At 43.8% G+C, this 113,767-nt stretch overlaps 2 protein-coding genes and 2 long non-coding RNA genes across 20 annotated transcripts; 3 read left to right on the top strand and 1 right to left on the bottom strand.

Annotated features, from left to right (window-relative positions):
* The first annotated feature begins 9,456 nt into the window (after positions 1-9,456).
* plekha6 (pleckstrin homology domain containing, family A member 6) lies at positions 9,457-75,603 on the top strand. 17 transcript variants are annotated; one of them, XM_071473123.1, is made up of 27 exons: positions 9,457-9,592; positions 21,482-21,615; positions 35,645-35,728; positions 37,050-37,152; positions 37,391-37,495; positions 38,626-38,698; positions 46,940-47,040; positions 57,365-57,555; positions 58,363-58,908; positions 59,460-59,946; positions 60,480-60,566; positions 61,852-61,905; positions 63,327-63,398; positions 63,814-63,894; positions 63,980-64,129; positions 64,286-64,381; positions 64,569-64,680; positions 64,762-64,901; positions 66,387-66,554; positions 67,633-67,714; positions 67,939-68,039; positions 69,135-69,293; positions 69,494-69,646; positions 69,814-69,947; positions 70,088-70,236; positions 71,774-71,881; positions 72,789-75,603. In XM_071473123.1, the coding sequence occupies exons 4-26, from the start codon at positions 37,066-37,068 to the stop codon at positions 71,869-71,871; spliced, it is 3,426 nt and encodes a 1,141-aa protein (XP_071329224.1). In that variant the 5' UTR covers positions 9,457-9,592; positions 21,482-21,615; positions 35,645-35,728; positions 37,050-37,065; the 3' UTR covers positions 71,872-71,881; positions 72,789-75,603. The 17 variants fall into 17 exon arrangements, with proteins under 17 accessions (XP_071329224.1, XP_071329222.1, XP_071329227.1 ...); XM_071473121.1 differs by having other exon boundaries at positions 9,458-9,592; positions 72,784-75,603; XM_071473125.1 differs by having other exon boundaries at positions 9,459-9,592; positions 57,434-57,555; positions 72,784-75,603.
* LOC139615300 (uncharacterized) lies at positions 31,861-34,153 on the top strand. Its single transcript, XR_011687333.1, has 3 exons — positions 31,861-32,351; positions 32,717-32,759; positions 33,487-34,153. It is a non-coding gene; the product is annotated as an uncharacterized lncRNA (long non-coding RNA).
* LOC139615303 (uncharacterized) lies at positions 42,617-45,978 on the bottom strand. Its single transcript, XR_011687334.1, has 3 exons — positions 44,699-45,978; positions 44,577-44,624; positions 42,617-43,746 (listed from the first exon to the last, which is right to left on the bottom strand). It is a non-coding gene; the product is annotated as an uncharacterized lncRNA (long non-coding RNA).
* A 520-nt stretch (positions 75,604-76,123) lies between the features above and the next one.
* On the top strand, positions 76,124-80,518 carry golt1a (golgi transport 1A). The gene is made up of 5 exons (XM_071473116.1): positions 76,124-76,736; positions 77,263-77,354; positions 79,765-79,943; positions 80,131-80,194; positions 80,284-80,518. Exons 1-5 carry the CDS (start codon positions 76,712-76,714, stop codon positions 80,311-80,313), a joined length of 390 nt encoding a protein of 129 aa, XP_071329217.1. The 5' UTR covers positions 76,124-76,711; the 3' UTR covers positions 80,314-80,518.
* The last annotated feature ends 33,249 nt before the right edge of the window (positions 80,519-113,767 follow it).

Here is a 113,767-nt window from a genome sequence, read left to right as displayed (position 1 = left end):
CCTCAGTTTGGAAAAATAACTTAAGGTATATTTCTTTTCTGTATATTTCTTATTCCGTAGTTTTCACTCCATGTCAGTGTGAAGGAGTCACCAGTAAATGTTTCTTCAATTACCACAACTCTTTTCTTCATTCACCATCCACTCTGTCACCTACATCATAATTGCGCTCCGCTGGGGCAAGACGTGGGAAAAAGAAAGCACAGGGATAAAGCTTTTTAACTGGACCAAAACACTGAGACAACACTGTCTCCAACCCTGTGTCAGATGCATCTATCTCTACAATGAATTGGATGGATTGGGAAGATGGATTAGGCTGGAGCAGGACTGGGGCGGAGTTGACAGATTCAGCTTAAGGGAACTGTGAGAAAAAAGAGCAGAGAAAGAGGGGTGCTGTGGTTCCTCTTAGGTCAGGGGTCGGCAACCCACGGCTCTGGAGCCACATGAGGCTCTTTCATCCCTCTGGTGCAGCTCCCTGTGGCTTTGGAAAATAAATAATGAGTATTTAATTTAAATTTATCTTATTTTAGTTAGTTAGTTTTTTAAATGTATTTCTAAATTTGAGGATTATGGTGATCTTGTAACATTAAATTAAAATGAGTTAAATTTTTTGTCGCTCAAAATATGCGTCACAACTGCAGATTTGTGACACCCTCCAGCACGCAATTTATTGAGCTTTTCAACCCCCATGGTAGGCCAACCATGGATAAATCCAAGAAAAGACAAGTTTTTGAAGAAAACAACGTGGGCAGATTAATTTACTTTCACTGCTGACAAGACTGGTTTACCAGTATGCTTAATATGTGGTGAGAAATTGGCAAACAACAAAAAGTCAAATGTTGACTGTGGAAGGCTGATCTGAGCAAAAATCATTTCAAGACGTGGATGAAATCTGCAAATTCAACTATATGCTAGTTTTGTGGCCACTCCGGAAATAGTCAGGCACGGGAAGCTGTTCACAGATGGAGAATATATAAAATAATCATTCATTAAGATTTCAGAACATCTATTCTTGGACTTCAAAAACAAGAGTGAAATTGTGCAGAAAATCAGAGATATGCCTCTTTCTGCAAAGACTGTCAAAGACAGAACCATAAAAATGGCAGAAAACATCACCAGACAGCAAATTAAAAACATCAATTCAGCTGTGGCGTACTCAATCGCCTGTGATGAGTCCAAAGACAAAGATGATATTGAACAAATAGCGCTGTTCTGCCGATATGTGAACACTGCTGGGCCACAGGAAGAACTGATTGAGTTGATACCACTAAAAGGCCAAACACGGGGGGAGGGCATCTGTGAGGCTGTCTTGGATTGTTTAAGAGCCAAAGAAATAAATACCACCCACCCTACTGATGGGGCACCGAGTATGACAGGAGCGCAGAAGGGCTTCGTGGCTTTACTGCAGAAGTCGCTGGGTAGAACGCTGCTGTCATTTCACTGCATCCTGCACCAAGAGGCATTGTGCGCTCAAACATTTCCTCCGGAATGCACAGAAGCAATGAATGCTGTCATTCAGATTGTCAATAAATGTATTCTGATCTCCTGCTGCACAACAAAGTCCGGTGGCTGTCCAGATGGGAGGTGCTGAAACGCTTTGCCACGTGTCTGGAAGAGGTGAAAAGTTTCCTGGGCAGTAAAGGGCTCACCTGAGCTGGAACAGCCAGAGTGGCTGGAAAAGCTACACTTCATGGTAGATATGACACGCTGAACACAACTCTTCAGAGGAAAGGAGGCACAGCCCTGCACATACTGGAGGAGGTTTTGGCATTCGAGCACAAGTTGACAGTGTTTGCCAGAGATGTACAGAGAGGTACACTGTCTCATTTCCCCTCTTTGAGAGAGTTCAAACAAGCTCACAATATGATAAATTCGGAGTATTTGCAGTCTGCAATTACCGCAATGCAAACATTGTTTGGGAAACGATTCTGTGAGTTCAGAGAGAAAAAAAACACATTATCCTTTCCTGTCACTCCCCTGACCATCGATCCATCCCTATTGAATATGACTGCATTTGCAGGTGTAAGTCAACCCAATCTTGAGATGGAACTGGCCGACATAGGCGACAAAGATACACACGTGGACAAAATTGTTGGTACCCTTCCGTTAAAGTATAGGAAAACCCACAATGGTCACTGAAATAACTTGAAACTGACAAAAAGAATAATACATTAAAATTTACTGAAAATTAACTAATGAAAATCAGACATTGCTTTTGAATTGTGGTTCAAGAGAATCATTTAAAAAACAAACTAATGAAACTGGCCTGGACAAAAATGATAGTACCCCTTGGAAAGATTGAAAATAATTTGACCATAGGGACAAACTAAGGTGTGTCCTGTAATTAGCATCACAGGTGTCTTCAACCTTGTAATCAAAAAAGTCAGTCTGCCTATTTAAAGGGTGAAAAGTAGTCATTGTGCTGTTTGGTATCATGGTGTGTACCACACTGAATATGGACCACAGAAAGCCAAGGAGAGAGTTGTCTCGGGCGATTAGAAAGAAAATTATAGACAAGCATGTTAAAGGTAAAGGCTATAAGACCATCTCCAAGCAGCTTGATGTCCCTGTGACTACAGTTGCACATATTATTCAGAAGTTTAACGTCCACGAGACTGTAGCCAACCTTCCTGGATGTGGCCGCAAGAGGAAAATTGATGACAAATTGAAGAGACGGATAATGCGAATGGTAACCAAAGAGCCCAGTAGAACTTCCAAAGAGATTAGAGGTGAACTCCAAGGTCAAGGTACATCAGTGTCAGATCGCACCATCCATCACTGTTTGAGCCAAAGTGGACTTCACGGAAGACGACCGAGGACACCACTGTTGAAAGCAAATCATAAAAAAGCGAGACTGGAATTTGCCAAAATGCATATTGACAAGCCACAAAGCTTCTGGGAGAATGTCCTTTGGACAGATGAGCTTTTTGGCAAGTCACATCAGCTCTATGTTCACAGACGCAAAAATGAAGCATACAAAGAAAAGAACACTGTACCTACTGTAAAAAAATGGAGGAGGCTCGGTTATGCTCTGGGGCTGCTTTGCTGCTTCTGGCACAGGGTGTCTTGAATCTGTGCAGGGTACAATGAAATCTCAAGACTATCAAGGTATTCTGGAGCAAAATGTGCTGCCCAGTGTCAGAAAGCTTGGTCTCAGCCGCAGGTCATGGGTCCTCCAGCAGGATAATGACCCAAAACACACAGCTAAAAACACCCAAGAATGGCTAAGAACAAAACATTGGACTATTCTGAAGTGGCCTTCTATGAGCCCTGATCTAAATCCTATTGAACATCTGTGGAAGGAGCTGAAACATGCAGTCTGGAGAAGGCACCCTTCAAACCTGAGACAGCTGGAGCAGTTTGCAGTGGGCCAAAATACCTGTCGACAGGTGCAGAAGTCTCATTGAGAGTTACAGGAAACGCTTGATTACAGTGATTGCCTCAAAAGGTTGTGCAATAAAATATTAAGTTAAGGGTACCATCATTTTTGTCCAGGCCAGTTTCATTTGTTTGTTTTTTTAAATGATTCTGTTGAACCACAATTCAAAAGCAATGTCTGATTTTCATTAGTTAATTTTCAGTACATTTTTATGTATTATTCCTTTTGTCAATTTCAAGTTATTTCAGTGACCATTGTGGGTTTTCCTTTCTTTAACGGAAGGGTACCAACAATTTTGTCCACGTGTGTATATGGGTGTCCAAGTTCAAATGCTTGACAGCTGATCTTGAAGATGTTGCTCAGAATCACAAATGGAGTGATACTGAAAACCTTCCCAAACCGGACAAAGTTGTGTTCGAAACATGGAATGCCATCCCTGGCACTTATATGAACATGCAAAAGTATGCATTTGGAGTCTTGTCGATCTTCGGCTCCACATACATATGTGAGCAGGTGTTCTCCAACATGAACTATATTAAAAACAAACATCGCTCGCACCTCACAGACGACAGCTTACAATCCTGTGTGAAGATGAAGGTGACGTCTTACAGCCCTGATGTGCACACGCTGTGCGCTGAGGTTCAGGAGCAGAAATCACATTAACCAGGTAAAATAAATATTTTAATTGGCTTTTATTTTGCAAATATATATTTTACATTGTTCAGTGAAATAGCCCTTTTTTTATTCAGGTTGACAGCTGACTGCACGCTCCAGTACACACGATAAGAGGATGACAGCACACAGAGGCGGACAGCATTAATGGTTTGCATTTTTGGTTTGCTGCAGGTGGATAATTTAAGTTAGGCTTTTTATTTCATAAATATGAGGAGGACTCAAATAGACATTGAGTATTTTATTTGAAAGTAACCTTCAACCCAGCGTCTTTTTTTTCGGAGTTCAAAATGTTTTGTTGCATGCAGAAATAAAATTTCATTTTCTCTGTAGCAGTTCATTGATTTCATAAATGCAACACACTATATTTTTTTTATACATAGCATAAAGGTAAAAACTGATATATGCAGTGTTATCTTCATTTTAGATGTCAAAAGAGTTTTGTGGCTCCCGGTGTTTTCTTTTCTGTGGGAAACGGGTCCAAATGGCTCTTTGAGTGTTTAAGGTTGCCGACCCCGTCTTAGGTCCTTGATGAAACGTTGATAAAAGTTGGTGAAGCTGGGGCCACTTTCCAACTGTCTTGATTTTCTCCCATCCATCTTCACCTGCCCACTCCCACTGATGTATCCCAGGAAGCTCAGTGTGGTGGAGTGAAATTCACACTTTTCAGCCTTAACATACAGCTTGTTCTCAAGGAGCCTCTGGAGAACCTGGTGAACATCAGAAACATGTTTCTTCGTGTCTTTTGAGAAGATGAGAATATCATCAAGGTAAGCAACCACAAAACGGCTCAGGCAATCTTGCAGCACAAAGTTAACAAGAGCTTGGAAAACTGTGGTGGCAATGGTCAACCAAACGGCATCATCAGGTACTCAAAGTGGCCAGTGGGGTGTTAAACAGCGATCAATGGAAATGGATATTTGCTTTTTACAGTTATGTTGTTTAACCCACGGAGGTCAATGCAGAGTTGAAGCAAATTATTTCTCTTTGCCACAGAGAAGAGCCCTGCACACAAAGAAGAGGAAGTTGGGCAGATAATACCTGCAGCTTAAGGGGCTTTGGTGTATTTTTATGTGGCCTCTTTTTTAGGGCATGAAAGTTTGTTGAGCCGACTGCTAGGCAGAGGGTTTCCTGGGAGGAGATCAATTGTGCAATCATACAGATGATGAGGAGGCAGTGAGAGGGCAGGCTCCTTGCCGAATACTTCCTCCAAGTCATGGTATTCAGAGGGAATGGTTGACTCCATCCAGTGGTTCTGCACAATTTCCAACCAATTCGAGGGTCATGTAGTTTTAACTAGGGATGGCCAAATACCATGTGTGTCTTGGAAACTGAGAGGATATTGAATTGAATTATCAGACAGGACCAGTGGTGAGTAACTTGTCTAAAGAATGTACCATCCAAGGCATTGGCTGTGGGAGGTGTTTGCAAGCCATCAGAGGAATTGTAGTGTGGCTGGCATTTAGAGTTTGGCTCACCAGGATCTCCATCTCTACTGATCAGTCCTGCCTTTTGGTTGCACATGGCAAGCGGCAAAAAGATGTCCAGACTGGCCACAATAAAGACACACCTACCCTATCATCCTACACGGTTTCACAGACGGGCTTGAGAAAGCTGCATGGGCTCCTCTTCTGAACCTCCAGGCAGTGGAAGAAATTAAATCCTGTCCATTAAAATCACAAAGAGGACTGGGGAGAAACCTGTTGGAGGCCAATCCAGCCCACCAAAATTGTGTTTTGACTTTGTGCCAAGAGTATGGACACAGCTCTCACTTTTGCTTCTTGACTACTTCAGTGACCTCTGCCAAGAGTGAGCTGAAGCTTCCCCTGAGTCTTGAGACTCTGCCTCCTCAGAAGACATGTTGGTGGGGTTGAGGAGTTCCTCCACCTTCCACTGGCCAACTATATCTCCAGTCGGAATTGGTTCTACTCCTCTGCTGGAAACAGCCTGGGCTAAGCCCTGTGTCCCATTCCAGATGGCTTGCCAAAACTTCCTTGAGGTTCTCAAGGAGTTCCTTCTCCAAGCCTTCCCTGAACTCCTCCCACACTCTTATTATAGTGTCGATAACGACTGCAGCCATAGCAGCATTTATACAGCGTTTTTATTATTATCATTGACATGTGTGATTGAATCAGAATCAGAATCAGTTTTATTGCCAAGTATGTTTTCACATACAAGGAATTTTTTCTGGTGATTGGTGCAATTGATTAGCAACAGTGGGGCTCTCTAGCCTTGTTGATAAGGCTAATAGCAGATGGGAAGAAGCTATTTTTGTGGCGAGAGGTTTTGGTCCTGAAGGACCGCAGCTTCCTGCCAGAGGGGAGTGTCACAAAGAGTTTGTGTCCAGGGTGGGAGGAGTCAGCTACAATCTTCCCCGCACGCCTCAGAGTCCTTGAGGCGTACAGGTCCTGGAGGGACGGAAGATTGCAGCCAATCACCTTCTCAGCAGAGTGGATGATACGCTGCAGTCTGTTATTGTCCCTCTCCGTGGCAGCAGCGTACCAGATGGTGATGGAGGAGGTGAGGATGGACTCAATGATGGAGGTGTAGAAGTTCACCATCATAGTCCTTGGCAGGTTGAACTTCTTCAATTGCCTCAGGAAATACATCCTCTGCTGAGCTTTTTTGATGAGGGAGCTGATGTTTAGCTTCCATTTGAGATCCTGTGTGATGGTGGTTCCCAAGAAGCGAAAATGCTCCACGGTAGCCACGGGGGAGTCGCACAGGGAGATGGGGGTGGGTGGGGCTGGGCTCTTCCTGAAGTCCACTATCATTTCCACTGTCTTTAGAGCGAACCTGTCTTTAGAACCACCGGGATCGAACCACCAGCCTTCTATTTAGTGGATGACCCGCTCTGCCTCCTCAGCCACAACCACAGCAGATCTTGGCATTGCATTTGACACCATTGATGATCTCATCCTATTACAGTGACTGGAACATTTAATTGGCTTTAAAGGAACTGCACTAAGCTGGTTTAATTATCAGATCAATTTCAGTTTGTACATGTTAACAATAAATCATGGGCGCGGCTGTGGTTCAGGAGGTAGAGCAGGTCATCCACTTTGATCTCACGGCTCCTCTATGCCAAGTGTCGAAATGTCCTTGGACAAGATATTGAACCCCACCTTGCCCCTGGTGGCTGACCCATCCATGTGTGAGTGTGAGTATGGGTGTGATATAGGAATGTGTGAGTGAATGGGTGAATGTATTGTAAAGTGCTTTGAGTGGTCAATAAAACTAGAAAAGCTCTATATAAGTGCAAGTCCATTTACCATTTACCATCCTCCATGTACGCAAAAGTTAAACATGGAGTTCTACAGCATATTTTGCTAGGACCAGTTCACCTTTTCTGCTTCCTTTAGGCAATGTTATCAGGAAACACTCCATAAACTTCCATTGTCATGCATATGATATCCAATTGTACCGCTCAATGACGGTTGATGAAACCGATCAGGTGGCTAAACCTCAAGGTTACGTTAAAGACATAAAGACCTGGATGACCTGCAATTTGCTGCTATTCAACTTAGACATGAGATCACATTGCCCTGGCCTATGTTCAATCAGGATATTAATTCTTAGCCAGAGTTTTGAGGTTGGAAAACATTTCTCGCAGGGAAGTGATCAGAAGTCAGCAATACTCTCTGAACATGGGATTTCCTCATCCTGCAAGCACTCGCTTCACATGAAGGAAATCCTGCACCTTGCACTCCTTCTGATTGGGGAATGGCTTCGCTCCTCTGGGGCCAACAGTGGTCACAGACACTCAAAGGCCTCTAGTCCATAGTTCCTCAACGTGGTGTCAGCACCTCAGTGGACCTCATTAGAAATGGTCTCTGCCTCAGCCAGTGTGACCATGATGAACCTGATGCCTGCTCTAAAAGTGATGGACAGCCTCAGATTTTTCCACTATTGTTAAAAAAATTCAGTCAGTGACTGAAATTATTTGGTAAACATGACCCCTGGTTTCTGCTTCTGGAGCTGTGAAGTCTGGATCTGTGATCGCAAGTCACATACTGCTCCTATGATCCTGCTCAATACCCACTGCTACAGTTATTATTATTATTATTGGTATTATCATTACAATTATTATAATACATCTCTATGTGGAACTTTCTCCTGCTCTCTCTCCCACCATTATCCTGGTTCTGGTCGAGGTTCCTACCTGTTAAAGGAAGTTTTTCCTCTTAACTCTCACCAGGTGCTGTTCATGGGTGAGTGTTGTGTGTGATCAATGTTGTGTCTCTGTAAATAATATTATAGAGTACGGTCTAGACCTACTCTACACGCTCTGAGATAACTTGTGTTATGATTTGCTGCTAAATAAATAAAAATCAACTTGACTTGTTCTTGTTTCACGGAGACAACAGAACTCCACAGCAGCTGTCTCACTGAAGAAAGTACCAGTGTCAATAATAGAGATTCATTTGTCCTTCCATCAGCTACTCTCTACAAACCACCACCCACCTCTGTAGGTTAAAATGTAGTCAGATATCAGCAGCTTTGGTGTTGAAGGACACAGCGTAATAATCCATTAGTTATTCTGATGTGTTATTATGGGATAAACATTAACAGAATTCCAGATTATAAAATTATTTGGCAACAACATTCATAAATAGTGGCATCAAAGAAATAACGTGCACTTATGAAAATCAATATAAATGTAATGACATTAGAAACACCAGGCTGATTTTAAAGTTCCTAAAATGACGTGACAGAAGAAAAACGTTTCCATCCTCCTTGGTTTTCAAATGGCCAATGTAACAAAACACAACACAACACTGATGTGCGTGTTTGCTCCACCTTCTCCTGAAATCAATGTCATCCTACATTTTTCCCGTATTTGGAATTAGCTTTTTCATGTGGTAAATAGATCAACTGTCACCTTCACTGAACACGACAAGTGTTAGTCTCAGTGAAGCGTCATAAAAGATGACAAATATAAATGTCAGCTGGTAGCTCTCTGAGGTCTTCAGTGTGTTTGTAAAGCAGAGCAGGTTAGATGTCTTTTGTCCTCTCCTCTCTCTCTTCTTTTGTCTCTCCCTCTCCATGTTTGTTTCTGCTGCTGTTCTCAGCCCAGGGAGGGGTTCAGACCAGCACACAGTCCTCACATCTTATTGGCTCACGCCTCCTCTCCGTCTATCCGTCACTGATGAAAAGGGGGAATTGAGCAGCACTGTGATGTCGCCCCCCTCTACCCATTCACTCGTGTCCTCTCCCTGCCTCCCTCTCTCCTTGCTTTCATCTCCTCTGCTCGCTCTGTGACTGACGGTGGATGGCTGGTCATGTGATCTTGTAATACCCAGGGATTTTCTTCCAGGCATGCTCTGTAGCCTCCTCTCCTCCCTCTGTCCATCCCAGAGATTGCCTATTATTGTGCTGCATCCAGCCGCTCACTGGGCTCCTTTCTGAGGATCTATTGTTAGCTGGTGGTGACGTTCACCATGGTTCTTACTGAGGGCTGAGTGCTGTCATCACACACACACACACTGGAGTACATGGTAACACACTGCAGCAGGGACGTGGCAGGATTTCTACATGTGACTGGTAGGTGACAGGCGTCTGTGTGTGTGTGTGTGTTTGTGTGTGTGTATGTGTGTGTGTGTGTGTGTGTGTGTGTGTGTGTTTTGCTGTCGAGCTTATTTAACCACACCTCCTATCTGTCATTATTTTTTAGCACTAAAGGGATCCACACTACACTGCGTATTCTAGCATAAATACAGAATGGTTGCTTGTGTGTGTGTGTGTGTGTGTGTGTGTGTGGGGGGTGTCAGGAGTAAATGAATCACGGCTCCCCCCTGTGCAGCTCTGCTGTGACGGTGATCATTCTATCAATCAGTGATTAAATGGTTATTGATGTGTTGGTTGTGTATTTGTGTGTCGTCCACCTGTGTGTATTTACTCTGCACTCACTGTTCATTCAGTTGTTTCTGCACAGTGAGCGACATAGATCAGACTCACACCATCAGTGTTAAACAGCACCTCACTGTTTACATCATAACATAGAGGGATTTGGGGATGGACAGCAGCCAACACACCATCAATGGCTGCCACCTTAGCTGATGGTCATTGGCAGCTCGTCTCTCAGTGTCAACATGGCAACTACAGTGCAGGCAAACTTGAAACTTGTGATGTTGCTATCCACACACATCTGACCCTAGTTCAGCAAAAACACAGATATGGACTGTATAGTCTAGACCACTACACAGGACGGAGGTCCAGGTCTTCCTGCCTCCAGGTGCCAACGACAGGGAAGGATGCTGCTCTTACCTGAGACCCAGGGAGCTTGACCAGCAGGTGTGGATTAGCTGGGCTGCAGGTATGGACTGGGTGCTTGGCTACAGGTGTGGCCTGGCTGGGCTGCATATGTGGACTGGCTGGGCTGCAGATGTGGACTGGGTACTGGGCTGCAGGTGTGGACTGGGTGCTGGGCTGCAGATGTGGACTGGGTGCTGGGCTGCAGGTGTGGACTGGGTGCTGGGCTACAGATGTGGACTGGGTGCAGGGCTGCAGGTGTGGACTGGGTACTGGGCTACAGATGTGGACTGGTGTCCTCTCTGCAGACGGAAGCTGAACCACAACAGTTCAGGGATGAAGGTTAAAGTTCACAGTCCATCACAGCCTCAGCAGAATAGCAGCAAACTCCTCTCCTCTTCCTCTAATACAACTGCTCTCATCAATAACTGTCTATTGATCTTATTGATCTAGTACTTTATTGATTTATTGGTTCTTTTTTACTGTGCAAAAATAAATAAATACATCAAACCTGCAGGAGAACCAGTTGAAAACATCACCTGTCTGCAGATGTGGACTTGTTGAACAGCTGCTTTGATAAATGACCTTTTCACTCTCCGGGGTATATTGCACTGACAGTGATGAGTACAGTTGTTGTCAGCATTAGAGTAATGAGCAGGTGCACCACCTATCCTCTCTCTCCTGGCCTGCCCTGTGTGTGGAGCAGGAGCTTAGCCATAGCTGCTAGCGCTGCTGTAAATTACACTGAGCCACATTTCTGTTGCTCTAATCTCACTCTGGATTCAAGTCAAGAAAAGTGACTCTTGATTATAATGTTGTTTGAAACAGAACAGGCTGTAAAATCCTCTGCACTGATTCATATTTTGCTGAACATGTTTTCATAAAAACTGGTCTGAAGCTCATCTACTCTGACTTCCTGATGGAGAAACCTGGATCAGGCCTTGGCCCCGCCCACCACCTGCCTGCTCCAGGTGTCCAGGTGAAAGAGCAGAGAGTATGAAGATGGTTAGAGGAGGAAACATCAGAGAGACTCAGCCTCATGTTGGAGCCTCAGTCAGACCCAGACTCAGATGAGGAGTCTGTTGAGACCAGAATCAGAGACTAGCAGACGTAACAGAATGGTTAGCATAGTTAGCATCTTTTATATGTTTGATATTGTTTTTTAGTTTGTAACTGGCAGTGGCTGACACAGTGTTGGTTGTTGTGCTAATGCAAACTCTGGCTCTCTGTATTGACAAGATGTCAGGTGTATTTAGCCCCACCTCCTGTCCCCACAAGTTGACAGGATTGGTTCTTTAGGTTCTATGACGTATGAATCCCTGGCTGGCTGAATCTGTTTTTATGAGACTGTCATTGGTTCACTGCAGTCCAAGGTGGAAACACTCAGTCATGGTGTCGACTGATAATTTCACTCATCATATGTCTTTGTTATATGAAAACATCATGTGGACATTAATGAGGTGAAACACCTGATATTCGTCTGAGGGTCATAAAGCTTTTAGTAATGTGTGCCAGTTTAAATTTACTTACAATCAGTTGAACCAGCAGCATCAGCCTGAGCCAGGAAGCAGCACTAAGGTTGGTCTGTGACTCTTCACAGGAGGAATAAACTTACATATTGAATGAATGAGGACCTGCTGTGTGTTTCTGTGACAACAATTCTTTATTTACAGTGCAGACAAGTAGTAGTAGTAGTAGTGGTAGTAGAAATAGTAGTGGACATAAAATTAAGGTTTTCCTAATTAGAGTTCAGATATCAACATGAAGTGTATTTACAACTTTCCAAAATCACTTGATGATTGCATCACTGTCCACAGATTATACAGGTGATACTGTGTCCAGTCAGAACACAGGTAAATAAATGCAGATGTGCCATGTCTGAATTTATTGGTTGTATTAACTCTGTCATGTCAATGTATTAACTGAAGGTGTGATCAAAAGAAACGTACAATAGATCTGACTGAACACAGACACAGCTTTGACCAAAGAGGTGAGCAGACAGAGAGTCCTGCACCTTTAAACAGCCTCCACCTCTTAAACCCTCAGTGGATCAGCAGCCAGGGCTGCTCCTCTCCTGATGAGACTGGTGCTGAAACACTTTTTATTTTGCAGCCACAGTGGAATGATAAGTCAGAGTGCAGGTACATAAACATGCAGACAGACAGGTCCTCCTGTAGGTGTGTCTGCAGGTCATGTGATGAGCTGCTGTGCTGGAAGCCACATGGCAGCATTAAGATAATCCAGGCCAATTCCCTCCAATCCTCCAGCAGAGCTGTTTAGAGCCAAAGCAGGATGAGGAGGCTTTGATTCAGGTTTCAGCTGCACAGTGTGTGTGTGTGTGTGTGTGTGTGTGTGTGTGTGTGTGTGTTAATAAGAGGAGGACAGAAAGGATGAAGATGCAGCCTCAGAGAGAGACTGTGTTGTGGTTTTCTATATAAAGCTCATTTGTGTTTCAGTGGTGACAACATGTATCCTAATGCACGCACACACACACACACACACACACACACACACACACACACACACACACACACACACACACACACACACAAACATGCCATTCTCCTTCTGACCACCAGATGTCCCCGGAATTCCTGCCTCTATCCACCTGCTCTTCCTCACCCACACACCTGATCCCAGTTCTCTCATGATCATCATCATCATCATCATCAGTGTTTCCTCCAGCTCTGTCTCCGTCACTGTCAGCTCCACCTCTGTTCATCTCCACCTGTCGGCCATCTTGTCCTCTCGTCTGACTGAAAGCCTGTTTTCACCTATTCACAGCTCCTCCATGTCTGTGTGTGCGTGTGTGTGTGTGTGTGTGTCTGACAGAGTGAGGGCTCTAACACTCTCCTTACTGTGTCTGGGGATAGCGTGTGCCACAGATTAAGTACACACTTAATCCATATGTTGAATGAGTGTGTGTGTGTGTGTGTGTCAAGTCACAGAATGAAACAGTTAAAACTCAGAGGTGAAGAGACACTGAGGTGTGTTCTGTTTTAATTTGCTAATGGCTGCTTACACGCGCGCGCGCACAAACACACACACACACACACACACACACACACACACATCCTTCGCAGCCATGGCAACAGCCATAATAATGGGGCAGCCCCTTGGCAGAGAAAGAAAAGGAGGGACAAAGGATGTGTGGAGGAGGGTGGAGGCAGAGATGGGAGGAGCTGTGCAGGAGGGAGGGAGTGATGTCAGGAAAAGATCACGCACCACAGACCTGGTTCAGCCTCAGGCTTCAGGTGGGCTTGTTTCTGTGGGTCCCAGCTCCATGTGGTTCGTCTGGTGACGGAAGTTAATAACACAGCAGTGATGACAACACCACCCTAACAATACCTGGATGTGTCAGTCTTGTTATTATTATATTTCCTACAGTTCATCAGTTCTTTATTGTTATTGTGATCTAGAGCAACGAGGAATGTTCTCACTGCCTCAGTGATAAGAGGGAAGAAAATTAATTAAAAACACATTGTACTAATAGGCAGGAGACCATGATGATGTGGATCCTGTAACAGTGAAGAACACAGAGTTCACTGAAGGAGAGCATCACTGCTGGTCTACAGTGTCACCACATCTACCCCAGGGGGTTACTGTCCACGATAACTGAGATTAGACTGTGGTTTAATCCCTAAAGTTGGTCTCTCTAATGAGAACTGGCCTCTCTAATCAGAACTGGTCTCTGTTCCTGAGAGCTGGTCTCTGATAATGAGAACTGTTCTCTGTAAAGATAACTGGTTTCTATAATGAGAAATGGTCTGAGCTCAGTTCCACAGCTTGGTTACAACAGCATCTGTACTTCAACCTTCCCAGTAGGCACAGTGGTGTCGGTGGTGACCTCTCAGACTTCAGAGATGAGAGGATGACATAAGAAGACCCCGAGGGCGCCTGATCACGGCCTCATTCAGCATCTTACATTGGGCAGAGGAGGGCCTTCCTCAGGATGAGGACTGTTTATTTGGCTCCATAGTGGGATAGCCAGCTGGCCGAACCGGGCCTGACTTTGGAGAGGGGTCCAGATCAGGATTCAGTTGACTGGTGGTTCAGTGTGGAGCTGGAAGAGATAGAGGACAAGTGGAGGGGTCCCTCAGAACTGTCTTCTGTAAAGCAGCACTGGGCTCGGTAAATCCGTTTGTAACTAATCAGAAGTGAGTCCTTCCTCCTCTTTATCCTCTTTAAGGTCATTGATCTTCTTGTTTGCTCTCTTGAATCCTCACAGTCCTCACCGTCCCCACAGTCCCCACAGTCCAGAGTTGGCATCATTGTAAAATACCAGAATATGATATTGTGAAAACTTTACTAAGAGGACCCAGCAGATCCAGCTACCAGGCTAAAACAAAATTGTCTTCCAGTTGCTCAATTCACTCCAGAGCCAGCGGCGAATATCTGAAATGTTTTGCCTTAGTTAAAAACACATAAATTAAAAAGACAAATATCTAAAAAGCACATCTAAGATTATTTTTTAAAAACTGGATAAAATGTCAGGTATGATGGAGCCTGTGGCTCAGAGAAGACAGAACACTCAGTGTCTACAAAGAAATCAATTTTAGGTTGGATTCAGACAACAGCAGCTCTGTTGTTCAGGTTAGTGACAGACTATGGTTTAGATTAAATGTAAATGAACAGGTTGTGAAGTGTTTCTGTGTTAAACCATACCAGGATCTTAAACCTGGACAAGGAACCATGAGGGGTTTAAACTGCAGCAGCTGCAACAAACTGATGTTTCACTGAGAGCTGGGACACTGAGGGAAAACAAATAAAATATGTTCTCAGAGACTTTTACCACTGACCAGACACTTTAATGAACAACATGTCCTCATTATAGTGATGAAAGAAAACCACAAGAGAAAAACTGTGACACAGCAGAGCATCAGACACAAACATCTGCTGTTTCCTCCTCCTCATCCTCCTCTTCATCATCATCATTGTCATCATCACAGTCTTCTTCGTCTGTGAAGACACGTTCAGAGTCTCACTGAACTCACGACAACAACGCTGCAGGAAACAACCAGAGATGCTGCAAATGGGAGAGATGGGTTTAAGCTAGGCTACGTGTGTGTGTGTGTGTGTGTGTGTGTGTGTCAGCAGCAGCACAGTGAAGACAGTGTCAGAGCAGATAAACAGTCAACAGTCAGACTTATGTTCCTGTTTGCAGCTGCTCAACAAATCTGCAGTGTCATTAGGTCTACGTAGCCCTGCCTCCTTGCCTCACCCCTCCACCAGCCTGGTTATATAACCACTGTCCCTGTGACATCCTGCCTGCATTCTTTGTAGTATTTCCTGTATTATTTTGAAATCACTTACATTATGAGTTTAGTTTTCCCACTCAGGTTTCCACCCGTCCTGTACAGGATTGTCCTGTATTTGAAGACAATTAATTTGTCCTGTATCCTGTGAGAAATGTGATGTCAAATAAAACTTAACCAGCTAAACTGGAGGAGTTAATCAGTAAGCACTGATGGTTCACCCGGTCTTAAACTCTTAGCATGGTCATGCTAACAGCCATGTTAACAGCCATGGTCCGGGTTCAAGTCCAACCTCCGCTTGTTATAACTAGGAATTATTTTTGTGATGATTGAGGTACCAGATCAGCCTCTGGTCCAGGTCCCAGCAGCATTCCACACCATGTACAACCACTGCCCACAACCTCAGACTGTAAATAAAAATGGATGAAGCCTCTGTGACATCACCCTCAGGTTTCTGAAGCTCAGAGTTACAGCTGCTCCACTGTCGCCATCTTAGCAGTGCCTGACTCTGCCCCTACCTCCCAGCTAATCCAAATATGGGCAAGGAGGTGGAGACTTTGATGCTCACCCACCTGTCACTAAAAGTGAAAGTAAAACCCTGATAACACCAGGTTACATCACTGATCTCTGCGTCATCTGTCATTTTAATTACCACATGAGTCAATGTCAGTGTAAATTCTACTTTCTTGTTTTTTGTTCACTGTCATTAAAACAGTAACTTCACTGTTGAGTTTCAGTGACAGCCGTTCTCACTGAAACAGACACACATAAACAAAGTATTTATAAAAAATATAATAAGAACAAAAAGGCAAAGTAGAATAAACTGGAATATGTGAATGAATAAAAACAGTATTTGTGTTCAAAGCAGAGTGATGAGCGTGACATGACTCTGTTGCACTGATGTTGTGGAAATGTAAAAAGACCTGACCATGTGAGCAAATGAACACAAAATTCAGAGTGATTTTATTTCTGTTGTAGCAACACCGACTGACTTTAAATCTATCTATTTCCTGTATAACAACACAAACAGAAACAGGAAACAAACACTATTCATTATCTGTTCCTCAGTCAGCACAGCAGAGGGGAGCTGCAGACTCAGTGCTTTGACTGACTCGTTCTGTCTATCAATCCTCTGTTCCACTCAGACAAGGTCAAAGGTCAGCTAATTTTAAATACTTGTCCTCTGCAGCCAAGCCACGGGATTTATTTTGCTGGTTTAATGATCCAGCTGGTGCTGAGCTTAATTTTCATGTCTTTACTCAACCAGTTACTCAACTGATCTGGTTCTAGTTCTGATGAAGACTGCCAGAACCAGGTTATTGATGTTTTAAGGATGTTAGTTCAGGACACATTTTCAAACCATGTAAAGTACGAACACATTCACACACAGTAATTTTCTGAAAGAATAAATTTGAAGAAATCTGCAGTTTTTGTGCCTCATAATTGAAAATATATGACTGTTTACAATAAATAACAATTATGTTTACGTTGGTGGTGGTGTGGTTGGTGGTTATCTAACAGGACAGTATTGTTAAACCAAGCAAACACATGTTGAATTAGTTTAGTGATTTGTGTGTCAACAGTACTAAGAAGAGTCATAAGCTTTTAAACTCTGTGCTGATGTGAGGAAGTTGTATTGTGTTTAAGAATGAAACAGAGTCAGATCAGAGTGTTTCACTGATCACCACCATCTCAGTCAAAGTATTAACAGGATTGAATTATCAGGTGTTTGTTAACCTGGAACACCAAAAACCAGAATTATATTGGAAAGATTGTCACATGTCCTGAGTAGACTCTTTATATTTCCAGGAGGTTGGGAGTACACTCCCTGACCTGTGCAGCAGGTGTTTCAGCAGGTGTTTCATCAGATGTTTCATCAGGTGTTTCAGCAGATGTTTCATCAGGTGTTTCAGCAGGTGTTTCAGCAGGTGTTTCAGCAGGTGTTTCAGCAGATGTTTCAGCAGGTGTTTCATCAGGTGTTTCAGCAGGTGTTTCAGCAGATGTTTCAGCAGATGTTTCAGCAGGTGTTTCAGCAGGTGTTTCAGCAGGTGTTTCAGCAGATGTTTCAGCAGATGTTTCAGCAGGTGTTTCAGCAGATGTTTCAACAGGTGTTTCATCAGGTGTTTCATCAGGTGTTTCATCAGGTGTTTCAGCAGGTGTTTCAGCAGATGTTTCAGCAGATGTTTCAGCAGGTGTTTCAGCAGGTGTTTCAGCAGATGTTTCAACAGGTGTTTCAACAGGTGTTTCATCAGGTGTTTCATCAGATGTTTCAGCAGGTGTTTCAGCAGGTGAACCCTAACCTCTATTTAAGATCCATAGTCTTTTGTGAACAGGCTACCATTCAGCTTCTTAGCTGTCGTGACTCAGTTTATCTCAGAACACGATACTATGACCTGTCAAGTTTACCCAGGGGTCCCTGCTTCACCATAACATATATAAATTTCACAAACCGCAGTGACCTTTAATGGCTAACAAATAGAACTCCATCTAAATCACATCTCATCACATTTGTTGATGTATTTGCTCGAATTTAGGTTTTTCGTTCTAGCTTTTAGGCCCATTAAGGTCTTTCAGTGGCTAGAACATTTTGCTAGTTTTAAGAATTCTAGTCAAGCAAAATTGACTCACCCCATTGGCAGATTTTTTTCTGCTCAATACAAGACAATTTAATAAGATTTAAGAATATTTGGCTTCTTTTTAATAGGGCTGTTTTTGCAGTGTAACTAAGTACTTATTTTAACCAAACCAGTACAAAGTTATTTTTAAACTTGAACATTAACCAGAGCGTTGAATTGTGAAGTTGTAGAGGACAGTGATGTCATCCTGCTTACACGCTCAACACATCAGAAAACCTTAAAAGTAATTTATTGCATCACATAACAGTCTTTGTGGTTTGTGGTTGGTCCTGCAGTCTTGTACCATGTGTGGACCTCTGAATGTACCGAGTGTTTCAGGTTTTGCAGTATTGATTGTTACATACCTTTCAGACCACAAGAGTCCAGGACTCAGGTTTTTTAAGGCCAGTGCTGATTTGAATATTCTTAACACACAACAGTACAGCTGACTGCACAATGAAAATACAAGGTCACTGTAGTTCTAGATGTTGTGGGGAGGGAGGAGTTGTTGACCTTGTCAGATGCCTGAGGAAAGGAAATCCCCATGGAAGGAATACATTTTTTTAGGAATATTCATATGAAATTGAATTTGTCCACTAGTTATGTTGACACAAAAAACAAGTAGAGACATAAGCAAAAAGCAAGTAAATATCCGTACATCCTGTGTGTAAGGCCTGTTCCCACTCTGTGCGAGACGTTTTTGGTAAGGCTGCTGCCACAGATTGAGTTCAGGGAGCAGCTGCTCTCACTGCAAAATTATGATGGAACACATTGATTATAGAGTGGAGGAACATGCAGGAGCTATTCTGGGACTGCAAACACACACACACACACACACACACACACACACACACAGATGATTACTATCATTATTTTGGGTTGGTAATAGAATCTCCAGCAAAATAAACTCATAAACTCGTTTATGACACAATCAGTGCTTACCATGATCTTTCTATGATAGGGGTGTGTGTGTGTGTGTGTGTGTGTGTGTGTGAGCTTGTGTGAGTGTTTTTACATGAGGTGTACAAATCAATACAAATCAATATTTTTGGTATTGGATGATGAACCAACACCACTGTCCCCTCAGCTCTCAGTGTCTCAGTGTTTTACAGCTCGTCATTTTGGCTTCATGATCCACAGAGTTACTGCTTAGTTACTGGTTAGTTAATGGTGAGTTCAGCCTTACCTCTCTAACCAACCTCAGTCCAACAGCTCTTTCCAATGCTGTACTCTACATGCTTAACTGACAGGTACGTCAGACTTAACTTCATCATGTGGACACATGCACCCCTGGGTTTGCGTGACATGTCAGTGATGTTTGTCACACTCTGATACATTTTTAGTTCTTTAAGCAACACATGAAGGTTTATCTGCTTTTAAAGGGCGGACTCACTGCTCTGACTGCTCTCTGACTGCTCTGACTGCTCTGACTGCTGTCTGACTGCTGTCTGACTGCTCTCTGACTGCTCTCTGACTGCTGTCTGACTGCTGTCTGACTGCTCTCTGACTGCTCTCTGACTGCTGTCTGACTGCTGTCTGACTGCTCTCTGGCTGCTCTGACTGCTCTCTGACTGCTCTGACTGCTCTCTGACTGCTCTCTGCTCTGACTGCTCTGACTGCTCTGACTGCTCTATGGTTGTGTCAGTGAGAGAGTCAGACGTGTTCTGACACGATTTTGTCTCCTCAGAGCAGAAGTGGGTGTTTGTACAAGTATGTGTCTGCAGCCTGGATGAAGTGATTAGATAGTAATGGTATGTGTGTGTGTGTGTGTGTATGTGTGTGCGTGTGTGTGGGACAGAGGTGTGTTCGGACTTGTGGAGGAGCGTGGGTAGGATTGAGGTGGAGAATGAATTGCAGCCCTCTAGTCATGTTATTCACCCAGTCCTTTAAACCTCCTTCACCTCTGTCTCCAGTTTCTCTTCATCCAGGGGCCCCTCCTTAAACACCTGTGTTTTACTAAGAGGCCCCTGTGACTAATGCTGAGTATCGTATCAATAACAGCCATAATTACAGTTGTGAACACTCACTCAGACACAGAGGAGACTGTGAATGGGTCTCAGATAAACTCTGTCTGAGTTTCTCTTTTACTTTGAGTTAAATATTTCATTGTCATTACGTATCAGTAAAAACAAGGTGTTTGTCGTGACTCCACATTATTAGACCGTTTTATGGTTCTGTTTAGACAGGTTCAGGTTCGGGAAAGATACTGGTCTGTCACTAACCTTAACCAGCAAGCTGTTGTCTAAACCACAGATGGGACTGTGGATGTGAACCTGGTCTCTGGGTGCGATGCTGGTCTCTGAGGTCACAGTCCTCCATCCACCCTCCAGAAGACTCACAGCCGTTGATAAATGCAGCCTCTGATCCTGATCAGACATAGATGAGGTCTTTACAGAACATATCTGAAACATCATCTCTACGAGTCAGAGTTTCATCAACACACACTGTAGTTCACTTTGACTCAGACGTAAAGACTCACCACAGCACCAATAACTGCACTGTTTGAAAAGAACTACAACCTCCAGCTGTTTCAGAGCCATTTTAAAAATGAACCATTAACTCATGAACATCTGTGGTAATGTGAGCAGCATAGCTCTGGTGATGGTGGTGGCTAGTTGGTCCAGACTGACATATATTGACCGCTGTTGATGGGTTTCCATGACACTCTGTAGACAGTCACACATAATGAGACCTTTCCTCAGCAGGTAACAATAAGCTCAAAGCTCTGCTGTGTCTGACAAAGAGCCTTTAGGTTTACATCTCTTGTGTTGTGTTGTGAGGACATGTTGAAAGACTAGCACATTGTTGGTTTAGGCCTTTTGTTGGCAATAATAAAAATGTAACCTCTTCCTTTAAACCTGGTTCAGTTTGTGTGGGTCACATCAGCCCAGTTTTCTGTTCAGAGGGAGAACTGCACGGCAGCTGTAATAATGTAGAGGACATGGACACATTCAGCTCTGAGCTGCTGGTTATTCTGTTCCCTCTGGGTGTCTCAAACTCTTTTCCCTCCTTCTGTGGTCTGAGGAAGAAGTAACAGAGGTGAGGGAAGAGAGGGACTCAAGGAGTGGGAGGAAGAGGATTGAAAATGGACAGGATAAAGGGCTAAGTGTTTTGACTTGCATGCTAAATGAATGAGTGGGAGATGAGGCAGAGGAGAGGAAAGCGAGGGAAGCAGAGAGGGAGATGGAGGGAGGGAGGGGTGATTGTTTCTGGAGCTCTGGAGGTTTCAGATTTCTCTTTTCTTTCAATTCTCTGCTCACATGCAGATTGAAACTCTTCCTGTCTTTTCCTCCCTCTCTTATTTTCCTCAGACCACTTGGGACTTTCTGCAGACTGGCCCATTCCACCCAAGCCCCAGCATGTTGTAGGCGGCCGCCGCCAACAGGAAGACCGGAGCAAGAGAGCAACAAAGAGGAGAGAGTGAAGCAGGGGATGGTGAAGGAAGGTAAGAGCTGCTGCACATGTTCTTTATTTCAGACGATGAAGGGGGGGGGGGGGGGGGGGGAGTTTCTGCTCTTTGTGCTCAGTTTCTGTCGCTGAGACGTATCTGAGTATGTGTATGTTGATGTGTGTGTGAATTTGTGTGTGTGTGAAACCTGCAGCCGGGGTGTGACCACAGGATAGAGAACTGTGTGTGTGTGTACAACTCAGAAAGCTCTCCAAACTTTTTCATGTAAACAAACACACATTTGTTTGCATTCACAAAGTTATGCAGAGAGGAAATATTTTGTGTGTGCGTGTATGTGTGTGTGTGCGCGCATGTGTGAGTGTGTGAGTGTGTGTGTGTGTGTGAGCTCAGTGCAGCATAGATAAAGCGGTGACCTCAGTCAAACTTCTTCTGTAGTCTGTAGTCTGTAGCCTCTAATCTGTAATCTGTAGTCTGTAGTCTGTAGCCTCTAATCTGTAATCTGTAGTCTGTAGTCTGTAAAATATATTCTGTAGTCTGTAGTCTGTAATCTTTAATCTGTAGTGTGTAGTGTGTACTCTGTTGTCCATAGCCTGTCATCTTTAATCTGTAGTTTGTAATCTGTAAAATGTAGTCTGTAGTTTGTAGTTTGTAGTGTGTAATCTGTAGTGTGTAATCTGTAGTATGTAGTGTATAGTCTTTAATCTGTAGTCTGTAATCTGTAATCTGTAGTCTGTAGTCTGTAGTCTGTAATCTGTAAATATAGTCTGTAGTCTGTAGTCTGTAATCTGTAGTCTGTAGTCTGTAATCTGTAGTAGGATCCTTTAAACTCTTGTTGCTCTGGTGTGTGAGTGAAATCTACCATATCTAATAGCAAATGTTCCCTCTCCTCTGTGAGGACTGGTCCTGATTAAATTACAGATGTCTGTCTGAGGATACCTGCTCCACTCAGCTCAGATCCTGGTCTCAGACTGATCTCAGACCAGCAGTGTAAAGGCAACAACATGATGGAGAACAGTAAACTCTGAGGAGGTTGTGACTCTAACGTCAGAGCATGGGCCTGTGGGAGAAAGGCACCGTGTGAACCTGTGAACCTGTGAACGTGTGAACCTGTAAGTAGTTTAATGTGAGAACGTGTTAATGTGTGAACCTGTGAACGTTTTAAAATGTGAACGTGTGAAACTTAGAACATGTTAATGTGTGAACTTGTGAACCTGTGAACGTGTGAATGTAACCTGCACTATAAAGCTTTGAGTGGTGGACATGTTTCGGCTCATGGCCTCCATCACTGGGCTGAGGATGAAGTTGTGTTTTACTGTTTCACCTGGAGACACACACACGTCTCAGAATCAGAGTGTTTGTTGTGCATGTTGTGAAGACACTGAGCCCAGGGGAGGGTCAGAGACCTGAATCATCCTGCTGAAGTGGTTTCATGTGGTTTATTGTGAGATCATCTGAGAGTTCTGGTTTCAGCTATTTAGAGGAACAGATGCCCAGTGTTATTATTGATTATTATTTATTGATCAGTGGTTTAAAATGACATCTGCATCACACACAAACACACACACACACACAGCTCTGCAGTATACTGGTCTGCCTGCACATTTGGTCCCTGCATGCCTGGATAGGAGTGAGGTGTGTGTGTGTGTGTGTGTGTGTGTGTGTGTGTGTGTGTGTGTGTGTGTGTGTGTGTGTGAGTACTTCTTCAGTAGAACAGTCACCTCTCTTCACCCTCCTCTCTCCTTTTCCCTCCAAATTTCTTCTCTCCCTACGGCTTCTGTGCCTCTTCCTCCTCCCCTTCCCACTCCCCCTCTCTCCTCTCCTCCTCCTCCTCCTGCTGACAGTTGAGCAGCGGCCAGGGTCTAGAGGAGACGCAGAAAGAGTCCTGTGTGCTGGCTCCTGGTCCTTTCACAGATCTAACCATCTAACCCACAGAGAGCCACACACACATGCACTCTCTCTCTCTCTCTTTCTTTCTTTCTTGCAGATTCAAATAAACTTTATTGACATGACAGATCAGAAACAGACAGAAGATTAATCAGTGATTAATACACAACAATATACAAATATCAACTATTACACCAAACACATGACCCCCTCTCTGATGACACATGAGACTCACACACACACACATACACATTCTTGTACATGCACAGTCTAAACAGAGAAAATGTGTCAGCGATCTGCTGAGCTACTGGATGTTGTGTAACCTGTAGAGTCCACATGTGAGAGGTTCAGATCTGAACCTGAGTTGGATCCTGAACCCTGTGTTGGAACTGGACCAACAGTGTCTGCTGGTCCCGTACTGACTTGTTTCAGGTGTGAAGACTGTAGTTCCTTTAAACCAGGATGCCTGCTCCTCACCAGCACAGTTCGTTACACCTGTGTAACTGACCAATCAGAGAGCTGCACAGCTTCTTCATGTCAAACTGTCAGGATCAGGTGAATGTTATATAACTCTGTGGAGGAGCAGCAGAGGCAGAACAGGGGCCCCTGATGGCATTTTGCAATGAAACCCATAAACTGCTTTAAACTTCCCATGTAACAGCACATTGTGCACCGTTGCTTTAAGGTGGAGTTTGTGTTACTCAATACATGATTGATGTTTGAAAATCAATCAATATGCTTCAAATCTCAATAGGAATTGAAAGGTAACATCTTTTAGTTGAGACTAAAACTTGAACTATGGTTCATGGTTTAAAAAGTTTTCTTTGTCCTCTCTTGAAGAGTCATTTTTGATCACCATAATAATCATCATAACTATGACAGTCATCAAATCCCTCCAGGCTACAATGATTAGCTGCATTCGATTTCATGCGGCGCTGCAACGTCATCATGTCACATGACATGAAAACCTCATTGGAGCATTTTGTAGCCAAAAAGCTAACAAGCTAACAGACAGTCAGACTTCATGGCCTCCTCTCTCTCTCTCTCTCTCTCTCTCTCTGTGTGTGTGTGTGTGTGTGTGTGTGTGTGTGTGTGTGTGTGTGTGTGTGTGTGTGTGTGTGTGTGTGTGTGTGTCCACCAGGGGGCAGCACAGCTCAGCCTGTGTCACCCTGAGAGGTTGCTGCTGCCTGTGCTGTGATGACACCAGACCAGCAGGTGATGTAGACCTGCAGCCTGGTGTTAGTGTGGAGGTGCAGCTTCCTGTGTGACTTTGGTCCTGATGCTGACTGGACTGTAGCTGTGTCTGTGTCAGACACAGGCAGTCTCCTCTCAGCCTAGACCTCCAAAAGAAGAGGGATGTGACAGTTCAGAGGCACTGAGGTCGAGGTTCAGGACTGATGATTAAATATTAAAAATGTGTTTTTTTAATATTCGAGGCTGATTCTGTAAATATTTATCTGTAACCAGGAGATTTCCCACATCTGGTTAATGGGATGTTAATGATGCTGCAGGACGATGGACATAAACAGCGTCAGTGAAGATTAGACGTTGAGTCTGAACATTGAGTGATTGTGCTGATAAAAGTAAATAAAGAGGTTTGTGAAAATGATGGAGGAGAACTGTGATGGGTTGTTGAGTCTGAGGTCAGTGTCCTCATGAGATCACTCCTCCACCCGCCTCATTACAGCTGAGAAGGTCCCTGAGCATCCCTGAGAACGAGGTCCTTCTCTGACCCCCTAGTGTGTTGATAAGAGACCACAGAGACAGGCTCCAACCAGTCTGTCCACTCTCCTCTGACCTCTGACCTCTCTCATCCACACAGAACTGCTGCTCACTGATGCTTCTGTTGTAATTGAGAACTCTAAGAGTTTGTTATGATTCAACAGTTTGACCTTTGACCCTGAACATCTTCAGTACATTTAGATTAAAGGTCTCCTGTGGTCTGGGACTGGGATGTCCCGGGTTCACCACACACCTCTGTCCATGTGTTTCATGTTTGTTCTGGACTCAGACTGTAGCAGACTGTGACTGGTCCACATCTATTGATCAGGCTGGTGTATAGACTCATGGCTGATCAATGTTCATGAATATCAGGTCAGCTCTGGTCAGAGAGGAGGGTCAGACCAGGTCCACAGAGAGGAGGGTCAGACCAGGTCTAAACCCTGAGAGGAGGGTCAGACCGGGTCCAGAGAGAGGAGGATGAGACCAGGTATAAATCCTGAGGGTCAGACCAGTCCAGGTGTTTCTGTGTCTGGGTTCAGGTGGACTTCTTGGCTCCACTGCTTTATGTCTGCTTCACCTGATGCAGACATATCTGCATTTTCAGGTCCTGGGATGCTCCCACTGATATCCTGTGGCTCTCACCTTGAGCTCACCTGTGCTGTTCAGTGACTGAACCAGGTTCCAGACTTTACCTGGGTCCAAGCTGTTCAGTGAATGTTAGGAGTTGGTCTGTGTTGGAGGACCTGAGTCTCCAGTCAGGTGCTGTTAAACCACTGCAGAAGAAGAGAGTGTAAGGAGGTGTTTCATGCGTTACTGTGAGGAAGGCTCCAGTCTCCTCATCCTCACTCCATCAGAGCTGATGCTGCTGTTCATCATCCTCCTGGTGACCTTGACACTGAACATGTTAGTATCAGTCATGGAGGTCTGCTGTACTCTCATACTCCTCCAAACACCTTCATTCAGTTTATCCTGAACCTCACTCAACTTGTGTTTAACACCACAGCTAATCTCAGGTCAGGTGAACTCCAGTTACCCCTCAGGTAAACACTGAACCTTGGAGGACGAAGACTTTCCACTGATGAAGTTACTAATGTACAGGTGTTAACCCTTGAACGTCTCACATGATGGTCTTCATCCTCAGGTCTCTCTGATAAAACACATGAGATCAACTGATCACGTAAAGGTTATAATAATGTAAAAGACGTTTCGTTATGTTCACAGCTCAGTGTGCTGGAGTTTACATTTACATTAACTGAGCAAGTATATGATAATGAAATTCAACTTCGTGCCTTCAGGACTAACAGTGAAATTATCATATAGTGGAGTTAAAACTGAAAATTACACGTTGCAAATCACTGCTGCTCACATCATTACCTGTTAATCAAAATATACATTTTATTTTATTTTATTTTCTCTAATGAGAATCTACAACAGAGGAGGGAGAATGAAGGCAGATGTGGTCAGTACTTCAGTCACTGAAGCTGTTAAAACCCATGCAGATGTTATGGTGATTTCTTCTGACTGCCTCTTTAAAGATTCTGTAAAGCAGAAAAACATATGAGTTCTGAGTTTGCCACATCACAGAAAAATGGCATATTAAACCCCCTGCCAAATTTGAATGAATAGAAATATTGCCAAATATATAAAATTAGGTTTCAAACTTCTGAAAAAATAAGCAGTATTATCAACTCTGGAATGCTGGAGCCACTGAAATCACGCCCACCGTCGGGAGAGCTTCTGCATCGCTTAACGGTAACAAATTTATGCTGAAAGGAAACATGACTACATCCAACAGCTAAACTGATTGTACACACACACATGTGTTGTACATATTTTCACATTACCAATTGCTCTAAATTGTCCGATGCCCTGGACCTTTTCTATTTTGATTTCAGGTAAGAGAAATAGCTTATAAGGTATACACTGACCTAACTTAGTCCATTTTGGACTGGTGAAAAAAACCTGCTAAGATCCGCTAACATCGGGCTTTTGTTGGCAGTGATCAAGGGTTTAATCAGCATTCACAGCCGGGTTAAGTATTTATTGGCTCCTGCTCCAATCGGCTTCGATCGGCATTGATGTAAACACAAAACCCGGGTGAACCCGCTAATTTTCCTGCTGTAACGTCTCTCAGAGGACACAGACACACACCTGTCACCTGTCCGGCATGGTGCCGTTACACCAGAAACTCTGCGGCTACACTGATGGTGGGGATGAAAGAGTGAGCTGCAGCTCCGAAAGTTTTAAAAAACACACAATCACAGATTGAAACATCTCATACGGAGGCTCCGACACTTTGACAGACTTTCACCAGTTTGCAGGGTGGCGAGCAGCTCACTCTTCCTCCATCGCTTCTGTGTGTGTGTGCTCTAACTGCAGAAGTGACATTGCTCCCTGCAGTTGTGTGTCCTGAGTCCAAACAGAAAAACAAACTCGACTGGCGGTGGAAAAGAGGTGTATTAGCTTTTAATAGCGGGTTTACCCACTATTTGATGAGAGGATGAAGCGGAACCATCTCTCTGGTCATGAAAAGAAGAGAAACGTCATGAGTGAATAACTGATTATCTATTCATACATTATTCTCTAATTACTAATAACAACACACCGTTGGTATTGCAGCATCTAGGAAAGACATTTTGGGAGGGGAGGCTTAGCTAACCAGCGACGGCGGGATATGCTAAGTGGGGGACCAAGTGCGTCACCAGTACCCCGTTTAGGCCCCGCCCGAAAAAAACGCTCAACACAAAAATGATGAAACACAGTTTAACCTATAACTGCACAATTCAGTACCACACAAGTTTCACATGACTCACACACTTTCAGAAATAGTTCTCCAACATATATATTGATTTTATAAACAAATCTGTGAATTTGCTTTACAGGATCTTTAAAGCAAGACTATGTAACTTTTGCTAGCAGTGGAAACAGCAGCCTCTGCAGGCTCAGGGGGTAATTACACAACACTGGCCTGTCAGTCGCCCTGGAAACAAAAACAAACTTGTCATCTCAGCACAAACCAACAATCACACTGTGTTCTGCTAGTCTGATTGGTCAAAAACATCTGAATCCACAGCAGCTGTGTGCTAACATGTAGGAGGAGCTAGCTTTAAACTGACAGGAGCAGAGGTGAAATCTGAAGCCATAGCAACAAGCAAGTCAGCCAACATGTTCCACTGTTACCACATCAATCTGGACCCCCATCAGTATGCTTATAGGAGGAACTGGTCTGTGTCAGCTGTCGTCCACTCTGCTCTCCCCCACCTGGAGAGCAGGGATTCCTATGTCAGGCTGCTATTCCTGGACTTTAGTTCTGCTTTCAGTACTATCATTCCACAGACTTTACAACAACTGCAGCTGTTGGGATTAAAACCATTTCTCTGTAACTGGTTCCTGGACTGGTTACATCTTCCACCATCACACTCAACACAGGAGCAGAGCGTCATGTATCATGAAGGAATGTCTGAATGACAATAAAACTGAAACTGAAAATGAAACTGAAACCATTGTATTCCTGCAGTGTAACAGAAGATGTCTGTGAGGGGTCTGACAGTGCAGAGACAGTATCCAGCCCTGTGTGCTGTCTGCTCCCTCAGGGTCAATACTGACAGGATGACATGTTAATATGTGAGTCCTGCTGAGCTCTGGGCCCCAGGGGTCCTGCTGGGGCTGTTTCACCACTGACCTCAGCGGATACATGTGACTGTGGCCAAGCATGGATCATCCATGATGTTCAGTGTGTGTGTGTTCAGGAGTGTCGATTTTTTCCTGGTTGAAGAACCAGCAGAAGAAGAAGAACCTAACACAGATGAAGAGATACGTTTCAGATGAACGTGTGAACTGAGAGATGACTCTGACCCATGTTTATGTTGTTGTCACAGGTGCAGAGGACAAACACAGAACAGGTACTTCCTGTAAGAACAGGACAGGAGTGAGAGGGGACTGTCTTGTAGCTACATCTTCACTTCTTCTTCTTTTTGGGTAGAATCACAATCCACAATCTGAACCTGTGTCTGCTCTGATTTTATCTCCTGACAGGAAGTTGTGATTCATATCTCTCTCTCTTGTATCTCTCCGAGGCACGTGCTGCATCATGTACAGCACAAAAAGACGAGGAGTCTACAGCCATGCTAGTGGCTCTGTATGACATGTTCAGCACCTTAGTTCAGCACGTTAGCATGCTAACATCTGCTAATTAGCACAAAAATCAACAGCACAGCAGAGGCCATGAGTTTAACTTACTGGGCAGGTGGAAAGAAGACCTGACGGTGGCACTAGATAAACTGTTATTACAGGGACATGAATCGGGACATAACGAGAACTGATACTTCGGTACCAAGTTGATGCTAAAATTCTGAAAATCTGACCATGCTTGTTTTTCTACAGTAGTCAAGGTACTGAAGGTACTGTAGATGTCGTAGGTACTACAGTGGTATGAAAAAGTTTAGGCACCCCTGACAATTTCCATTATTTTCATTTATAAATCATTGGGTGCTTGGATCAGCAATTTCATTTTGATCAGTCAAATAACTGATGGACACAGCATTATTTCAGTAGAGAAATTTGGTTTATTGGATTAACAGAAAATGTTCAATATGCATCAAAACAAAATTAGACAGGTGTATAAATTTGGGCACTCCAACAGAAAAATCACATCAATATTTAGTCGAGCCTCCTTTTGCAAAAAGAACAGCCTGTAGACGCTTCCTATAGCCTCTAATGAGTGTCTGGATTCTGGATGAAGGTATTTAGGACCATTCCTCCTTACAAAACATCTCCAGTTCACTTAGGTTTGATGGTTGCTGAGCATGGACAACGCACTTCAAATCATCCCACAGATTTTCAATGATATTCAGGTCTGGGGACTGGGATGGCCATTCCAGAACATTGTACTTGTTCCTCTGCATGAATGCCTGAGTAGATTTTGAGCAGTGTTTTGGGTCGTTGTCTTGTTGAAATATCCAGCCCCGGCGTAACTTCAACTTTGTGACTGACTCTTGAACATTATTCTCAAGAATCTGCTGATATTGAGTGGAATCCATGCGACCCTCAACTTTAACAAGATTCCCAGTACCGGCACTGGCCACACAGCCCCACAGCATGATGCAACCTCCACCAAATTTTACTGTGGGTAGCAAGTGTTTTTCTTGGAATGCTGTGTTCTTTCGCCGCCACGCATAACGCCCCTTGTTATGACCAAATAACTCAATCTTTGTTTCATCAGTCCACAGGACCTTATTCCAAAATGAAACTGGCTTGTCCAAATGTGCCTTTGCATACCTCAAGCGACTCTGTATATGGTGTGTGTGCAGAAAAGGCTTCTTCTGCATCACTCTCCCATACAGCTTCTCCCTGTGCAAAGTGCGCTGAATTGTTGAACGATGCACAGTGACACCATCTGCAGCAAGATGATGTTGTAGGTCTTTGGAGGTGGTCTGTGGGTTGTCTTTGACCATTCTCACCATCCTTCGCCTTTGCGTCTCCGATATTTTTCTTGGCCTGCCACTTCTGGCCTTAACAAGAACCGTGCCTGTGGTCTTCCATTTCCTCACAATGTTCCTCACAGTGGAAACTGACAGCTGGAATCTCTGAGATAGCTTTTTGTAGCCTTCCCCTAAACCATAATGTTGAACAATCTTTGTTTTCAGGTCATTTGAGAGTTGTTTTGAGGCCCCCATGTTGCCACTCTTCAGAGGAGAGTCAAAGAGAAGAACAACTTGCAATTGGCCACCTTAAATACCTTTTCTCATGATTTGATGCACCTGGCTATGAAGTTCAAGGCTTAATGATCTCACCAAACCAATCAGTTCTAAGTAGTTACAGTGTTCAAATCAACACAATGACAAGGGTGCCCACATTTTTGCACAGCCTATTTTTCACATCTGATTTAATTTCATACAACTTAATATTGCTACACTAAAAATCTTTGTCTGGAAAATACCCCAGTACTCAGCTTTTATTAGAAAATGAATGGCATGCCGATGTGATCATTTTCTGTGAAGACAGTAAATTATTATGCAGCCTCAAAGGGATGCCTAAACTTTTTCATACCACTGTAAATAGGGACTGATGATGTCAGTATAATAACACCACAACCATTCTAGTCTGGCATCAAACTTGAAGAGAAGAAGAAGGCTAGGGACTAACAGACCAGCTGACTAACAGACCAGCTGACTGAAAGTGACCAGCTGACTGAAAGGCCAGCTTACTAACAGACCAACTGACTGACAGTCAGTCTAGGGACTGTCAGTCAGCTGATCTGTCAGACCAGCAGTTTTCTCTCCTGTTTCCTATTCCCTCTCTCTCTGTTGACTAACTAAAAGACTGGATGTGGACAGGAGTTCACACACAGGGGAGAGGGCTGTCATTCTGGGGTCTGACAGTGACTGAGACCACGTGGGGTTTTTGTTCAAGAGAGAGAGAGAGAGAGAGAGCACCAGCAAATGAGATAAAGATAGAGAGAGAGACAATAATAGAGATAGAGTGTGTCTCAGCCAGACTGAGGGAACTAAATGAGCTGAGTGTTGCAGTTCTCAGCCAGGAGGCTGTGTGTGTGAGAGAGAGAGAGAGAGAGACAGAGAGAGAGAGAGAGAGAGGAGGGGGATAAAGCCAGAGAGAGGGAGGGTGAGACAGGTGGGGAAACGAGCAGAGAGAGGGGGATGCAGTCTGTAGGAGAGAGGCAAGGACGGCGGTGGGTATCTCCCTCCTCTCCTCCATCCCTCCAGCTGTTCTCCACCTCTCTGTTCATCTCTCCATCTCCCCTCCGTCTCTCCATCTATCCCGTCTCCTGTGCTGCTGGTTCATGACTGATCGGGGGGAGGATGTTGAAGTTCCGTGTGGACAGGAGAGTCAGGTAGGTGGAGACATAACAGAGGAAGTGACACGCCAGGCCAGATGGGGGGGGGGGGGGGGGGGGGGGGGCAAGAGCTTGGAGGTCAGAGATGACTGCAATGCAGTGGCACACAGCAGATTCACCAGATTGTGGCGTCAGGCCGGTTGACAGCATTGAGGTTGTGACAGATAGAGAACGTCCTGTGATGCTGATGCTGTGACATCACAGACTGTTGAACACCTGTGAGTGGTTCAGTAACATCCGGACATTTGGACACTGGTTGAGGAATTTGTCGGCCTCCATTTTTTTCATCTCCTTGGAGCATGAAGAGGAGGTGGTGAGTGTCACATCATCTCGTTTGTATTGTTGTTATTGTTATATACAATGAAAGCTTGCAACATTCCTAATGCGTTCCTGCTGTTGTTTACTTCCTGGTTAGCAGGTGCTAACGTTCAGCTAGCTGGACTCCTGTTGACAGTAGCTGCCTGTGTCGAGCAGACAGTCACATGACTGTGTGCCAGGTTGTGTGTAGACTCACTTGCTGTGGTTAGAGTAACATTAACGTTCCTTCACTAATTAAACTGTATGTTAGTCAATTAACGTGGTAACACAACCTGTCTCCTGTTGAACATGTGACCAGACCAGCGTTGATCCTCAGCCTTCAGTTGAATGTTTTCATCTGATGTGTCTCTGGTTTTGTAGCAGTCAGCATGATCAGGAGCTAATCCAGACCCTCAGAATCCAGGTGAGTACAGTTCACCTGTTCAGCTTCACTGTGAAGTTTACAGATGAAGAGCAGAGACACAGAGAGAGGGATCAGACCTTTGTTAACATCAGCTCGTTAACATGCAGCTCGTTAACATCGGCTGTCAGTCAGTGTTCAGGTGATTTACCTGTCTATTGAAGTTTTTCCAGACACCGCATTGTCCACATGTTGCTTGTTTTGTTGTAACTTGTCACTTGTTGTAACTGGTCACATGGTCACGTGTCTCTGTCTGCTGCTAACAGCAGATCAGAGTTGTGATTACTAAACTGTCCCTGTGATTAAACGTCTAATAATAATAATGAACGATATTAATTTATGGTCTACCTGCTGTTTTTTGCTAATGCATATAAATAAGAAGTGTATATATATATATATATATATATATATATATATATATATATATGTTGTCAGGGAGAAAGCTATTATCTCTTATCATTAAGTAATAATTAGGTCATCATTCATCCCAGTGAAGATCACTGAGGATGAGGAGGATGGTTGAATTTCTATCCCGTCAGCCTCTGTGCCCCCTCTAACCCCCACCCCCCCACCCCCCTGGTGTGCCTGTCATTCAGGGTCACAGACATCAGTCTGACCACAAGGGGTCAGTGAATGTTACATAGAAACCAGAGAACGTCACTAATGATGTCACAGGCGCTGACACTTGTTTTGTTGTACATCATTAACCTCCACTGTTGTCTGTCATTAGGAAGCATTGTCCAACTGGACCTGGACCTGTCAAACCACAAACACTGACTGATGTTGATCAGAGTCACTGAAGTTCACTGAAGTGCGACTGGGTTAAACATGATGACACTGAACATCACATGGAAGAGTTAGTGCGATGACAGTGTTGCAGTCTCTCTGAGAAGACCACATCTGTGGACACTGTGCAGAATGTCTCAGGTGTTACACCTGGTGACCTGAGACACTGTGATGTCTCCTGGAACAGACTCACCAGCACTGAGCTGCCTCCTGTTGTAGACATAGTGACTACGTCTTGTTAAAGAAAAGATAATAAAATATTTTTTCATCACAGTTCTTCTTGGAATGATTCTTTATCGTAGCACATGTTGAGATGGGTACATTTGAACTTTATTACTCCTCATCGTCCTCTTCCTCTTCGTCTCCCTCCAGTGTATTATATCTATATTATATTATATCTTTAAATTTGAAGGCTGGGGTGGGGCATTTGTTCAGGTGAGTGAGCACAGTCTCTGTCCAGGTGTTCAGGTGTCAGTGTGATTCTTCTCACAACAGATCTGGGACCAGATGAAACTAAATATTTACAAGTACAGGAGCTGAAGGACATGAAGTTAAATCCATATTATCCAGTTCTGTCTCCTGTTTCCCGTAGATCACTCAGGAACTCCCTCCTCTACAGACCTGACAGAGACTGTGATTGGTTGGTTGATGACTGGTCTGTGAGCTCCATCACTACTGACAGGAGCTAACATCTGGCACAGATGTGGTTGTGTATCTATGTCACTGTAGTGAGGATCACAGTGTACAGCTGTTTGTGCTCCAGCAGGTCCAGTAATGGTCCACTGCCTGGTCCAGTACCTGGCCTGGTTTTTATTCTTTACCAGCAGCTGCCTCTATGTAGGTTTGTAGGTTATCTCTGAGTGGGCAGGCACCATCCTGTCTCACACAGACACACAACACACACAAAGACACACACACATACACACACACACATGGTGCATTATGTACTTTAGCAGTGAACTACACACAATCCCTTACAAACTAACAGCTGCTGTGTGTGTGTGTGTGTGTGTGTGCGCGCGCGCATGTGTGTATGTGTGAGGGACAGAGGAACTGTACAGTATGTGTGTGAGGAGCAGACACACACAGATATCACAGTGTCTTCCCTACTGCCCCCTCCAAAATATTTAAAAATAAGAAACAATGTTATTTGTGTTATTTATTTGTGTTATTCACCTCGTGTGTGTTCTCTGGCTTCACTTCAGCTCAGTGTGACAGTCTCTGCAGTGTTTTACTGTTTCTCTCCTAGCAGAGGCCTGGTGACTAGGCCACATGCCAATAAGAGACACACACCCCCTCACACACATGTACAGACACACACACACACAGTGGGTGAGGCCCTAAACCAGCTGCAGGCTCAGAGCTCAGTAAATGAAGCAAGGACTGAGCTGATGCAGGCAGACAGCTGCAGTGCTGCTGTTCTGATCAGCTGGTGCATCAGCTGACTGTGTGATGACAACACTTCACTGCCACTCTAAACACTTGATTTGCATGTTTGTGCCCTAATCACTAATGTGGACATATAGCTCCCCCCCCCCCCCCTGCAACCAACACTCACACATACACAGGTATCACAGGAACTCGTGTTTCGTTCGTTTCCTGTGTTATGTGCTATTCAATTCAATTCAATTCAATTTTATTTGTATAGCGCCAAATCATAATATACATTATCTCAAGGCACTTTACAGGGTAAGGTCAAGACCTTACTTTGTTACAGAGAAAAACCCAACAGTTCCCACAACGAGCAAGCGCTTGGCGACAGGGGGGAGGAAAAACTCCCTTTTAACAGGAAGAAACCTCCAACAGAACCGGGCTCAGGGTGGGCGGCCGTCTGCCTCGACCGGTTGGGTTTATGCTATGAAGCGATAACTGTGTCTCATTATGAACTTTGTCAGGAACAGGTATTCATATTCACTGTATTCATCAAACTGCTGACAACAGTGTGATGAGTCAAAAACCTTGTCATCGTTTATGTCAGCACTGACAGAGGTGATAGATCAAACTTTAAACATGGCTCAGAACCATGATGTAATCAGCTGATTGTTGATGAACGGATGCGATTGATTCTCCAACATCCTGTGTTAATCTCTGTCTCTTTTCAGTCAACATGACCCCAGTGGACCAGCTGGACCAGCAGTGAGCCAGATCCAGCTGGAGGAGCCGACACCAGTACACTCTTATCTCCAGTGAGTAACCTACACCCACAACTCAATTTCTGAAGCTGTTGATGGTGTTGTTGATGGTGCTGTTGGTGGTGTTGTTGATGGTGCTGTAGGAGGTTGTTGAGGGTGTTGTTGATGGTGCGATTGACGGTGCTGTTGGAAGTTGTTGATGGTGGTGTTGGAGGCTGTTCATGGTGTTGGAGGCTGGTGTTGTTGATGGTGCTGTTGGGGGTTGTTGATGGTGCTTTTGATGATGTTGTTGGAGGCTGGTATTGTTGATGGTGTTGTTGATGATGCATTTGGAGGCTATGGATGTAAACAGACTTTAATGAGATCTTGTTGAGATGCTACTTCTCCTCATGTGATCAGGTTCAGTATCAGGTTCAGTATCAGGTTCACTGTCAGACCTGTGTCTCCTGCATCAGTTAAACTGATTCATCTCCTCCTCTGGATCATCAGCAGTTTCAGTGGTCAGTGCTGCTGTTACAGCTGTTCTTCATCAGGCACATATGTGTACTCAGACAGCTGCTCTGCTCAGGCAAGGAGCATACTGAGGACTAAGAGGACAGACAGAGGAAAGAGACAGTAACACATTGAGCCCCCCTCTGGTCAGTAGATGGATCTGTGGCTCCCTGAGGTTGGACCAGTCACAGATCAGGACCAGCACACAGTACCTCAGTCATGTTAGGTAACATAGAGACAGGTGATGAATCAGAGCAATCACCTGAGTGAACATAACGAATGCAGATGCTTCAAACAGGTGACCTGCATGGTACAGTTAACAACTAACATCCCATCATGCTCTGGGGCAGGTAAAATAAATGCTGATCAGGTGACTTTAGAGAGAGGTCATTGTTGGGGTGTGGGTGTCTGGAGCTTCAGTCACAGAGATGCTCAGCTGCTTGGTATTTCCATAGCAACAATGACTAAAGTAACATAATCATGTAGACCTACAGGAAAGATGTCAGTAACCAGGGTCAGATGTGATGAACATGATGCTTGTGCATCAACTGCAGCTAATTTAAACAGCTGATGTTAGCATGCCTGGCTTATTAGCTTGCTACCTAGAGTATTGATGCTAACCTTGTGTTTCTTCTAAAGCCAGTCACATTGTTTCTATGCGATGATTATATGACTCATACCTCACATGACCACCAGGTGTCGTTGTCAGGTAAACACTGGCCCCTGCTCCAGTAAAGGTCTCTGTTGTCTACAGTCACAGGCTGGACCAGATCAGTGAACCATGAGTCCAGATCAGATGTTGCAAAGTGATCAAGTGACAGTTGTGTTGTGAGGTGACAGTGATACAGAGATACACTGATGCTCTGTGTGTTGTTGTCCTCAGGAGCTGTGATGTGGATATGAACTCTGCAGCTGAGAGGATAAATCACTGCAAGAGCAACAACATGGTGTCAGACCTGTCTCCAGAGACCCAACCCTACACCCGGGTGAGACACACACACATACACACACACACACACACACACACACACACACACACACACACACACACACAGAGTTTAATTGTGTCAACAAAAATGTTGTTGACACAGAGTGGCATGACACAGAGTCTACAGCAGCATGTTTATATTTATGAACAGACGGAGACGTGTTGTGTCTCATTAGGACAGTGGATGTTTAATTAATAACACATGTATGTTCTTCTGTCCCTCCGTTGACATGCAGGTGTCTCGTCCTCCCAGGAAGGCGGCTACCTTTGGGAAACGCTCCAACTCTATGCGTAGGAATCCCAAAGCAGAGGTCACCAAACAGGGCTGGCTGTACAAGCAGGTACAGGAGAACTCACCTGTCTAATGGGAGAGATGGGAACTGTAGGATCCAGAGTGTCTGAGGGTGGATTATAAAGAGAGCAGCTTTTCAAATAGAGCCACAAAACACAGGAAAAGCTGAGAGAATAACAGGCCTCATAATGTTAAACAACACACTGCTGAAGTAGTGGAGCAACACAGACAGTGAGTGAAACACACCTCTTCTGATGTCACAACAAACAGGTGATTGATGGAAAACAGCAATCACCTGCAGGAGTTTAAAGTCAGGTCAGAGTGTCTACATCAGTTCAGTGTCTACGTCAGGTCAGAGTGTCTCTGTTAGGTCAGAGTCTACATCAGATCAGCATCTATGTCAGATCAGTGTTTCTACGTCAGGTCAGAGTGTCTCCGTCAGATCAGTGTCTACGTCAGATCAGCGTCTGTCAGATCAGTGTCTACATCAGATCAGCGTCTATGTCAGATCAGTGTTTCTACGTCAGGTCAGAGTGTCTCCGTCAGATCAGTGTCTACGTCAGATCAGCGTCTGTCAGATCAGTGTCTACATCAGATCAGCGTCTATGTCAGATCAGTGTTTCTACGTCAAGTCAGAGTGTCTCCGTCAGATCAGTGTCTACGTCAGATCAGCGTCTGTCAGATCAGTGTCTACATCAGATCAGCGTCTATGTCAGATCAGTGTTTCTACGTCAGGTCAGAGTGTCTCCGTCAGATCAGTGTCTACGTCAGATCAGTGTCTACGTCAGATCAGCGTCTCTCAGATCAGTGTTTCTACGTCAGATCAGTGTCTACGTCAGATCAGTGTCTACATCAGATCAGCGTCTGTCAGATCAGTGTCTACATCAGATCAGCGTCTATGTCAGATCAGTGTTTCTACGTCAGATCAGTGTCTACATCAGGTCAAAGTGTCTCCGTCAGATCAGTGTCTACGTCAGATCAGTGTGTCTACATCAGGTCGGTGTGTCGATATCATGACAGTTTCTACGTCAGATCAGATCTCCAGAGACCATATCAATCCAGGTCCAGGTCCTGTTGATCCTGTAGTAGATGGTGATGGTGATGTTGACGATGATAATAACGGTGATGATGATGATGATGATGATGATGATGAAGACTGTGTGATGTGTGCTCCTACAGGCCAGCAGTGGAGTGAAGCAGTGGAATAAGAGGTGGTTCGTCCTCACTGACAGATGTCTCTTCTACTACAAAGGTTTGTGTGTCAGTCTGTGTGAAGTGTAGTGAGGTCAGTGTCTGCTCAGTGTGACTGTTGGTACTGATAGTATGGTGGCCCTGAAAGTTCAATGTACTGCAACTTAAGAACACACAAACACACAAAATACAAGCAAATACACAAACACTCTGCAAGTAGCACAGACCACAGCGTGTTTCCAGGGGACACTAAACAGTGATGCACCAGCTGGGACGCTGTAACAAACTATTTCTCAATACAGATCAAAGCCAGAAGTTGAGCACAGACGTCCAGACTCAAGAGGACAGGAGGACTATTTGCAATTGGAACAGCAGCGTTCTTCCTAATGTCAGCAGCTCAGCTCGGCTCAGATGACACTTCAATACATCTGTACCTGACTGAACTGTGACAAAATCATCTAAACTCAAATCTCCACAAACAGATGGAAAAACAGAATTGACAGAGTGTGGTAAAATATACACTTTTCATATCCCATAGGGAATATATTTTAAAAATCTAACACCGTTTAATATAAACCACACTCCCACTGTTCAATTTAGTTTATATAGATGTATTTTTACTGAAAGGTGGTGGTATATTTGTACATATAAGATGCCCACACAGGCAGCTGTTGTTACACTGTCCAGGAAATCACGTATTTTTAGTTTCATCTTCACAGATTAACCAGCAGCAACAAATATTGTATTTCAACTCAGAGACCAAATGTAATCTTCTAGAGGGACAATTTTATCATATATCAAAACACTACAAACACAGAGGTGCCAGTAAATTGCCAAAGGGCTGCAGAGATAACACTTTTCTACAGGGGCTATGGCGCACACTGGCAGCCGAGCTGACCCCGCAGGGCGGTCCTCACATCGCTGAAAACACCCGACCAAATTTCCAAACAAGGTTATTCAGATAAACTGACACAGATTCAGAAACTAGACGGCCACTTTCTTGCCTAAAAAAATATCAGAACTTCATGAGATGATAGAAAAACTGTTCTAGGGTGAAAATTATCACAGCTTTGGGCCTGGCTCAGTTTCTCTGACATTTCACGTAACTTTTTTGGCACAAAATGCGTTCTGGGATACTTAGACACAAGTCACACAAGTCACGTCCCAATGTATCCTCGATAAAAAAAGGCATATCTGGATAATTTATCTGTACGTGGGTAGATGTGGACTTTGAATTGGAACAGTTCTTGGGCTGTGACTGATGATGTTTCACAAGAACAAATGCACAGAGAAGATCGCAGATTAAGAAATGGTTACAAAAACTGAACGAGTGTGTCCAGCTGGTGCATCACTGTTCAGTGTCCCCTGGAAACACGCTGCTCACACACACACTCCCGTCAAAACAGTTTCTAATCGGTCACTGTGGCTGTGTGCGTGTGTCAGCCCTCTGTGGTCCACAGCCACACCTCTCTGACCATTCCCACCTCCACAGCTGTCAGCCATGTTGGAATCACCTGTAACACTGAGACTCATCAGCTGGTTCAGACCTGCTGACTGCACAAGACCAGGTCCACCACACCAGGTCCAGGAGCAGGTGCATTACATGGCCCTGTCCCTTTTCATGAGCAGTGTTGTGTGGGTCTGTCACTGACACACGGATCCTGGAGGAGTCCAGTTGTTGTGTTTGTTGAACAGTTAATAATCCTGTTTGATTCAGATGAGGGTCTAATGAAGGAACAGATCTCAGACTCTCTGGACGACGTCTCAGTGAGGAGGAGACGATGGTGTGTCGGCCATGTTGACTGTTTGGATAAAGAACACAGTGTTTCTGTGTCAAGATCTGAGGCATTTCACACACACACATTAATGGGTCACTGAGCCAACTCTGGGCCTCAGACTCACAACAGTGCCTCTCTTTTCAGCAGTGTACGTCCCCATGGTAACGGTGGCTGCAGTCCTACCCTGAACCCTGGCAATAAAACACTGTAAAAGAATCTTAAAGACTTAGGTAACTTCACTTCCATCAAAGAGGAGGAGGAGCTGTTGTCATGGTGATGGAGAACTACATATGATACTTTGGCTGCCATGACATGTCCAGATGTGTCAGGTGATATCTTCCTGTCCTCCAGGTACACGAGCAGATGATTCAGGCCTGAATTTCAGTTTCTGCTCTTTGCTTTGTTATTAGTTTGATGATAATTGGTCCAAAGTGACTCCTCCTCTCTCTGATGTCACTTCCTTTAATGTCAAACAAACTTCAGCTGCAGGTCCAGACCTGATCGGATCCGGACCTCTGATCAGGTCCAGATCTGGATGATCAAACACAAGTCCATACATACTGTACCTTCCTGACAGAAACACAGATGTTAAGATTGAGATGATTCACTGTGAAACTAAATCAACTGAATCATTTAAGATTAAAACTATAACTGACCTGACTTTTGTACAAGAGTTATAATAATTTAGACTTGATGAAACGTTCACTGATTATCTGTTAGTGACAGTGATGCTAAATGTTCACAGGGCCAATCGTGAGTCACAGGATCTCTGTGGCCCCTGGGGGTCCATGAAGTGAGAAAACTGCAATATCTGTAGAATAGCAGCTCCACATGTCGTCATGAGCTCTTTGTTTCATCATCTGAGACATGAAGGTAAAATAAATAAAACTCTCCTGATGATGACTCAGCTCTCACGTCACAGTCCTCTGACGATGAGATCTGTCTTTGTAATCACATAACGACCTGTGTGTTTCTCATTAACCTCAGTCCACAGTTCAGTACAGTTCGTCTCATTCTCTTTAACGTCACAGCTCACAAACTCCTGGAGGGAATTTCTGAACATCTGTTTCAAACTGATCAGAATTTAGTGGTCAAAGGTCAAAGGTCACTGTGACCTCACAAAACACATCCCTAGCTATAACTCAAGTATTCATACACTAATTATTTAACTCAAATGTCCATAAGGACATTTTATATCAGAAGGTCAGAGGTCAACTTCACTGTGACATCATAGGTTCAAGTGTACCTGAGGAGGTTGTGATCTCTGTGGTCCTGTAACCTGATTGGTTGATAGCGGAGACTGTAGTGTGCGAGGTAACATGTTCTGTGTTCATCACCGACTCTTTAGTCAGTGTGTTTGGAACAAGGAGGGTCACCAGAATCTTTAAGACCAGGAGAGGTTTTTGGGTGTTACAGGTAGACATAGCAGGTGTCCCCTCAGTGGTCTCAGTTTCATACAGACCACAGGGCAGTTGATTGTGTCCTAACTGTCCAGTGCTGTGGGACCCATGTCTCAGTGACTTGCTGTCAGTCCTGTTTGTCCTCCAGCTCTCAGCCTTGAATAACCATGAACAGATTCCAGGAGAAAAGCCAGGACACAAGCTGCAGACACAAAACAAGCTGAGATAAGAACAGCCCACAAAAGCCCCCCAGGATTAAAGACTGCATTATTTGTCTTCTTCTGTGATGCTGGGACACAGCTGTTTGTCACTTTGTCTTGCTCTGTAACTGCGACCCATGTTCAGGTTGTGTTTTTCATGTACACTCCGCTCTGAGTGGCTGTGCTTCACTTTTCTTACGTAGACGTTCTTCCCTCTGTGACACCGGCTTCTCTCTTCATTCTCAACACGTCTGATTTGTTCCAGCCTCTACTCCCTCTCTGCCCAGCCCAGCTGTGTTTTGGATAAGGAGGCTTAGAGAGAGGGAGCGATGGAGGCAGGAATGTGTGACAGTGCAATTTACCACTGTGATTGCTATGCCAGCGAGGACTGAGGGCCAAGAAATGGGCAGTAGGGAGGAGCCAAGGCGCAGGACTTTTGTTGAGTAGGCTGTGTTTTACAGGCCTGTCTCTGACTGGCCCAAGGCTCAGCCTGTGTGTCTCCTCAGACAAACACATACTGATGACTGACGAGACTCAAATCTGGAATCCAAAATCCAAACTGGATCTGTGCTCATGAGGAGGCTGAGCTGATTAGATTACTGTTGGTGCTCTAGGGGCGTCTACACTTCCACTGCCAGGATCTTTAGGAAGGAGTTGCTGCAGCGTTTGTGGTTGTGTTCAGGGTGTTCAGGGTGGTTGCTATGGTGTTTGAGGGATGAATACAGATGTATAACAGGTTTGATACTTAAGGTGTAAGGAAATTATTGTATTATTCTGAGATCTATCTTCGGGAGTTCATCCAGTCAAGAACTTTAATGTGACTGTTGTGCACTTGACAAATGAAGACCTTGGTCTTCAGAGTGAGTTCACGCACATGACGTTAAACAAATCAGATGCTATGTCATGAAGTCACACAGTTTTAATCAGTTTAGTAAAACTTTATTAAACAAGACACTGGGGCTATTTTACCATCACCTGCAGCAGTCAGTGGTTGTAATCCCATCAGAATATGGTTCAGTTTTCACCTGAAAATTTCACAATTTTATCACAGTAAGAAGTAAAGTAAGATGTAAAAAACTACTAAAACTAAAATATGTATGGTGTTGTAGAGACTGCTGCTCTGTCCAGTCTGAACTCTGACCTCTCACTCTCTACAGCTGCTGACTTATACAGAGGAAGAAAAAACAAAAATGTGTCTTCAGTTTACCACATGATTTGTGCAAAGTGTGACATGGGGGTAGCCTATGTGATGGTGTCTCCGGGGGGTTCTGGTGGGTCAGTCCAAATCATACTGTGGCGACTGGGGTTAGAGGTTAGCCAATTAATTCACTTTAACCTTAGCTTAGTGTTGCCAGACAACGCCACCCTGGGAATTTCACCCAGGGAACTATCATAATCTTAAAGGCACACAGATCCGTCATACAACGGGGCAGAGACGAGGTCAAGTTACAAAAATCACTTTATTAAACATATCGAATAATAAAAGGAAATCCATAACATCCACACTGATGTTACCAGGGAAATAAGGGGGACCAGTCAGGGTAGAGGTCTACCAGTAGGGAGATGGGTCCAAGAAGTAAAGAGGGTCCCGGGAAAGTCACCCCAAACACTCGTGACACACACGCACACACTGGTGAAGATCAACCTGGGGTGAAAGCACACACACACACACAACACACAAAGGAGACACTGCCACCGAGGACACCACGTCCACCACCGTAGTCTCAACCCCTGAAAGGACAAACACAATCAAAGAGTAAAAAAAACACAATATATAAAAACCAAAATCAAACCTAACTATACAAAAAAAGTTAACTAAACTAGATAAATAAATCAATACAAAAACTAAATCATACTTTGACAAATAACCATTATCTGCAACATGCTCAAAAGTAACCACACACACACACCCAATTAACCAAGATTATTAACTGCAAGTTGCAGTCAACTTAAATTCCCACAAAACAAAAACAACTCAACATTTAATTGCATGCTGACACTCACAAGGCCAGTGAACGCACACCACAAAATATAAACATAAATGTCCCCTCCCCAATTAACATCTAACACACACACACACACACACACACACACACACAGTAAAACACAGGACTTAAAGAGGCCGCCAGGCCGAAGCGACCAATGCCGCGGGTGCCGACAACCCTCCGTGAGGCAAGGCAGTCCGAAACGGAGCGCCAGTGCTCGGCTCCAACAGGTCAAGCTGTGCGGCAGAACAAATCAGTCCCCAAAGTACGGTAATTCCCAGAAAGGGCAATCCCCTAAAATCAGTGTATTTCTCTATAAGCAAAGCAATTTCCTGTAGGCAAACAATCTCCCATAGGCAAAGCAGCAGTGGTCAAGCGGGCAGTGAGAGTAGCCGATACAGTCGTTCCCCCCCAGTAAAGCCGTTACCAGTCCAGCTGCCTCTGTCCACACACGCAGGAGAGGGGAAGGAACCAAGACTGCTGTTTCTGCGGCGGCGACTTGCAAACACACACACACACACCAATTGCCATATGCACACCGCAGCAACAGCGCAGTACATGAAACGGAGGACCCACCGGCAGTAATCATGCGCAGCTCACAGACCCATGGAACCCAATCCGGCCCTACAACAAAAGCAATAGTCTTATTTACTGTCAACTAAACATGCAAACTGGTAGCGCAGCCACAGCTAGCCTACCTGCAAACCCCAACAGAAGAAGGACAGGGATGAGGCAATAGGAAGAGACGTGCCCTCGGCCTCCACAAGCAAGAGAGAAATCCAGTGACACCTACCGGCTTTTATACCCCCCTCTCCCTACTGCCATTGGCCAGAGGGAGACAGGCAATTAGGCGCCATCTCCTTCAAATTGACACCGGGCCACAATGCTCATCCTGCTACAATACCTCGGGGATTTATTCCCACTCCTACCCTGGTCTATGCTATCTGACATTGGCCTTTGTGGAGCTCTGCACTCCACTGAGTACATTTTCTACTTTTTTCTGTTTTTGGCACATAAAGATTAATTAAATGAGCTCAGTGTGATTCTCTCCCTTATTATCATGTGAAAATTCACAGATGAAGGACTGATGATGATGATGATGATGATGCACTTGCTCTGAATTCCTTCGATATGGCAAAGCAGTGTTCTAAGCAAAACATTCATTACAAACATTAGACACTTGAGACTTGACTTGGATTCTAGATCAATAACTTGAGACTTTATCCCCACGCTAAGAATGGGCTACCTGGTTGAGCCTGCCAGTAACATATGCTTGTCTCAAAGATTATGCTATGCATGTCTAAGTACACACGGCCGGTACAGTGAAACTGCGAATGGCTCATTAAATCAGTTATGGTTCTAAAGTCTCTATGTCAGTGACTTGAGACTTGACCTGAACTCTAGATCAAAGATTTGAGACTTCACTTGGACTCTAGATCAGTGACTTGACTTTACTGTCTGACATCGAGTATTTCCAACAGCAGGACTGTTAATCTGATTTTCTCACAGACTCAAACCTGTAATCACATGATCATTGTCTTTAACTCTTCACCCTCCAGAACCTCTGAGTCTGATAATTCTTATTTGAAGTCATGACTATTTTAAATAATGTGATTCAGATGAATTAAACTGATCAGTGTCTGTGTGGTCAGTTGTCTTTTGAGGGCTGGTCTCTGTCACCAGTCTGGATTCAGACCTGTCTGTGGACCAGGCTGAATAAATCCGGACCGTCACAGTGAACTCTGTGAATTGAAAAGAGTGACAGCAGCACTTTGTTGTATAATAAATGATGGTGTGTTCAGAAGGTTCAGTCTTTACCTTCATTGACAGACTCATGATAAACTCTTGTTATGTGATGTTGTTACTGTCAGTCGTGAGTTGCTCAGACAGCAGTTACACTTTAAACCAGTGTGTTATAAACACAGCTATTCTGTGAACACAACATCCAGTCAGCTCATCACACAGAGCACTTGGACTCATCCTCACCTGGATACAGAAGCCTCTACTGTAGGTCACTGTCCATGTTAACAGACCACAGATCAGCTCCATGTGATCTGATGTGCAGTGTGTACATCATGATGTATGTTTCCTGTCATCATCACTCTGTATCTTCCTGTTTGTTGCTCTGTTTTCATGGTTTCAGTCTATAAATACAGACGTTGATAAATCATTCAGACGAGTGTGGGAGGCACGAGCGAGGGAGAGGGAGGGGCAGGACTGTTTACCTGCTGTCCCTGCAGGCATGTGTGTGTGTGTGTGTGTGTGTGTGTGTGTGTGCTTGTGTGTGTGCCTGAAATCTCACTGGTGCACACAAGCAGCAGGTACAGTTGGCTGGGAGATGAGATTCCTGCAACACTGAGTCACATGGGCTGATCATTATCTCACGCAAACACACACACACACACACTCCCTCTCTCTCTCTCTCTCGCTCTCTCAGTGTATTGTATAATTGTAAAAGCCCTTCCCCCTCCCTCAGATCTCTCTCTCTCTCTCTCTCCCCCTTGCCCTCGTTTGCTGCCTCCCTTTCTCTCCCTCTCAAACACACCCACACATGGACACACACACTCAGTGAGCGGCAGAGTGAGCGTTGGTGCAGAGCAGCGTTGGGGAAATCAGCAGTACAGATACTGGATCCCTTTCTCACACTGCTCAAATTTTCATGCTGCTTCCATTATTTAGTAAGCACCGTGCTCCTGTTTATCACTGCTGGTCCTGGTCCTGGGCTGTGTGTGTCTGTGTGTGTGTGAGAGCCATTAATGCTGCTTATCACAGGGACCCTCGGACCATAATGGATATCTATTCTCGGCAGCTGTGGTGGTGGGAGCAGAGGGAATGTTGGAAGGAGAGCGGGACTGGATCAGGATGTAACTGTTGTGTCTCTGTTCTCTGATTGGTTCTCCGATGTGTTCTCACCTCACACACGTTCTCCCTCTCCACAGATGAGAAGGAGGACTCGGTCTTAGGGAGTCTGCCGCTGCTCAGTTTCCGGATCACAGGAGTGGAGCCCTCAGACAACATCACCCGCAAGTTTGCCTTTAAGGTCAGTGCAACACAAAGGCTGCTGGGAGGTGTGTGAGAAAAGCATGAGATCATGTGTGTCAGACCTACATTAGGTTTGGTTCTATGTAGGAACAGCTGGTTCTTCTCTGCAGCTCGAACTCCACATGTTAAAACCTGAAGGAGTAGGACATGAAGAAGTGTTTCACTGGAGGAGTGTGGAGGACGGTGAAGGACTGTGGACTGCAGGTGTCCTGAGAGACAGGGGTTCCTCATAGAACCACAGCTCTAACACGAGGAGAACCCTCCCTCAGGTTCACTGGTGTCAGTGCAGGGTGTGGGTCTGGATCAGGCTGATTGGTGGAGGCTGACTGAGTCACATGAGGTTATTTATGAGGGTAAACAGTCCCACAGAGACCAGAGGGGACGGCTCAGGGTGTGTTCCAGTTAGAGAAGCGGCCTTGAACTGGGACTCCTGTGTGTGATCCAGGTTCTAATGATTGATGTGGGTCACCTGGACCCCAGTCCTAAGACTCACAGAGGACTGAGTGTGTTTGAACCAGGTCTGTTCTCGTAAAGACACTGACATCAACAGAGTTCAGACTGATGAGGATCCTCAGAGTCCAGAGAGGTCCTCCATACATGACCAATTTATAGGGGTCTAGGACTGGCTGGACCAGGTCCTGGTTGAAAACCAGTATTTGATGGCTGGAGCAACTGAGGCTCAGGTGGTGGAGCAGGTTGGTGGTTCAGACCCTGAGTCCTCCTGTTCACCAGTAGATGTGTCCTTGAGCAGGACAATGAACCCTGAGCTGCTCCCGTGCCCTGCGTGGTGTGTGTGTGTGAACAGGTGAATGAGAGGTAAAGTTGTAAAGTCGTTCGTAACTGTGAAGGTAAAAAGGTTCTGTCCATTTTCTGTTTTGGAGAGGATCGGAGAGCAGAGGTAGACTGAGTGATGATCAGCAGCTCTGACTGAGGATGAGGATGAGAAGTAGGTTAGCTGAGTCTGGATCTGCTGAGTAAAGCTTTATATAAGAAGGAGTCAGCATCAGAGACACAGAGACAGCTCCCTCCTCTCTCTGTTTGTCTTCATCTCTTCAGAACATTTAGTTCTTTTCTCTCTTTACATGAGCAAAGTCCAGTTCATGTACCCAGTGTACACACACACACACACACACACAGTCTCTGTTGGACACTCAGTCATGACCCTGACTGTTCCTATCACCACAGAGTAATGATCAGATGTAAACATCTGTCCTCCAGATGTTTATAATACAGATGTTCAACCAGTCAGAGACTGGACGTGTCCCAGAGAAAAGTTCTAAATATAACGGAGGAAAGAAAAATAGATCAAAAGAGGTAAAGATAGAAGATGATGAGAGAGTTCTGGTCCTGTCTGAGAAAGACTGAGAGACACACTGAGACAGACTGAGACTGTCACAGTCTGCTCACAGCTCAGTACCTCCATCAGACACCTGAGCAGGTGAGAGTCTGAACCACAGAGCTGAGACACCCATTGGTCCTCTGACAGAGACTCTGGTCCTGTAACGCAGACTCTGGTCCTCTGACTTGTGTTGTTGAGTTGTTGTGTTGTTGTGTCTGACACACCTGTTTTTCCAGTTTGACTGTTGAGTGACTCTGCTGTGAGGATCTGATCTCACCTAAGTGTAGAAACTGGTCACATCTGTACACACTCTGAGCCACAGCTGGATGCTCTCAGGTCTGATGGTCTGGGTGCAGGTTTCAGTCTTCAGGTCTGTGGTAAGACCTCAGTCCTCACCAGTCCACCTTTACAGCCTTGTTGTGTTTCTACTCTTGCTCTTACAAACTGTTACTAACTTTGTCAGAGGAAAGGCTTCTGTAGAAGAGCTCAGAGCTAAATCAAACTACAAGTTGAAGTTTAGAGGTGGTGACGGTGAAGTCATGTGACTGTGGTGTCGTTGGTTTGTAGCTTAACATGAGCTTTTTTACTGCGGCTGGTTGTATTTAGGCTTCAAACCTCATAAAGTTAAGTCATTAGTGAAGATGATCCTGCTGAACAAAACCTGTCAGGATCAGAAACTCTAATCATCCAAAACACAATTGAGAAATCCAATTAGCTGTTTATGGGGGGAACCAGGTGATGATAACTTCAGGGTTGGACTATAGAAACACATCATCCCTGCAGGTCTGACTGTCCTTGGTCCCTTTAAGATCAGGCCTTTGTAATTTAAGATCTGGATGTGTTTACAGAGGACTGTGACGGTTTAAAATAATTATTCTACAGAAGTGAATCAGACTAAACCAGGTTCTGGTTCTGGGGTCGTGAGAACTTTAAACAGACTCACAGACCAGAAAAACAGCCAGTCCCTGCCAGAAACCACCGTCCCCCAGCAGCCCCAGTCCAGAAATATCTCAGAAACCACACTGATTAACCCACTTCAGCCTGGGACCAGACCAGGACCTCAGACTTCTTTAACAGGGACCAGGGGACATGAAGATAAAAATAACATGGGGGGGAAACCACCACTGATCCTGACTGTGATGATCTCTGTTAAAGCTTTCCTGAGTCCTGATGCCTCAGTCCTCAGTCATCATGGGGGGCATGTAGCTTCAGGTATTTCAGTTCCATGATGTGAGGACTCTGAATCTTTCATGAGTTCAGAGTTCTGGTTCTGGCTGAACCCTGCACCACACATCTACCTTCAGGTGTAGGTGCTGCAGGAGTGGGTGGAGACTCAGACTGAAGACCTGGTTCTGACTGAGCAGTCGAGTTCTTAAAGGATCAGACCAGGATCCAGAGTGAAGCAGTGTGTTGTGTTACTGTTGTGTAATGCTGTGCTGTGTAGTGTAGTGTTAATATTGTATTAATGTAGTGAAGTGTAGTGTTGTGTAGTGTTGTGTTGTGTAGTGTTAATATTGTGTTAATGTAATGTAGTGTAGTGTAGTGTTGTGTAGTGTTGTGTTGTGTAGTGTAGTGTTAATATTGTGTTAATGTAGTGTAGTGTAGTGTAGTGTTATGTAGTATTGTGTAGTGTTGTGTAGTGTAGTGTTGTGTAGTGTAGTGTAGTGTTGTGTAGTGTAGTATTTTGTAGTGTTGTGTAGTGTAGTGTAGTGTAGTGTTGTGTTGTGTTGTGTAGTGTAGCGAAGTGTAGTGTGGTGTAGTGTTGTGTTGTGTAGTGTAGTGTTAATATTGTGTTAATGTAGTGTAGTGTAGTGTAGTGTTGTGTAGTATTGTGTAGTGTTGTGTAGTGTAGTGTAGTGTTGTGTTGTGTTGTGTTGTGTTGTGTTGTGTTGTGTTGTGTTGTGTAGTGTTGTGTAGTGTAGTGAAGTGTAGTGTGGTGTAGTGTTGTGTTGTGTAGTGTAGTGTTAATATTGTGTTAATGTAGTGTAGTGTTGTGTAGTGTAGTGTAGTGTAGTGTTGTGTAGTGTAGTATTTTGTAGTGTTGTGTAGTGTAGTGTAGTGTAGTGTTGTGTTGTGTTGTGTTGTGTAGTGTTAATATTGTGTTAATGTAGTGTAGTGTAGTATTGTGTAGTGTAGTGTAGTGGAGTATTGTGTAGTGTAGTGTAGTGTAGTGTAGTGTAGTGGAGTAATGTGTAGTGTTGTGTAGTGTAGTGGAGTGTAGTGTATTGTAGTGTAGCGTAGTGTAGTGTTGTGTGGTGTATTGTAGTGTAGTGTAGTGGAGTATTGTGTAGTGTTGTGTAGTGTAGTGTAGTGGAGTATTGTGTAGTGTTGTGTAGTGCTGTGTAGTGTAGTGTAGAGTAGTGTAGCGTAGTGTAGTGTTGTGTGGTGTATTGTAGTGCAGTGTATTGCAGTGTAGTGTAGGATCGTGTAGTGTATTGTAGTGTAGTGTAGTGTATTCTTTTGTAGTGTTGTGTAGTGTTGTACTCAGCCTGTTCACACAGGTGACTCTTATATAACACCAGATATATGTCAGTCTTGCCTTTGAGTGTTTCTGAGGTGGGCTCCTCATCTCCTCTCTCATTGGACAAGGAGCCTCAGGGCATCATGGAGGCAGGGCCTGTCCCAGCATGCCTCTCTCAGAGCGGTGATTCCTGTTCAACCACTTCTGTTTACGACAGTGTCAGTGGTCCAGACACCAGGTCCAGAGTGACCCACAGAGACAGAGCTGCTGGTCTGAGGTCTGGTTTTTAGCAGGTAGTTTCTCTGTCCAAATTGAATCCAGTTTTTCGGCTGTCCTGTCCTGACTGTAGTGATGTCTGATCCAGACTCCTCTTCTGTCAGTGAACACAGGGTTTATCTGAAGGCCATGTCTCAGTGTCTCTGTGTCTCAGTGTTCTCAGTGTCCTCAGTGGTCAGGTCAAAGGATAGTCAGTTGTTCAGTAACACACCTGTGACAGTCAGACAGTAACAAACCTCAGGTTAGTCAAACTAAGGTGAACCTGAGGTGATCACAGCTCAGAGTCCTGAGTCCTGCACCAGGTCTGGTACCAGCAGGTAAACTTGTTAAGTCATCAGTACAGGTCTGTGTGAAGATGAAGATAAAGCTGTCACTCCTCATCATCAGGATGAAGCTGACTGTGAGTGGCTGTGTGGACAGACCAGGTATCAACACTGAGCTGGACCATCTGACCTCAGACCAGACAAACCCAGTTCAGAGACAGTCTGGGTACAGGTACAGGTACAGGTCCCAGGACTTATATTAACAGGGTCTAGAATTGTTTTGGAGATGGTTGTAGGAGGTGAGTCTGATCCAGGACCAGGGTCCGTGGAGGACAGGGTGTAGATGGTTAAACACTCCTGTTATGCTGTAATAAAGCACTGAGCCTCTGAACCCCCCCCCCTCCCGAATGTGGGTACACGTTGTCCACTCTGGATGTGGACTTAACAGTGAGGGAGCCCCCCCTCCCCCGAGTCTGTGGAGGAGGTGTGGTCTCTGTGCAGCCGGGCACACAGACTTTAATGTGGACCCCTGATGTGTCAGCTGACCCTCTTCTGGTCCCGTGTGTCTGAGAGTGGGACAAACATCAGCCAGGTCTGAAATCAGCTCCTGATCAGGATCTTTGGATGGTTTATTGTTCATGCAGCTCAGTCTGTGTCTGCAGGATCCAGACTAGAATCCAGACTAACCTTTAATAAACAGTCTGACCCAGGTAAGAGGTTCACCTGTGTTGTTTTCCTCAGCTCAGTCCCAGAGCTGTTGGAACCTGTTGGACCTGTAGTGAGCTCACAGCCGGGAGCCGTTCAGACAGCAGAGGAATCTGCCTCAGGTGTCACACCTGGGTCACACCACTGCAAATCCTCACTTGTCAACTGCATGTGTTTGTGTGTGCCGCTCACAGAAACACACACACTTCTACACACTCTCACACACACACACACACACACACACACACACACACACACACACACACACACACACACACTTGCAGTACATGTAAAGGTTTCCTCACAGTCTGAAATGCCTTCATCTCATTACCTTCTCATAGGGTCAATTATTAAACTTGGGCTTCAGGTGTGTGTGTATGTGTGTGTGTATGTGTGACTCAACAAGCAGTCATAGGATTTCACCTATGGGTGTGTATATGTGTGTGTGCATTAGAACTTAGCCTCACCCTTCCTGTCAGCAAACAGTTCAACACAGCTATCAGGAGGCTGAGTTCACCGTGTTCAGTCCCCCTCCTGGACCAGGCTAAAGGTCTGCTAGGTGTCCCAGGAGGCTGTGGTATTCAAGACCTGCTGGTAGTGAGGCTGAAAGTCTCTCCTCAGGTTGTGCTACAGTCCGAATTAAAGCCTAAATTAAAGCCTGAATTAAAGGCTGAATTAAAGTCTGAATTAAAGACTGAATTGAAGCCTGAATTAAAGACTGAATTAAAGACTGAATTGAAGCCTGAATTAAAGACTGAATTAAAGTCTGAATGAAAGTCTGAATTAAAGACTGAATTAAAGACTGAACTACAGCCTGAATTAAAGTCTGAATTAAAGACTGAATTAAAGTCTGAATTAAAGACTGAACTACAGCCTGAATGAAAGTCTGAATTAAAGACTGAATTAAAGTCTGAATTAAAGTCTGAACTACAGCCTGAATTAAAGTCTGAATTAAAGACTGAATTAAAGTCTGAATTAAAGACTGAACTACAGCCTGAATTAAAGACTGAATTGAAGCCTGAATTAAAGACTGAATTAAAGACTGAATGAAAGTCTGAATTAAAGACTGAATTGAAGTCTGAATTAAAGACTGAACTACAGCCTGAATTAAAGACTGAATTGAAGCCTGAATTAAAGACTGAATTAAAGTCTGAATGAAAGTCTGAATTAAAGACTGAATTAAAGTCTGAATTAAAGTCTGAACTACAGCCTGAATTAAAGTCTGAATTAAAGACTGAATTAAAGTCTGAATTAAAGACTGAACTACAGCCTGAATTAAAGACTGAATTGAAGCCTGAATTAAAGACTGAATTAAAGTCTGAATGAAAGTCTGAATTAAAGACTGAATTGAAGTCTGAATTAAAGACTGAACTACAGCCTGAATTAAAGACTGAATTGAAGCCTGAATTAAAGACTGAATTAAAGTCTGAATGAAAGTCTGAATTAAAGACTGAATTAAAGTCTGAATTAAAGACTGAACTATAGCCTGGATTAAAGTCTGAATTAAAATCTGAATTGAAAATGTAATTAAAGCCTGAATTAAAGCCTGAAGTAGGACAGCATGGCTGACAGTTCACAATGACAGAAAAACTGTTGATAACATTTGTGTTCACCTTCAGGATTTGTTAGATCAGGTTTAATTGATGCAGAACCCCTATCTGTCCTGACGAGTCAGGAACGGTTTTTGTTACTTGGCTGAGATCTGTTCTCTGGGTGAGGGTTGTCAGGGTTATCACCAAGGTGTGAGTCACATGTTCTCACATCTCTGTCAGTTCTTTTTCTGACAGTGTGTCAGCTGACCTGCTTTATATCTAGGTCACATTACAGCTGTTCACTGTTTCACTACAGCTGGAGGACCCTCAGGATTTCAGCTTCATTTCACCAGACCCAGCATGCACCTGGTGGTCATGCAGGTGTGTTTGATTTGAGACACTTGCTGTTGTCACCGGGTGGTGCATTAAATCAGGATTAAACAAGGTAAATAAGACATTTTTTGCTAATGCTGATTCCAGCAATGGCCACATAATGACACCATCTCTAATTTAATTGCATAGTTAGGTACAGGTACATTAGGTATGTTGTTGTGGTGCTGGTGTGTGTGTGTGTGTGTATGTGTGTGTGTGTTTGTGGGAGTCTTTTCAATGGCTCTCAGTGCTGCTGCTGTCTGAATGGTGGCATTGACAGCATTCTTCCTGGAGGCTGGACTTGGCAAGCTGGAGGAACACACACACACAAACACACACACACACACACACACACACACACACACACACACACACGGCCTGTGTAAACAGTTTATTCTGACTTTCCTCTGGTCAGAATGGTCGTCATACTTCTCATACTGACCTCAGCCCCACACAACAACAAATCCACATTGATGCATGGTTTCAATGGCAACAAGTCAATCGTATAACGTACAGTGGGTCCAACTATGTGTCCAGCAGCATCAAATCAGATGGTGGCAGATTACTGCCTGATGTCTTTATTAAAATGACAACAGTTTGTTTTGCTGCTTAAAGAATTATTGGAACTGTAGTTTTAAATCACACTGACAGTTACAGTCCAGTTGTAGGTACTTATTTAATTTGACCTCCACTGTCACTACACTTCATACTGCACTGACACACAAACTTTATCAGCTCATGAACTACAAGACATCAGAGATCAAATACTGCTTACACAGTAATGTGTCAATAATATAATGATAATTATATTAAATATCAGTAACATCACAGTGTACATTCACTGACAGAAGTGATTCAGTCTGTGTGGACCAGGCTGAAGGTCATTGTCCATCATCTACAGTTTAGTTTCCTGCTTCTCTTTCTGTAAAGAGTTGAATGACAGTTTGGAGTCGTCCTGTTTTAAGACAGTGTTTAACTGGTCAAACTGGTCTCAGCAGCACCAGCAGCACCAGTAGCTGTATCCGACACAGTCTCAGGTGCTGCTGCAGAGCACAGTTCTTCTTCTTCTCCTAATATTTCTTGGCAGTTGGCAGATAGCTTGTTGGTGGTGAAACACAGAATCAGATATTTTAAATCTCACCTCAGAGCTCACCAACAGACTGAAGGTCACATGTCTGTGACTCCGCCTCCTGTCAGTGAAGTGATGTGTCCTTTGGAACAGCCTGTAGACATGGAGCCCAGTCCACACTGAGGTCAGACTGTCCATCTCTAACTGAAAACACTATCACCTTCAAAATAAGAGCCCTGGTGCTAACAAAGTATAATTAGTCATGTATCATGTTGAATGTTTCTTTCAGGGTCAGTCAGACGTTTGATTAAATACGACACAGCAGTGTGAGTCAGCTGTTTCATACTGATATACACACCATGTACACACATCCTGATCCTGTCAGCAGCAACAAAAGCACAACCAAACACCTGCTCATGTTCTCCTTCATCTTTTTCTTCTCTCGGACCATCTTTATCTTATTTCTGTTTTTAAATCTGGATTTTCCTTCCTTCTCTTCCTCCTCTTCTTCCCTTGTTCTCACTTGTCTTTTCATTCTTTCTTTTCTCACTGTATTTCTTTCTTTATGTGTTCATCTGTCTGTTTTAACTTTAACTTTTCCTCCTTTTTATCCCTCCTTCCTTCCTTCTGTTATAGTAATCAATGATCAGAATCATTTCATGTTTGTGAGTCAGAGTGAGATGATGATGGTGATGATCTGTCACCTTCATCCCTCCCTCTCTGAGAGAATGAACAAAGGAAGGACAATAAAGGAGGGAAACTAAACACACACACACACACACGCTCCTCCCGCAGCTCCACCTCTGTTGCTAGGTTACAGCTGCCACTTATGATACAGCCTTTTCAGCCAATTGCATCACCTTGTGTCACAGCTGAAGGCGGAGCCTTACAGGGCTCCACCGTGGAAGGAAGTGACTCCTGTTTATCAGTGACATCATTTCCTCCTGCTGTCGTATGGCAGTACGGCTCCTCCCACACACACACACACACACACACACACACACACAGACACACACACACACACACACACACACACAGACACACACAGACACACACACACTAGGTCCAGCCCAGGAGTCATGGAGGCTCAGTGAGGGCTCCTGTGATGTGAGGACACTTCACCTCCTGATGCTGTTGTTACCATGGACATGGTGAGGGACAGTGGTGCTGGATGAAGACAGCAGAGAGGGTCTCTGTGAGATGTGTCCTCTGATCTGAGACCTGCGGCTGTAGGATGAATCTGTCCCTATCAGCCTGTGTGTGTGTGTGCTGCCCTCTTGTGATTCTGTCATGTTTTACATGTTACATAATCACTGTTGAGCTGTGATAGTTCTGTTTTACACCAGTCCTGATGAGAGTGTTTGAGCTGTGGTTGATGAGGGAGCTGACGTCACACACTTGTCTGTGTAAGGGCCAAAACACAGTGAGCCTCCTCAACAATTTGATCTTTGTTCTCCTGTTTTAAAGAATAATCCCAAATACCAGCAGTGACTTTTGACCCCCACAGCCTTTAATCTCTCCCTCCCTCACTGTCTTCTCCTGAGGTGTGCTGCTCCCCCTGCCTCCTGCGGTGGCACAGAGAACAGGTACAGTGTCTGAAATGGTGCATGATTAAATCTGCTGCACTGCATGTCTGCATGTGAGCTGAGGATCTGTTCTGTCTGCGCTGTTCACACACTGACGGCATGCCAGACCAGAACCGTATCAGTTCCAGTACCAGACCAGAGCCAGACAAGTGCCAGACCAGTACTGTACCAGTACCAGTCCCAGTTCTGGTACTGTGAACTGGTCTGAGTTTGAGGACACAGGAAGTGATCTGGAGGAAACTGAAGGGTGTAGGTGTGTTGTTCAGTTGGATGGAGCCAGTGACTTCCCCACAGTTGACCATGATCACGGATCATTACAGGTTTTATTTTATTCTCTCCAGGTGAATAACAGATGTCAGGTTAGAGTCCAGTAAAGTCCAGTATTACAACTCACACGTTTACAGCCTCCACCCTCAGTCCTGAGGACCCACTTCCTATCTCTACTCTTACCTCTACCCTGTCTGATCAGCTCCTGTTTCCTAACCCTCCAGAGACAAGTGCATGTGGTCTCATCAGGTTCCCAGATCTCCATTGTAACTCAGTGAGGACAATGTTACCATAGAGACGACGATCAAACCTGAGGGTGTAGCAAACAGGACCCACCTTTAACCTGGCTATCTTTACTGTTGTGTGTCTTCATTGCATGAGGAGATGAATGTACTAGCTGATGAAGATGATAGTGTCTAACTCTGCCCCCTGGGCTCTGTCTCCCTCTGCAGGTGTGGTCAGAGCAGGAGGAGGAGGGTGAGGAGGGGGAGCTGAAGGGTGCCGTTGTGTTTTGCATGCAGGCAGAACACGCTGGGACCAGGACCTACTACTTCAGCACAGACAGCCATGAGGAGCAGGATGACTGGATCACAGCCATGAGCCAGGCTGCAGAGGTCCAGGTCCAGGTCCAGACCACACAGAGGTATTGAGAGAGAGAGAGAAAGAAAGAGAGAGAGAGAGAGAGAGAGAGAGAGAGAGAGAGAGAGAGTATAGACACATAGGCCTTTATATTTGGCTGGGTCTGTCCCACATGTCCAGTCATGCTAACACTATATTAGCTTGTTAGCTTGTCTCTGGTTTATTAGTTTGGCTTTGCTGCCATCTGGTGGTGTTATCAGGAATGACACAGCATCACAAGACAAGTTGTGTTATGGTTTTTATATTGGTCTTCCATTCATCATCAGGTACAGTTAAACTGGTGTCTTCCCAGCTGAGCTCCTTAGAGGATTAGACTTACAGACCATGGTCACATTATGACGAGTTCATAATGACAATGAAAAGGGCAGGGTCAGTTCAGGTGGAGGTTCAGCTCTGTAGAGTGGGGTAAAGGTGAAAAGACTGACACAGGTACATTAAGTGACATCAGCCTGACCCACTGACCTCCTGTCAGTCAGTGCTGATCTGTGTCTGTGCTGATGATGAAGCAGAACTGTTGTCATGTTGTCACAGTGAGTCAGGGTGAAGAAGAATAGCAGCAGTCTGATGATGAGTCTTTGTCTCTTCTTCTCCTGCCTGATGATGAGTCTTTGTCTCTTCTTCTCCTGCCTGATGATGAGTCTTTGTCTCTTCTTCTCCTGCCTGATGATGACTCTTTGTCTCTTCCTGCCTGATGATGACTCTTTGTCTCTTCCTGTCTGATGATGAGTCTTTGTCTCTTCTTGTCTGATGATGAGTCTTTGTCTCTCCTGTCTCTCTAATGATTTGCTGTCTGTTTCTTTCTTCTCCACAGAACAAACTCTGACACCACAGCTGGTCTCAACCACACCATGGTGACCAATGCACCTGACCCACAACAGCATCCACACACACAGACACACAATGAAACTGACAGTGACCTGTCCACCCAGCCTAAGGTCAATGGGGTGGAGACTCCTCCTACGACCCACTCTGATGCAGACGGAATAAAGAATGACAGAAGACGAGGGGAGGGTGGAGATGAAGGTGGAACACCTGGTTCTGGCCGAGCCCCTCACCTAAATCACCATCCTAATGGTTGGGCCAACTATGGCCCCACCAACATCATGCCCCACAACAGCAATAGCAAGCAGCCTCCATCCAGAAGTCACAGTGGACACCGTGCCACTCAGGGACACCCGGAGGGGGTTGGTGGTCCGGTGCAGGACCTCAGGGAGCAGCAGGAGAATGTGGTGCTGAGGAGGGGCTTTGTGCCCAGGACAGCTCCAGAGAGGGTGGCCCAGAGGAAGAGCTCCATGGCCCAGCTGCAGCAGTGGGTCAACCAACGGCGGGGGATGGCATCCCAGGAGGACATCAACAGGTAGAAGAGTGGGGGGGGGGGATGATGGAGCTGTATCACTTCACTGGGGGTTGGAGGACTCATGTGTCTGCAGTGACTCACTCACAAACACTGGCAGGTTTAATGTTTCTGCTCCACGTGCAGCTCAGTGTTTTATTTTTATCTTTTTTCTCAGTTCTTCATTTAAAATGATCATTGAGAACAGAGACACAGTCCCGAGCTCTCACCTCCTCAACATCCTTAATCTCCAACACGCATGTGTCCAAAAATTTCACATAGATATTTACAATCTGAACAGATTGAACAGATGAATATTTACCAAGGTGTGAAAGAAGTTATCTACATTTGAAGATGAGGGAATAAGAGGTGGACACACACACACACACACACACTCACACACATACACTTACATACACAAACACAGGAGAGGCAAGGGTCAGTTAATCAGTGAAAGTGTGAAGAGGACCAAACATCATGATGACGTCATCTTAAAACAATCACACAGGTGACGTTTACCTGAGTCTGTTTCCTCTCATAAATCACCCCCATCTCTTCCTGTCCTGCCCCCCCAGCCCCTCTCGTTACTATGCTGTGAATCGGGGGGTACCACCTGACTACTATGGCTACCCTGGTGGCCCCCAGTATGTGGAGGAGTACCCTCTGTACCCGCCGGGGGTCCGGCCTGACAGCATCTGCTCCGTCTCTGCTGTGGGAGGGTACGACCGACGCTGGACTGTGGAGGAGAAGCGTCACTCGCTGAGGGACGGAACCCATCAGCTATATGGACCCCCCATGCCCAGGGATCCGTGGGGGCCACAGTACTATGGTGGGATGGAGACATCCATAAGGCGCCTGTCCATCCAGCCGCGCTCAAGGTCTGTGCCCAGGTCTCCGTCCTCGTCATCGGGGGGGCCTTATTCTCCGGTGCCCCCCAGCTTTGCCTCTCCAGCTCGGTCCCTATCGGCCCGCTTTGACCGGTTCCCAGGGAGGATGAGGGATGACGTGGTCTACGCAGACCCGTCAGTCTACAGCCTGAGGAGGTCGCTGAGCTCGCCCAAGGTGAATGTGTGAGAGTGAGTGTGTGTCTGTGAGTGTGTCTGTGAGAGTGTGTAGATTTATCCAGTGGGTATACAATTGTAACATCTATGATTCACTGTTAGTGTAACCAGCTGCTGTTACCTGTTGATCAGTCTGAAAGTTTTGGTTGCAGTGAAGTGCAGTGAAGTGCAGTGAAGTGCAGTGAAGTGCAGTAAAGTAAAGTGAACTGAAGTGCAGTGCATTGGAGTGCAGTGAAATGAAATGAAGTGTAGTGCAGTTAATTGAAGTGAAGTGCAGTGAAGTGAGCTGCAGTGAAGTGCCCTGAAATTAAGTGCAGTTAACTGAAGGGCAGTGCAGTGAAATGAAGTGAAGTGCAGTGAACTGAAGTGCAGTTCAGTGCAGAGAAGTGTGTCTCTGCAGCAGATTTCCACACGGGAGGAGTCAGAGCTGATGTTTTCCTGTCTGTCACCATGTTCACTTCACTCCATCCTAACTACTTCACTCATTCTGACCTCATTCTTCCTCCTGTCCTTGATTCCTTCCCCTTCCTTCAGTATGACTACCCTGGGGATAGGAGGTCCTTAAGCCAAGGAGTATACCATCATAACTATCCTGTTTCCCCCTCCATCCACAGTAAAATGGTATGTGCCTGAATGTGCTCGAATACATGTCAGTCCTTTGGAGACCACACACACACACGCATGCACGCATGCACGCACGCACGCACACACGCACACACACACACACACACACACACAGTGATACACACAGTTACACACAGTCAGTGTAATTGGTTGTGTAGCTTTGCTGAGCAGCTGCAGATAGCTGTGGGGTTTCTCCTTCACGTCTGTCCTAACCCTATTCACATCTGCTGCTCTGTCCTAACACACCTCTGGGTCCACTCCTGTGTGCATGTGTGTGTGTGTGCGCGTGTGTTCTTATGCAATGGAGAAACATAAATTCAGTGTCATAGGAGACCAGACGCCATTTGATAAAAGAGAAAACAAACAAACAAGCAGTCATCAGAGATATCCTGTGCAGTGTGTGTCTGTGGAGCAGTGTGTTATGAGCAGGTTAGCCTCAGACTGACTCACAGCTGATTACAGTGAAGTTACTGTGCATCAGAGAAAAGCAAAAAAGAAGCTGCTGACCAGCAGCTGTCAGCACATCTTTCTGACCATGGACCAGATGTTGACCCACTGTTTCTGTACTTTAGAAATCAAAGTTTCTAAATAATCTGAGCTCTAGATATTTCACCCACATCCTGTGGTCTTCATCAGTGGTGGAGCATCCACCTTCATCCATCACGTTGTGTACAGTCTGACAGGAAACACTCACACAGACCCACACTTCAGAGCACTGACCACACTGTAACATCTGTGTTGGTCCAACCTCCTAAGAGGGAGATGTTATGATATCATTACATGTCATGGGAACTGTACATCAGCAGCCCCAGACCACAGGTGGGGGAGGACGTTCTCCACCACATGTTATCACCTGACCGTCTGCACTCATAGGTCACACCATAACAACCAGACTGTCTGATGACTGATCAAACTCAATCTGCTGAGGAAGACTCAGTAAGACTGATGAAGACTTAAAAAGACGGATGAAGACTCAGTAAGAGTGATGAAGATCCAGTAAGACTGATGAGGACCCAGTAAGACTGATGAAGACTTAAAAAGACTGAGGAAGACTCAAAAGAATCACTCACTGAAAACAGTGAAAACAACAACTGTTCATCAAACCTCGATGTTAGCATGTAGCAGATGTTACCATATGTTGGCATGTAGCAGATGCTAGCATGTTGCAGATGTGGACCTCTAGTGTGATTGGCTGTGGTGCTTTTCTGCTGTCTCTCTTAAAGCTTTCTGTATGTCTGTGTGTGTCTGTGTGATTTGCATGTGTCACTGCTGCTTGGCTCAGGAGGACATATTAGACCTTCAGCTCCAGCGCAACCTGGACTACTTAGACCAGCAGGTAGGGACACAGACACACACACAGACACACAATACTACATATCTGACACCCCCCCCGAACCCCCTCCCCTTGTGTTGTCTTTCCTCCCACATGATGCTCACCTGTGAATTAGCTGTCAGTACCCGTAGCTCAAGTTGTTCCATGAGTGTGTTGTCAGGGGTGTTTAAACTGAGCTGGATCCTGGATCCTCCACAGGGAGGCAGGCTTCAGCTCCTACCTGACTCTGAACCAGCCTCAACTAGTCTTCACTAGTCATTCACCTTTTGACTTTGGGAATTGTCCAGCCCAGTCCAGTCTAGTCCAGTCCAGTCCTGGGCATGGACCCAGTCTGATAGACCAGATATTCCATACATGTCCAAGCCTGTCTCTCTCCTCTGGTCCCGTCTGCGTGTGGTCCACACTGATGTCTTCAATCAGGTCATCCATCCAGCTGTGGGTTTGGTCTGACGAGGGGGTGGGGTCTGCTCATGTCTGTGAGAGTCTGTTTCAGTCTCATGTGAATAGGTCCTCCACCACACAGTAGATGCATGTGAGACCTGGACCCTTGAGATGAACAGGTTCCTCCACATCATTTCTACTGTCACTGATTTCATGATGTAACTTCAGCTGCAGCAGTGACTCTGTGGATAATACTCTGCATACAGCCCCCCCAGCACTGACCCCTCTATCAGCCCATACAGTCAGACCCTGGTCTGGGCAGAAAAGGACTGGATTCAGCTCCTGAGCTCATTGTTTGTGTTTGTGATGAATATATTTCATGTTCTGTCATGTTCTGTGATGTCATCACTGTGTTCCCTCATCATCCTCCCTGTGGATGTGACAGTTGTGTTCAGGTGTGGCGGACGGTCCTAGGGAGGAACAACCTTCACCTACTGATGGCCACACCCCCAAAATGCATCATGACATCATAACACACTTCTTCATTCTGAGACAGGAAGCACACAGATGTTACCTGCTGTATAAATGCAGATGTTACATACTGTATAAATACAGCAGACAGATGTTACATAGACAGATGTTACATACTGTATAAATACAGCAGACAGATGTTACATAGATGGATGTTGCATACTGTATAAATGCAGATGTTATATTCTATATAAATACAGATGTTACACACTAGAAATACCTTGTTACCTGCTGTATAAAATCAGCTGACAGATGTTACATAGACAGATAAAACATAGATAGAATATCTGTCAGAAACCATGATGTGTCAGTTGGTGACATCAGCACTAATAGCTGACTGAAACATGATCAGTTCCTCTCCTGGACTTCTACATTCCTCAGAATGAAGTACAAAACATAAACATCGAGTTTCTGTCAGTGGAGCAGTTGGTATCCGACTGATGATGATGATGATGATGATGATGATGATGATGATGATGATGATGATGATGATAATGTGCTTGTTTTCAAAGGTGCCTCCTTTCCATGACGTCTACAGCAGAGAGCTTCACCCCACACTGAAACTCAATGAGATTGAAACCAGTGTAAGAGACTCACACAGTATGAACACACAAACACTAACACATGGTCAAAAGTATGTGGACACCTCTGTCTATACGATTACATTGTAGACAACAGTGTTCTTTTCTCTGTGGCAGCAGTTTGTTTTCTTTCATCATGACAGCACCTCAACACACACACACACACACACACACACACACACATACACACACATAAATTACTCAGCTTACTGTGGGAGAGGTTGACTGGTCTGAACAGGGTCCAGGCCTCATCCCAGTCACTACCTGTGAGCCAGACCAGGATCAGTATTGAAACCAGCAGAATGACGTGTTCCCCTACATGTGTGTCATGTTCTGGTGTCCTTATACTTTTGGCCACCTGCTGTCAGCCTGTGGTCCAGCAGACACTGGTAACCACCCACTGTCCCTTCTGACACAGAAACTCCTGGGTCGACTGTGTGAGCAGAACCGGATTCTGAAGGACCACGAAGCTGTGGTCCACAGACTGAGGATGGACAAGGTAGGTCACTCCGCTCACAGTGTTATGCCACCTGTTAACACACTGAAGGACACACACAGAGCTGACCTTCACTCGCTGTTCCCAGGACAGCCTAGAGGAGGCGCTGGTGGCCACTCACCAGGAGATGGAGCTGTACCTGAACCAGCCTCTGGCCATAGAGAAGCTGCAGTACAAGAAGGAAACTCTGCAGAACCAGCTCATCAACATCAGGGGGGAGCTGTCCCAGGCCTCCAGTGTAAGAGTCTGTCCTCACATATAGAACATCACCTTCAGAATATCTACATGTTCGAAACAGGTCTACACCTAAACCTTCACATCACCAGTCTGCTGAGCATGGGGTGATGTACACTTTAACTGTGTTTTCACCTGTGCTGTTGTTTACCTGTGTCAGGCTTTAACCACCACTCGTATGGAGTTTGAGGCATTGGAGGACGAGGCCAACGCCATCCACGGAGATCTATGGGAACAGCTCAATGCAGGAGGACAGGTAAAGGTCACCTGTCATCACCTGTGTGTCAATACAGCAGGAAACAACAGTCGGAGATCAATCACCCCTCATTTACTGAGGTTCATCACTGACCTGTGACAGTCTTCCAGCTCTGTATCCATGGCAACGAGCCCTTCTTCATTTTCCCACATGAATCATAAACTCTGTCTGTTCTGGGTTCTTGCAGAGTGAACTGGTTCGTAGACACATCCAGAAGGAGTTCTGGAGAGTCCAGGATGTGTTAGAGGGCCTGCACAAGAGCAACTCATCCAGAGGCACGGACACAGCCAAGCACAGAGGTACCTCACTGACATCATTCACCTGAAACACCTGAGTCTCTGTCCTGTGTCCTCTAACGACCCCTCCTCTCTGTTTTGCAGTGGCCAGCGGTGCATCAGGCTCCTTTAGCACCAATAGTCCAGCCAGTCCCCTGAGCTCAGTAAGTCTCACCAGCCCGCTCAGCCCCTTCTCCCCAGTGCCCGGCTCCCAGGCCTCCCCTGCCAAACAGCTGGGCCCGGAGGTAAGCACCGGACACACCCAGCAGGGGCCCAGCCCCAACCCCAAACCTGGCTCAGGCATATGCTCAGAGTCTAGAACCAACCCTGAAGCCCGTAGAAGATCGAGCCCTAAGCCTCGTCCAAAGTCATGTACAGTGCCTCATTTCAAAACCGACCCTAGGTCCAGATCTAGACCCAAGAGTTACACTGAGTCTGACACCAGCCTGCACCTAGAACATGTGAGTTACCATGGCAGTGACACCTGTGAACACACCTTTCCTCAGCCCCACCTAGCTCTCCAAAACCAGAGGGAGTCCCTGGGTAGACTAGACCCTGTGATAGAGGAGGCAGACCACAGAACCAGCTCAGACTCTGAACAACCTGTAGATCCCGTCAAAGCCAGAGCAGGAGACCAGACCAGTTTGCTCCAAGCACAACATCAGGACCCCAGATACACCGGTCAGCATTCAGACCCAGTCCAGGCCTACCCAGACCTCCAGGAGGTCAGTTGGTTCTCCTCAAACAGCTGCATCCAAGATGTCAGGGTTGGCCTAAGAAAAGATGTCTACCCAGACTCCCACAGACACTGGTCTATGCCTGAGTCCCAAATCCTGCTTCTCCAGGACTTCTATCAGACTGAAGGATCAGTACACAGTAGTCCAGATCCTCATGCCCCCTCAGCCTCCTGTTTCAGGGGTGCTAGTCCTGAAACTGTCCAGCATTTCCAGCTCACTCCTCGCTCATCCAGTCACAGTGGTCAAGGTATGAGGCCACTCACCTACCCCAACAGTCAGGGGACTGATCCCGTCTTTGCCACACCACAGTCAGGTTCACCCATGAACCATTCACTTAGAGTGTTCATGCAGAGCCATCTTTAAAGACATCCAGCGCTCCACTGTAAGCGTCATCATCATCATCATCATCATCATCATCATCATCATCATCATCATCATCATTCTGATCTGTGACACTGTAAATACAACCACAGTATTTTCTTTGTATTATTATTGGTCTCAGTTTAAACTGTCACCAGTCAGGTGTCACAGCTGCAGTTACCTCCCACCTGTCTGGTGTCACAGCTGCAGACTCCTCCCACCTGTCAGGTGTCACAGCTGCTCAGGTGTCCTGCTATAGTGTTCAGATAAAAACCTCAGATTCAGTGTGATTCATGTGAATGACCTGAGTTCTGGTCAGTAGTTAATGGCTCACTTACATAAAAACATAGCAGGGCCTGTTCTCTCAGTAACCAGATGTTTTATATCCAGATGTGTTATGACTGCAGAGTCCAGTGGTCTGTGTGGATCTGACACCTCACACAGACTGTCAGATCAGATCTTCAGGTCTGACTACTTCACATGGGATCTAGACCTGATTCCACAGAGTCATTCCCACGATTCCTTTCTGCTCTGCCTGGCTTTTACCACTCCTCCTGATGTGCAGGACTCTCACTCTTCCTCCTGTCCTTCTCTCCTCCCCCATCCCTCCCTCCTGCTCTTATGGTGATTTAGGAAAGTGTCCCCCCCAGGCCTCCCCTCCCCAAGGCCTATTACCCTTTGGAGCCCTCCCCGACCTCCCCTCCCTCCATTCCCCCTCTGCCCTTTGACAGCACCGCCTGGCTACGCAGCTTGGGCATCGACGATGGTTACCTCGAGGGTGAAGACTCTTACGTCAGAAAGGTATTTGGGTGTCCCCCCCCCCCCCCCCCCCCCCCCAGCCCTGACTGTTGTCTAGTGTCATCTTGTCACAACATCATTCTTAACCAGAGACCTCCATCCCCCCTCCACCCTCTGCGCCTCCCAGTGTGTCTCCATTATGTCTCCACGAGGCTGCCCCCCCCCCCCCCCCCCCGTTACCCATGTCAGTTGTTGTGCCATGTGGTGTTAGAGCTAAACCTGGACCACTTCAGTCCTGTGAGCTGGTGTGTGGTTCTCCACAGATCAGCTGTCAGACTCTGTGATATCAATGGTTCGTGGTCACACCAGAGGACAGCACAGTGGACGTCCTTCACTCAGGCTCATCAAACAGAGACGACACTCACCTCAAAGCTGAACTTGAACCTGAACCTGAACCTATGTGAGAACTGACAAATAGAGAACCACCACAGACCCTGACGCCAACCTTCACACACATGACTGACACAGAACATCTGACTGTCAATCATAACAAACACATCTTCACATGTTCAGATAAAAACAGCCCCACCCCCCAAAATTAAAGCTTTGCTAACATTTTGCTAACAGCTAACATTACAGTACATAAGTTCTTCACTGCCCTAAAACTGTAGCTGCCAGGGCTGTACAGTGCAACCTCCTACAGAGGCTACATGTTTAGATCATAGAAGAAGAATGGATCAGTTAGTATGAAGGATTAGATCAGTACTCATAATACCTGAAGCTGTATTTAGACAGGACCAGAGGTAACAGCTCTACCTGTGAGAGAACACTGCTGACCTGTGTGGATTGGTTCTTCAGGAGAATTCGGGGTTCCTCCTGCTCTCGGAGGTTCTTCCTGGTCTTCAGGTCTGCAGCAGAGAGAACACTGAGCTGAATCACTGAGATTGAAACGTCATGGTCGTTCACATTGATGTGATCAGGTCATTCATGTGTTGTTTCTGCCACCACAGGTACACCAAGGGTGTTACCACGCCGCCCCGTCATTGGTCACATGATGCATCAGCTGATGCATCATATCATCTGTGTAGCCTCAGTTTCATTGTTGATGACCTGAGAATGATGTCACATTTATCTGTTACAGCCCAGGTTTGGAGAACAGAGCAATGTCAGTGAGATGCAGGACCAGGTCCAGGTCCAGGACCGGCAGTCCAGCATGAATAAAGGTACAACAACCTCTCACTGAGTTTCTTCAGGTTCTGATGGTGATAATCCTGATGCAGCAGTGAACTCCTGACCTCGGGGAGGAAGGATCACACTGATGATGTTTGTATATGAACCATAATCCAGTTCAGGATGTCAGAGTGTGATTAGACCCAGGGACCCTGAGAATCCCACCTCCTCTTCTTTCCCATGGTTCTGAATGTATCTTGTGTCCCCTCTGTGCCAGTTGGCATCGTTCCTCCTAGAACCAAGTCCCCCACAGACAAAGTACACAGCAGCTCTGCTCCAGTCCGGCACAGCGGCAGACTGCCTAATGGAGTCTCCAGGGTGAGTTCATCTACTCCTCCTGTCAATCTGAACCTCAGTCTACACTGAGGAGAAACCAAAAGCCTCCAAACTAATCAGGATCTCAGTCCTGGTCTGAGAGCCTAGACCACTGTGTCCTGGTCTCACTGTGATCACATAATTACCAGCACAATAGATACTTTATGACCACCAACCATCATGAAAATCACAGTCAATAATCATAACTTTATGTATACAGAACCATCATCATCATCAACAGGAAAAGGTCAGGGACCAAAAATACATAAATAAAGAGCAGTGTCATTCACCACCATACTGACTGAAAACAGGAAGTCCAACATGAAACATCAGCTGTGTCCCAGTTCAGATCCACATCCTTCAGAGGACATGATCTACCAAGAACACAAGGAGACTGGACAATCAATCATTCAATCAATCAATCAATCTATCTATCATTCTATCAATCTATTAATCTATCAATCTGTCTATCTTGATTGATCTACAAAGGTGTGGCCATTAACACTGAACCTAAATGAGATGGTCTGGTCTGGTCTGGTCTCTGGTTGAACTGAGCTGAAACACAACACTGACATACAGTGTGATCCTCGGACTCTCTGTCTGTGCTGTTTGATGACAGATTATTTACTGACACAATGAATCCTGGGATATGTTGGACCACGAAGGCTCCACCTATTGGAGCCTTCGTGGTCCAGGAAATTAAGGACATGTTTGAAGGAGCCTCTGAAATGGGATAGTCTAGTGGTGGTCTTCAAGTGAGCCTCTGAAGGATGAGGCCCCTGTGGCCCCTGTGGCCCCAAAAGTAAGACACAGCTGTTGATAGTCAGACTGATAAGAAGCTTCTGTCACCATGAGTCCTGATGTTTTATTGTTTCATCAATCCCAATGAAGCCTGCCGCTCAGGGACTGCTCACGTCTCATTGGTTTATTTCCATCACTGCCATGTGACACATGATTGAAACATCTGTCCATGAACCAGGACTTGAACCTCAGAGTCCAGCTCACGGTTCAGTCTGTTGTGTAATCAGCTGAGCCCCAGCAGGACCAGGTCTGAGACCACCTGAATTGAAGTGTCTCTGTGGCCCCTCCCTGTCTCAGGAACGTCCAAAGAGCGCCGTGTTTCCTGCAGAGATCAAGTCCAAGATGAGTTTGGAGGAGCAGAACGAGCGGATCCGCCGCAACCAGAGCAGCTCTGTGAGGGACAAGAGGCGGAGTCTGAACCTGTCAGGTGGCCAGTCTCCAGCCAACTACAAAGTGGTACGACCAACCATGTGATGATGTCATGACTAAAAAACCTTGTGTTTATATCCAGATGTTCACTTGTGAGATAAACATCTGGAGAACTTTAACAACTTTAACATGAATCCACTTCAACAGGACTTCCCTCTAATTTGAAACAGATAGTTACACTGTGTGTGTGTGTGTGTATGTGTGTGTGTGCGTGCATGTGTGGACAGGTTCGCAGGCGGCTCACAGCTCATGAGATCGACATCAAAGACCTGGAGATGGCGGTTCGAGGTCAGGGCCAGGAGTCACCTCGGGAGGAAATCGCTCGCCTAAGACGGTTACAGGTGGAACCAGATCACTATGACCTGGAGGTCAGCAGAGAGGTGAGAGCACCATGACCACCCCCCCCCCCCCCCCCCCCACCCCCCACCCCCCCCCCACTCATTAGCTCCTCTAAGTGTGGAATGTTGTGGTAGAGACTGGCCCCTAGGGGCCAACACCCAGAGAAGGTACAGGCTCCTGGTTCATCTTTGTGTATTGTGTGTTGTAGCTGATGGCTCCTGAGAAGGTTCTGATCCCAGAGCGCTACCTGGATGTGGAGGACAACACTCCTCTGAGTCCTGAGGAGCAGAAGGAGAAGCAGAAGAAATTGGAGCGGATCAAGACCCTCATCGCCAAGTCCAAGTGGGTCTGAGTTGCATTTAAAGGATCAGTTTTCTGTCACACGTTTAGGTCCAGTTTTAAAGAACACCCTCCTAAAATCTGTTAGGACCTGATGTCACACCTGTAGACCTGTTTAATTAGACCACCTGTCTGTGTGTCAGTCTCCAGAACATGGTTCCAGTTCTGGACGGCCCGGTGGATGGCGGAGCTCCCATCACCTCCCAGCAGCAATTGCAGGAGCAGGAGAAGAGGATCGAGATCTCCTGTGCTCTAGCTGCTGAGGCATCTCGTCGCAGCCGCATTCTCTCAGGTGAGGTCACTGTCCAAACTACTGCCATTGCTATGTCAACACCATCACCATGACAACACCATCAACACAACAACACGACCACCGCCACACTAACTGTTACCTTCCTCAGATGACAGAGCTCTGTTCTGACCCATCACCTTCATGATTCATGAGCTCTGTGTTGATCTTCACGTGTTGTTTCAGATCCCGATGTTCCAGGTGTCCCCCCCCCCCCCCCCAAAGCAGGGGAAACACTGATATGATAATGTATCTACACCTGAGCACTCATGTTGATGCATGATCCCATATTCTGTTGAAGTGTATTCACAGTGACAGATGCTGTGTTGTTGTTCTTTGCTGTGACTCAAATGCCTTTGTGTTCACTGCTGTGTTCTTGAGGTCAGAGGTCACTGTAACAAGTATTTCTAATCAACTGTAAAATGAGGCGAGGCAGAAACATGTAACCATGGCAACCATGAACAGTATCAAACTAAGTCCCCATCACTGGTGAGAGGTTTTGTGCAGAGGATGAAGCTCTATGAGCCTGGTGGTCTGTCAGGGTTTTTATGATCCAGTGCTTTGATATCTGCTCTGAGCATTCATGGTCCTCAGAGGATAATATCTGTGGTGACCCCTGACCTTTCATCAGGTTTATGTTAAAACACAATGACTTGAAGTGGTAAATGTGGTAAACATGAACTAATACACATTTTTCACTGTGAGCATGTTAGCATGCTGACAATGGCATTTAGCTTAAAGCATCACTGCCACTCATAGGGCTGCTGACTGTAGAGTCTAAACATGAAGTTATTGATGTAAGGTGCATCACCACTTACACACTCCAGGTCCAGGTCCATAATGATTCTCCTCCTTTATGATGGTTGCTGAGTCTCGTCCTTCTGTAACACCACAGCTCAGTAGAGCTGCAGAGGTCAGGGGACTAACATGTGAGCCTGATATAGACATGTCTTTAAAAGTCGGATACGTCTTTATTTAAATCAATTTTTAATTATTGTTTTCCCACAGTACTGGAGGTTGTGAACACTGTATACTGTCAGGCATTTTCACAGATTGGGTCATTTTCCACTGCCCTGGACAGGGTATCAGTTGTATTTGTCTTTGCACCATTGAATCGAGCTATAGAGAGTTCCACAGACATGTTATTTAGTAATGAGATTATCTATTGGGAGATCTCAAGTTATGGGGAGGCTTCCACCTTAATACTAATATCTTTTCAGGTAAAGTAAAAGTCTTCTGTGACTTTGTGACATTCATTTAGAATCGTTTGGAGGTTACGTCCGATAAAACATGTGCAACTCTAGACCAAAAGTGTTTCACATCAGGGCAGTCCCACATCATATGTAAACAGGTCCACAAGCGTGGACACGTCTTTAAAGGACAGGTGATAACCCAGTCTGAGCAGTGTTGTTTACCTGTGGATGCTCTGGCGCTCCACCTCTCACCGGTCTTCTCTCATTGATTGGCTCACTCCTTGTTTTGTTTTGCTCTCCATTTCTCCCTCTGTTCACTCCTCCCACCTCCCTCCATCTCATTCCAGCCCAGTGCGCCCCCAGCCCCCCCACTTCCCCGACCAGCCTGGCCCCTCCCCCTTCCTCTGCCGACTTCCCCACCTCCGCCCACATCATGAAGGTGTGATTCTGACAAGGTGAGTATCCGTTCACCACACCAGCGCACCCCCCCCCCCCCCTTCCTGCACACGATCCTCCTGACTCCACCCACTGATGATAATGACACTTGTTATACTACTGCTGGTTGATGGCGACCTGGTGATGACCCTCAGACCTATCAGGACACAGATTTCACTGGTGAAGTGTTAAATACCAGAATTAACCAGATTTAAACAGTGTTAAACAGTGTTAAACATAATTAAACAGTGTTAACCAGAGTTAACCAGAGGTTAACATTGTTAAACATAATTAAAAAGTGTTAAACAGTGTTAAACTAAGTGTTAAACAGTGATAAGCAGAGTTAAACAGAGTTAAACAGAGTTAAACAGAGTTAAATAGTGTTAAACAGTTAAACATGATTAAATTGAGTTAAACTGAGGTGAACAGAGTTAATGATAGTAACAATGTTAAACAGAGTTAATCAGAGTTAAACAAACTTAAACAAAGTCATACAATGTTAACCAGAGTTAACCAGAATTAAGCGTATTTAAACAGTTAACCAGAGTTAAACAGTGTTAAACAGAGTTAACCAGAATTAACCAGAGTTAGTTGTTCTGAGAAAATGTCCTGCTCTTGTAAAAACTTGAGTGTTCGTCAGTCCGTCCTCTGAATTCTCAACACAAGGTCCAATTTGTGTCCCACATCACAACTGAGCAGCTCCATCCGCAGAGGTAGGCCATGAGATGAGAACGAGCCTGATCTTGTGTTGAGAATTTTTCCCCATCAAGTAGAGACCTTCCAGTGGAACATCAATGTTGGCATGCCATGTAAACACACATCCTGCTGTAACAGCAGTCAGAGTCCCTCTTATCTCCCACGACAGTAAACACTCCAGATGAGTCACCTGTGTCTGTCTCACCTGTCTGTCTCTGTGTCTCAGCTCAGGCCCTGGCTGCTGTCAAGTTTGATGGAGCGTCTTTCTGAGGAGCCACAGAACGGACTGAACGATGGAGATGACCCCAGACAACACTTTTATTTTTGTTAGCACCCAAACTGACACAACAAAAGCACGGAAATCTGTCAGAGGAGTTTTCCAGGATTCAAAACAGACATGGAAGCTCACCCCCCAGACTCCAGACCATCCAACCCCTGGCAGCCTCCCCCTGTGTCCTGTGGCACATAGGGTGGCTGCAAGTCTCCAACCAGCTTCAAGTGGTGTAATATTTCTATCTCAGTTAGCTCAGGACATGTTTTACACAGTAAAGATTACGAGAAGATGTTTTACAGTGAACTGAGGTTTTGATGTTGACAAGAAGATTCGTGAACCAGTGGACAGAGACTGGGATGAGACCAGATTGAGCTCTCACTGAGTGGAGTCTCACCGAAACCTCCAACCTCCTCCTGGACTCTGAAAAACAGGATGTTCACTATCATCTTATCTCCATCAGGGAGGAGAGGGCTCAGACTGAGGGTCTGACTCTGAGGTGCTGAGGACTCACTGTGATGCCTGTTTCACGCAGACCTCCACCCCTACACCCCCATCCCATCATGCTTGTCTGCTCTCACTTACATTCACATGCAACCATTAGCCTCACATGACCACAACCCAGCATGCATCGCTGCTGACAGTGAGTCAGGATCAGATGTAAACCTGTCTCCTCAGCTTCAGGTTCTTCAGAGCATGACGGTTCTGTTGAGACTCCTCCAGGTCTCTACGGACACAGATGTGGTCCAGCTGTCATGTTTGTGGTCTGTCAGCCGATAAAATGTTCACAGGGATCTTAGTGACTGCAGGGAGAGTCTGATTTAGGCCCCACAGAGGTCAGAGGTCAGGACACTTTATACTATGACCTCAGCTGGGACTCTGTAAAGGTCATTGGCCTCTGTCAGCTGATGTCACTGTGTGTCACCTGCAGGGCAGAGCAGGAAGTCACCTGGACTTTATATTGAGCTGTATCACAGCTGATTCACAGACACATCAGTGTCCAGATGTTCAGACTCATCTGTCTGAGAGAAAAGAAGGGACCAATCCAGATCAGAGTCTGGTCCAGGTGGAACATTTATCAGTCTCATGGTTACAACAGCTGTTGACCATCAGGTGGTCACACAAGGATTGTACCCGAGACCAGAGCACAGACCTCAACTTGGTCCCTGGACCCCACTCTGCGAGACCGTCATATTCCAGAGCCCAGACCTCCACAACAGTCTCATATGAGTGTAGTTCATGTGAGGCAGAGCTGCCACCACCTCCCACACCTCTTCCCACACCTCCACCTCTTCCTCCTCCACCTCTTCCTCCACCTCTTCCTCCTCCTTCACCTGCTCTTCCTCCTCCGCCACCTCAACCTCTTCGTCCTCCACCCCCTCCTCCTCTTCCTCCACCTCATCTTCCTCCTCCTTTTCCACCTCCTCTTCCCCCTCCCCCTCCCCCTCCTTCTCCTCCACCTCCTCCACCTCAGTGAATGTGGACTTGTTGTGGGTGAAGTATGTTGTGTGTCAGTGGTTTGTGTACGTGGATCTAGAAGTGACCTTAGTGTCAGAGTGGAGAGGAGTTATCGATGCAGTCATGTGACAGGACTAATCACTGAAATAGTGATGTCATCATCATCAGTGCCATAGTGTGAAACATGTCAGTGTGTTCATGACTCACACAGTTTGAATCTGGAGGAAACTCAATAATCAAAGGGTCAAAGGTCAAAGCTACGCACAGTGATAACCTTTGAATTCATTAGCAGCGCCACAGTGAAATGGATTCACCTTGTTTTTTTCATATTACTACATTTTTAATTCTGACTCGTTACGCCAGGTCACATGACTGTAAAACCTGTGATGTCACCACTGTGTTTTATTTTATGCTCAGTGTCTAAAAAATAATGTTACACATCAGATGAAAAATACAACTTATAGAAACTATGATGTTCAACCTTCACCTCTTTGTTTTAGCTTCCTCCTGATCTGAGCTCTGTGACCACACACACACACACACACACACACACCTCCCCTGAGTCTGTTCCTTGCCCCTCCCCTCAGTGTGTGTTCAGATCTGTTGTTATCAGACAGTTTGTTACAGGATGTAGAAGATGGACTTTTATTGTGAAGATTAACGACTCACTGCACAGAAACAAAGGAGGACTTCAGAGAAACGTCTATTTTTTCTTTTTTAAGAAGGGAATCAGTTCACAGAGGCCATACATATTTTTTTAGATGCTCCAGTTGACAGGTTGAATTTTTCACTCAAGGTTTTTCACAGACGACACGTTGTGTTCATGTTGTGTTCACGTTGTTGCTCAAGGACAGAACACAGATATTTTTGGATTCACTGGGATCTGAACAGGTGGAGTCTGATATTTGATACTAGATGTAGCATTTGTGACGAATAGCCTACAGAATCTACACGTCTATACTGTGGCCAGTGTACATACAGTTTTACATGTAACCACTGCTCCTGTGGAAACAGACAAACTGCTTGAACTATGCAAAGAGACAAATAATAATAAAACGCTTGCTTTCAGAAAACCTGCAATAAAGTGAATGTATACCAATAATGTTTCTCATCACAGTGTCTGAATGATGATGATGATGATGATGATGATGATGATATATTTACTGCTGTTGTTTTAATCCACCAGACGATGATGATGAAGTTCACTGCCAAAAGTCTCCTGAGTTCACCTGTCCAGCCTGCCCTCACCTGCAGGTCCCTGATGATGCTCTATTGTTATATCAAAGTGTATGTGAATGAATAAAGAGCAGAAACACACCCAGACTGGATTCTTTCAGCTGACAGGAGGAGGAGGAGGAGGAGGACACAGTGTCTGTGTCTCCATGACTCAGGTCCAGAGGTTCACACAAACACATAACATATGATCTGAGTAAAGTGTCACTGTTCCACCTGAGGGACGTTAACATGACACACACCTGTGATGAAGATGAACCTGTAGGTTTGTGTAACTGATGCTGTAAAACTGCTTCGCCACAGCACTGTGTGTTACACTGTGTTACACTGTGTTCACACTTTATGATACACTGTGTTTAAGCCACATGACCTTCAAACACTCTTCACCTCCGATTGGTTCACATCATCATGTTCTGATCCCTCTCCTCTGTTTGATTCAACAAAAATCCCTTTGAAGTTATACTGACATCATCACTAATGTTAAGAAAAGATAAGGCTCCATTTCATTGGTCACCTGTCAGTGACATCATATCCTCTCTGCTCATGTGTCAGTGTTTTGTTTGTCTGACAGAAGCTCAAACTGACTTTGATCCAGTTTGAAGTCTCATGTTTCAGATCCTCTTTCTCCACCTTGGTGCTTTTCAGCTCTGTGTTTGAACCAGATGAAGGATTTTAGTCGTTGGACATCTGGATCTGGAGTTATCAGAGAAACGAGCTGAGGAAATGTTAGACAGCTGTACAACACCTGTACAACATCTGCACAGCTCTGAGATCCCTCCTACACAGATGGCGTTTCATGTCGTCATGGTTTCAGTCCACAGCAGGTAAGGACAATGGAGCTCATCAGAACAACAGAGTGAGGTTCTTTATCAGTGAAGACAGTGAAGTACACACTGAAACCAGTTCTCAGGTTTTAATGGTTTTAATGGTTTTAATGGTCGAAGAAGACCCAGCAGACACAATCACAAGACAAGAGATAAACACACTACCTGTGTTTGACTGGCTGATGACATCACTCAGGTAACTGAGCCTTCACCTGAGAATCCCTGTGTTGAGGGGTCAGTGTGCATCTGCTCTGGTTAATGTTCACACACTGACAACATCAGCGAACAAAGGTCACAGCTGAGAGCAGGAGAGCTCTCAGACAGCACTCAACACTCAGAGGAGGAAGAGGAGGACATCAGCAAACACCATGGTAGCCGTGACTGAGCTACAGAGTAAGTCTTCCCACAATCCCTCTCTTCTAACATGTTAGTGGAGCTGTGAGTGACTGGGGAGCAGAGAGCAGAGGCCTGACCCCCCCACAGACAGACATTTTGGAGGGTCAGGTTGAAGAGAAACAGGCTCTCACCTGAGCTGAATGAAGACCAGGTAGAGGACGGTCACAGCCACATGCTAATATGGACTGCAATCGTGTCTACCCACAATGCTCTCTGCTCTCCACTGAGCTGCCAATAGTAGGCTTCTGAAGGTGACATCAGACCTGCATCACGCTGTTGTCACAGCTTCAGGCAGACCTGTGATGATTTAGCTTAGCAGTGTGTTACCACTGTGTAACAGTGTGTTATCATTGTGGAGCTGTGTGACTGTCATTTTGGGAAATATATGTTTGTTTGTTTTTTTATATATTTGTGAGTTGTTCTAAGAGATTTACATCTACAGAAACTACTGAGAGCAGGACCAACACATCGTCCTGCTCTAACTGTTACTGTGTGTGTGTGTGTGTGTGTGTGTGTCTTCCAGAGATCGGTGTGGGTGTGATGGCCTTTGGGCTGTTCTTTCTGCTCTTTGGTGTGTTGCTGTACTTTGACTCTGTGTTGTTGGCCTTTGGGAATGTGAGTAAAGTGACACTCGTCTGCTCAGTGTATCCATCACACACACACACACACACACACACACACACACACACACACACACACACACACATTCACACTCACACAGTCACAATTACACGTACACACACACAGTCTCACACACAGACACATCCACATTCCAGAGACTGAACCCAAAGGCTGAACCAATACACTGTGTCAAGAGACTGAACCAGAGAGTCCCCCTCAGTCCCATCAGTCGTCCTCAGTCCTGTCAGGCCTCCACAGGAGGAGGGAGGAGAAAGGAGGGAGTCATCTCTGACACAGCCAGTGTCACCTGTGGCCTCATGTACCAAATGTTGCATATGCACAAAAACGTTGCGTATGTCATCCATAATGCTCACAGTCGGATGTCATCAAGAGTCAAATGAACGTGACAATTTGCGTTCCTCCAAGCCAGCTTCCTGTCTGACATACACACATTTCTAATGGGCTCTGTCAACTGGTGCTGAAGTGAAACCAGTGACATCCGGAACTGGTTTATTAGTCTGACTTACACATGAAACAACTACTGCTCAGACTACAGCACAACACATGGAGCCCATTGTAAACAACAACACACCCAATTCAATCCAATTCAATTCAATTTTATTTGTATAGCGCCAAATCATAATATACATTATCTCAAGGCACTTTACAGGGTCAGGTCAAGACCTTACATTGTTACAGAGAAAAACCCAACAGTTCCCACAAAGAGCAGCGCTTGGAGACAGGGGGGAGGAAAAACTCCCTTTAACAGGAAGAAACCTCCAACAGAACCGGGCTCAGGGTGGGGGTTGGGTTTAGGAGATAAAAAAGAAACATTTTCCTTCCATGGACATTTAAACATGTGATGCACAAATGTGACTGCTGTTGTGGTGACCCGTGATTCATTATCCTCACACACAGTCAGGAGCAGACGACAGGCTGCAGGTCAGGACAGGTGATGACAGGTGATGACAGGTGATGACAGGTGCTTCTGTATAAGTGACTAATTTATAAGTTAATTTAAAATCAGCTCCTCTGACGCACACAGAAGAACATACCCTCCTAAATACCACATTGTGTTTAGAGCATCATTTCTCCTCAGTGGTTTGAGCCAGAGACATGTTGTTTACTCCTGTTAAACTAGAGGATCAGAGCTTTCAGACGAGCTCCTCCTTTGTCTGTGAGTCGTTGACCTGCATCTATAAACTCACCTGTAAAGTTGGAAAAGATTTGGATGGCTTCAGCTTTTCCCTGCTGCACTGCTTCATGTGCAGGCCTGTTCAAAACAGAGCTGTGGACCATTAGTGTGTTAAACCAAATACTACTGTGAACGGTTTTACTCATTGCAGTAAGAGAATGAAGAAGACAACTCCACTCTGCTGTGAGGCAGGTCAGGACCCTCCCACATTAACAGCCTCCTCCACCCTGTTTGTTTTATTAATGTCAGAGTCAGAGTCAAATCTTTTTCTGGACTCTGAAAACAGAAGCTCCTCTCTGCACTCACTGAATTGTTTCTACTTGTTTCCTGACTCTGAAGAGAGGGGGGTCCAGGCATTGACCCAGAGTCGGACTGGGCCAATGTGTGGTGAACTGGGGCTGTTATTAAGGAACAGAAGCTAATCTGATGATACTGAAGTTTCAACATCATTAACTGATCAGAGAGAGAGGGAGAGAGATAGAGAGAGACAGCAAACACACCTGGACAGACAGAGGTGATGAGCTGATGTTGGTCAGGTTTAAATTCTTCATTCAGGAGAACAGCTTTAACAGACATCGTTTTATTCATAATCTGATGGTTTGTTCACTCAGTGTTTAAAGGACACACAAGGTTTTTTTCTCAATTCACATAAATGAAATTCAATGAAGCTAATAAGCTAATCATGAAGCTAACAGCTAATGATGAAGTTAACAGACTAATTATGAAGCTAACAGGCTAACCATGATGCTAACTGGCTAATTATGAAGCTTATAGGCTAGTCATGAAATTAACAGGCTAATTATGATAGTTAACAGGCTAATGAAGCTAACAGGGTAAGCATGATGCTAACAGGCTAATCATGAAATTAAAAGGGCTAATCATGATGCTAACATGCTAATCATGAAGTTAACAGACTAATCATGAAGCTAACAGGCTAATTATAAAGCTAACAGGCTAATCATGAAACTAACAGGCTAATCGTGAAATTAAAAGGGTGATTATGTTGCTAACAGGCTAATCATGAATGAGATCTCATCCAGTGTGATGAGACAGACTGAAGTAGAGACTTAGTAAAAGATTTTAGATTGACTGGATTGACATTCATTACCTTTGGTTTGGAGAAAGATGACAGCTGCAGAATGAGACAGTGGCTCTGTAAGAGTGTGTTTAATATTTCTTCTTGTTTTTTTCTGATTTCTGTCCCTTCAGATCCTGTTCCTGACTGGACTGACGTTCATCATTGGCCTCAGGAGAACTGCCCACTTCTTCTTCCAAAAACACAAGTTTCGAGGCTCTTTTTTCTTCCTAGGAGGCGTGGCTCTGGTGATTGGCCGCTGGCCAATCACAGGGATGCTGGTGGAGAGTTATGGCTTTGTGCTTTTGTTCAGGTAAGCTCAGGTGGGGTTTTAGTGGAGTTGCTGCACATTCATCTATGTCCCATCATAACAACAGTAATGAAGCTAAGTGATGTTGCCAGGTTGATGTGGGCCACTGTGATCTGAATAATATACCTACATAATAACTGATATGATGTATAAACCATGAAGCACCACACTGCTGTGTTTTCTCTTGTAGGTCCTTCTTCCCCATGGCCTTGGGATTTGTGCTGTCAGCTGTGAACATCCCCTTCCTCAACTCAGTATGTTGTGCTCTTGGCTCATTAACTTGTATTTAAAACACAATGAACTTCCTCAGGGATGATGAAACGTAATGTTTTCTTGTTTTCAGTTTTTCTCCAGCAGCTCCTCCATGGTCTGAGCAGAGCGACATGTTACAGCAGTGACGGAGAGGCCGCGTCTCACTGTTTAGTTGTTGACATGAGAATAATTTATTTACAAAGCTTCTCTAACTCAACTTACCAAGTGAAAAACAAACCCTGCTGCTGTACAGGAAATGTTTTACATCTTATTCTAATGATTCTTGACTTTTGTTGCATTGAGATAAATGAGTTGTGTTTGACAGATTCACTGCGTAATGTTCTGTGTGTGTCTTTATGGGACCATCGTTCCACATGTTACAAGAACGCACATTTAATAATAACCAGTAATAACTAGTAATATTACAACAGTCATTGGTTCCACAGTGTTGACTTTATACAGTACACAAGGCTGAAGCTGCTTCACGCTGGTCCAGCCTGACAACCAAACATCAACCTCCAGGTCTGAACCATGAAGCATCAACAGTGAAGATCTAAAAGCTGCAGTTCCTCTAACGACCACTAGAGTCTGGCTCCAGCAGTGAGTCAGTCCCCATAGACTCCCATGTTCAAATGTCCAACTTTACAGCAGAAACAAACATGTTTACATCCTGGTACAAAAACTGTTCTGGTCTCTAGAGATAATTTCCTCCTTCATGACAACTGTATAGCTGAATTTTATAGAACTCACCTGGTTACATTTTATTAAGGACTAATCGTGGAGAATTGAGGGCTTGGCCTCTTTGAGTGACAGGTGGGTGAGCGTATGCTTTTCACTGAAGTCTCAGCTTCACACATGCCCCACCTCTTAGACTGTGTTTGGATGAGCCAGGAGTGAGGGGTGAAGATGGTGAAAGTGGAACAGCTCACTCTGAGTTTCAGAAACCTGTGATGACATAACAGAGGCTATGTCCATCTTTAACAGTCTGTGGTTACAATCAATGTTCAGTATAACTCAATATAATTCAGTATGATTCAATATGATTCAGTATGATTTAGTATAATTCACTGGCAGACAATAAAACACTGAAGTCCGAATAAAAGATGATCCATAAAAAGATATGAATAAGTACAAAGATGTTTCTATATAAAATTCAATAAGTTGTGATGAAGATCCCTCTGAGGAGTCTTCCTCAAACAAGCTGACTTGAGAGGACAGAATGATGTCAGGGCACAGAGAACATGACAGTGTGAACCTGTCCATTCATGTCCACAAGCTTTTTAATGCAGACATGATCCTATTAGCTTCCTGCTGCTAATGTAAAGCTAATACTACTCAGCTGTGCAACAAATGCATTATCCTCATCATCATCATCATCATCCTCATCATCATCTGCACTGACAGCATCCCACAGTTCACTTCCTGTGTTTGGGTTTGAAGATCACATCAGTGTCAGTGACTTCGTCCTCATCCTCATCCTCCCTGTGCTCTGAGCTGCTCTGAGCTGCATCCTTATGCTGCTTCCTCACCACTTTGTCTGTCTTCTTCTTGCCTCCTGCTTCATTGACATCATCATCCTGAGACTGAGCTGCTCCTCCGGGCTTGACCATGACGTAGTCTGTTCCCTGCGGCCTGACCCTGGAGTATGACTTTGGGCAAATGGGCAGCTCCTCAAACTGGGGAAGAAGATGGAAAGCAGCAGTAAGAGAGGATCACTGAGCAGGAAAAAACAGTTAATGTGCGTAGTGAGCCAATGAGACGAGCTCATCAGAGGAGCTGACGATGATCAGATGACGGTGGTCCTCTGTAACAGCTCTGCACCCTGCAGCACCACGGGAGTCTGTGAAAATGTCAGTCCTGTGGTGAGCTGCTCTTTCACACTGTCTGCACTAAAGAAAAGCCCCATACTGGATCTATAAAGAGACTTCTGGTCCTGTACCCTGTGGATCCTGTAGTCCAGATAACGGCCTACAGCCAGGACCCATGCTCTGCAGCAGGATCTCATCTCACCTCTACTGCTACACTGTGCTGTCATGTAAGGGAGGTTTAGAAGAATCAGACTCATCGTGGAGATTCTTCTGATAATGAACATACAGAATAAGAAGGTCCAGTCAGTCCAGAAACAGGAGCAGTCAGATGGTCTGAGGTTCAAACCAACCACTCATGGCAGGACACAACCACTTCCTGGTTCTGAACCACCACACTTTTCACTGTGATCACCTGATTACAGGTGAATCTGCTGGTTCGTTAGCGACCTGTAGATTGACTCAGCTGCTTGTGTTCACACTGAGGCCTTGTTCAGACTGCCAGCCAAAATCCGATTTTTAGCCCATCCAGATTGGAACTGGATGGCTCTTTTGAAGTCTGAACAGTCACAAATCACATGAAATCCGATTTTTGGAAACCAGATTGAAACCACCTTCGGGGGGTAGTTTCAGATCGCATTTGGACAGATGCATCTCAGTCTGAACAGCTCCAAACACTCAGATCGGTTTTGACTGTCCGTGACATCACTCTACGTGACGCCAGACCCAGTGTGTTAGGAGGCCCCGGACGATGTGCTGCAGGTGATCTCCCACAGGGATCTTGATGTACTCTTTTTGCAGAGCAGTCAGGGCGGTACACACCTCACAGACGACAACGCACGCCGTTGCCTTACCAATGCCAAAAAGGTGCGCAACGGTGCGGTACCCTGACCCTGTGGCCAACCACCACAGGGCAACTGCGACGCGTTTCTCCACCGCTATTGCCGGCCTGAGGTGCGTGTCCAGGCATGAGCCTTGGTCGTAGGCGATCAGTGAGCATATTAAACATTGCTTGGCACATTCTGAAATTCGCAAGCCATTGGTCATCGTCAAAACTACCTAGGACTACATTTTCCCACCAGTCACTCTTCAGGTGACACCACACTCATCGCTGCACAGAAACTCCGGCAGTGAGTGCAGCATGAAGCATTGTTGTGTATAATCCTACCAGCCTCCTGTGGCGTTGCAAATGTCTAATGCGTCTGTGATGTTCTGCACCTCTACTGGACAGTGATTCAATTCAATTCAATTCAATTTTATTTGTATAGCGCCAAATCATAATATACATTATCTCAAGGCACTTTACAGGGTAAGGTCAAGACCTTACTTTGTTACAGAAAAAAACCCAACAGTTACCACAACGAGCAAGCGCTTGGTGACAGGGGGGAGGAAAAACTCCCTTTTAACAGGAAGAAACCTCCAACAGAACCGGGCTCAGGGTGGGCGGCCGTCTGCCTCGACTGGTTGGGTTTAGGAGAAGATAGAAAGAGGGGGAGGGGGAGGAGAGGGGAGAGAAGAGAGAGAGAGAGAGACCAGGAACAGCTGTGTCGGTAATGGTGTTATCAATAATAATGACAGGTAACAGTGGTTAATAGTAAAGATGAGTAGTGGTGGATCTGGATCCTGCTGCTCCCGAGGCAGAGATACCTGCAGAATGAGGACAGAGAGAGGGAGAGAGAGGAGAAGCACAAACTACAGGAGAGAAAAAATACAAAGTTAATGGCATGAAGTGATAAGGCCAATATACTGAGGTGACCTGCCTCCATCATGTTTGTTGTTGTTGTTGTTGTTGTTGCCGCTGTCGCAATTATATGACGTCAGACACTCCGTTACTACAGCAACCTGTCAGATCAGTCAATAATGTGGCACAGTCTGAACAGAGCCATATCCGATTTGGACACTTGCTAAAAACAGTGTGGACAGTCAGCCCTAAAAATCGGATTGGAGTAAGAATCAGATTTAAATCAGATTCGCCTGCAGTCTGAACGCCGCCTGAGAGTCCACTGTCATTAAACCAGATCAAAGAACCAAACCCACAGTCTCTGTCCTGACACTGACACTGACCCGGACCCTACAGGAGAACACTGTAAATGTACCGACACTCACCAGAGTCAGTACAGTTTTAAACCTCAAATGCACTACTGACTGATGACAATGATTCTCCTTCAGGTCACATGACTCACCTCGTCATCGAAGCTCTCAGGGACTTGATGGGATGGCCCAGACCCTGGGGGTTCACCCTGTTCAACAGCATGCTTTGGCTCTGGAGATCACCAGCAGGGCAGAGCCTGTAGTAGACCTGATGGTCAGGTAACATCCACAGACTGGGCCAGTGGTGATCGTCCTCATCACTGCTGTGTAAAGTGTCACTGATCAGAGGCAACAAGGTGAAAGAATGACAGTAAAAACACTTCTGTTCTTCATTTACTTTAAAGTCCATGTGATTTGTTTCATTTGGGAAAATCTAAAAACTCAAATGTGTGAAGATGAATGTTCCAGCAGGAGCCGTGATGTGATGCCTCCCTCAGTGTTGGTGACCTGGTTTAAGGGCTCTGAGGCTGGTTATGACAAAGATTCATTATCTGGACGCTTCAGTGAAGACCCTCTCAGGGGCTGTTCACAGCTACACTGTTGCTGACTCAGCTCATTGTGTCTAGAGGTGTTGTTTTCATCCAGACTGGGTTTAGACCTGGGCTGGGTCCGAAATCACTCACTACTCCCTGTACAGTCCGCTATATATCGAGTTTGCCATTTTGTAGTGCTGTCTGAATGTAGAATGAGAATTATTATACCCTATGTAGTGGACTCATAGTATCCCACAATGCATCATAAAAAGTAGTGTACAACTGATGGTCACTAACCAAGTAATATATACCATCATGCATTGTGCTCACAGTGTAAGACAGAAAAACGATGTGGAGAAATTACCCATGTAGTGTCTGAAAGTGTTTTTCAATTTTACTAATGAGCTCACTATATAGACCACTATATAGAGGGAGGAGTGAATGAGTGAGTGATTTCGGACACAACCCTGGTCTTGCTGGTTAAGTGTGTGGGGGTGGGCATGGTTGACATGCAGCTGCAGCAGAGTGGTGTGGAGAGGGCTGCCAGATGAGCTCTTATCACATGATCAGACCACCTCCACCTGCGTTAACAGAGTGACCACAGCAGCTAACGTGATGATGTCAGACTTACCCTCAAACACGTTCACGCTGTACATCTGTCCAAGTCTGCTGAGTGATGTGTGGTGTACGAACAGTCCTGCGTCCCTGCGCTCGAGTCCAGGTAACCCCACATAAAGGGTTAGGGTTAGAGATTAGAGATTTGTTAGAGATTAGAGATTTAGAGTTAGCGGTTAGAGATTTGAATGGGCCTGCTCAGTGTTGTCACGTTTGTGCATTTGCTGCAGTTATGAGGGTAAGAAGGGCAGCAACATAACCCTAAGGCCTCAGTGCTGGAGCACAGGAGGGTGACAGAGGCATTCCTCCTCACATTGATGGTCACCTCCAACCCCCACACACCTGGAACAACAGGTCACACAGGTGTTACTGCTGGAGCTTTTACAGCTTCTACATTTATCTTGCATGTAAATATATAATATATAATAAGTATAAATGAGTGAATAAATAGATAGTGTTTTGTTTTAAAAATGACATTTTTAGACCTTTATTTTCTAATGCAACATTTATTTATTTTTGGAGACCTTTATTTTCTAATGCCACATTTATTTATTTTTGGAGACTTTTATTTTCTAATGTTACATTTATTTCCCATCTCTTTTTTCCATCTGATATATTCAAATAAGGGGACATGGTTATCTCACAGACCAAATCAACAGCATGGTCAGGGGCAGAGGTCAGATGCTTCCTGATGAAACATGAACAGTGACTGTGGTGATTTATTCAAAGAAAGGGACTCACTGTCTGCTAAGAGGAGCAGGAACACACAGAGCTTCACAGCACAGATGGTCATGGTCCTGTCAGGTCCAGAGGATTCAGGTCCAGACTCCTGTTTCAGAAGCTACACTGTGAGTCTACATCATCATCATCTTCATCATGAGCCCTGCTGCCTCAGGGGAAACTGTGGTTTTTAACTGACAGGAAGTGAAGAGTATTATCTGAAACCTCTCATCAGTCGAGCATGTCCTGTCCTCCACCAGAGTTTTGACAGGGTTGCCCATGGTGATTAGAACTCGCCCCTCAGGACAGGGAGGAGGGCGACACCTTACCACAGGAGAGGTGGTTGCTCTGACCCAGACTCTGCTCTGGATGTGAACCAGGGCCTCATGTACAAAGCCTTGTGTAGAATTCACACTGAAACGCGGCATTTGTGCGAAGCTGGAAAGCTGCGTTTGAACCAAATAGTTAAGTTCTGTGTGCACGCAGGATTCCACACACATTTGCTTTGTACATCCCAATTGATGTAGAATTGAACGCATGTACAGGATTACCACACTCCACCCTTTCTCCGCCCCAAATTGAATATGCTAATAAGTCTAAATGCCTGGATTACCTCGCTCTTAAAAACCAAGAAAATGAAAAAAACCAAGTGGAAAAACTTCTCAGTACGAGGTGGAGGTTCTGTTTTCAGAGGTATGGACCAGAACAAAATATTTTATTCTGATCTCAGTTCTTTGACATCAATAATAGAAAACTAACGGAGTGGGCGAGTGCAGCAGAGGCTGTTTATGTGGTGAGGTCCTGACCTGCCTCACAGCAGAATGGAGTTTTCTTCTTGTTCTTCTTCTCTTCTTTTGACCAGGACTTGTCCTTTACTTCACATATAAAGCAAGTCTCTAGGACAGCCTTCTTCCACCTGCGCAATATTGCTAAAATCACACCCATTCTGTGTCTAAAGGATGCTGAAAAGCTAGTTCATGCATTTGTTACCTCAAGACTGGACTACTGTAATTCTTTATTGTCAGGATGTCCCAAAAATGGGTTAGCCTCCAATTGATCCAAAATGCTGCAGCACGAGTACTAACAGGAACTAGGAAACAAGATCACATCTCTCCTGTGTTAGCTTCTCTGCATTGGCTGTAAAATCCAGGATAGAATTTAAAATCCTCCTTCTCACCTACAAAGCCATTAATGGTCTTAAGGAGTTTATAGTTCCCTATTTTCCCAATAGGACACTTCGCTCTATAAATGCAGGTCTACTTGTGGTTCCCAGAGTTTGGAAGAGTAGAATGGGGGGCAGAGCCTTCAGCTATCAGGCTCCTCTCCTGTGGAACCAGCTCCCAGTGTGGGTTCGGGAGGCAGACCCCCTCTCTACCTTTAAGATCAGGCTTAAAACTGTCCTGTTTAGTAAAGCTTATAGTTAGGGTTAGGTTAGGTGAAAAAGGGTTAGGTTAGGTAAAAGGCGCAGCACTCTTGGGAGGGCTGCGAAGGGCACGGGCACACGAGGACCCATTAAAAACATTAAAATAGGTCTCTTTTAAGATAGTACCAGGTGCTTAAAATTCACTTAGGGGTGGTGGGGGGGTTGGGCTGTGGATTCCTTAGTGTTTTAGTATTTTGTTAGGCAATACTGCTCTTTTGCTAGGGCTGGGTTTTGAACCCCAGTCATCTGTTTGGGGGTCCACAACCCTAACCCCTACACCACCGGGGGGACCCAGGAAACCATGATCCATTTTAAGAGGGTTTAAAATAATGGTAAAATTCTAAAAAATAAAATAAAAGGAGCTGAGAAGGGATAAAACAAGGGCAGCCGTAAGAATGATGATAGGATTAGACTGGTGAAATCTTTTTCAGACTGTGGACCCCTATTGGATAGGGGTTATAACCTGGGTTTGAACCCAGGTCTCCCGTGTCAGTGTCCACAGTCTTATCCAGTACACCATCAAGGGCTCCAGTCTCACTGACCGGCAAAGGTCAATGATAGGGTTAGGGTAGGTTGGGATAAGTTGTGGGGTCAAAGGTTGAGGTTAGGGATCAGGTGGGGTGAGGTTATGGTTAGGGTAGAGGTCAGGTCAACGTTAGGGATCAGTAAAACGTTGGTAGGGTGAAGGTGGGGTTATGGTTAGTATAGGGTTGGGATAAGTTAGGGTTAGGGTTAGGGTTAGGGTTAGGAAAAGGGGTTGCCTGTCCCCTCCCATGAGGGCCAGGGAATGCACGGGCCTCCCCTCTGGCACCCACCCCTCCCCGGTCCCAAGAAGACCAACTATGGCCTTGGGGTCGAGAGTCAAAGGTCCATCCACGGGAGCGACCCCTCCTCCCGTGGCGGACCAGCTGCCACCCCCCATCCTCCTTGGCAAACGCCATCTCAATTGATGGGAGGGTGTTTTTTAATTTTTTATATATAACTTAACTTAAATTTTTAATAAAAACAAAAAATAAAAACCAAAAAAAATTAAAACTAAAAAAACTCCCTTAAAACAAACTTATTTTTTTTCTTTTTCTTCTTTTTTTCTTTTTTTCTTTGTTTTCTTTTTTCTTCTTTTTTCTTTTTTCTTTTTAAATGAACTAAAAATATGCCCTAGCGCGACGTTTCGGCACTATATGTGCCTTCTTCAGGCAAGGGCAATAGAAAATAAAAGAAGTGGCTACCAAGCACTAAGAGCAGCTGTCTTCAGCAAAGCCTAAGCTCAAAATGAGCCTTCAGTGTATTTTCGCTCCTTTTATATTCGCCAATCGCCTATTTTCAAATAATCGTCTTTTTTAACTTTTTATCGTCTAAGTTTTATTTTCTCAAATTAAATCAATTAACCCCTTAAATCCCGATAGTTTTTTAATGTAATCCCCATAAATGAATTAGACTATTTATTTTTAATCTTTTAATGAATTTTAATGAATTAAATAATAATAAAAAAATATTTTTTCATATTTAACAAATAAATGTATATTTTTATCAATTTTTATCATCAAATTTAAGTTTTAAACTGGGGTTTTTTATTGTTAGGGTTAAATTTAAGCATCCAATTAAAATGGTTAGGGTTAGGATTAGGTTAGGTTTAGCTGTCAAATTTACAAATTGGTTAAGGTTAGGCATTGGTTAGGTTTAGGCATTCAATTAAAATGGTTAGGGTTAGGGTTAGGGTTAGGGTTAGGTTAGGGGACAAAGCTTTTTTAAAAAAATTAAATAGAAATTTTTAATAAAAAAAGGCAGCTCTGGCAACAGGTAACTATATTGTCATTTATTTATTTTCGTTTCTCCTTGGGGGTTCCTATAACTCCAATAGTGCAAAATAAAAATTAAACAGAGACCATAATGAAATAACAATACATAAATAAATTTTAAAACTAAATAAATTAGGGTTAGAAAAAAATGTTTTAATTTCCTAAGACCACCGTGAAAGCGAGAGAGAGCCAATTAAAGGGTTAAAAAATTCCTATAAAAATAAATAAAATGAAGATAGGGTGTGTGAGGGTTAAACTTGTGGGGGTTAAAAAACCTTAGGGTTAGGGTCCCCTCTGAATGGTTAAGGTTAGAGGAGGGGCCATGTACAGGTTAAATAAAAATAGTTATATTACAGAGATGGTTGGTGTTAGGCACTCTCTCAGGTGGTTATGGTTAGGAAATAGGTTCTGGAAAATAATAATAATAAAAAAAAAAAAAAAAAAAAAAAAAAAAAAAAAAAATTAGTTATGACTGGGTATTGTATCAGTAAATCAAAAGCTAGGTTATTGTATACCAAAGGAGATTAATTAGCACACAATAGGAGGGAAAATTCAGGCCATACAGCTAAAAACAACACCAAATTGGTCTGCAGGTTTAAACAAGGAGAGATGTTTTTATTTATTTATGAGAGAGAGTAGGATAAGGACAATGAAATGGTATTTATTAATATATTATTGCTTTTAAAATTTATATTATAATTTTAGCCTCCAAGTTGTTTTTATAGTTTTTAAATTTTTATTGTATTTTTAAACTATCTTTTTACTGTTAAACATATGTAAATAAAAACCTTGTATGTAAAAGATAGTTGGTTTTATATTTTTTAATTAAAAATATTTCTAAATACCTTTTATAAAAAAAAAAAAAAAAAAAAAAAAAAAAAAAAAAACCTTAAATTATTGTTTTTCATTTAGTCCTTTTGGATCTATAGTTTCCAATATATTTATCCAGTCTCTCTCTTTTCTTTTTCTGAAGGATCTAGACCAATTGTTGTTATTTTCTAATCCCAAAAAGATGTAATTGTTGGGACCATGTTGTCTGAGATGCTTATAGAGAATAGTAGAGTTTTCTGTTTTATTGAGTTGATATGTATGTTGATAGATCCTGATTTTTAGGCTGTTGCCTGTCTCCCCTATGTATATTTTCTTGCAGATGGTGCACTGGATTGCGTAAACTACATTTTTAACATCCTCTTCAAAACTCTGTCTGATAGGAGCACCTTTGTCAGAGAATGTATTTTCTATAAAGAGTGTGTTTACAAACTTGGGGTTGTTTGAGCGTGGTCTTTCTTGTTTTCCCATAGCTGTGTGTACCAGAATGTCCTTCAGATTTTTGTTTCTCCTGTAGGCGGTGATCATCTTAAAATCTCCCAGTTGCTGGATTTGGTTTTGTGCCTTCTGAAAATTGGTTTTCAAAACAGAATTTAGTTGTGATACCTGAGGTGAGTAAGTAATCACAAAGGGTATGACCGGCATGTTATTCTTCCTGCTAGTATATTCCCCGGATGATTCAAAAAGTCTCCTTACCTCACTCTTGACGGCTCTGAGGAACCTGGCTGAGTAGCCTCTCGGCCTAAGAGCTGTAAATAGAGTGTTGGTAGCAGTTTCTGCATCCTGTTTGTAGGTGCAGATCCTGTGAAATCTGATAAGTTGTGATTTTATGAGACCTTTATATGTATGACGGGGATGAAAGCTAGTCTTATGGAGTAAGGCATGCCTGTCTGTATCCTTGAAATATACTCTAGTAGCTAAACCTTTTGAATTTTGATTGAAATCACAGAAGAAGGCTTGTGTGTCCAGGAATTCCACCTGTTGTGGTTGGATGTTGTGTTTAAGGGAGATTTTAGGATGGTGGTTATTTAAAATTGTCATGAAATCATTAAAATCTGCCAATGAATACGGCCATATTCCAAAAATATCGTCTAGATATCTTAGATAGAGGGCTGGAGTTTTGCTGCACTTTTGGAAAGCAGTCTTTTCCCAGTCTGCCATATAGATGTCTGCATATGCAGGTGAGTACTTACGGCCCATGGCGCATCCAGAGACCTGCAGGAAGAATTTGCCATTAAATTCAAAATCATTCCTTTCTAATGTGAGTTTTAGTAGGTCCAGGATGAACTCGTCTGGACGAGAGGGATCAGGATTCCTGCTAAAACACTCAGTCACTGCTTTCAGGCCCAGCGCTGTGTCGATGTTAGTGTACAGAGAGTCAACATCAATAGAAAAAATATACGCGTTAGTACATGTTCGTATATTTTTCAGTTTATTTACAAAGTGATAAGTATCTTTAACATAACTGGGATGTTGCTGTGATAGTGGATTCAGGAAGAAATCGATGTACTCCGTGATGTTATACGTCTCCGAGCCACAGTCACTGACGATGGGTCTGCCACTGGGGATCACATACGGGACTGGCCAAGACGCAGCAGGTTTGTGGATCTTTGGCAGTAGATAGAATAGACGTGGACGAGGATTATCAGGGCCCATAAGGTAAGTTTTTTGTTTATTGTTTATGAATTTGTCCTTGTATAATTGTTCAACTTTATCTCTGACGATAGTTTGAGTTTCAGGTTGAAGTAAATATTGTAACGGTTTATAGTAATGGATGTCGCTAAGTTGTCTATTGGCTTCTTGTAGATAATGATTTTTGTCCTGTAAACAGATTTGGCCTCCTTTATCCGCTGCTTTAATGATGATATCTGGGTTGTTGGCGAGACCAGCAAGCGCTCCCCTCTCCGCCTGGCTGATGTTTTGCCTGCCTGTGTGGCGCGGTTTGAACTGGCGGAAGGCTGCTATATCTGCCCTGATGAGGTTCTGGATTGGAGAAGACACTGCTTCCAATTTCGGTTCCCAATGTGATGGTACGATAAAGGGTACCGCTTCCTGTTGTTTATTATAATCAAAGTAGTCTAATAGCTTTATTCTACGATGATACAGGTGGAGGTCTTTGCGTATTTCTGTTGTAGTTGGTGGTTTGGGTGTCGGTATAAAAGTCAGTCCTTTTTCCAGGATTTGTATCTCTGTTCTATTTAGGGAGAATGACTGGCTTAAGTTAATTATGTTCGAAGAGGAGGGGAGTGCGTGGGTAGCATTTTCCCCTCTCACATGTTTAACTTAGCAAGCCAGTGTTTAAGGATCTTGTCGGCGGTCTCCTTTGTCCAATGAATTGGATCATTAGGATTAACTATGAAGTCTGGTCTGTCAATACGGGTAAGGAAGTTGTATTTTAGTCTGATTTTTTTGTTCATTTCAGAAATTAATAATTGTTGATTTTCCGGAATTTTGTTCGAATAGTGGATGATGGGGACATGGATGATGGCCATTGGGAAAGCCGTTGTTGTCACGGCAACCAGTTGTTGCAGTTGTTTACACGAGGTGGGTGTGGTTTGTTCCCTTAGGCAGTTATTCAATCCCACTGACAGAATGACATGTTCCACTTGCGGTTGTATATTCAATTTTTTGAGCAGATGTGTTATGTGTGAGCAGGTGGCACCGGGATAGCTGTCCACTTGGACCCGCTCGTCGGTGAAAACTGGGATTCTGGCTAAGTTGGAGTCGCCAATTATTAAAATCGGTTTCCTCACTGTCAGTCGCCAGTCCTGGTTCTTATAGATGGTATGCTGATGCACCGTCGGTTCAGTGCGCTCCAGTGTGGACCGTGTGCGAGAGGTGGTACGTTGGGGTTTGGGCACAGAGGTGGAGTCAGACTGAGGGGCATTCGTGTCATTTTGACTTTCAACTGTGCCCTCTGTCATCATATTTTTATCTCCATCATGTACCTCCGCCCCCACCGTATTCACCACACTCACCGGCTCGGACTCAGCGAGCGCACCTTGAGTGACGTCACTGAGTGCGCCGTCCGCTGTAGAGGTCAGCTCAATCTCCTCGGACACGGTGACGGCCACGTTCGACAATTGAGGACCAATGGGTAAGTTGTCCACAGTGTCTTCCTCACAGACCAGTTCAAAATTCACTTTGGGAATGTTGTCTTGTTTTGTGTTATTGGAACGTTGTTCTGTTATTTCGTTCGGGGGGGGTGATTTGTTCGTTGCAGGCTGTGAAGCTAGCAGCGGTGCGTCCGCGTGGCATGGGTACACTTGGGCCTTAGTCTGCCTGTGCGCCTGGCGTGCCGCCATTGGCTCCCGGACCAAAGGGGGCGCAGGAGCTGGCATGGTGTTCGGCTCGTTACCCGTGGTGGCAGGATCGCACCTCACCGTGTCTGGTTCGGTCTGGTTCGGCTCAGATGGATCAGGGAGAACCAAGCTTTCTGGTCGCGCCGCTAGAGGAAGAGGAGGGAAATCTGCGGTGTTAAAGACAGATGGAGGAGCAGTTACCGGTACGTGTTTGTGGTTTCTTATCAGATTTTTACAGGTTTCTACCGATGATGGTGTCAATTTTCTCCTATATCTGTTTTTGGCCCAGATCAGAGTTTTGTCGAAGCTAGTCTGGTCCCAGGGTCCCACTTGATTTAACTCCGTGGCTAGTACAGCGTCGTAATGGTCTCTGAGGATGTGCGTATTTGTCAACATCCACTGAATGGTGTTGGCTCTCACTCTGTCTATTACAGATGTGTTGGGTGAGGATGGCTTAATCGAAGCGCTGATTCTGTTTGCTAATTTCAGCATGCCCTGCGGGAGAGTGTCTTTACTGACCATTTCATTAATAATTTCTGCATGATGGACTGCTTGTAAGATTTTGAAATATCTTTTAGTATTATCAGGTTGATGGATGGCATTTTCCCTGTTTGTAACGTTTCGTTGATTAGTTGAATTGTTTTTCCTAACTCGGTTTGGAGTCCAATTACGCGAGGGAGATTCGCTGGAATCTGGCTGTGTTGCTAGGACGCTAAAGCGGTTGGTCAGAGGGAGCGCCATGGACACGCAAGGCTCTGGTGAGTGGAGTCTATTGGCTGGAGTGGAAGGCTGCAGGTAAGTGTTCGAATACAGAGAACAAATTTTAAATAATAAAAAATTGTTTTTCCTAAAAAAAGCTAAAAAAAGATCGCCACCTACAGGAGGGGCTCAGTTCAGGAGCATTCTGTCAAAAAAAAAAAAAAAAAAAAAAAAAAAAAAAAAAAAAAAAAAAAAATTTAATAAAATAAAATAAAATAAAGGGGGGGGGGGGGGGAAGAGAAAAAAAAGGAAAAGAGTGGGGGGGGGGGGAAAAGGAGGGGGAAACAGTTAAAAAGGAATGCGGTCTGAAAAAGCACTGAAAAATATCATAATTATAAATTTACAAAAATATTAAAAATGATCGTTACACAAATAAATAGAAACAACAAAAACAATTTCTATAAATTATTGATGGAGTTATAAGAAAAATAAAAACTCCTTAAAAGGACTTTTTAAGAGGAAGATTTCTTTTGCTCATATGAATGGCTGTAAAAAAAACTGTTAATATCCAATTAACTCAATGTTTTGAATTAATAAATTAATAAACTTGGTTATTCAACTGAGGATCTGATATAAATAAAATAATGGTGTTACTTGATTAGTTGAGCCAACATAAAAAATGTTAAAACCATGGTTAAAGCATTTAAAATGTTGGCCCAGCCTTACAAAATGGCCGCTAGTAAACGGTAAAGTGACACAGTTTAATTCAAATGATCGAGTGCTTTTATTATGAAAAGCACTCGATCGAAAATAAATACATTAATAAAAAACTCAGTCAGGCTTAATCCAAGTGCATATCATATCATAAAATAAATAAAATACATAAATACATACATTCAAGTGGGATACACAGTCAGTTTTACAGTGGTTTTTGGTTATCTTATAGAAGCTTTTATGTTTCCTTTTTCAGGAGGGGGGTGCAATAAAATAAATGAAATAAAAAAAGTCAAATTAGGCCCCCCTGAATGAAGGCTGGTTGCTGGATCACATTAAAGTGCTCACTTGTGGAGTCTCTTTTTAGCTAGCGGGGAGAGAAGATGGAGTCGGCGTTGTTTTTGCCTGCTACTTCCTGGTCAGATGTTTCACTCACCCGATGCCATTGTTGTGATCCAGTAGAAAAGAAAGCTTCCAGAAAAAAGTTTTTGCCGGGTAGGCAATAAATTAAAATATGCAAAAGTAATATATAATCCTCGTTTTCAGAAGTCCTCTCGTGGAGTTCGAATGGTGACCGGTCTAACGTTTCGCCTATCACAGGCTTCATCAGAGACTGGAGGATACAAGGTGGAAACCGGAAGATAAGAAGAGTTTTCCGTGGAGGTAAGCCCGTAGGGGGTCGTTGTGATTGGTCCTGGAGATGTCCTGCGTCCACCGTCGCACTGTCCCCCGTGACGATGGACACACCCCTTCCTATCTTCACAGAGCGGTAATGAATACTTTATGTTATAGAAAAGGAAATTGTTTCTTTAGCATTTCCACACACCTTGTAATGAATGTCTGTTTGTTTGTACCCATCTTATAGGAGAAGAATTGACTGACCTGGCTCTGGCAGGGTTAGGTTAGGGGACAAAGCTTTTTTAAAAAAATTAAATAGAAATTTTTAATAAAAAAAGGCAGCTCTGGCAACAGGTAACTATATTGTCATTTATTTATTTTCGTTTCTCCTTGGGGGTTCCTATAACTCCAATAGTGCAAAATAAAAATTAAACAGAGACCATAATGAAATAACAATACATAAATAAATTTTAAAACTAAATAAATTAGGGTTAGAAAAAAATGTTTTAATTTCCTAAGACCACCGTGAAAGCGAGAGAGAGCCAATTAAAGGGTTAAAAAATTCCTATAAAAATAAATAAAATGAAGATAGGGTGTGTGAGGGTTAAACTTGTGGGGGTTAAAAAACCTTAGGGTTAGGGTCCCCTCTGAATGGTTAAGGTTAGAGGAGGGGCCATGTACAGGTTAAATAAAAATAGTTATATTACAGAGATGGTTGGTGTTAGGCACTCTCTCAGGTGGTTATGGTTAGGAAATAGGTTCTGGAAAATAATAATAATAAAAAAAAAAAAAAAAAAAAAAAAAAAAAAAAAAAAAATTAGTTATGACTGGGTATTGTATCAGTAAATCAAAAGCTAGGTTATTGTATACCAAAGGAGATTAATTAGCACACAATAGGAGGGAAAATTCAGGCCATACAGCTAAAAACAACACCAAATTGGTCTGCAGGTTTAAACAAGGAGAGATGTTTTTATTTATTTATGAGAGAGAGTAGGATAAGGACAATGAAATGGTATTTATTAATATATTATTGCTTTTAAAATTTATATTATAATTTTAGCCTCCAAGTTGTTTTTATAGTTTTTAAATTTTTATTGTATTTTTAAACTATCTTTTTACTGTTAAACATATGTAAATAAAAACCTTGTATGTAAAAGATAGTTGGTTTTATATTTTTTAATTAAAAATATTTCTAAATACCTTTTATAAAAAAAAAAAAAAAAAAAAAAAAAAAAAAACCTTAAATTATTGTTTTTCATTTAGTCCTTTTGGATCTATAGTTTCCAATATATTTATCCAGTCTCTCTCTTTTCTTTTTCTGAAGGATCTAGACCAATTGTTGTTATTTTCTAATCCCAAAAAGATGTAATTGTTGGGACCATGTTGTCTGAGATGCTTATAGAGAATAGTAGAGTTTTCTGTTTTATTGAGTTGATATGTATGTTGATAGATCCTGATTTTTAGGCTGTTGCCTGTCTCCCCTATGTATATTTTCTTGCAGATGGTGCACTGGATTGCGTAAACTACATTTTTAACATCCTCTTCAAAACTCTGTCTGATAGGAGCACCTTTGTCAGAGAATGTATTTTCTATAAAGAGTGTGTTTACAAACTTGGGGTTGTTTGAGCGTGGTCTTTCTTGTTTTCCCATAGCTGTGTGTACCAGAATGTCCTTCAGATTTTTGTTTCTCCTGTAGGCGGTGATCATCTTAAAATCTCCCAGTTGCTGGATTTGGTTTTGTGCCTTCTGAAAATTGGTTTTCAAAACAGAATTTAGTTGTGATACCTGAGGTGAGTAAGTAATCACAAAGGGTATGACCGGCATGTTATTCTTCCTGCTAGTATATTCCCCGGATGATTCAAAAAGTCTCCTTACCTCACTCTTGACGGCTCTGAGGAACCTGGCTGAGTAGCCTCTCGGCCTAAGAGCTGTAAATAGAGTGTTGGTAGCAGTTTCTGCATCCTGTTTGTAGGTGCAGATCCTGTGAAATCTGATAAGTTGTGATTTTATGAGACCTTTATATGTATGACGGGGATGAAAGCTAGTCTTATGGAGTAAGGCATGCCTGTCTGTATCCTTGAAATATACTCTAGTAGCTAAACCTTTTGAATTTTGATTGAAATCACAGAAGAAGGCTTGTGTGTCCAGGAATTCCACCTGTTGTGGTTGGATGTTGTGTTTAAGGGAGATTTTAGGATGGTGGTTATTTAAAATTGTCATGAAATCATTAAAATCTGCCAATGAATACGGCCATATTCCAAAAATATCGTCTAGATATCTTAGATAGAGGGCTGGAGTTTTGCTGCACTTTTGGAAAGCAGTCTTTTCCCAGTCTGCCATATAGATGTCTGCATATGCAGGTGAGTACTTACGGCCCATGGCGCATCCAGAGACCTGCAGGAAGAATTTGCCATTAAATTCAAAATCATTCCTTTCTAATGTGAGTTTTAGTAGGTCCAGGATGAACTCGTCTGGACGAGAGGGATCAGGATTCCTGCTAAAACACTCAGTCACTGCTTTCAGGCCCAGCGCTGTGTCGATGTTAGTGTACAGAGAGTCAACATCAATAGAAAAAATATACGCGTTAGTACATGTTCGTATATTTTTCAGTTTATTTACAAAGTGATAAGTATCTTTAACATAACTGGGATGTTGCTGTGATAGTGGATTCAGGAAGAAATCGATGTACTCCGTGATGTTATACGTCTCCGAGCCACAGTCACTGACGATGGGTCTGCCACTGGGGATCACATACGGGACTGGCCAAGACGCAGCAGGTTTGTGGATCTTTGGCAGTAGATAGAATAGACGTGGACGAGGATTATCAGGGCCCATAAGGTAAGTTTTTTGTTTATTGTTTATGAATTTGTCCTTGTATAATTGTTCAACTTTATCTCTGACGATAGTTTGAGTTTCAGGTTGAAGTAAATATTGTAACGGTTTATAGTAATGGATGTCGCTAAGTTGTCTATTGGCTTCTTGTAGATAATGATTTTTGTCCTGTAAACAGATTTGGCCTCCTTTATCCGCTGCTTTAATGATGATATCTGGGTTGTTGGCGAGACCAGCAAGCGCTCCCCTCTCCGCCTGGCTGATGTTTTGCCTGCCTGTGTGGCGCGGTTTGAACTGGCGGAAGGCTGCTATATCTGCCCTGATGAGGTTCTGGATTGGAGAAGACACTGCTTCCAATTTCGGTTCCCAATGTGATGGTACGATAAAGGGTACCGCTTCCTGTTGTTTATTATAATCAAAGTAGTCTAATAGCTTTATTCTACGATGATACAGGTGGAGGTCTTTGCGTATTTCTGTTGTAGTTGGTGGTTTGGGTGTCGGTATAAAAGTCAGTCCTTTTTCCAGGATTTGTATCTCTGTTCTATTTAGGGAGAATGACTGGCTTAAGTTAATTATGTTCGAAGAGGAGGGGAGTGCGTGGGTAGCATTTTCCCCTCTCACATGTTTAACTTAGCAAGCCAGTGTTTAAGGATCTTGTCGGCGGTCTCCTTTGTCCAATGAATTGGATCATTAGGATTAACTATGAAGTCTGGTCTGTCAATACGGGTAAGGAAGTTGTATTTTAGTCTGATTTTTTTGTTCATTTCAGAAATTAATAATTGTTGATTTTCCGGAATTTTGTTCGAATAGTGGATGATGGGGACATGGATGATGGCCATTGGGAAAGCCGTTGTTGTCACGGCAACCAGTTGTTGCAGTTGTTTACACGAGGTGGGTGTGGTTTGTTCCCTTAGGCAGTTATTCAATCCCACTGACAGAATGACATGTTCCACTTGCGGTTGTATATTCAATTTTTTGAGCAGATGTGTTATGTGTGAGCAGGTGGCACCGGGATAGCTGTCCACTTGGACCCGCTCGTCGGTGAAAACTGGGATTCTGGCTAAGTTGGAGTCGCCAATTATTAAAATCGGTTTCCTCACTGTCAGTCGCCAGTCCTGGTTCTTATAGATGGTATGCTGATGCACCGTCGGTTCAGTGCGCTCCAGTGTGGACCGTGTGCGAGAGGTGGTACGTTGGGGTTTGGGCACAGAGGTGGAGTCAGACTGAGGGGCATTCGTGTCATTTTGACTTTCAACTGTGCCCTCTGTCATCATATTTTTATCTCCATCATGTACCTCCGCCCCCACCGTATTCACCACACTCACCGGCTCGGACTCAGCGAGCGCACCTTGAGTGACGTCACTGAGTGCGCCGTCCGCTGTAGAGGTCAGCTCAATCTCCTCGGACACGGTGACGGCCACGTTCGACAATTGAGGACCAATGGGTAAGTTGTCCACAGTGTCTTCCTCACAGACCAGTTCAAAATTCACTTTGGGAATGTTGTCTTGTTTTGTGTTATTGGAACGTTGTTCTGTTATTTCGTTCGGGGGGGGTGATTTGTTCGTTGCAGGCTGTGAAGCTAGCAGCGGTGCGTCCGCGTGGCATGGGTACACTTGGGCCTTAGTCTGCCTGTGCGCCTGGCGTGCCGCCATTGGCTCCCGGACCAAAGGGGGCGCAGGAGCTGGCATGGTGTTCGGCTCGTTACCCGTGGTGGCAGGATCGCACCTCACCGTGTCTGGTTCGGTCTGGTTCGGCTCAGATGGATCAGGGAGAACCAAGCTTTCTGGTCGCGCCGCTAGAGGAAGAGGAGGGAAATCTGCGGTGTTAAAGACAGATGGAGGAGCAGTTACCGGTACGTGTTTGTGGTTTCTTATCAGATTTTTACAGGTTTCTACCGATGATGGTGTCAATTTTCTCCTATATCTGTTTTTGGCCCAGATCAGAGTTTTGTCGAAGCTAGTCTGGTCCCAGGGTCCCACTTGATTTAACTCCGTGGCTAGTACAGCGTCGTAATGGTCTCTGAGGATGTGCGTATTTGTCAACATCCACTGAATGGTGTTGGCTCTCACTCTGTCTATTACAGATGTGTTGGGTGAGGATGGCTTAATCGAAGCGCTGATTCTGTTTGCTAATTTCAGCATGCCCTGCGGGAGAGTGTCTTTACTGACCATTTCATTAATAATTTCTGCATGATGGACTGCTTGTAAGATTTTGAAATATCTTTTAGTATTATCAGGTTGATGGATGGCATTTTCCCTGTTTGTAACGTTTCGTTGATTAGTTGAATTGTTTTTCCTAACTCGGTTTGGAGTCCAATTACGCGAGGGAGATTCGCTGGAATCTGGCTGTGTTGCTAGGACGCTAAAGCGGTTGGTCAGAGGGAGCGCCATGGACACGCAAGGCTCTGGTGAGTGGAGTCTATTGGCTGGAGTGGAAGGCTGCAGGTAAGTGTTCGAATACAGAGAACAAATTTTAAATAATAAAAAATTGTTTTTCCTAAAAAAAGCTAAAAAAAGATCGCCACCTACAGGAGGGGCTCAGTTCAGGAGCATTCTGTCAAAAAAAAAAAAAAAAAAAAAAAAAAAAAAAAAAAAATTTAATAAAATAAAATAAAATAAAGGGGGGGGGGGGGGGAAGAGAAAAAAAAGGAAAAGAGTGGGGGGGGGGGGGGAAAGGAGGGGGAAACAGTTAAAAAGGAATGCGGTCTGAAAAAGCACTGAAAAATATCATAATTATAAATTTACAAAAATATTAAAAATGATCGTTACACAAATAAATAGAAACAACAAAAACAATTTCTATAAATTATTGATGGAGTTATAAGAAAAATAAAAACTCCTTAAAAGGACTTTTTAAGAGGAAGATTTCTTTTGCTCATATGAATGGCTGTAAAAAAAACTGTTAATATCCAATTAACTCAATGTTTTGAATTAATAAATTAATAAACTTGGTTATTCAACTGAGGATCTGATATAAATAAAATAATGGTGTTACTTGATTAGTTGAGCCAACATAAAAAATGTTAAAACCATGGTTAAAGCATTTAAAATGTTGGCCCAGCCTTACAAAATGGCCGCTAGTAAACGGTAAAGTGACACAGTTTAATTCAAATGATCGAGTGCTTTTATTATGAAAAGCACTCGATCGAAAATAAATACATTAATAAAAAACTCAGTCAGGCTTAATCCAAGTGCATATCATATCATAAAATAAATAAAATACATAAATACATACATTCAAGTGGGATACACAGTCAGTTTTACAGTGGTTTTTGGTTATCTTATAGAAGCTTTTATGTTTCCTTTTTCAGGAGGGGGGTGCAATAAAATAAATGAAATAAAAAAAGTCAAATTAGGCCCCCCTGAATGAAGGCTGGTTGCTGGATCACATTAAAGTGCTCACTTGTGGAGTCTCTTTTTAGCTAGCGGGGAGAGAAGATGGAGTCGGCGTTGTTTTTGCCTGCTACTTCCTGGTCAGATGTTTCACTCACCCGATGCCATTGTTGTGATCCAGTAGAAAAGAAAGCTTCCAGAAAAAAGTTTTTGCCGGGTAGGCAATAAATTAAAATATGCAAAAGTAATATATAATCCTCGTTTTCAGAAGTCCTCTCGTGGAGTTCGAATGGTGACCGGTCTAACGTTTCGCCTATCACAGGCTTCATCAGAGACTGGAGGATACAAGGTGGAAACCGGAAGATAAGAAGAGTTTTCCGTGGAGGTAAGCCCGTAGGGGGTCGTTGTGATTGGTCCTGGAGATGTCCTGCGTCCACCGTCGCACTGTCCCCCGTGACGATGGACACACCCCTTCCTATCTTCACAGAGCGGTAATGAATACTTTATGTTATAGAAAAGGAAATTGTTTCTTTAGCATTTCCACACACCTTGTAATGAATGTCTGTTTGTTTGTACCCATCTTATAGGAGAAGAATTGACTGACCTGGCTCTGGCAGGGTTAGGTTAGGGGACAAAGCTTTTTTAAAAAAATTAAATAGAAATTTTTAATAAAAAAAGGCAGCTCTGGCAACAGGTAACTATATTGTCATTTATTTATTTTCGTTTCTCCTTGGGGGTTCCTATAACTCCAATAGTGCAAAATAAAAATTAAACAGAGACCATAATGAAATAACAATACATAAATAAATTTTAAAACTAAATAAATTAGGGTTAGAAAAAAATGTTTTAATTTCCTAAGACCACCGTGAAAGCGAGAGAGAGCCAATTAAAGGGTTAAAAAATTCCTATAAAAATAAATAAAATGAAGATAGGGTGTGTGAGGGTTAAACTTGTGGGGGTTAAAAAACCTTAGGGTTAGGGTCCCCTCTGAATGGTTAAGGTTAGAGGAGGGGCCATGTACAGGTTAAATAAAAATAGTTATATTACAGAGATGGTTGGTGTTAGGCACTCTCTCAGGTGGTTATGGTTAGGAAATAGGTTCTGGAAAATAATAATAATAAAAAAAAAAAAAAAAAAAAAAAAAAAAAAAAAAAAAAAAAAAAAAAAAAAAAAAAAATTAGTTATGACTGGGTATTGTATCAGTAAATCAAAAGCTAGGTTATTGTATACCAAAGGAGATTAATTAGCACACAATAGGAGGGAAAATTCAGGCCATACAGCTAAAAACAACACCAAATTGGTCTGCAGGTTTAAACAAGGAGAGATGTTTTTATTTATTTATGAGAGAGAGTAGGATAAGGACAATGAAATGGTATTTATTAATATATTATTGCTTTTAAAATTTATATTATAATTTTAGCCTCCAAGTTGTTTTTATAGTTTTTAAATTTTTATTGTATTTTTAAACTATCTTTTTACTGTTAAACATATGTAAATAAAAACCTTGTATGTAAAAGATAGTTGGTTTTATATTTTTTAATTAAAAATATTTCTAAATACCTTTTATAAAAAAAAAAAAAAAAAAAAAAAAAAAAAAAAAAAAAAAAAAAAAAAAAAAAAACCTTAAATTATTGTTTTTCATTTAGTCCTTTTGGATCTATAGTTTCCAATATATTTATCCAGTCTCTCTCTTTTCTTTTTCTGAAGGATCTAGACCAATTGTTGTTATTTTCTAATCCCAAAAAGATGTAATTGTTGGGACCATGTTGTCTGAGATGCTTATAGAGAATAGTAGAGTTTTCTGTTTTATTGAGTTGATATGTATGTTGATAGATCCTGATTTTTAGGCTGTTGCCTGTCTCCCCTATGTATATTTTCTTGCAGATGGTGCACTGGATTGCGTAAACTACATTTTTAACATCCTCTTCAAAACTCTGTCTGATAGGAGCACCTTTGTCAGAGAATGTATTTTCTATAAAGAGTGTGTTTACAAACTTGGGGTTGTTTGAGCGTGGTCTTTCTTGTTTTCCCATAGCTGTGTGTACCAGAATGTCCTTCAGATTTTTGTTTCTCCTGTAGGCGGTGATCATCTTAAAATCTCCCAGTTGCTGGATTTGGTTTTGTGCCTTCTGAAAATTGGTTTTCAAAACAGAATTTAGTTGTGATACCTGAGGTGAGTAAGTAATCACAAAGGGTATGACCGGCATGTTATTCTTCCTGCTAGTATATTCCCCGGATGATTCAAAAAGTCTCCTTACCTCACTCTTGACGGCTCTGAGGAACCTGGCTGAGTAGCCTCTCGGCCTAAGAGCTGTAAATAGAGTGTTGGTAGCAGTTTCTGCATCCTGTTTGTAGGTGCAGATCCTGTGAAATCTGATAAGTTGTGATTTTATGAGACCTTTATATGTATGACGGGGATGAAAGCTAGTCTTATGGAGTAAGGCATGCCTGTCTGTATCCTTGAAATATACTCTAGTAGCTAAACCTTTTGAATTTTGATTGAAATCACAGAAGAAGGCTTGTGTGTCCAGGAATTCCACCTGTTGTGGTTGGATGTTGTGTTTAAGGGAGATTTTAGGATGGTGGTTATTTAAAATTGTCATGAAATCATTAAAATCTGCCAATGAATACGGCCATATTCCAAAAATATCGTCTAGATATCTTAGATAGAGGGCTGGAGTTTTGCTGCACTTTTGGAAAGCAGTCTTTTCCCAGTCTGCCATATAGATGTCTGCATATGCAGGTGAGTACTTACGGCCCATGGCGCATCCAGAGACCTGCAGGAAGAATTTGCCATTAAATTCAAAATCATTCCTTTCTAATGTGAGTTTTAGTAGGTCCAGGATGAACTCGTCTGGACGAGAGGGATCAGGATTCCTGCTAAAACACTCAGTCACTGCTTTCAGGCCCAGCGCTGTGTCGATGTTAGTGTACAGAGAGTCAACATCAATAGAAAAAATATACGCGTTAGTACATGTTCGTATATTTTTCAGTTTATTTACAAAGTGATAAGTATCTTTAACATAACTGGGATGTTGCTGTGATAGTGGATTCAGGAAGAAATCGATGTACTCCGTGATGTTATACGTCTCCGAGCCACAGTCACTGACGATGGGTCTGCCACTGGGGATCACATACGGGACTGGCCAAGACGCAGCAGGTTTGTGGATCTTTGGCAGTAGATAGAATAGACGTGGACGAGGATTATCAGGGCCCATAAGGTAAGTTTTTTGTTTATTGTTTATGAATTTGTCCTTGTATAATTGTTCAACTTTATCTCTGACGATAGTTTGAGTTTCAGGTTGAAGTAAATATTGTAACGGTTTATAGTAATGGATGTCGCTAAGTTGTCTATTGGCTTCTTGTAGATAATGATTTTTGTCCTGTAAACAGATTTGGCCTCCTTTATCCGCTGCTTTAATGATGATATCTGGGTTGTTGGCGAGACCAGCAAGCGCTCCCCTCTCCGCCTGGCTGATGTTTTGCCTGCCTGTGTGGCGCGGTTTGAACTGGCGGAAGGCTGCTATATCTGCCCTGATGAGGTTCTGGATTGGAGAAGACACTGCTTCCAATTTCGGTTCCCAATGTGATGGTACGATAAAGGGTACCGCTTCCTGTTGTTTATTATAATCAAAGTAGTCTAATAGCTTTATTCTACGATGATACAGGTGGAGGTCTTTGCGTATTTCTGTTGTAGTTGGTGGTTTGGGTGTCGGTATAAAAGTCAGTCCTTTTTCCAGGATTTGTATCTCTGTTCTATTTAGGGAGAATGACTGGCTTAAGTTAATTATGTTCGAAGAGGAGGGGAGTGCGTGGGTAGCATTTTCCCCTCTCACATGTTTAACTTAGCAAGCCAGTGTTTAAGGATCTTGTCGGCGGTCTCCTTTGTCCAATGAATTGGATCATTAGGATTAACTATGAAGTCTGGTCTGTCAATACGGGTAAGGAAGTTGTATTTTAGTCTGATTTTTTTGTTCATTTCAGAAATTAATAATTGTTGATTTTCCGGAATTTTGTTCGAATAGTGGATGATGGGGACATGGATGATGGCCATTGGGAAAGCCGTTGTTGTCACGGCAACCAGTTGTTGCAGTTGTTTACACGAGGTGGGTGTGGTTTGTTCCCTTAGGCAGTTATTCAATCCCACTGACAGAATGACATGTTCCACTTGCGGTTGTATATTCAATTTTTTGAGCAGATGTGTTATGTGTGAGCAGGTGGCACCGGGATAGCTGTCCACTTGGACCCGCTCGTCGGTGAAAACTGGGATTCTGGCTAAGTTGGAGTCGCCAATTATTAAAATCGGTTTCCTCACTGTCAGTCGCCAGTCCTGGTTCTTATAGATGGTATGCTGATGCACCGTCGGTTCAGTGCGCTCCAGTGTGGACCGTGTGCGAGAGGTGGTACGTTGGGGTTTGGGCACAGAGGTGGAGTCAGACTGAGGGGCATTCGTGTCATTTTGACTTTCAACTGTGCCCTCTGTCATCATATTTTTATCTCCATCATGTACCTCCGCCCCCACCGTATTCACCACACTCACCGGCTCGGACTCAGCGAGCGCACCTTGAGTGACGTCACTGAGTGCGCCGTCCGCTGTAGAGGTCAGCTCAATCTCCTCGGACACGGTGACGGCCACGTTCGACAATTGAGGACCAATGGGTAAGTTGTCCACAGTGTCTTCCTCACAGACCAGTTCAAAATTCACTTTGGGAATGTTGTCTTGTTTTGTGTTATTGGAACGTTGTTCTGTTATTTCGTTCGGGGGGGGTGATTTGTTCGTTGCAGGCTGTGAAGCTAGCAGCGGTGCGTCCGCGTGGCATGGGTACACTTGGGCCTTAGTCTGCCTGTGCGCCTGGCGTGCCGCCATTGGCTCCCGGACCAAAGGGGGCGCAGGAGCTGGCATGGTGTTCGGCTCGTTACCCGTGGTGGCAGGATCGCACCTCACCGTGTCTGGTTCGGTCTGGTTCGGCTCAGATGGATCAGGGAGAACCAAGCTTTCTGGTCGCGCCGCTAGAGGAAGAGGAGGGAAATCTGCGGTGTTAAAGACAGATGGAGGAGCAGTTACCGGTACGTGTTTGTGGTTTCTTATCAGATTTTTACAGGTTTCTACCGATGATGGTGTCAATTTTCTCCTATATCTGTTTTTGGCCCAGATCAGAGTTTTGTCGAAGCTAGTCTGGTCCCAGGGTCCCACTTGATTTAACTCCGTGGCTAGTACAGCGTCGTAATGGTCTCTGAGGATGTGCGTATTTGTCAACATCCACTGAATGGTGTTGGCTCTCACTCTGTCTATTACAGATGTGTTGGGTGAGGATGGCTTAATCGAAGCGCTGATTCTGTTTGCTAATTTCAGCATGCCCTGCGGGAGAGTGTCTTTACTGACCATTTCATTAATAATTTCTGCATGATGGACTGCTTGTAAGATTTTGAAATATCTTTTAGTATTATCAGGTTGATGGATGGCATTTTCCCTGTTTGTAACGTTTCGTTGATTAGTTGAATTGTTTTTCCTAACTCGGTTTGGAGTCCAATTACGCGAGGGAGATTCGCTGGAATCTGGCTGTGTTGCTAGGACGCTAAAGCGGTTGGTCAGAGGGAGCGCCATGGACACGCAAGGCTCTGGTGAGTGGAGTCTATTGGCTGGAGTGGAAGGCTGCAGGTAAGTGTTCGAATACAGAGAACAAATTTTAAATAATAAAAAATTGTTTTTCCTAAAAAAAGCTAAAAAAAGATCGCCACCTACAGGAGGGGCTCAGTTCAGGAGCATTCTGTCAAAAAAAAAAAAAAAAAAAAAAAAAAAAAAAAAAAAAAAAAATTTAATAAAATAAAATAAAATAAAGGGGGGGGGGGGGGAAGAGAAAAAAAAGGAAAAGAGTGGGGGGGGGGGGAAAAGGAGGGGGAAACAGTTAAAAAGGAATGCGGTCTGAAAAAGCACTGAAAAATATCATAATTATAAATTTACAAAAATATTAAAAATGATCGTTACACAAATAAATAGAAACAACAAAAACAATTTCTATAAATTATTGATGGAGTTATAAGAAAAATAAAAACTCCTTAAAAGGACTTTTTAAGAGGAAGATTTCTTTTGCTCATATGAATGGCTGTAAAAAAAACTGTTAATATCCAATTAACTCAATGTTTTGAATTAATAAATTAATAAACTTGGTTATTCAACTGAGGATCTGATATAAATAAAATAATGGTGTTACTTGATTAGTTGAGCCAACATAAAAAATGTTAAAACCATGGTTAAAGCATTTAAAATGTTGGCCCAGCCTTACAAAATGGCCGCTAGTAAACGGTAAAGTGACACAGTTTAATTCAAATGATCGAGTGCTTTTATTATGAAAAGCACTCGATCGAAAATAAATACATTAATAAAAAACTCAGTCAGGCTTAATCCAAGTGCATATCATATCATAAAATAAATAAAATACATAAATACATACATTCAAGTGGGATACACAGTCAGTTTTACAGTGGTTTTTGGTTATCTTATAGAAGCTTTTATGTTTCCTTTTTCAGGAGGGGGGTGCAATAAAATAAATGAAATAAAAAAAGTCAAATTAGGCCCCCCTGAATGAAGGCTGGTTGCTGGATCACATTAAAGTGCTCACTTGTGGAGTCTCTTTTTAGCTAGCGGGGAGAGAAGATGGAGTCGGCGTTGTTTTTGCCTGCTACTTCCTGGTCAGATGTTTCACTCACCCGATGCCATTGTTGTGATCCAGTAGAAAAGAAAGCTTCCAGAAAAAAGTTTTTGCCGGGTAGGCAATAAATTAAAATATGCAAAAGTAATATATAATCCTCGTTTTCAGAAGTCCTCTCGTGGAGTTCGAATGGTGACCGGTCTAACGTTTCGCCTATCACAGGCTTCATCAGAGACTGGAGGATACAAGGTGGAAACCGGAAGATAAGAAGAGTTTTCCGTGGAGGTAAGCCCGTAGGGGGTCGTTGTGATTGGTCCTGGAGATGTCCTGCGTCCACCGTCGCACTGTCCCCCGTGACGATGGACACACCCCTTCCTATCTTCACAGAGCGGTAATGAATACTTTATGTTATAGAAAAGGAAATTGTTTCTTTAGCATTTCCACACACCTTGTAATGAATGTCTGTTTGTTTGTACCCATCTTATAGGAGAAGAATTGACTGACCTGGCTCTGGCAGGGTTAGGTTAGGGGACAAAGCTTTTTTAAAAAAATTAAATAGAAATTTTTAATAAAAAAAGGCAGCTCTGGCAACAGGTAACTATATTGTCATTTATTTATTTTCGTTTCTCCTTGGGGGTTCCTATAACTCCAATAGTGCAAAATAAAAATTAAACAGAGACCATAATGAAATAACAATACATAAATAAATTTTAAAACTAAATAAATTAGGGTTAGAAAAAAATGTTTTAATTTCCTAAGACCACCGTGAAAGCGAGAGAGAGCCAATTAAAGGGTTAAAAAATTCCTATAAAAATAAATAAAATGAAGATAGGGTGTGTGAGGGTTAAACTTGTGGGGGTTAAAAAACCTTAGGGTTAGGGTCCCCTCTGAATGGTTAAGGTTAGAGGAGGGGCCATGTACAGGTTAAATAAAAATAGTTATATTACAGAGATGGTTGGTGTTAGGCACTCTCTCAGGTGGTTATGGTTAGGAAATAGGTTCTGGAAAATAATAGGGTTAGGGTTAGGGTTAGGGTTAGGGCGAAGGTTCGGGCCCCTCCTCCAATTGGAGGGAGGCGGTGCTCGGTCCTTCCCCCAGACCCCTCTTCCGTCATGGTCCCTGGTGTGTCCGCGGCGTCCGCCACGGCGCACCAGGGTCCACCCATCAGTCCATCCCACCATCTTGGTGAGATGGAAACAATTTTGTTTTTGTTTTTTATTTAAATGAACTTAAATTATTTATTTTTAAATGAAAATGAACTTAAATTATTTTTTTGTTTTTTGTTTTTTTGTTAAAATGAAATAAAAAAATAAAAAAATAAAAATCAAATTTTAATTTTTAAATCAAATAAGTGTGCCTATTGGCAAATCAAATAAGTGTGCCTATTGGCAACGTTTCGACTGCTATTGCAGTCTTCTTCAGGCCTAGGCACACAAAAAAACTCAAAAATGGCTTCCCAGTCTCTGCCAAGTGTCTTCCTCAAAGATCTGAGTCAGAATGAATTGTATTGCCCATGTACTGCTATTTATACCTTTCTGTTCCCAGTTTCTTAACTTTAGTTTAAACTTTAGTTGTTAACATTTGTTTTAAGTTTCGTTTTCATTAACCCTATTTTTGCCAAAACTTTTTTTAAGTTTCTATTTCATTAACCCTTTTTATGCCAAATGTTTTTAATATTTTTATTACTTAATTAATTAATAATCAACTAACCTTAAAAATAATAATAATGACCCTTTTTAATGTTTTAACAATAATTAACTCTTTTTGACTACTTTTAACCCTCCCTTCACCAATTATGAATTTTTTATATTTTACCAATTATGAATTTTTTAATTAACTTATTTAAAATCACACTTAGGGTTAGAGTTAAGCTTAAATTAATTTTTAGATAAGGGGAAGGTTATGATTAGGGTTATGTTAGGATTAGGGCTATAGGTTAAGTTTAGGGTTAGATTATGGTTAGGCTTTTAGACTACTGGTTAAGGTTAGGGTTAAGTTAAGGCATAGGTTCCAAATTATGGTTAGGTTTAGGCATAGATCCCAATTATGGTTAAGTTTAGGCATAGGTTCCAAATTATGGTTAGGTTTAGGCATAGATCCCAATTATGGTTAAGTTTAGGCATAGGTTCCAAATTATGGTTAGGTTTAGGCATAGATCCCAATTATGGTTAAGTTTAGGCATAGGTTCCAAATTATGGTTAGGTTTAGGCAAGGATTCAAATATGGTTAAGTTTAGGTAAGAATTCCCGATTAGGGTTAAATTTAGACATCAATTTAAACTATGGTTAAAGTTAGGTATTAAATCGTTTTATTTCTATTAGGCAATAACACCTCTTAATTAAAATTTTTCCAATACAATGAAATTGTTCAATCTTGAGTCCAATAAACTAATCAATTCCTTTTAATATTTAATCCATTTGGTTGTTTTGTATCCAATAAGAATATCCATTTTCTCTCTGCTTTCTTCCTGTCTAGGTCTGTCCATGATGAATTGCTTTGGATCCCCGACACTCTGACTGATTGTAAGCCATGTAAAATAAAATGATTAACCAAAGGAATATGAATTTCTTTGTTATTTCTTATATTAAATCTGTGTTGGATCATCCTGGTCAAAATTGAATTTTTTGTTTCTCCAATATATTGTATCCCACATTTATCACAAAATATTAAATAAACACAATTACTTGTATGGGGAGAAAAAATCTGTGGGATATTAAAAATTGTTTTCTTAACCTTATTGTAAACATACTTTAGCTTGACAAAGATTCCTGATAAACTATTACTTTTATTAACTTGTTGTAAAGATGAAAGTCTTGCTCTTACCAAATAATCTCTCAAATTTTTATTCCTTCTATATGCTGAGACAATTGAATAATTTACTAAAAGACCTTGATTTTCAATTATTGATCTATAATTATCTTTAAGTTTGTGATTCAATCTTGCACTCATGGTGGAAAAATTAGTAATCAAAGCAATTAATTCCTTTTGTCTCCTTTGTTTAGGAATTTCAAAGGATTTCAAACATTGTCTCAAAAAGGATCTTGAATATCCCCGTTTCCTTAAAGCCTCAAAAAGAACTTTCACTGCTTCTCTAAAATCTTGATCTTGTGTACAGATTCGTTTGAATCTAATTAATTGTGATTTAACCAATCCCTTGTAGATATGTTTAGGATGGAAACTTGTTTTAAACAATAATGAATGTGTATCTGTTTCTTTAAAATAAACTTTAATATCTAATTTTTGATTGTCATAAAAGGCCCTTCCCTTAAATACTGTTGTATCCAAAAAATCAATCGAATTTTCATCAAATTTATATTTTACTCTTATGGATGGATCATGAGTATCCAAACAACTTATGAATTCTTCAAAATCCTCTTTTGAAAATGTCCAAATTCCAAATATATCGTCCAAATATCTGAAATAATATAGGGGCTTCTTGCTACACTTCTTCAGGGCTTTCTCCTCCCAATCAGCCATAAAAATATTTGCATAGGCAGGGGCAAATCTTTTACCCATCGCCGTCCCTTTAATTTGCAAGAAAAACTCCCCATTAAATTCAAAATCATTTTTGGTCAAAGGGTTAGGGTTAGGGTTAGGGTTAGGGTTAGGGTTAGGGTTAGGGTTAGGGTTAGGGTTAGGGTTAGGGTTAGGGTTAGGGTTAGGGTTAGGGTTAGGGTTAGGGTTAGGGTTAGGGTTAGGGTTAGGGTTAGGGTTAGGGTTAGGGTTAGGGTTAGGGTTAGGGTTAGGGTTAGGGTTAGGGTTAGGGTTAGGGTTAGGGTTAGGGTTAGGGTTAGGGTTAGGGTTAGGGTTAGGGTTAGGGTTAGGGTTAGGGTTAGGGTTAGGGTTAGGGTTAGGGTTAGGGTTAGGGTTAGGGTTAGGGTTAGGGTTAGGGTTAGGGTTAGGGTTAGGGTTAGGGTTAGGGTTAGGGTTAGGGTTAGGGTTAGGGTTAGGGTTAGGGTTAGGGTTAGGGTTAGGGTTAGGGTTAGGGTTAGGGTTAGGGTTAGGGTTAGGGTTAGGGTTAGGGTTAGGGTTAGGGTTAGGGTTAGGGTTAGGGTTAGGGTTAGGGTTAGGGTTAGGGTTAGGGTTAGGGTTAGGGTTAGGGTTAGGGTTAGGGTTAGGGTTAGGGTTAGGGTTAGGGTTAGGGTTAGGGTTAGGGTTAGGGTTAGGGTTAGGGTTAGGGTTAGGGTTAGGGTTAGGGTTAGGGTTAGGGTTAGGGTTAGGGTTAGGGTTAGGGTTAGGGTTAGGGTTAGGGTTAGGGTTAGGGTTAGGGTTAGGGTTAGGGTTAGGGTTAGGGTTAGGGTTAGGGTTAGGGTTAGGGTTAGGGTTAGGGTTAGGGTTAGGGTTAGGGTTAGGGTTAGGGTTAGGGTTAGGGTTAGGGTTAGGGTTAGGGTTAGGGTTAGGGTTAGGGTTAGGGTTAGGGTTAGGGTTAGGGTTAGGGTTAGGGTTAGGGTTAGGGTTAGGGTTAGGGTTAGGGTTAGGGTTAGGGTTAGGGTTAGGGTTAGGGTTAGGGTTAGGGTTAGGGTTAGGGTTAGGGTTAGGGTTAGGGTTAGGGTTAGGGTTAGGGTTAGGGTTAGGGTTAGGGTTAGGGTTAGGGTTAGGGTTAGGGTTAGGGTTAGGGTTAGGGTTAGGGTTAGGGTTAGGGTTAGGGTTAGGGTTAGGGTTAGGGTTAGGGTTAGGGTTAGGGTTAGGGTTAGGGTTAGGGTTAGGGTTAGGGTTAGGGTTAGGGTTAGGGTTAGGGTTAGGGTTAGGGTTAGGGTTAGGGTTAGGGTTAGGGTTAGGGTTAGGGTTAGGGTTAGGGTTAGGGTTAGGGTTAGGGTTAGGGTTAGGGTTAGGGTTAGGGTTAGGGTTAGGGTTAGGGTTAGGGTTAGGGTTAGGGTTAGGGTTAGGGTTAGGGTTAGGGTTAGGGTTAGGGTTAGGGTTAGGGTTAGGGTTAGGGTTAGGGTTAGGGTTAGGGTTAGGGTTAGGGTTAGGGTTAGGGTTAGGGTTAGGGTTAGGGTTAGGGTTAGGGTTAGGGTTAGGGTTAGGGTTAGGGTTAGGGTTAGGGTTAGGGTTAGGGTTAGGGTTAGGGTTAGGGTTAGGGTTAGGGTTAGGGTTAGGGTTAGGGTTAGGGTTAGGGTTAGGGTTAGGGTTAGGGTTAGGGTTAGGGTTAGGGTTAGGGTTAGGGTTAGGGTTAGGGTTAGGGTTAGGGTTAGGGTTAGGGTTAGGGTTAGGGTTAGGGTTAGGGTTAGGGTTAGGGTTAGGGTTAGGGTTAGGGTTAGGGTTAGGGTTAGGGTTAGGGTTAGGGTTAGGGTTAGGGTTAGGGTTAGGGTTAGGGTTAGGGTTAGGGTTAGGGTTAGGGTTAGGGTTAGGGTTAGGGTTAGGGTTAGGGTTAGGGTTAGGGTTAGGGTTAGGGTTAGGGTTAGGGTTAGGGTTAGGGTTAGGGTTAGGGTTAGGGTTAGGGTTAGGGTTAGGGTTAGGGTTAGGGTTAGGGTTAGGGTTAGGGTTAGGGTTAGGGTTAGGGTTAGGGTTAGGGTTAGGGTTAGGGTTAGGGTTAGGGTTAGGGTTAGGGTTAGGGTTAGGGTTAGGGTTAGGGTTAGGGTTAGGGTTAGGGTTAGGGTTAGGGTTAGGGTTAGGGTTAGGGTTAGGGTTAGGGTTAGGGTTAGGGTTAGGGTTAGGGTTAGGGGTTAGGGTTAGGGTT

Source organism: Trachinotus anak, unplaced genomic scaffold, assembly GCF_046630095.1.
Source record: "Trachinotus anak isolate AG129_WGS33_773 ecotype Australia unplaced genomic scaffold, CSIRO_AGI_Tana_v1 ptg000045l, whole genome shotgun sequence".
NCBI lineage: Eukaryota > Metazoa > Chordata > Actinopteri > Carangiformes > Carangidae > Trachinotus > Trachinotus anak.
This window is presented reverse-complemented; position numbering and strand designations above follow the sequence as displayed.

What these genes read in the sequence shown, in the direction of transcription:
- plekha6 (XM_071473123.1), top strand. Translation starts at nt 37,066, where the DNA reads ATGAACTCTGCAGCTGAGAGGATAAATCACTGCAAGAGCAACAACATG. An exon ending in AGGGCTGGCTGTACAAGCAG is followed by an intron (nt 37,496 to 38,625) that starts GTACAGGAGAAC and finishes GTGCTCCTACAG; the next exon opens with GCCAGCAGTGGAGTGAAGCA. An exon ending in ACAGACTGAGGATGGACAAG is followed by an intron (nt 63,895 to 63,979) that starts GTAGGTCACTCC and finishes CGCTGTTCCCAG; the next exon opens with GACAGCCTAGAGGAGGCGCT.
- golt1a (XM_071473116.1), top strand. Translation starts at nt 76,712, where the DNA reads ATGGTAGCCGTGACTGAGCTACAGA. An exon ending in AGCCGTGACTGAGCTACAGA is followed by an intron (nt 76,737 to 77,262) that starts GTAAGTCTTCCC and finishes TGTGTCTTCCAG; the next exon opens with AGATCGGTGTGGGTGTGATG. An exon ending in ACATCCCCTTCCTCAACTCA is followed by an intron (nt 80,195 to 80,283) that starts GTATGTTGTGCT and finishes TCTTGTTTTCAG; the next exon opens with TTTTTCTCCAGCAGCTCCTC.